Here is a 113,025-nt window from a genome sequence, read left to right as displayed (position 1 = left end):
TGAACACCACCAGGGATGGAGCATTCACAATCTCCCTGGGCGGTGCCTGGGCAGTGCCTCACCACCCTCACAGTAAAGAATTTCTTCCTTAGATCCAATCTAAACTTCCCCTGTTTAAGTTTGAACCCGTTACCCCTTGTCCTGTCACTACAGTCCCTGATGAAGAGTCCATCCCCAGCATCCTTGTAGGCCCCCCCCACCTCAGATACTGGAAGGTTGCTATGAGGTCTCCACGCAGCCTTCATGTCCATGTAGGACTCACTCTGTAACAGAAAATATTGTTTATAGCATGGATTTACCATCTGTGCATTCTGGGATTGTTACTCTTGATACCACCATGCTCCAAGGAACTGTCACTGTGGAGGCCAAACACCTGCGGAGGCATCTGCACATGGGCAGTCCTTGTGGCAGAGGAGGTACTATATGGGGCCTAACACTGTCATAGAATCATATCACAGACTGTTTTGGGTTGGAAGAGACATTAAAGACCATCTAGTTCCTTAAAGCTCATCCAGTTGCAACCCCTGCCACGGGCAGGGACACCTTTCACTAGAGCAGCTTGCTCCAAGCCCCTGTGTCCAACCTGGCCTTGGGATGGACACTGCCAGGGATGGGGCAGCCACAGCTTCTCTGGACACCCTGTGCCAGCGCCTCAGCACTCTCACAGGGAAGAGCTTCTGCCTAAGAGCTCATCTAAATGTACCTCTTTGTCAGTTTAAAGCCATTTCCTCTTGCCCTATCAAGGGCCTTAAAGTGACTCCATACAAACAGTATCTCTGGATAAGAAAATAGGACCTTGCATAGTCTGTTCAGTCATATGTCATAAGATATGCTGTTCAGTCATATCTTTTTGAGTAGAAAGGTAATTATCTCCTTATGAATTAGGCCCAAGATACACAGGAGAATGATCTGTGCTGCCTTTTGGACATTCCTTGAGCACCAGTTTTCTGCCAGCAGACTTTTCAAGGTGAATGGCTTGGGAAACCTTACAGTGTGGGAGAAGAAACAGAGCTGAGCAAGTAACAACATTTCTGGTTCACTAGTCACTCTGAAAGAAACTTTTTGAAGACAATTTGGGGTTCACATTATCTTTGCATCCATCATTGCAATATTTAAAACAAAGTGAAATTTCACAAAATTCAGTCTGTCCTAAAGTTTTATTTTGAATACATAAAAGGGAAATATTTTTATTTAAAAAAAAATAAAATTCAGACACAAATCATTAACTTTTGAATGAACACACATCCACACCATGTGCTGGAATAGCCCAACTTTGGCTGAAAGATATTTCCTTTAAAAGTTCTGTTGAGTTCCAGTCTTCTCTTTACATATTTGAGAAGCAGGACAATGAGCGCAAGCAGCAGCAAACACGAGAAGATGACTGAAATCTCTTAGAATAAAGGCACGTACTCATAACAAGCAGAAAACAGTTACAGGCCATACAGAACCCAACCTTCTCTACATTTCTTGGAATCCTTCAAAATTAGGCCCCAATACACCATGAAGGTGATAAAGTGGATGCATTACCACCCAGCTAGTGCAGTGTCCTGGTGTTATATCTCAACAGATAGCTCTATTTCCCTGAGACAAAGGAAATGTTTTCCCCTCACACCATTTTGCCTCTGTTAAGACAAAGTGTAACTTGAAGGGTTTTGACAATATTATGGATAATGCTGGGGTCCTGTGGAAAGGAAGTTTACTAATTGCTGCATACTTGAAAGCACAGTTACAATCACTGTTACAATAAATAACCAGCAAGCTATTAACTCTCAAGGTTTGGTCTGTTTAACGTGCTCTTCATCATCCAGGAGACCATTCATCTCACGCTGAAAATCATAAACAGCACCTCTGGGAGGACAGATTGCCTTCAAAGAGAAATGCTTTGTTATAACAGGCTTTGGTCTGAAATGGATTCAGATAACAGCCTTGTCCTTCTGGGGGCTTGTTCCAGGCTGCTCATGGGATTTGTCTTTTTAAAGTCCAGGGATCTTCCAGGAAATTACTTAGCCCTGATGAGCGGTGAAACATAAGGGGATTTCTGTATCAAGAAACAGTGAAATTGGAGACAAAAGTCAGTGGTAGCCAATTCATGATACTATGAAAACTGGGACTATGCACCCAGTTATTCATAATTTGCATCAGTGATATAACCTTTGGGTCCCCTGGCTCACAGGTGAAGCAGTATAATGCCAAATTAAGAGTTGATGCAAGTTACAAGTATTATTTCAACCTCCTAGAAACTTCCCAGTTATTGCCCAGAGCTGGAATAATGCAAGAGTTGGAATAGTCCCAGTAGGTTTGATCAGGACTGACATGTGCAGCCATCCTCCTCTGTATGGAGGCAGCTTAGCTACATCCGAGGTCTCACCCCCATCTCTTGTCAAGACAGCCTGTCCTCTGTAGACAAAAAAAGCAGTGTGCACATCAGCTCAGTTTGTTTCATGCGTGAGATGCAGAACAGCCCTTCTCAAAGGGCAGGACACCTTCAGCACAGAGATAAGTCACAGAGATTTTGTGTTAAAACGACTCTGATTTGAGGCTTTTGAAACAGAAAGAATGTGCTACAGATAAACCAGGGATGAAAAGCTTTTAAAGGAACATATAGAAAAGGCATTTTTAATTTATATTAGGGCTGGAAATTTCCTGGAAAAATGTTCAGTATAATTCAAAATTATTACATGATCTTCTACAGAAATCTTAATCAGTGCTTTTCATTCAGAAAATAGTATTTTGAGAGCCTGTGCTACTGTAATCTCTTTGATCCTGAGGGCTTTGAACTGCGCTGTAGTGACATGCCTGAGATCAGGCATTTACTTCCATGGTGTGTAGAAAATGTGAAATTATTGATTCTTGTAATCCAGCAGAGCAGAAAAAGGTCTGTGCTTTTTATAGCTCAGAAACTGATACAGTTTTCTTCCTTTGCTTCGCTCAGAGCAGCAGGAAATGAAAATTCCTTAGAGATATTATTCTCCTCACAGTCTGTCTTCCCTCTTATTAGCCTAAGTAATTCCTTCTCCCTCACTGAATTACAGCTATTTGCAGTCCTCAGTTTTTAAAACAATAGAGCATGACACCACTAGCCACCACTTTGTGCCTGCAGTGTCACACGAGTTTCAAACTGAGAGATGTAGGAAACCGCAACAGAGCTCAGATTATACGCATCCCAGCAAGGCTTTAACGAAAACAGACCTTAAATAGCCTCGCATTCACCAGAGGGTCTCCTCCTGATGCTGTGAGCCCATGACCAGGGAAGGAAGCCATGAGACTTGATTTACTCCCATGCACTGCAGACAATCTGCAAGTCAGTATCAGCATGCAGAAAATGGCATTTAGCACCAGGAGGTGCTTTCTGAAGCGAGGGAAGCTTTCAGACAAGTGGCTCATTTGCAGGTCCTGCCAGAGATGCAGCCATCTCCTTAACTGGGGGAACATAAGGACAGGACAGAAACACAGTTCATTAATAACACATGCCTTATTGCCTCAGGTTTTTCTCCAAGTTCATTTGTATCTATTCTCCTAGAGCATATTTATAAATGTATGTATGGTGTAAAATTTCATCATTTCAGTGGCAGTTACAGAGACAACCTGAAGTCTAACACTCCCTTATCTATCAAAATAAGCCGGGTTGTGTGTAACATGTACAGATTTCATAATGTTCACTCCTAGGAACAACCAGATACACAAAACCTGTTTTCAGCTAATAATTAGCATGTTCAGATGAGCATGTTTAGTTGATCTTTGCTCTGTTCTGATTTTTAAGTGCTTTGGTATATGAGTGATATTTAGTCTATTTATAATACACAAGAAAGCAGCGAAGTAAAACACAAAATTCTTTCCTTCATTTTCCAAGCACATTCCATAGAAATACATTCTGGTGATAAAAGTGTAATAAACATTGGCAATCTACCAGGGAAAGATTGAATCTCAGGTTTCGGGACATCTTTTTGTTTCTGATAGCCTCATGCACCTTTCCCATTGACAAGGTAACAATTGCTACAGTTTCCAATGGATTACTATTTCCTAGTAATTAGTACTGAAATAAGTAGAAAGGAGAATTCCTACCAGAATAAAGTCTAGGAAGGGATTAATGTCCAGTCCAACAGTGCTATGGGAGAATATTAATCAGCATGTCCTTTAGGTACACATCACATGTTCCTTGGAATTGCAGCATCTTTAGAACAGATACTGCACAATAAGTAAGGACATTCAAGCTTATGCTGGAAAACAAATAGACCTGGAAGTTCAAGTTCCTTGAAAGAATCTTCTCTAAAGAGCAAGGTCAATATAGAAATCTGGTTTAAACCTACAGAAAATTATATCTGACTACTACTTTGTTACAGGTTAAAGCCAGGCACTTAAAATATAAGCAGGAGCACAAGTCTTCTGCTGCCTCAGGACAAGTAGCATTTGCAATGATCAGGAACACATCTGCTGTTCCAAGAGAAGTAAGGGGTTCAGTGAAGTGAAGTGTGCCTTGTGGAAATAACCATCATGACATGAACCATACTTGAAACTTTTCAAATCCATCATCCCTTCCAATATTTTCCTATTTCTGTACTAGTTTTAGATTCCCAAGTGCAATGTAACAATGCCTCAAGAGAGATCCTGAAGGAATTCCAATAGCAACATTCAGCTGGGCACAGTCAAGAGAAGCAAAGCAACTACAACTATGTGACCCATCACTAAATGACCTGGCTTTATTGCAGGCTTTGTAGGTTTGATAAGCTCAAAACTATTCAGAAACTCTTGTTCAGAGTCAAATGCCTTCAGATGAAATTCCTCAATGGCACCATGAGATGTTTAGATAGGGATGTCTTGGGATAATTAGTTAGGACATTTTATGTGTTCTCCAGTATCATGGCACATGATAGAGATGAACTGTATTAGGCATCATGAATTAATACCAACTCTTGTTTTCTCAAGCAGGCAGCTAGTACAATCCAGCTCCTTATGCCTGCATAGTAAACTTCCTTCCAGTAAGAGGAGTTTCAGCTGCTGAATGGCAAAGATGCCATGATCATAAGAGGACAGACACAGGAAAACGTAGCTGAGCAAGGCCACACAGCTCCTGAGAGCATCACTGTGCACCCTTGCCACTGGCTAGGCTGTGGCTCTTGAAGGAAAGAACTCAACTGTTACACAAAGCAAAGGGGCATACGTGGGGGATGCTGGGGATATTCACCGTTCATTTTTAAAGAGTGAAGAACACTCTTTCCACTCATGGTGATCAAATTCCTTAAGGAACTTCCCAATGGGATTTTCAAATCAGTTTTTCAGTCACTTTAAGCAACATTTTTTAAAAATGGATTTAATTACAATTGATCTAGACTGGGATTCACTGCTCACAGAATCTGAGGTGCCAGGCAGAACCCTGCAACTGTGCTTGCTCTGCTTTGTACCCAGGAAGCTCTACAGGAAGCCAAAGTCTATGAAGTGAAGATAAACCCCAACAGCAAGAAAATAAAGTATCAAAGGAGAGCCTGCATTGGCTCTGTGTGGGTACAACACAACTCTGGGCTGCTCTGGTAGGTGACCAGAGGAACTGCCAGAGAGAATCTACTCCATAAACGAGTTGTGACAAATACTGCTGCATCACACCCCTATATCTGAGATGTAATCTTTTGTTTGTTTTCCTTAGAACAAAGTAACATAGCACGGTTGCATTGCAATAAAAATTCTTACTGGTGAAGAACCATAAGGTATATATATGCATATATATATATACACATCTATATCTTTATATATAAAAAGGTAGTCGAAGTAGTATAGGAACAAATATACACTCAGTGCACAGTGATGCAGTTTCAGAAATGCTTGCTTTTTAGGAATTACCAAAGCATCCTTCATAATGTTTACAAAGAGTAAGGGAATTGCAGAAAAAGATGAGCCCTTCTGTTTCTCTCACCACCTTCCATATGCCTAATGCTTGCAGCCAGAGCAAAACATCTCCATGCTTTTCAACTGCCTCAGCAAAACTTCTCACAATGAGTAAGAAACAGCTCACACCTAATTTTTATTCCGAAGGAAGTTGTTTTGACCAAGACATGTTGATTATACAAGGTGTTGGTAATAAACCTCCCTCACTTCTGAGGCTAATAGGCTGTTTATAGGTTGCAGTATGTCGATGGCCAGCAATTAACACCCTTCTCATTCAGCCTTAGTGATTACACTAATTCTTGTATTAGTGCCACATTAATTGCAGCTTGTATCATCTTGATTTGGGGTGGTTTAAAGCAGCAGCATGGGGTAAAGGCTTCTTTTAGTGCTGGAAAAGTTGTAAAAAATCATGGAAAGCACAGGTAAGGCAGTTCATTTCCTGCCTGCTGCCCTGCCATAGGCTTTTCCCCCAGGCTCTTTCTCTGATTAGTGAAGCCCATGAGAGTATTTGCAGATTTCAAGTTCTCTTATGAAATATGGGATTAACTTCAAGGTGAGTTGGTTCTGCTGGGTTAGTTTGGTCTTTTCTAGTTCTCTAGCTGAAACAATTTACCTGTGTAAATTCCATACATCTTTGGGCTGTGCGGCTGTATGAGGGACAGGAGATCTAGCTGGGATTTGTCAGAACACCCAGGAATTTAATGGTGTGTGTAAAAACTGTTATGGTTGAGTATGGGGAACCAAAATATGCAATCCAGTATATTCTTTCTAGGCTCTCTCAGTATCAACTTACTTCTGAAACTGTGTTCTTCATAATTAGGACCAAAGCTTTTCATTGAATGCTTGCTAATAACACACTGGTTAGGGGGTGCCTGAGGTTGGTGCACTGCTGGGTTGGCATTACAGACTTGTTGATAAATAAAATTAACAAAAGTAACATTTAAAGGTATCAATGTCAGGAGTCCCTGAGTATGCCCCTAAACAAGGACATTTTTAATGAGTAGTTGTGAACTGTGGACCTGTGGCTCAGCTGTCCACATGTGTATTTAGCATTATTAACACTACTATCCCTGTAATTACACAACTTCTCTGGGGTGCAGGAGATCTGTTTGCTAGTGGTGGCTCTTGGATGGGTGGATGTGACAGAAAAGGACATTAATTATTCTTCTCCAGAGCATGGTTTGAATCATGCACAATAGATAACTTCTGGGCACATGTTTGAATAATGAGGAGAAAACAAAATATCTCAGTATTGTCCTTTCTGTGCCCTTGAGCAGAGCTGGGTCCTTCTGAAAGGTCCCTGCCCATAGAGGAGCACTGTCTGAAGAGGTAATTAAAAGATTCTAAAATAGTACATGTGAAAAAAGAGGTTGTATTAAATTTGCACAAATAATCTTATTCTGATATTACCCACCTCTTCAGTATTGTTCTTTTATATATATATATATTTTTTAGTATCTTTTTATCTGAACTTGTATGTTTTGTAACAGCCTGTCTTTCAGCAAGCTGTTACTGCTTTATTTGAGCATTTGCATGACTAAACAGCAGCATTTGTTGAAAACAGAAAAGAAACTCAATAGTGTGATTTCCCTGTCCTGATAAACTCCTCTTCATCATGCAAAACTAACCTAGCCTGGAAGCCACCTTCCATATGAGCCCAGCTGAACAGTTGCAGTACATTTCATCCATTTAAATTGTCAAGACAACTAAGCCCTTGGGGAGCCACCTTCTTCGTACTTTCAAATGTGTTTAAGCTGAAGGCCAGAGGCAGGAGGTCCATCATCACAGATAATTCTTATTCCACTGTAAATGCGCCATGCATTGGGTATGATGCCAGTGTCCTACTGAGAACACTACAAAACCTCATAGTGTTATTTTGGACTCGAGATGAGCTGGAGGCTATGTCAAGTGACAGATAATGAGAAACAAACTCCCTAGTAAATACCTAGCTCCAGAAACAGAAGATTGTGAGTTACTCTGGCTGGGTTTGAAATAAGCTATATGTAATATTTACACAGATCGATGCTGTCTCCTGGCAGTGCAGTATGCTCTGGGTTTCACCTTTCCCTCTTCCTGGAGTTTTTGTGCAGAGCTCACTGCCTGGGAGTGAGGTAGTCAAGCAGAAGGACTGCTTACCCCTTGCTAATTTTCATAGAATCCCAGACTGGTTTGTGTTGAGGGAACCTTAAAGCTCATCCAGCTCCAATCCCTGCCATGGGCAGGGACACCTTCCACTAGAGCAGGTTGCTTCAAGCCCCTGTGTCCAACCTGGCCTTGAACACTGCCAGGGATGGGGCAGCCACAGCTTCTCTGGGCACCCTGTGCCAGCGCCTCAGCACCCTCACAGGGAAGAGCTTCTGCCTAAGAGCTCATCTCAGTCTCCCCTCGGGCAGGTTAAAGCCATTCCCCTTGTTCTGTTCCTACATGCTCTTGTCCAAGACCCCTCTCCAGGTTTCTTGTTGGCCCCCTTAAGGTACTGGAAGCCTGTTACAAGGTCTCCCCAAAGCCTTCTCTCCTCCACATGGACAAGCCCATTCACACTAAGTTGACATCTCTAGAGACTATTCCCCCTTCCTGGTGCCTGCCTTGCAACACTGAGCTGTTTACCCACTTGGTTAATTATTAGACAATAGCATTTCTCTGCTCCTTCTATAAACCAGGATGCAAGGGACAGCTGGGAGAAAGGGAAGGAGGAGAAGGGGTGAAGGACAGTGCTGTGTAAAGATAAAACTTTAGGTACCCTTTTATTTTCAGTATCCTGTATACAAGCTGTTGGTTCATTAATAAAAAAAATAAATCCTTACACTTTATGAAAAGCTAAATTTTAGCAGTTTGCAAAGAATATCTGTGTATTTCAACCATATCACCCAGCCAAATTTGTATTACCCACTTGTATTGCCATAGCTAAAATGTCATTCACACTTTCCATTCCTTGTCAGTGGAGGCTAGTGCAGAGGGGATTTGCTCTGTTAGCATGCAAAAAGGCAACACAGAGTTAAAGGTGAACTGCAGAAAAATTCAAATCATCATGGGTGTAAGTACATAACTGGATACAATCAGTAGCCAGGTATAAATTCAGGTCACAGCCTGAACTAGAACTCCTGGCTTGCAGGGCAGATAACAATCTGGTTTGGAATGATGTCTCCAATTGTCTGTCATGTGTTAAGAGACAGTCTTATTTTAATTTTTCATCTAAGTAGAGAAAAAATTAAACCCCATCGATTTTTCTGCTTGTCAATTGATTACAGAACCCTCTGAAGGAGGTTCAAACAGTACCCTGCTTGGCCTTTTAAGGCATCAAGGTTTTGCTTTAATGTTAGTCTCCACCCAGAGCAGCCCAGTGCCAATGGAAAGGAATGTAGAGTCTAGAGTAGGATCCAGGACAGTATTTCCAAAATGCCAGCTATTTGCTACTGTAAACCAGAAGCAACCATGAGCTGCAGCCATATATCCACTTCAGATACACTCACCTCAACTGTGGATCAATTTATAGCAAAAGATGCAATTCAGGTGTAACAAGTCACAGGGCATGCAGCGTGCCAGGGTAAGTACATGCACACATCTGCTGAGGGGCAGAGCATCTCTGAGTCCAATGATGCATTTCTGAAACGATTTAGAAAGCCAATAAAATATTTAGATCCTTTACAAATAGCTTCTGCACTGAAAGAGTATCTTGTGCTCTACTGAATTGTTTTTAATTAAATTACATCCTTTACAAGGAGATCCAGGATTAAGAAAAGAGCACAGTTAAGTGCCTGGCTTAAATTTGAATTCTGAAGCAAATGTTCCTTTTTGCAGATATAGCACTTGCACACACACCCAATCCTGCAGTGTCATTCATCTGTTTAGTTCATTGCAAGATGAAAATCAAGCCTAAGTTGGAAGAAAAAAAGTTTTATAAGCTTTTAGCATAATTTTTTTAGTGGAATAGAATTACAGTCTCTAAAGCTAAGCAGATGCAAGATCAAATCTGAAAGAAAACTCCATGAAGGTCAACCAGAAGGTGCTCTGAACTCCCAAAAGCCAAACACATCTTATTACAAAGCTACAGAACAGATAATGGAGGGTAATTTATTTTTTTATTTTGGGTTTTCCATTTAAAAATTAGGGCTATTCATTATTTATACAGAAAAATCCCATTTGTCTTCTGCTTTTCACCAAGTACTTTTCAATTTGAAAGAGTCATTTGCCTGTAATTGAGCCAAATGTTAGTGAATAATTCACTACCTTTTCCCTTCACCCTGCCCTATTCATTAAAGGCAAAAGGTTCAAACTTTCAAATACCAAATCTTTATTCAAACAATCGGTAATAACCAAAGACCCAAAAGCTACTGCAGCAGTTGGCTGTGAACAGAGATCCTGGTTGTAAAAATGAGAACTAATAAGTGAAAAATTCAACAACTTCCATATTTCCAAGCTGTAGGCCTTTATCCACTGTATTAGTGGAATCTCTGCCTAATTTCATTTGGTGGACACAGAGCTCAATTTGGCATCCTCATAATTAATGTAGGCTACTGCATAAAAATATGGGAGGAATAATTCACAAGGAGAAGCCACATGCTGCAGAGTTGCTTTAAACCCTTTTTCCTCTTTCTAGGAGTGATGTCAGATTCCTTGTTATATAAACCAGCAAGGCACTGTGGGGGCTCTCGTAATGTGAAACACTCAGAGCTGTATGCATTTCAAGTCAAAGCCCAAGACTGTAAAATAAGCCAAGATTGGGCTATACAGAGATTCTTCTAATTTGATTAATTTCCCGCGACTTGTTGCAAACCACTTACATGAGAAAAGTAAGAAAAAATATTGGTCCATTGTTACTAAAATGAGAGAAAATCTGATGATTGCATGAAAACCTGCAATTATGAGATGAAGAGCCCCCTGTGGGGTTGGGTCTAAGTTACCACCACAGCTACAAAGAACTGTTGGAAATTCCACTGGAGAAAAAGTTAAGAATTGCAATTTCAGGCTGGAGCAGAGTTCATTTAACAAGTGTTTAGTCTTGTAGGATTACTGTTGCTTACAGTGTAACTAAGCTTGGCTCTAACAAGTTTATAAGCTGATCTTGTCCTGTTATCCTCCGATTAGTGTGCTTGTTATGTAGAGAACTGACCTGAGACAGTGAGAACTTACTCAAAAGGAACCAAAACCAATAAGAAAAGCAAATGGGCGGAAAGGAGAATATAAATGTCTGCAGGATCTTGAGAAGAAACGTTTATAAAGAATATAACAAATGGTGCAATCAAGATGCTAGCTGGTTAAGAGAAACCACACAGAAGATGGATGTTGATGTGCTCGGGGTGATCATAAATGAGTAAGAGCAGACTGATGACATGTAGTAAGGAGCAGATCTCCTCTTGATGAATGGACAGAACAGAGAATATTATCAAATGGCACTGAGCTTGATAATGAAAATCAGAGGCAAAATATCATCACAGACTCCTACACAGCCCAGCACTTGTTGTGTGAACTGGCTTCCAGCTGCTGGCATCGGAAACGAATTTAGATGCACTTAGATGTCATTAGAGATGTGGCCCTCTCCTATCACATCTCATGACCATGGCTTACTGTAAAGCTTAAAGTAAAACCGGAACTTCTATTTTTCCACTACATTGTGGGACTTTTCAATGCTATTTTTTCATATTACAGTACCTTGGTTTTGACTGCCCTGGGAATTGAGAAGAGTTTTTAACTGTGTTGGGTGCTCTTTTTCCCCTTGGCAGTGAGTGATAAGTTAGAACAGGGCCATGTGTACAGCAGGTCAGATTTTTCATTCTAACATGCTGTACCCTGCATTTGTCAGTGTCTGAATTTCATCAACCATTATGCTGCCAATTTGTCTAGTTCTGTTTCCATGAAGTTCATCACAGCCCTCTCTTACTAAGCCTTACACTAAATAAGTTTGTCATCTGCCAATCCTGCTGAGCTCAGTTTTTTGTTCTACCCCTCATTTTTGCCTTTCTGGATAATGAATGAATGTATTAAATACAAACCACAGTTCAGATCCTTGGGACATGCTAATATTAACCTCCTACTGAATTGAAAACTGACAGCCTAATTAATTAAATTCTCTTCATAGGAACAACAGTGCTGATGGTGAAAATCGAGATGACTTGTGATTTATTCCTAATCTGAAGAAAACTCCAAACTACACCAACTACACAAAACTCTGCAAGTACAGGGACCTGCAATCTCCACTGAATGATGGGACTTGTGAAGAACAGGCTACTTAAGAAAAAACAAAACCAATTGAAAGAAGAAGAAATATCACCTCTATCCACTTGTTCCACTTGCTGTTTGCAGAATCACTGAGCTACCAAACAGTCCCTTTTAAGCATTTTTATCCCCTACGAAACTGTTAAAAGCACGTTGGCTAGAATAACATTGGAATGTCAAAACTTGTTTAGGTATTTGATCCACAGAGGACAAAGTATAAAATTTATAGCTAATCAAGTAAAAGAGGAATAAAATGTACTGAACTGTTGACTGCTGTAGCTATAGTCATGTTGGCAGGATGTGCTTCCTTGTCCAAGTCATCCAGATTTTTCTAGATATCAGAAAATGTCTCCCATTTCTCTGGCACTTTGATACAGTGTCTGTAGCAGATATTTCTGTAAGCAAAAAACATGTTTGGAGCAAACATCGCCAAGCCACACAAAAAAGGGCAGTTTCTCAGCATTTGCTACTGTTATAAAAACTAATGGATTAAAAGTTAGATGTGTTATAAAGAGCAGCAGAATGTCTAGATTTCTTTCTGAAACTAGTATAATTCAGCACATAAAATGGTGTGTAACTTATACAGCAGCCTTAGAATGCTCTAGTTAGTGTCTTCTGAGTACAAATCCTGTTGTTTAAACTTTGTACCAAAGAAGAGCTAGAAGAATAACACACAAAAATGCTAATGAGTATTCACATGCTTTTGAAATGGACCTTCATTGCCGAACCCTCGGAAAGACCAAATTCTATTAGCACAAATGTTCACAAAAATACACAGGTGTAATAATGCATTTAAATTCTCAACATTTTCATAACCTGTACTACTGAGCTAATAGACCTTTGCATAGGAAGCCATTAAGTTATTAGGGAAATGTGTCTTGTCTTAGTAAAATTTTGTATATAGGTTCTAGTTAAAGCTGATTCCTTTACTTAGGTTAGAAGAACATTCCATGCAATTCCTGCATCATTACATACATAGTCACATTTAATCACCTGGATTGGCAACTTCAGAAACAAAGACCTCATCTCAAAGATAAATTAGGGGCCTAAACTGAAGTGAAGGCCATTCTAACTGGACTAGACTATACTTTCAGTGGTCATGCCAGAGTAGGGCAGTGTTCAGTATGTCCTAATTCTTGTCCATGTATATCCAATGTGGCAATTTAGATGTCTGTTATTCAGTGGGCCAGATGGTACAGTCAGATTTACTGTACATATCTGAGTACATGATATTATAGTACGTGCAGTGACTGCATGCAAGATTTACAGGTGCCAAGCAAGAGCTAATGAGACTGACCTGACTGAAGACAGCCCTCTTCAGCCTCCAAAATTCACCCAGATCACACTTCCAGGCTTGATAGAGGCCACCTGGGAAACACAAACATGCAGTAGACATGTAGTGGGGAGGTGCTTGGTATGTTAGACAGGGATATTGAATGTTAAAAATGTTATTTTTAGCATAATCTCAGATTTCTTTAATGGGTTTGAGTCACATATCTGTAAAATAGGGATAATGGGCAGCTATGAAAACATGGCCATTAAATACCTATGAAGTATCCTGGAGCAGGGGTGAAGTGGCAGTGTGAAATGCAGAGCAGGAAGGCCAAAAGCCAGAACAAAGGCCTGCACATAACTAGGGTGAGCCAGAGGCAGCACAGACACAAAAGACCAAAGAGTCTGTATGCATGTAGAGATGGCCACAAGCAGCAAAATTCAGACTTCAGTTTCAAAGGCCATGGAGTTCAGCTGGCTGTGCCACACTGCTGGCCTGGGCCCAGTTTCGCTCCTGCAATCTGTGGCTGTGTTGCCAAGGACTAGACCTGGATTTGCCAAGAATCAATTTTGAAACCCAAGAGACCTGTCTCTGTCCAGTGCCTCACTGCCTGCAGTGCACTTGTCTCAATGACTGTATTTAATTTTTTATGTATGTAAAAATGTATGTATGACTGTATGGAAAAATTACTGTATGTAATTTTTCTTTACAAATCTGCAGTTGCAAATTCACATTGAAGCCGATTTTTTGCTTCAGCAATGATAGCTGGTTTTAAAATGTTGAATATTCCATTCCCCAAGGTAATCTGATCGATGGCAGACCAGGAAAAGTGACCCTGAAAGGAATTAAAGGAGACAAAATAGAAATCAGTTCACTTCAGTGCAATGTGGATGTGACTTGTTATATTCTGTTGAATATTGCAGCACCTCCTGCTTTTCTACTAACATTCTACTGCCTCCTCTGGAAGGACTCATTATACACATAACAGAATTTGTGTTAGGTTTCCTCAAGGTCAGACAGAGCTGCCAACTTTGTTGTGCTTATGTATATATTAGAATGAAAAAAAAAAAGAAATTGATTTTGAATAAAATTTGCAATTTTATAGTTGAAATATATCCTATATTCTGCCAGTATATATGGAGAAACACAGAGGAAGTCTGACAATCCTGCTGTGTAGGTAAAAGATTGTTGTTGCCCATGCTGAGATAAGTGAGGTCAGAAGACTACTGCAGGAAGAAAATGGGAGAAATAGAAAAGATGATGGAATTTCATAAATTGTCCCATGTTAAAAGCATAGAAAATAAACCAAGTCAGAACTGTGTTAACATTTAAAGAGTCAGAATTTTGTATTTCTTTACCCACTTAAAAGTTGAGGTGTACATAACCATAATTTTCAACCAAGTAACCTTGAAAAGATCACAATTCATTTTGCAGTACTGAGGCATTAAACATATGCACATGCCTATTTATAAATTGTACTGATTATTTTACAGATTTAAGACTACTGTGTTTTCCTAAATGTTCCTGATGTATTTGAAGCAGAAGCAAAGGTTGGGATTTCTGTGTGTGTGACTTGTCTGGTGTATTCTTATCACTCCTACATTCATTCAGTTTTGTGTGAATAGCTCATCACTGTGATTTGTAGCTGTGAATAAAGGCACATGACAGAAGCACTGTTACGTAACAGTTTGAACTGACAGCTATAAATAACCTCCCCTAATAACCATAAATTTACATTAGAAAGGTAGATCAACTCTGAAGTGAAAAACGTTTATATTTTTATCTGATACTACTGTTTAATAATCTCAGTGTTATCAGACTCATCCTGAATAATTTAGTAGGGTCCTGGGGTTTTATATCATCTGGCAAAGTCTTGCATATCAAACAGATTTATACGATAGGAACAGATTTAAAAAGAGCTACATTTCTGTTTGGGACTCATCTTACTTACCTGGTCCACATTCAAACATGCCCAGTGACATCCCTGGCAGATTGGACTATGGATGGCAGGTTCGGTCCTTATTTTACTGATCTTCTAAACATAAGTGCTCCTCTCTGCACACTCTGGAGGAAATCAACCTTGGTGGAATTTTAAATTTTCCTTCCTTATTACCATTAAGTGGCTGCCTTAATTTTGGAAATTTACTGGATTTATGCCTGCCTTTGGCCAAGCATCTTCTCTTGGAAGGAAAATACTGGCAGGCATAACCAAAGCTATGCCAGTATTATAGTTGCTGTCAATCCATCATTATCTCTGTGTGGAACGGTTGTAAGGCTGAGAGGATGTTCTCATAAAACCTTCAATGGGCATATGAAGATACAGAAAGTCTAATACAGTAAATTGAACATGATAACTCTACTAGTAGAGAAAGTGATAAAGAAATAATTGAAAAAGGAGTGTTGGTTTATGTACTCTGAAAGTCTAAGACACCTATTTTCAAGTAATGAAGCGTAATGCCTCCTCAGAATTCCATCTTTACCAGGCAGGAGCAGCTGAACAGAGGCATAATGCAGAGGCAGGAGGATCCTGTCTCACCCACTGCTGGTGGCAGGACCAATGCAAGTCAAGCTTAACAGCTGTGTTCATCTGTATATATGTATGTAAGATCTTCCACTTCAGTTTGAAATGATGAGTGGTTATAACCACAGCTCAACTAAATTATCTGTGAACTACTAATAGTACTAATAGCCTTTTGTTATTATTAAGGGACACCACTTCTAATCTTGTTCCTCTGATGACTCTTTTTTAAGTACCTCTTCATATATTGGACTACTTTAAGAATTACTTTGACTGGTGTTTCTCTGGTGGAGATGTTTTGCAAGGCTTTGCAGCTATGAGGATGGAACCAGATAGCCAAGGAAGCAGGAGAAAAGCAGAACAGTGAAAGCCATAGAGCTGCTCCCCCAGGAAATACACATAAAGCACTGTACTTTGTGTCTGTCTCACCCATCGCTACTCTCAAAGGGAGCAGCTGAAGTGGTGCAAGATGCAGCCTGAGGAGGAGGAAAGAAACAGTCCATCTTTTCAGTGATTTTTGCAGGATACTATTTTATTCTTCAGCATAAACACAGATAGTGCCAGACAAAAAAATGACCCATCACTGTTATTCTCACTTCAAGTTACTATTCCCAGACCACTGTCTTTCACCAAGTCTATTAAGCTGCCCTACTCAGCCTGGTGTAGGCAACTGTTCTCAACCAGAGCTTCATCCCTACAGGAACAGTCTTTTCATGAAATGTGTTACTGTTATTTGACAGCCACTCTTTAGCCTTTAAATCAAATATAATTTCAGATGTTCATGAGCTTGATGGCGCAGAGTATTTTTCATCATTCTACTGTGTAAGCTCTGATTCTTCCAGTTTAATGACACTGTTCTTACAATTAGGTTGTACCTAATGCATTTAGCTGCTGGTACTACACAGAGACAGCCTTATACTGTTAACTCATGAATATAGAATAACTCATGAATACCTGCAAGGGTTATGGTTGGAACTCTTTCGAGTTAGTTTGACCCAGTAAACTTTAAAATAATCTTCCACACCTCACTGCCTTATTTTGCTTGAATTTCACCTTGTGAGGTGCAATTATTCAGAATTTTCTGGTTTGGGGGTTTGGTTTGTTGTTTGGTTTTGTGTAGAGGAGTATTTTTAAAGATTTTAAATTAATCAGACTTTTTAAAACACAAAATGCCTGGGAACAGTCAGGTGTTCCTTGGCCAGATGGTTTTGAAGAAACCTATTTTTCTTCCCGAATGAACTCTAGAACCTGAGTTCAAAATGTGTCAGAGATTCGGGCCTCAATCTGGTAAAGCATGTATGCACAACCCTAAGATTAGACACATGCTTAGCACTCATGTCAAGCTGGTTTAGCCTTCCTGAATGTGATGAGCTCTGCAAGTCCTTGTACTGTCAAAGGACAAGAGGCACACATACTGTATACCCTTAAGATCTGAGGGCTGCTGAGGTGTTGAGGCAATTCAAGGGGAAAACAATCAAATAGGCACCATCATCACTGTGCCAGTCAAAAGTTTTCTTTTTCTGAACTAGGATTTAAAATTATTTCACTGCAAACATAAGATCACCTCATGATCTACTGATAGAAGTTGTTTTTTAGCTTTATAAAAAATACCTTCCCACCAGCAATTTACGAATTAGAAGATTTAATCCAAGTATATGTCTCCTTGCTTCCTCAGGAGTGTTTTCAGATCTTCAGAACAACAAAGTGAGTCTATAAAACTTTTCAGTAATTCTTCCCCTTTCATTTTTGTATTTCAGAAGAAACATTATCAGCACCTGGTGCTTTGTTATTTACTACGTGTATTTTGATTGCCTCTTAAATCTCCTTAAAATGTAATTCTTCCACAGATGGCTCAGCTGCTCGGAGAATAACCATTTATTGCTTGCCTTTATCCCTTTCACAATTAAGCAGCTCATTAAGATACTCCCTCTATTGTTCTATAATTGCATTCTTTGTGAGGAAGAAATTTCCATTTTTGTTCTTTATCAGACTTACTTAGGTGTACATTGATGAATGTAGAATTACCTCCTAATACGTCTCTCCTGTTCCACTTCTGTACCATGACAGCCAACCACACCTCTGGTGGTGACTGGAGCTATGTTTATATTCTTTGCACTGTTATTTTAGTGTAAGAAAGGATGTGCTGACTCCATACCGATCTCATCACTGCAGTGTGGGAAAAGAAAGTAGAGCACTGCAGCAACTATGTCAAGTCAAGCTATGATTTTAGTAACCCCTCACCAAGCATGCAGCTGCACTGTCTGCCCCCAGCCCACTCTTCTCTACCCAACACAGTCTCTAACACTAACACCGTGCTGCAGTGCGTGACTTTCAGTTTAAGGAAGCAGAAAATCCTTTCACAATTTTACTGTGTAATGGAAACTGCAGAGTTGCTCATCAGTGTTCTCCTGCCTTATTCTAATCTTACAATTGCTTAGCATGCTTTTGAATATGATCTGAAAGATATATCAGACATTTAATTGCTGTACTTACCTGTCATGTTTCATCAATAAGCTTTGAGGTCCTAAGTGCACTTTGCTGTTCCTTATGAAAATCACTCAAGTCTAAGAAGTGTTTGAGAACAACAATAATTTTCCAGTAACACACTGAATACCCATCACCATACACTGCTGATAAAAGAAAGTAAAGACATATTGCAGAGATTGCAAAACCTACTTCTAAAAGCTAGGAAGTACTGACATTTTCTTGCCTCATTCACAGCATAGGATGCCAGGTACTCACTATTTTCTTCTTATCTCAGTTGTAATTATACTAACTGCAAACACATTGTATTGATTTAGCAATGAGCTATTTTATCACATCCCTCCCTAATACTGGAGTCTTGACTGAACTCCATAACATGCCTATGAATGAAGGTTACAGATTGATTGAAAAGAAAGAGTAAAGAAGAAAAATACCAATAAACCTCTGTATTTTGAGGAGCAGCTTAGGATGTCCTCAACATATGAAGGATATGGAGCTGTTGCAGCAAGTCCAGAGGAGGCCAAAAGGATGATCAGGGGCTGCAGCACATCCCGTATGGAGACAGGCTGAGAAAGTTGGGGCTGTTCAGCCTGGAGAAGAGAAGCTGCGTGGAGACCTTCCAGTGTCTGAAGGGGGCCTATAAAGATGCTGGGAGAGACTCTTCATCAGGAACTGTATCAACAGGACAAGGGGTGATGGGTTCAAACTGAAACAGGGGAAGTTCAGGTTAGATATAAGGAGAAGTTCTTCACTGTGAGGGTGGTGAGGCACTGGAATGGGTTGCCCAAGGAAGTTGTGAATGCTCCATCCCTGGCAGTGTTTAAGGCAAGGCTGGATGGAGTCTTGGGTGACATGGTTTAGTGTGTGGCGTCCCTACCCATGGCAGGGGTTGGAACTGGATGATCTTAAGGTCCTTTCCAACCCAAACAGTTCTATGATTCTACGTAGTGGCTTGATGCGTCAGAGCTTTTAATACCATATATCTTTCTGTGCCCAGGTCCCAGTGTCTTAAATTGCAGCTGTAAAGTTCAGCTCTTCTCTAAGTCAGATCTCACAATTTCAAGATGTGCATTCAGAAAATGAGTAATAGACAAACAGAAGCTGCAGTGAGAAGTGAACTGTACAGCAGCACACAGTCCTCTGGGATAGGAAATGGAATAGCCTTGCTGAGGTACTGATAAATAAAACACTAAATGAATAAATTATGAAGGAAAAATACTCCTAGGTAAATAAAAAGTCATGTATAAGTTTACTTGCTCAGAAGAGGTAAGAACTGGTTGACTTCTGAACTGCCCAAATTACAGCTGGTTAAACTCTCAAGTTCTGTCCCTGCGTCATTTGAGCTTCCTGGGAATAATCTAACTGCCTTAAATTCCAAGATGATTGTACCTTCTTAAAATCCCTTCTCTCACTGCATACCTATATTAATCCCTCTGTTGTAGGTAAGGACAGGGAGATCCTCTACACTGTAATTGCATTCACTAAATAGCTTTAATTCCAGGAGCATGACACTTCCCATGCACCATGAATGAAGAGATCCAACCTTTAAACATGTTGAAATGATACAAACACCTGCATACTGACAACAGGGACAAATTCACACTGCAGTAATACCAGCCTGACTTTTGGCTTACAGAACAGAATAGTCTTTCGCGACTATTTTCAGTTGTGTTCAATGTTTCAAAAAAGGAAAATTACTAAATTCCATCCTATGAAATCATACATAAACCACCAGTTCATTTGAGTCTTCAGCAAAAAAATCTGTAACAAAGTGAACTGAGCAGTATGATGCCATCCAATACAAAGTCCAACCACCACCAGGTGGTAAAATATACATTTTGTTATATGTTTACAAAGTACAGGGTAAAATAAAAATATCAAGATTTGTGATTCCTGAATTCCATTCCAGGCTCCGAACACACTTAAATGATTACAGATCTGCATGTGATGGTTAATACTTCCCTTCTTTTTCTTCTTCTTCTTCCTACATTATCCTACCTCCCATGCTGCCCACCAAACTTTTAAGCAATACACAGAACAGGTCAAGCTTGCATCACGCCTGCTGAAGAAATCCAGCTACTTACTGTATTCCCTGGAGGAGCTCCAAGTGTCTTAGACCAAGACTGCTTGTGGTATTCACCTGGTCTGCATAATTCGTGTCTTGGCTTCTTCACCTTTTTCTGCATTCTGGTCTGCCAGCCATCTTTCTTCCCTAGGACAGAAAGAGTAACAGGAAAATAAGTCTTCTTACTTGAAGAGTATAAGGATACAGAAAATTGGTGCCTTATTACAAAAGAACTTGCTTAGCTTCCCAGTTAGCATCACTCTATGCAACCCCAACACCCTGGGGGTGTTGGTTGACAATCAGCTGAATATGAGCTGGCAGTGTGGCCAAGAAAGCCAACGGCATCCTGGCCTGTATCAGCACCAGTGTGGCAGCAGGGCCAGGGCAGTGACTGTCCTCCTGCACTTGGCACTGGTGAGGCTGCACCTCGAATCCTGTTCTCATTTCTGGACCCCTCAATACAAGAGAGACATCGAGGTGCTGGAGCGGGGCCAGAAAAGGGCAATGGAGCTGGTGCAGGGCCTGGAGCACAAATGTGATGGGGAAGGGCTGAGGGACCTGGGGTGTTCAGTCTGGAGAAGAGAAGGCTCAGGGGGGACCTTATCGTTCCCTAAAACTGCCTGACACGAGGATGGAGCCAGGAGGGGCTGGGCTCTGCTCCCAAGGAACAAGGGATGGGACAACAGGAAACTGCCTCAAGCTGCACCAGAGGAGGTTTAGATGGAGCTGAGGAACAATTTCCTCACCAAAAGAGTTGTCGAACATTGGAACAGGCTGCCCAGGGAAGTAGTGGAGTCAGATATTTATATGTAGATGTTGGGCTTGGGGACGTGGTTTACTGGCAGACTTGGCAGTGCTGGGTTAATGGCTGGACTTGATGACCTTAATGGTTTTTTCCAACCTAAGTGATTCTATGGTTCTGATTCACCTCTGTGCCTGGCAAAATCTTGGAGCAGATTCTCCTGGAAGGCATGCTAAGGCACATGAAAAACAAGGAGGTGTTTGGTGACAGCCAGCATGGCTTCACTAAGGGGAAATCCTGCCTGACCAATTTGGTGGCCTTCTATGATGGGGCTATGAAACTGATGGACAGGGGCAGAGCAGTTGACGTCATCTACCTGGACTTGTGCAAAGTGTTCGACACTGTCCCATATGACATCCTTGTCTCTAAATTGGAGAGACATCAATTTGATGGGTGGATCACTCGGTGGATAAAGAACTGGCTGGATGGCCGCACACAAAGAGTTGTGGTCAATGGCTCGATGTCCGGCTGGAGACCGGTAATGAGTGGTGTCCCTCAGGGATCAGTGTTGGGACCGGTCTTGTTCAACATCTTTGTCAGTGACATGGACAGTGGGATTGAGTGCGCCCTCAGCAAGTTTGCCGATGACACCAAGCTGTGCGGTTCGGTTGATATGCCGGAGGGAAGGGATGCCATCCAGAGGGACCTCGACATGCTTGTGAGGTGGGCTGATGCCAACCTTATGAAGTTTAACCATGCCAAGTGCAAGGTCCTACACCTGGGTCGGAGCAATCCCAGGCACAGCTACAGGTTGGGCAGAGAAGAGATTCAGAGCAGCCCTGCAGAGAAGGACTTGGGGGTGTTGGTTGATGAGAAAATGAACATGAGCCGGCTGCAGTGTGTGCTCGCAGCCCAGAAAGCAACCGTATCCTGGGCTGCATCAAGAGAAGCGTGACCAGCAGGTCGAAGGAGGTGATCCTGCCCCTCTACTCTGCTCTCATGAGCCCTCACTTGGAGCATTATGTGCAGTTCTGGTGTCCTCAACATAAAAAGAACATGGAACTATCGGAACACATCCAGAGGAGGCCACGAGGATGATCAGGGGACTGGAGCACCTCCCGTATGAAGACAGGCTGAGAAAGTTGGGGCTGTTCAGCCTGGAGAAGAGAAGGCTGCGTGGAGACCTCATAGCAGCCTTCCAGTATCTGAAGGGGGGCTACAAGGATGCTGGGGAGGGACTCTTCATCAGGGACTGTAGTGACAGGACAAGGGGTAACGGGTTCAAACTTAAACAGGGGAAGTTTAGATTGGATATAAGGAAGAAATTCTTTACTGTTAGGGTGGTGAGGCACTGGAATGGGTTGCCCAAGGAAGTTGTGAATGCTCCATCCTTGGCGGTGTTCAAGGCCAGGTTGGACAGAGCCTTGGGTGCCATGGTTTAGTGTGAGGTGTCCCTGCCCATGGCAGGGGGGTTGGAGCTGGATGATCTTAAGGTCCTTTCCAACCCTAACTATTCTATGATTCTATAACATGCACGTTGAAAGAGCGTAGCATGTAATAATAACCATATCCGTGGTGGACTTTTAAGGGTTTTCAAATCCATAGGACTTACAACTTAATCCACTTAGTTGTTTGTTGTTTATTTTCTTAATCCATAGGTCCCATTTCTAAAGCCCCACCTCACCATGCTCTGCTCTCAGCAGGGCTGGGGGAAGGTGCTGCCCAGGAAAGGTGAGGGCTGCTGGACATGCCATGGCCTGCACCCCATCCAGTACAGATCATGCTCTGCTTGGGGACAACTGGAGGCGAGCACCGAGGTGGCTCTGGTCGGCGACAACCACCTTCCAGGACGTGGCTGCCTGGCTTATCCCTTCAGCGGGACCGGCCACGCCACCTGAGCAAAGCTCACCTCCCGCCCCAGCTGCTGCAACCGTTTACAACGCAGCGTTCCCTACGGGAGCGTTTTTAGCCTCCGAGCTCTGCGATAAGTCGACTTGGCGGAAGGCCCAAGCCTCGACGCTGCGGTCGCTCCCCGCTGTTGGCGCCAATTACGGCAGGGCCGGCGGCGCCGGGGCGCACAGGGGGCAGGCCTCTCTCCGCTCCTCGCCCCTTCACCCCCCCGGGCGCCCAGCCCCGCCGCTGACGCCCCTCCCCTCACCGCCCTCAGCCGCCCTTTCCCGCCCACACCGGCGGCGGTTGCCCGTTGCGGAGCATGGCTCCCCCCGCGCCGCTGGCGCTGTCTCTTCTCCTCCTCCTCTTCTCCTGCCTCACCTCCTCCTTCAAGCTCAACATCCCGAAGGTGTTGCTGCCTTTCACCCGCGGCACCCACGTCAACTTCACGCTGGAGGCCAGCGAGGGTTGCTACCGATGGTGAGTGCAGGTGCCGCCGGCCTTTGTCGCCGCTCTCTCCGTCCCCCGCCGCCAGGATGCACCTGCGGCGTTTCCTCGGCCCGCGGCGGGAAAACGCAGCCCGGCGGGGCCTGGTGGCCCGTCCCCGGGGGAGCCAAGAGGGCCGGGCCGCCCCTCGCCGCTTTCACGTTACTTGGGATGTCCCAGCAGCGTGGGGGCAGAAGCGGCGATAACCCCCGAGGAGAGCGGCTGGGCCTCTGCAGAGTAACGCTGGTGTGGGTTGGTTTGGTTTGTGCAGCGGGGGCTGACCCCGCTGGAGAGGAGCGCTTTCTGGAGGCCAGGGCTGAGCAGGCCCTGAGGGGAACGTCCCTGCTGCTGAGAGCTTCCCGCCATGGCTGGGCGCTCGCATGCACCTCACACCCCACATGCACCCACCCCACCGTGCCCACCCCGCTGCTTCAGGGACCCCACCGTGCCCACCCTGCCTCCACACACCCTCTCAGTGGCACTGCAGCCCCACGTGTGTGCAGGCAGCACCCAGGACTGGTGGTTAACGCGGCTGGTGTGGAAATGACCCTTCCCTTGCTGTGGTTATAGAGAAGTCTGAGCGCTTTGAAGCTGGGGCATGGACTTCAGGAGTCACAAGTAGCAAATAGCTAAGTTGAGAGCCTCTCGGTGCTGCCGTTAAGTGCAGACAACACCCTGTTCATGTCACCTGGGGACAGCGAAATCAAGTTGCTCAGAAGCAAAGCTTTCGTGGCTCTTCTGTTGGAGGCGTTAGTGCTGGGCACATGGGATATACCGAGGGACTAATGTCTGGGAGCGCCCCTGACCGGCCTCGCGCAAGGAGGGCCCTGCAAGCCAGGCACATGGGAGGCAGGGCTGGGCTGTGGCGAGCACCAGGGGCTGGAGGCAAGTCCCACAGTGTGTGTGGATTTAGAAATTGTCTTCGTATTCAACAAGTGTTACCAGCTCCTCGTCCTCTCTTTAGCATACCAGAACTGTAATTTGGATCAGAAATGAGCAGGAGGCACCCACCTGAAAAAAATGTGGCAGTCAGGATATGTTTAGGATCATACTTCCATGTGTGCCAGATGGATAGCAGTTTGTGTAGCAGTTTTCAGTTGTTATTTTGTGGCTGACAGTTACAGAAATACATCTTGCAGGGCCATGTTTTCACTCTATACTAGCTTATTTGACTGGTGGTCCCTGGGCTGGTTACGAGTCCTTGATCTGTAGCAACTTGCACATTTGAATGTGTACACGAGAAGTGCACACAAGAACACTAATAAGAGTTTCTCCAAAAGCTGCCTGAAAGGCAGTTAACTAGATGAGCTGTTTGTGGTTGTGTAATTTAATTTTCATATAGGCTATCGTAGTGAGAATCTCATAAGTATGGTTTTTTTATTTTCTTCTTCCTTATAATAATATTTGAGGCAAATGATTCTTTAAAAGGATTTGGTTTATGTGGTAAAGTACATTGTAAGAAGCTAAAACACAGACTCATCAAAGCACTAGTAAAATCTAGGTGTAGACTCTCCCATTTAGCCAGTGAACTCCTAGGTGATGCTGGGCTGGATGTGGCCATTCCTGTATTCCTGCAAGTGCCTGGTGCTCAGAAGTATGCAGACCTTTGCAGGTCTCACTGAAACCTACAGATGAAAAGATGTAAGGTTGTACTCAAGGGAAATACCAAGTTTGGTCCACAGACCTATCTAATGAGGATGATTTGTAAGCACTTCAGAGTACGTTATATTGGTGCCTATAGCCAGCAGTGGGTCAGATCTCTCCTGATGTAGATAGGCTCTCACATGCTTTCCATCCTCTCCTGTCTGCCCTTCAGACTGATTTTGGTTGAGCATTAAGGAAGCTATATCAGCTTCATAGAGAGTGTGTCATCATTTTCTGTACCCGGGTTATAAATGTGTATTTATTCACTTCTGCTTTGCAAGGACTGGCAGGATGTGGGTGCTAAAACTCAACGTGTGCTTACAAAACCATCAGGAGGAAGCAGCAGCAGTGTGTGTGTGTGACTGAATGGAGCAGTAATGCTCCTTGCCGTGCTCAGAGCACGTTTGCTAGATTGCATCTGCAGCTCTCTTTCCCTCTACATCCTTGGCCTCATGGGTCTTGGACTGTAGGGGATTAGCAAACAGTGCACTTTGAGCGGGCAGGCAGCTACACAGCTACTTGCTGACAGGTTTCCTGTACTTTCATTTTGAAGCTCTCAGTAGTAGCCGTTACTGGAAGGAGGCCTTAAACTGAAGGAGTTAGTAATTATCAAATGTAGTGACTTCAGAAGTAGTGAGCATTCCTCAACCAGGATTTGTAAAGGGATGGATGGCTTGCATGCACAAAAGCATGGATTTGGAGTAGAAATCATAAGATCCACGCCCTTTGTGTCTTTGTTTCTAGAGAAGGGATTGAGGTTGTGTAATACGGCTGAGCGCAAGGTTAGGAGTATGAAAGTTGTTAATGTCTTAGAGCAGCGTTTGTCTTCAAAAGCCATCCTTTGAGTATTTGAAGGACTGCATTACTCATCTCAAACATTCAGCATTCATACATGAGTGTCCAATTTTGTGAAAAATCAGTCAGTGGCATGCTGTGACCTTATTTCTTTCCACTTTCCCATTGGGACTTCAGGTTTACCTCTGAAAGCAGGAGATTTTCAAAGTGACGGTAGTGGTGTCTGAGAGTTCTAGTGATTCAAAGGAAAAAGGTCAGGTTTTATTATCATCCAAACAGATTGGGAGCAATGATAAAATTACAAACATGGCTTTAAAGTATTTTCTGATTTCAAGATGCTCATGCCTTCTGGCATGAGTTGCCTTTATGTTTATTTTTTGGTGAAAGCTTTGTTTCCAAAGCATGCACTGTTCCCATCTGTAAATATTGTATGTGGCACTGTCTGCAGGGACAAAACACAGTCTGTGTGAGTATATTTAGCATTTAAATTACATCTGTATTTATCTTTAATTACCTTAATCCAGAAATTGCACCTGGAAGAATGAAAGCGTTCGGAAGCAGAATTCTTTCCTTGAAATCTGCCTTAGCATGGTAACATTCTGGGGCATAAGGGGAAATAGAGAAACAAAGCCGCATTCCCCCCAGGGTATACAGTGTGGCACAGGGTCTTTATAGCAGAAATTGTAGTGTATAAATATACTTACATGCATGTAGCATTATTTTATATCTTGTAGAATTGATACACATGGTGAGAACGGGGGAGAAAATTAAGCTCCGGGTGTTAGCTTTGAGAAATTCAACTGGCTGCATTTGAACCATTGAGCATTGAAGTCAGAGGTTTTGCTGTGGAAAGGTTACAGCAATAGGAGACTGCTCAAAGGTGATGATGGCCCTGTACAATGTTGTTTGTTGCAAGTATAATGATGGAGAGTTTCTTGCTGCCTTAATAAAAGGATCTGTGTGTGCTGATGAATCCCTCATTGATGTGGTTACATGAAACTAATTGCCATAGTGAGAGAAGCAGGAGGTAGAGCATGGGTGTGAGGGAGCCAGCAGCTGAGTGGTGTCTGAGCTGTGTGATGCACAGGTACTTCAGAGAACCCCAAACATACATAGTGTGCTGCTGTTGCAGTACTTGGCTTCAGAGGTCATTTTCTAGCTCCTTATCTTGTCATGTTTCCAATACTGGGTTGTAAATTGGCCTCACCACTCCGTGTAATGTGTGTGGTGCTTATGTGTTTTAAAAATGTATGTTATCATAAACTCTCACACTGATTTGGGTTGGAAGGGACCTTAAAGCTCATCCAGTTCCACCCCTGCCACAGGCAGGGACACCTTCCACTAGAGCAGGTTACTCCAAGCCCTGTCCAAGCTGGCCTTGAACACTGCCAGGGATGGGGCAGCCACAGCTTCTCTGGGCACCCTGTGCCAGGACCTCAGCATCCTCACAGGAAAGAGCTCCCTCCTAATATTTAACCTACATCTATACTAAATAATGTTTCTAATTGAGGTTTGTTACTTTGCTATAAATCTTGAGTCTCATCTCTGATAATCTCTGGGGGTTTTGTTGTTCTTTCATGGATTGCCTGTTTTACCACAGGTCTAAAAAACCCTGTCTTTGACTTCACTGAAAAATGTTTTGTGTGAGATACTGACTGTTAATTTCCCTATTATGAAATGACATCTGAAATAATGATTGTTATCCCCTGCAGCCCTTTCTGTGGGCCTCACCTGCTCTGCATTTCCTAATTAGAAGGCCATTCTAGCAGGCAGCAAAATGTTCTCTCTCCCTCTGGGGGGTGCCTGTGCTGCTGACTGCTGGGTAGGCTGGCTGCACTGTGGTGTGTGCTTCCCCGGTGTGGCTTCAAGCGCTTGTAGAAACCAGAACGAGCTCATAACTGGGTTGAGATATCCTTGTTGGTGAAGTGAGGTCTGCTGTGCTGCTGGCTCAGGGCTGTGTTACCTGAATGTGTTGGCTCAAAACCAGAGCGGTGGTGTGAGGTCTGTGGCATAGGTGTCCTGCCAGACTTGAAGAGGCAGAAGAATTGTTTTTGCCTTAGTCGATGTGTCAACCTGCAGTGCTCATTTACTGCTGAAGAAACCGTTCTGAATCTGAGCATACTCTGCCTGGGAAGGAGGACAGGGAGGGGAGGGGCTGTAGCTGATTTTGGCAGTGTTCATTGCTGAACACCCGTGAAATGTTTTAATTAAGAGTTTGCTCCCTTTGGGTTTGGGTCTCACCTCAGTAATTAAAGCTTTAAAGGTGAGAAGGTTTAACAGGGTGGATAATGGGAAAGAATGCAAAATGGGACATTTGTGTTTTGTAAGTAAGCTGCTGTATTTTTTTTATTTTTGCTTTTTTTTAGTTTTATTTTCGAATTTGAAATCAGACTCAGCTCATTTCAGAACAACTTGTGTAGACCAACCCTTATTTATTGCATTCTCTTAGTTGGAAGATGAGTGTCACTAGTGTGGCATGCCAGTTTCCTTCATGCAGCCAGGAAAGGTACAGAAAGAAGCATTTAAGGTGAGATGCTTCTGGTCACCAGTTGATTTGACAAAACATCCAAGTTACAGCTGGGCATCTGGGTTGGATTTTGAGAACAGTCATCACTGGTTTAATTCTGCTCACTTTGAAGTTAATGGCCATGCCTGCTGATCACCATTACAGCCTCCCTCCCTGTAAACAAAAGCTTTGTCTTTGGCTCATTCTGTAGTCTGACGTTGGGGTTTGCTTTTAAAGCAGAACTAGATGGAGGATTTTTGTTTTACCAGTACAATAAGAAACATCCTAGGAGAGGGTTGAGTGAACAATAGAGAGATAATCTGCCACTGTGCCATTAAAAATCCTCAAGAGTTAGGGAAGTCTGCCAGGCTCCCTCTGTGTTTTCTTTGGAATGGATTCAGTTCCCAAATCCTTGGTTCTATGGCAATCTATTTTTTATCATACAACTGCAGTTGCCTGGATGCTGTTCTGGCTCTTGTGTCTCTTTTCACTTGTGTATGTCAACAGTGCTAGTCCCAAGAGTGACTAGAAATAAAGTACCTGTCCAGTCTTACCACACTCTTGCAAAACTTTACTGTCCAGTTTCCCACTGACTGCCTGTGTGCCCACATGCCTGATACAAGTTCTAAAAGATGAGATCAGCTGCAGTTGTGGTGCATCTCCACAAGCGAGGATTTGTGCTAATGTAGGCCCTGGAGTTCAGTCTGAAGAGCTGACAAAATAAAAAAGTGCTGAAGCAGTAAGAACCAACAGAGGAGAGTAATATTTGCCTGATTTTTAAACCAGCTGATAAAGTGTAATCCTTGAAGCAGTCACATGTGATATTACAGAACGGTTGATTAAGAAACTGCAGGCTTAGGTTTGGGTAGATCTGTAGATAGAATCTTGGCACACAGTGTCAAGGAGGTGAAAGTTGTGTATGAAATGGAAATGATACTTTCTTTCAAGTGTTATTAATTCCCCAGCAAACAGGATTTTATTCTGAGGAAAATAAATACAGGGGCTTCTGTTAGCTTGCCCCCCCTTCCCTTCATGCTTCTTCCTAGAGCTTCGTCCCCTGCCTTGCTTGTTCTTACAGACATTGATATGGGATCAAGAGCTAGTGCCAGAAATGCTTCCCATGGCTCACTTCTCAGGATCTAATTTTGACCTCTGACAAGCCTAGCTCTCAATATCATGTGCTGACGTGCTGCTGAAGAGCTGCTGGAATTGGAAGAAGGGTATAAATGCAGTCTTTGATGTAATTTTAAAGCAAAAGTTTCTTTTTCTCGTCCATCCAGGGTGCAGTAGTGATCCTGGTGTGTATTATGGCAGATGAATGCCACTGACATCCAGCCTATTTGATAGTTCCTTATCCCTTCTGTTCTTGACAGTGAGTCATATATGCCTGTAAACAGAACTTGCTTTTGATATTGTTGAATGGTATTGAGGGGTTGTCAAATATTTCAGATGTTATGGTGTAAATTGCAAGAGTCATGCAGATTGGTTTTTAATGTAACTCAATAGGTCTCAGAAAGGCCCTGCTGCACCAGCCCAGTTCAGGCAATTGCGTAAAATTCCATCTATTACTATCATTACCATCCTATTGGTAATAAAACTAAAAATGTATTTGTATTAAAAAAGTAAGAAATTCAGCTGATATTCTACTTCCTGTTTTAAACTACTGTTAGAGGCCAAGTATTCTCTGTTCTCAGGTTCCCTGCACCAGTGACAACCAGGAGTTAACCAGCATTCAGCTGGAAAAGCTTAAAACTTCCTTTACAGTTGTGGGCTGTAAGTTCACAGCTAAAATTTAATACAAACTTTTAGTTTATCTTTGTTCCTTTTTCTAGTCTCAAAAATATTCTATAATTAGATTTAGTTTTACAGTGCTGCTATTAGTGCAGACTGTAGTGGTTATGTATTGCTACACAGCCATCTATTAAAAGAACAAATACAAAGCACATTGAAACCCCTGTTGTGTTGTAAACACAAGCAATTTCACATTGCAAGAATGCAAACCCCTCAAATTAATAAAAAAAAATCTAATGGCAGATAATATTAGTCAATAGAAACAGCTAAATAGTAGAAGTCAGTTCCATGCATATAATGCTTATTTAGAAATGCCTGCATGTGTTTTCAGTCAGACCGGCATGATCAGCTCAAAAAGCCTACCAGCCAAGTGCAGGAAGAGCCTTACTGTTTGTGAATGCTAACATTGTTGAAAGAAACTTGCTAAGTGTTGGAAAACTGTTTCAGGGCTGCCTAAGAAGCTACAGAATGACAGGAAAATAATTGTTCACTCCTGAATTAATCTCTGTAAAGTGAAGCTGAATGTACTACTAATATAGAAAATAAATCACATTGGTTTAGAAACAGTGACAAAATAAGCTCATATTTGTATGCATTGCTTCAGTATCTAGAATATAACAAACACTTTTAAGGCTTAAGCTTCTACGTGGTATTTAAATTTTCCATTCCGTGCTGCTTAGCATTGGTTTTCCCCTAACCAGATAAAATAGTTTGAAATTTTCTGCATGAGCAGTTGCTATTGTTATTTCAGAATCCTTTAAAACAAGTGTTTGTGTAAGCAAAATATTGTTGGGATCACACCAGTATTATGAGTTTAATTAATAATTCATAGAATTAATGAATTTTGGCCAAGACAAAGCTCCTGTAGTGCTGTGCAGTGCCTGTGAGCCTGCACACTGCCGTGAGCGGGCGCTACTGCAAATGCTCTGGCCAGCATTGGGTGGCCTTGGATCACAAGCTTGTTGGGACAGTATGGCATGGTAAAATCCAGACGCATTTGTAGGGAACTGGAGAGCTGACACACTGTGGGTTTGTTTCATGTGAAGTTTCAGTGACAAATGCAGCATTAGCCCTCTCAGACTGCTTCAAGGTGAAGGGCACGCTCTTGGTGCTTTGTCTGCAGGCTGTGCTGTGTGCTGCTTAGTGTTGAAAACAGGATTTGAAGTTTTATTCCAGTAACAACCGCCACATTGGTCCTTGCTCACCTGGAATGCAACTGTTAACATTATGTTCACAGGTAACATGCGTTAACAGCTGTCACAGTATGTTCAGTTATCTTACAGTTATTTATTGAAGTGGATTCAATTTTAGTTAACAAGAACTTTTGTTGTTCACTGTTATGGATTGGTTGGTTCTGCCAGTATTAAAAGTAGGTAAAGCCTTCATCTGGGGAGAAGGGCATGCAGGAGCTTGCTGTTTGTTTGCAACTCCTCTCCAGCTGCTTGCTGAGTTAGGTTTTCCCCATAGATCTCAGTAAGGCATTTTGAACATCCTCCAGAAGAGAAGCCCGAATCAATCCAGCGTCACCATCTTTACCAGGTGGGGTTCTGATGCCTGGCTAGAAGTCCATTTACCAGATAATGCAATGCTGTCATCATCTGGGAGGACCAATTCCTCAGCAGTTTTGTCATCAGTGCTCTCTTTCACTGATTTAATCCTCTCAAGGACCCTTGTGAAAAAGCTTTCACTGGGATCCCAAAGCAGGCAGCAGTGGCTTAATTCATGAGCGGCTTAGCAGGATGCTGGGCCCCGGGCTGAGCACAGGCAGGCTGCTTTCTGCTCCCTCTGCAGGAGCTCCTGCACGAGTGGTAAGGAGAAGCCCTGTCCCAGTTCTCATCCCAGCTGGAAGGAGTGACATTCCTGAATTAGTTACCAGACGTATGGCCTGCTTGAATCTGTCAGTTGCTTTGAGCACTCTACATTCAGGCCTCAGACACATATTGCTGTTACCTCAAATTTAATTTCAAAAGGCTTGGTTTCTAATAATTTAGGAATTTATTTATTTTTCCCTCATCTCAACATTTTTGGCACACAGGAAGGGAGAGCTGGGCTCCATGTCCATGGTGAGGTTCTCACAAGCTCATTTCTGGAGAAGTTGTCTTTGGAAAAGCCATGCAAGTGAGAACAGGGAGTAACAGATGCATTGATTTTAGGTCAAAATTTCATGTAGGCTTATGTTTCACCAAACCAAAGATGATTATACATCTTTGCATGTTTTACTCAGTGTTGCATATTTCAGGCTAAAACCATTTAAAAAATGCATTTTCTTACTTGTTGAGAGGCTCTGCTGTAGCAGACTTACATAATTGTGATGTTCTGCTATCAGGGAAAACTTCCAGTGTTTCCACAACTTTGTTTCAGGCTTGCTTTGATAATGCAATTACAGGTGATGACTGTAATTTAGCTAAAATTATTTTACGTTCTACTTCAGTATTCTGTGTGTGGTTTTGCTTGTTCCATGCCTCTAAGCTAATAAATGATCAGGCCAAAGGCTTTGTGACTCTGTTAGGAGTGGTGCAGCTCTAAGGAGGCTGAATGGCATTCAGCAGTGACCATAGCACAGTGGAGATAATGCTATGTTTGCCTGGGTGCTGGTGAGCCTCTGCTCTGTGCTCTCCTCCTTCCTCAGCCTGCACTTGCTTTTCCTGAGGTCCTGCAAGAGCTGTTGCAGTTGAGCTCTTGTGAAAGCGAGGCCCTGTCCAGGCAGCATGTCTCATGTGAATTATTTTTGTGGCTTTTTAACTAGTCCCTTGATTTTTGTAACTTGAATACTGCTAACACAACCAAATACCCTTGTAGGTCCTCCACCCGGCCGGAGGTGGCGAGCATAGAGGTGATATACCAGGATGAGCGCCAGTGTTCCCGGAAAGCTCTTGTCCAGGCACGGTCCTTGCAGCCTACCCGACTGACAAGTATCATCTTTGCTGAAGATATAAGTAAGTTTTCACTTTTGTAACACACCACTTCTTGTTTATGGGCATCCTGGTATCCTCCGGAAACAAAGCAGAGATTAAAAAGTGTCCAAACCAAGAAATTTCCATTCATATGCATGATCATAGCTATACAGAATCACAGAATGGTTTGAGTTAGAAGGGACCTTAAAGCTCATCCAGTTCCAACCCCCTGCCATGGACAGGGACACCTTCCACTAGAGCAGGTTGCTCCAAGCCCCGTCCAACCTGGGCTTGAGCACTGCCAGGGATGGGGCAGCCACAGCTTCTCTGAGCATCCTGTGCCAGCGCCTCAGCACCCTCACAGGGAAGAGCTTCTGCCTTATATCTAACCCAAATCTCCCCTGTTGAAGTTTGAGCCTGTTGCCCATTGTCCTACCACTACAGTCTCTGATGAAGACAGCATTAATGGTACATCCAGGAAAAAGGGTAATTCCTTTAAAAAAAAAACCCAAACAAACAAAAAAGGCAAGGGTGGTGGCTGAACATAATTTTCAGTTCATACTTTTTCTATAATACAAATTCAGATGTTTTAGGTTTAGAAAGCTGGAAATTGCCTTTGTGTCTGTCATACAATACACCTGGTTAGTTTTTATAATTGCAGATAGGCAAAAATGTGATCACTTAAATGTCTTGCAGTCACTAGATTAAGAGGTGTACAGGAGTTTATCAGCTGTGGGTGAAAGTCCAACAGTTGCACTGTAAAAGCTCTAAATATTACTTAGATAAACCATTCAACTGTTGGTGTAGATTGGAATCACGTTTTCTTAAGATTTATTGCAAAGTTCAATGAGGAAGGAAACTGCTTTTCTTGCTTAGCCACAATCACCATTTGACCAAGAGTTTCTTGGTCAAGGTCATGACCTAGTTTCAGTTCCTTCAGTGTCTTGTGCTGTGGACTAAACTTGAGCTGCGTTTGTCTTGTGGGTGCTCTTGATGAGTGCATCCAGTGTTGCTGATCTCATGTGCTCTTTCTGTTTCTCTTCAAGTGACTGGACAAGTGCTTCGTTGTGATGCTATAGTGGATACAATTCATGGCATCCAAATCGTGTCCACGACAAGAGAACTCTATCTTGAAGATTCACCACTGGAGCTAAAAATTCAGGCTTTGGATTCTGAAGGTAAGAGATTTACTTACTAGTAGGAGATAAAATACATATTGAACTCTGAATTGTCTGACACGTGCACTGGTTTTATTTCTGACACAACTGAGTATCAAGGTGAATAATTTAAAGGGAGTTCTTTGGATAATTCATTAAGTAACTTCTTGCTTTTGTTCAAGTGTAAAATCTAAATGCCACCTGAACAGGGAAGTCAAACACTGCTTGATTTCCAGCTTTTGCTTGCCCTTTTTCCTTATTTTCCCAGGAAACTTAACTGTAATGCTAAGGGTATTTTTAGAAATCAGGTTTTTACTCCCAGCACTTGTCCTGTGGAAGTGTCCCACCAGGATTTAACCAGGCTGAGCAAGGCTGCACAGGAAGGAGAAGTAGCCTGTTTGGTTTTTTCTTTTCTTTGTCTGAAGAATTTTGCAGAAGGACATTTTATCTGAGTCCAGTCAAGTATCCAACAGGATGCTGGAGATTATATAGAAGACCAAACACCTATTGCTTGGATTAACAACTGTTAATTATTATAGAAATACTCACTTTTGGGAGGCACCTTTCAGGCTCATGACAATCACAGCTGCTGAAACAGCAGAGAGGAGCAGCTCTTCCCATGTAGGGCTGTGGAGCACAAGTCACTGCCTGTACTGACATCTGAGGAGCCTGGAGGGTGATGTGGGAGCTGGCCAGGCAGCTGCCCTGCAGTTCCTGTGACAGCCCTGTGATCCTGCAGGGAGGGACAGAGACATCACCTAGTTCGTGCCAAGTACTGTGTTTCCTGTCTGCTTCCCTGGGTGCTGTTTCTGATAGGCTTAACCTGGAGACAGCCACTGCCCTCCATGCTACAGATCCTGTGCTGGGCGAGTGAGACCCTGCATGGACTGCTAGGTTATCTGATAATGCCTGTGATAGGTTATCAAAGACAAACTGGCTTTGCCTTTGTAGTGTGGGACCCCAGCAGGAGCCAGGGCATCCACGGTGGTGGTTCAGAGGCTGTGAGTTCACTGTGGTGCTGGCTGTGCCCATGCATAGCCTCTCTATAGTGCCACCATGTGCAGTTCTCCACTGGCCTCATGATGTTCAGCTGTAGCAAAATAGAAGTGTGTCATACAGCTTTACAAAGCTACAGCATGCATCATTAAAGTTAGACTTGAATGCATGTTTAAGTAATCCAGTCTCCATCCATTTTAATTATATTGCTGTGTTTTGAGAGTTTTGTGTTTAAAATCCTGTTTGTTTGGGATTTGGTACTGTCTGCAGTAACCTGCATAGAAATAACGTAGGCTGTGTGTGTGTTAACTTGCCTTAAAATATTTTGTGACTTAGAAGTGCCATAAACCTTTAAGCGTAAGAACTTGGTAATAAATTTGCTTTGATTCTTTATTAATATAGTTATAAATGTCAAAGGGATTACTTGAGTGTAATAATGAAAAATATTCGGGTTTATTCTATTTATTCCTTTCTGTTCCTTTTTAACATCTACAGTTTTTCATGTTCTAGTGCTTCACAGTTTCTAGAGGGAAGGTGCTCAGTTTGAGTTCTGTGAGTGAAGACATATTCCTGTTAGGAGTAAATCATATTTGTGCTCCAACCCAAAGCAATCTATGAGGAAAGTGCAGTTCACCAGTGAAGTGAACTCAACTCACCGAGTTGGTATCTCAGATCCCAGTGTTTGAGAATGAAAGGTAGTTTAGCAGGTTATTTTGATGTCCTGCTAATATTCAAGAAATAGTAATATTTTTGTGGTTGAAGTGGAAGGGAGGTGATGGGTGCCAAGGCTGAATGGAGACCTCATAGCAGCCTTCCAGTGTCTGAAAGGGGCCTACAGGGGTGCTGGAAAGGAACTCTTGATCAGGGACTGTAGAGACAGGACAAGGGACGATGGGTTCAAACTGGAACAGGGTAAGTTTAGGTTAGATATAAGGAAGAAGTTCTTTACTGTGAGGGTGGTGAGGCGCTGGCACAGGATGCCCAAAGAAGTGGTGAATGCTCCATTCCTGGCAGTGTTCAAGGCCAGGCTGGGCAGAGCCTTGGGTGGCATGGTCTAGGGTGAGGTGTCCCTGCCCATGACAGGAGGAACTGGATGGAACTGGGTGATCTTAAGATCCTTTCCAACCCAAACCATTCTATGATTTTGTGGTATCTTGGGGGCTGATGAATGGACTGGAGGTGGTGACCCCTGCACCTATCTAGGAGGCTTATAAAGAGACAAATGGTGTTGCAGAATGTGAATAGAGAAGCCAGTTAACAGAAACATCTTCCCTGTGCCAAGGTCAGTCAAGCAAGCTAGGTGTCCTGGGTTCAGCAGTAGCAGTCAGTTTTTCTCCTTCTTAGTAGCTGTTGCAGCACTGTGTTTTTGACTTTCAGCCTGGGAACAGGGCTGATAACACCGATGTTTTTAGTTGCTGCTCAGTAATGTTTAGACTGACCAAGGACTTTGTGAGTCTCATGCTCTGCCAGGGAGGAGGGGGGGCCGGGAGGAAGCGGGGACAGGACACCTGACCCAAACTAACCAAAGAGGTATTCCATATCACAGCACGTCATGCCCAGGATGTAGAACTGAGAGTTCCCAGAAGGGCTGGATCACTGCGGGGTGGGGGCGAGGTACCGGTTGGTGAGCGGTTGTATTCTCTTGCTTGTTATTTACTTTATCATTATTACTATTAGTGGTAGCAGTAGTGGTTTGTGTTATACCTTAGTTATTAAACTGTTCTTATCTCAACCCGTGGGAGTTGCATTCTTTTGATTCTCCTCCCCGTCCCTCCAGAAGCGGAGGGAAGAAAGGTGGGGGGGGAAGTGGACTTCGTGGTTCTGATTTATGGCCTGGGCTTAAACCATGACACTAGGTTGTGGTTTTTAACTGCATGCAGATTGAGTTTCCTGTAGGGAAAAGAGAGATATTTCCAAGGAGAAAAAGTGCTAGCTTGTGTTGCAGAAAGACTCTCTGCTTGTTACTTAGCTTTGTTTTGATCTGATTGTTTGATCTGTAGGAAACACTTTCAGCACACTGGCAGGGTTAGCCTTCAACTGGACAATAGTAAAGGACACAGAGACTGATGGCTTCTCGGATTCCCACAGTGCACTGCGGTGAGTTCATTTAATTTGTTTCCCAAAGTCTTAAGTCCATTGAGTTTGATGTGTGCAAATATTGCCCCACATCAGGCAGCTTACTGATCACATGCCCAGAATAGTGCTTACAAGTCAATTGTTTCGGGGGGTTGGGTTTTTAAGTGCCTACTCGACAGCCTGGGCGCTCTGATCCCTGTTTAATTTAACAACTGATAGCTTTATTGAGCAGCCCAGGTAGCTCTAATGCGACAGGTAGAAATAAGTAGATGCAATTGTTGATCTTCATGAAACATCTTGTGCAAAGGAAAGATTTATCAGTAAGACTTACCTCAGGATTTCAGCAGGGAGATATTTATTTATTTATTTATTTATTCTTTGAAGGAAAAATACCAGTCCTCTTCTTTCAGAAAAGAGCCCTCTGAACTGGAGAGTTTCAGGTTTCAGTTAATGCTTAGTTCTGGTGTTGAAATTGCTTTCAAAGTAGCTAACCTTTAAATTGAAATGGACCAAGTGGCTGCTTGTTAGCTAGATAACACACGTAAGACCAGGTGAGATGATTCAATGAAAGGTATTCAGTGAAGGTACTCAATATATTGTCTTTCAGACAAAGCAATGACTGGAAAGCTTTTGCTTGATAAATAACCCATGGTGCTTGGGTCATCTGTGCTGACTCAAAGAATAAGTTAACTGGAATTTAAAAATGCAATACTTTATGGAAACTTCTATCCAAAGATCTTAACAGTGCTTTTCAGCCCACTGAGAAGATAAGTGGTTTTCAGCATTGCTGTATAATAAGGAAATATTACCTCCATTTAATGGAGTTGGAGTTCTTGCCCCAAAGTCAGAAAGCTCACCTTGGCAGGGATAGGAATAGAATCCAGACTCTAGGGTTCCCCCCATATTGGTCACTGGACCGTTTTTGGCTTCTGTTTTGGTCTTGTTCTGTTTTTATTTTATGAAGCATGTACACTGTGTAGATTTACAGTGATGACTTCATTCTTTGTTCTCTTCTTCAATAGCTTCAAACAGAAAGTTGATTTTCCATCCATATTAAACTAAACAGAACTGAAAGCTACATAGCAGGACCCTGTATGGGATATTTCTCAAGTTGGACTCCGAGAGTTTTATCTTTGCACTGACAGCAGCTGGTGTCAACACATCAGGATCCTGTTATCTAGCAGTATTTTGCTGGTGCTCATCATATTATATGTATTGGGAAGAAGTTCTTCTCTGTGAGGGTGCTGAGGCGCTGGCCCAGGGTGCCCAGAGAAGCTGTGGCTGCCCCATCCCTGGCAGTGTTCAAGGCCAGGTTGGACACAGGGGCTTGGAGCAAGCTGCTCTAGTGGAAGGTGTCCCTGCCCGTGGCAGGGGATTGGAACTGGGTGAGCTTTAAGGTCCTGTCCAACACAAACCAGTCTATGATTATGTGCCATGGTGAATCTTGACTTTGCTTCATGTGAATGTTGATAACGTAATGGTAAAATGCCTTCTTGATGTATGTGAATTCGACCAGACTGCAAATACATGAAATGTATTTTTTCCTCACAAAACACTTTACAGGCAGTTCTTGAGTACAGCTTTAGTCAAAACCTCCCTAACATCTAGTAAGCTTGTAAGATGAAGTAGGTACGGACTCATAGAATCAGCTAGGTTGGAAAAGGCCTTTAAGATCATCAAGTCCAGCCATTAATGGACATTAATTAATTATGCAGCAGAGGCTTCAGTTACTTCAGCAAACAGGTTCCATCAAAGAGGAGGTAGAGTGTAGACATAAAATAATGTAGGAAGCTATATCATGGAATCACAGTATGGTCTGGGTTGGAAAGGACCTTAAGATCATCCAGTTCCAACCCTGTGCCATGGACAGATGAGATGCCTCCCACTTCCTTCATAGGATAATTCTATGGTGAGCATGTGGGGGAACCAGTTTTCCTGGAAAGCAGAATGGCTAACACTTAATTTCCATCCTCAAACCTATATTCCAAATACATTGGGAATGGGAACCCAAAATAGACTCTTTACTGGGTAAACAAAACCCCCCATTTTGCAGTCCTAGAGAAACAAAGCCACAGCATTGCCTGAGGATAGCCTGTTAAGCCCTTAACACACTTGAAGCTGCAGGTATGAATGTATGGCCCTTGTCTACACTGAGAGCAGAGTGTGTGCCTGGTTCAGTAAGACTGATGAGCCAAGGCCTAGTCAATAGGGAGCATTTTATTTCAGTGTAATTATTTGCTAGAGATGTGATTTTCACCAAACTAATATTGATATATGCTCTTCTGTTAACACAGCTATGAGAACATAAAAAATATTTTAATGGTGTTACAGCTTTGCAAAATGAACTATAAACTGTCATAAATATGTTAATCATAACTGTTTTCGATATGGCTTTACTGATTTTACTGTAAGAGTGCACATAAAGCCAGCCAGATCGTGTGCATACAGAAGCTGGCAACCTTTAAAACATGGTCCTCTTGCAATTTCTGTCCTGTGATTTACCCATTCATGGCAAATTCCCTTCCTTTCTGCTGTCACCTCTCATTGGAATTTCTAACACTCACTACAGGGTTCTGCTTGTAGGTATTTTCATAGTCATTTATTAAATGCATCCTCACTTCTTCATGTAGTTTAAGGTTATGTTCTGGTTTGTTAAGCTGTTGCTTTTATAAACATAAGCTTTGGGTCTTTCACATCAGTTGTTCCACAATAATCTAGAGGGCTTTTGCACTCTACAGCTACTGTAAAAACTGGAGAGATCATTATAGCTAACATGTGTACTTTTCTGATAGCTCTTGAAAGCCCACAAACAGGCTTCAAACAAACTTTTATCAGTCACACAAATTAGCTGCAGTTATCTTGAAGAATGAGTAAAATTTGGATGTCTGGACCCAGGCAGACATCTTAAATTTGCTTAAGAATTGGAATACCTGGAATAGATACTGGTTTTGTTTCTCTGTGGGTTTACAAAGATTGGTTGGCAATTTTTTGTCCTTTTTTGTTTTACTTTTCAGTATACTCAAGTTCTTTGAATCCACTTATATTCCACCTTCCTATATATCAGAGATGGAAAAAGTTGCTAAGCAAGGAGATACTATTTTGGTGTCTGGGATGAAAACAGGGAGTTCTAAAATAGAAGCAAGAATAGAGGAAAATATCTATACGGTAAGAAACTGGCATTGGCTTTATTTTTGTAGTTATTATTTAGTCTTATAGTCCAATGTTACAGGAATACTGTACGTTTGGGCTGCTGCATTGTTTACATTGTGAGTGTCAGTGCTGCATCTCCTCCGTACTGGATTGTCTCTGTAGTCTGTGTCACAAAAGATGACAGTGCTGCTCCAGCCTGGGTGGGTTGGAGTTTGATGCAGTTACCGTGGTGTGATTGTCTAAGCCAGTGTCCTGGGTTCAGCTTAAACCACAACAGCCAGGATGGTGCGTGTGCTAGAGATCATTTCTAATCCTAACTGTGGCAAAAGGCCCTGCTTCAGAGGAATATGCTTCAAATACTGGCAGTAAAGTCTGTACAATTTTATTACTCCTGATATTCATATTATACGTGTAAGTAGAATTATGCCTAATAGGGCATTGGTCCTTTAGCTCTTTTTGCAAATAACCAGCTAGAACACTTGAGGTCTTTTTGTCAATAAAATAAATGGCTAGAATAAAGATTGCTGTATTGGATGTACCTTTATTTCCTGTAGTGCTTTGAATGAATGGCATACGAGTACTTTGTTAGTATCTAATTCTACCTCATTAGATTCTGGTCTCCAAGGAAGAGCTGTGGGATCAGAAGGGCTGTGGGATCAGAAGGTCAATGCTACAAGGGTGTTAAACTGCATTATTGGCAGGCTTCCCAGCTGTTCTCTAGATCCATGCTGTTTCTTTCTTTGTAACTTGTGGGAACTGAGTTTTTCATTTAACTCTGACAAGAACTGTTTTCCACTTAATAGAATTTGCAAACACCTGAGAGAGTTTTTGTGGGTTATTGCTCACAGGAATATTTAGCATTGTGCTCATATCAACTTAATAATGCACCTTAGAAAAATTCTTCTGTAAAATCTGGGGTTTTCTAAAGTTCTTCTGCCTGTTTTTGCAGATTTGTGTTAGTACATGTTGTACACATTTTTATGCTTAAAGCAGGATTGCCTTGGACTGTCTAACCCATACGTGTAAAAAGTGGTCTTTGACACTGTCCTAGATGATGTCCTTGTCTCTAAACTGGAGAGGCACAGATGTAACGTGTAGAGCACTCAGTTGATAAAGAGTTGGCTGGATGGTCATGCTCAAAGAGTTGTGGTGAGCAGCTTGATGTCCAAGTGCAGATCAGTGACCGAGTGGAGATCCTCAGGTCGGTGTTGGGACCGGCACTGATCAGCACTGTTGTCGATGACATACACAGTGACATCGAGCCCTTTCAGCAAGTTTGCCAATGACACCAAGCTGTGTGTTGAGTCAACACGCTGGAGGGAAGGGATGGGATCCAGAGGGACCTGGACAAGCTGGAGAGGTGGCACCATGCAAACCTCCTGGAGTTCAACAAGGCCAAGTGCAAGGTCCTGCCCCTGCGTTGGGGCAATCCCAGCACAAACACAGGCTGGGGGAGACTGGATGAAGCAGCCTGAGAAGAAGGACTTGGGGGGTTGGTTGATGAAAAGCTCCCCATGACCTGCCTTCAGTGTGGCTTGAGTCCAGAATGCCCCCATGTGCTGGGCTGCACCCCCAGAGCTTGAGCAGCAGCTCAGGGAGGGGATCCTGCCCCTCTGCTGCGCTCTGGGGAGACCCCCCCTGCAGCCCTGATCCAGCTCTGGAGCAGCAGCACAAGAGGGACGTGGAGCTGTTGGAGCGAGGCCAGAGGAGGCCACGGAGATGCTGCAAGGGCTGGAGCAGCTCTGCTCTGGAGCCAGGCTGAGAGAGCTGGGCTGGGTCAGCCTGGAGAAGAGAAGGCTCCTGAAGGGGAGACCTTAGAGCAGCTCCCGTGCCTAAAGGGGCTACAGGAAACCTGGAGAGGGGCTTTGGACAAGGGCCTGTAGGGACAGGACAAGGGGAATGGCTTTAACCTTCCCGAGGGGAGACTGAGATGAGCTCTTAGGCAGAAGCTCTTCCCTGTGAGGGTGCTGAGGCGTTGGCACAGGGTGCCCAAACAAAGCTGTAGATGCAACTTTAAGGTTCCTCCCACCCAAAACCATTCTGTGATTATATATGAATATTATCTAAATGAGTATAATAGTTGAAATGTGGCACATGTGCATATTTAGAATTGTATTTTTATTACAATTCTACCTGATTGTGCTCAATAGAATTACCTGTTACCAGGCTGACTTTTTTTTCTTGAATACTTGTAACTTGCTTTCTGTTTTAATATTTATTTTTCTGAATTAGTTCTGAGCTGATGCTGTAAATGAGATGGAAATAATATTGTTCTGTACGCAGTTTTTCATGGCTTTCTGGTTAGTAGTTCCTTTCAATCTTTCACTGCTGCCAGACTGCACATTTTCACTGAACATCCCTTACACAATTGTAATAGAACTAGTACAATTATCTGTTCCATTCCTAATTTAATAGACCAATGAGTTTGATACAGATTCCTCAGTGAAGTCATAATGGATATGTTGTATGGAGGTACCATGTTTTGCAGTAGGGAAAACAAATTTCTGGAGGTCTGACTAGTCAGTGTGCATTTGCCTCAAGTTCTTCTGAATCCTTCAGCAAACGGAACCAAACTGATGTCCCTACACACTTGATTTGTTTTTCTTTAGCCTTGCCCAGTGTGCACAGAGCAGATCTCTATTGCAGTCATTGTCCCTTGCATCTCCCTGTTTGAGAGATTTGAAATGATAATAAAGAGCCAATTACAACAAGTAGTACTGCTCGTTTACAATCTCTAAGTTATTGTTCTATGGGCTGTTTCAAACAAATGCGCTGCTCTAAATGTGATCGCTTTTCCTTTCTTTCCCCTAAATCAATAGCATGTACAACCTGCAGAAGTCAGATTGTTCATTTTGGAAAACATCCTTTTAAATCCAGCATATGACGTTTATCTTCTGGTAGGAACATCAGTTCAGTACAGAGTTCAGACAGTCAGGCAAGGGAAGATCACAGGTTGGTTCTGGTCTCTTTTCTTTCTTTGTTTTTTATTAATGCTTTGTGTGAATTTTTAACTGCTGAGAAAGTTTTAATTGTGTTTAAACTACTTTGTTAATGTGTAATGTCACATGTTGATAGTGCTGTACAGTTCCTTCTGTCAAAACCCCCATGGCTTTAAAGGATATATACACTCTTGCAAATTTGTGAAGGATGTGAAGGTGAGGGTGGCTTAGATCAGGGGCTACCACTGTCAGTTCCAATGTCCTCATTTGTTTCACATTGCCTGAGAAACTGTGTCTGCCTTTCTTAGTTAAATCAAATTTAGATTAGTAACTTTTCTAACAGAAATGTTTTCTTGACAAATGGATTTGCTCCACTCCTACACGTGTGTGTTTGCTGGCTTTATCTCCAGTTCAAAGAGTGGGAGTTTGTAATTAGGTGCTTGCAAGGTGGCTGTGCTGGGAATGACCGTGGAGCAGCAGTAGCTCTACAAAGTAATTTGACCACTTCAGAAGCTGGGCATGAATTGGATGTTAGGTCTAAGCAATGGGATAATATTAGTGGGAAATTGCAGCTTCAAAGAAGCTAGGTGAGAAGCTCGTTTTCTGAGTGTAGTGATGTAAGCACAGAAACGCTCTTTCTACAAGACATTAAATATGCTGATTTAATGTTGCACTAGGCAGTAATAAAAATTCATCAGCAATAATTAGCATCATCCAAGCACTGCCACACTTGCTGTTATTGTTCCATGTGTTGTCTTGTTTTATGCACAGAATTACGGATGCCATCAGATCAGTATGAGCTGCAGCTACAGAACAACATGCCAGGTCCTGAGGGAGATGCCTCATGGCCAGCTGCCAAGTTGGACCAGGCAAGCTCAGTTGTAACTGCACTGCGGCGGGGACAAACTAACCTCGTACTGGGGCACAAGAGTATCCTTCCGAGGTGATGCTTTTCTATCCGTATCTTTGTGGCAGGAGATAAAACTTTGCCCTTTGTAGCACAACAAGATAAAATTAACCACAATTTCATCAGTGGTCTTGAAAATCAGGGCCACCTGATGGAGCCATAGACAGCAGCAGTGATGTGGATTCAGTCTCAACAGAGCTGCCTGGTGCCTTGAAATGTTCTAAGAAAAGAGGTTGGCAAAAGATCACTTAAATCATATCTGTTCCTCTCAGTCAGCGTGGAAATGTGATGGGGCTTTATTTATAGATATTCTCTAATGACATCTCTCTGAACTGCTCACTGTCTTTCAGGGTAGTGGGGATAACATTTATTTTCAGTGTACCATTAGCTTTAAATATCCAAAGATGCACAATGAGCCCCAGGAACATGCTGATCTTTACTTGACTTCTTTCAAAACTTTTCTGTTCCTTTACTGAGATTTCAGGTATTCGCATGCAGGGGGTTTCCAGGCTGCCAAACAGCACTGTCTACGTTGTAGATCCCGGGTATTTAGGTTGGTACTGGCTGCAGCTTTCCTGATTGCTCCAGATAATGTCTTTCCTTTTTTTTTTTTGGTGTTTCTCTATGTGTGTATACATGCTTCCAAGTCTCATACTACTGTTCATAGAAAAGTAACTTTATTCATAAAAGTAGCTCAATGCAAAATAGGTTTAGTAGTAAATACTTCTTTCTTTTCTTTCATCTTTATGCTCAGCAGCTAAAGACAATGATTGTGCATCTTCAGAGTGTGGGCACCAGAAGCAAAATGCTTATATCAATTATGTCAAGAGCCTGATGGCTTGTGCTGTTCAATATTTCCTGTTTTGTAGGATTTACAATTCAACCATGTGACAGATGGGTCCTAGAAACAGGGAGACTTTATGAAATTACAATTGAAGTGTATGATAAATCAAGCAATAAGGTGTATTTATCTGATGTAAGTTGAAATGTTGATATACTTCTGAGTGTTTTTCTCCTAAATCCTGTCTTTCTTTGAAATAAGTTGAGCAGTTTCTGATTTACATTGAGATAGGACATTTGAAAGCATCTTGTTTCTTGCCTTTTTTCTCACTGTTTTGTTGTTGTTTTTAAATAAAGTACTCTGGGTGATTTATGTGATTCTCCTAGGAAGGAGGGTTGAGGCTTATGCAGCCTGGAGAAGAGAAGGCACCTTAAGGGGAGACCTTAGAGCAGCTCCAGTGCCTAAAGGGGCTGCAGGAAACCTGGAGAGGGGCTTGGGACAAGGGCCTGTAGGGACAGGACAGGGGGAATGGCTTTAACCTGCCCGAGGGGAGACTGAGATGAGCTCTTAGGCAGAAGCTCTTCCCTGTGAGGGTGCTGAGGCGCTGGCACAGGGTGCCCAGAGAAGCTGTGGCTGCCCCATCCCTGGCAGGGTTCAAGGCCAGGTTGGACACAGGGGCTTGGAGCAAGCTGCTCCAGTGGAAGGTGTCCCTGCCTGTGGCAGGGGGTTGGAACTGGATGAGCTTTAAGGGCCTTTCCAACCCAAACCATCCTGAGATTCTGTGATTCTATGTGAAAATGCCTATTGGCATTTAAGTGCTGTAGGAAAAACCGGAAGAAGTCGGACAGTGACTTCAAACATGGAACACAGGCATTGCACTGGAAACTGCAGACCGGTGTAACTGCTGGGAGCAGTACTGCATCTCATCAGTCCTTCCAACAGAATGTTGTCATGTCTAGAGGTAGTCTTTCCTATTAAAGAACAAGGTAGGTGTAAGGTAGTCTTACAAGACTTGTAAGGAAGTGCCTGTTTCAACTGATCATGGGAAGAGCTTTGGTGATTAGCATTAAAACACTTTGCTGTTTGGTAGTTCAATAAGAGGAATTCTTCATATCAGGCACCAAATAGACAGGGACCTTTAAAAAAAAAAAAAAATCAACAAACCCCTTCCTTCCCCCCCCAGTTTAAATAGTTAATCTGCAAGCAGAAAAACTTTATTAAATTAGTGCTTTTCAGAATATCAGATTTCTGGGAATGTTATTTTATTTGTACTTTTTTGCTTCCTGAGATCCAGATCTGAGTTCCAGCTACTGGGGCAGTATATTTGCATATTCTTCCCTTTTTGTTGTTCTTAAGAATGCCAAAATTAAGTAACTATTGCAAAATATGGGTTATTTAGTAGTAAAAATATTGGTACTTTTCATGTTAAATTACAAGTTGCTGATAATTTAAATAAGTAAACGTTTTCTGTGGTGTTAATGTCTAAAATATATAATCTTATTGAACGACTGAAACTTGCATAGGGAAAAATTCTTACTCAGCTTCAGATAAGTTTCCTTGAACTCTGTTATTAAACAATTGTTCTCACTGATGTGTTGCTAATATGTTTCTGGCTGGTTGTACAGCATTACTGTCAGTTACCTGGGGCAATATCTATTGAATGTTCTGGTTTTAGAGTATCAGAATTAATGCAGAGCTGCCCAAAGAATATTTTGAGGTGCTGAAGTCATCTCTGAATGGATCATATCATTATGTGAAAGCAATAAAGAAGGGTCAGACTGTTCTCAATGCTGCACTGACATCAGTAGTGGATCAGGTATGATTTTCTAATCATTCCTCTGCTTTACTTGCTAGGCCTTAAAATACGCTACTTGTGCAGCAGTGACTTAATAGTGACATAGTAAAAGGAAACTTGGGATTTACATGGGTCTAAGTTGTCTTTGTTTAAATAGAACCAAATTCTAAAATCCTTACTTCAGGAAAACTACCAATTAAGTCAACAGAGGACTTGCTTAAGTAAAGATACTGGGATTCTGCTACGGAGCATGTGGCAAAAGCCTGTGAAAGCAGTGGTGCACAGCACTGATTTGTTTTTTCATGGCAGATACTAATGTTGGCACATCTCGTTTCCTTGTGCTGATGCAAAGGTCCTCTCACAGTCCCTGAGTGAATTTTACAATTTATTGTGGTAGGATCATCAGTGTTATACCCTGGCCTGCTCTGCATTCAGCTACATTTGGAAAGTTTTCTATCATTTGGTAAGTGATGTTAAATGCTGGAGTGAACATCTGCCAAATGTATCAGCCTGCAAATTAACATTCATTAACTTTGTGCAAGTTGGGCAGGCTGCTGAATGTATGGCTAACCAGGGCACGTGCTGTGCAAGTGATGGGCTTTGCTTGGAACTGGGAAAAGTTTAGCACTTCAACCCATTTGCTGTGAAATAGCGTTAGTGATTCCTTGAGTAGGGTTTAGTAGATCCTTGTATCTGACAAGCCATGCTCAGTCTCATGTCAGGGAGATACTCTTGGATGAAATGAGGGTGGCTGCAGCTGTTAAAAGTGTTCATTCAGAGCTCCAGTAAGAAACTGTGTGTTGTGCCAGAGGGTCATGGCATTACAATGACAGTGAAGTGTAAAGGCCAGTGTTTCGAGATGAGCTGGGGAATGGGTCTGTTAGGCTGAGTTTTGTCTCCATCTCCTGCATTGCGGAATGAGCAAAGAGTAAATGCAGGTGTGGAGTTGCCAAATTAATTCCTGAGACAGAGTCTCAAAAACTAGGAGTAGGGAAAGAGTATGTTTCTTATTGCTGTTTGCCGTTAATGTGGGCACCTGTATCTCCATAGGAATACTACTCATTTAATACAATAGCACACTTTGCTTCCATGAGCTATTTGCTCACAAGTAACAGTGTTCATAAGTGACCCTAAATAGTTGCTTTTCTTTCTCTCTGAGATATTTTCAACAACTTGTCTGTATATCAGGACTAAACATTAATTCTGGTAAGCCCTCTAGGGTCATTTATAATACTGTACTCTTGCTTTTTGTAGGATGGAGGCGTTCATACATTACCAGTTCCAGTGAAAAACCAACAAGATGTTGAAATATATGCTCCCATAGTTCTTTCTCCCAGCATTTTGACGTTTCCTTGGCAGCCCAAAGCAGGAGTCTACCAGTACACCATACAGGTATGCCAAAGATGTTTCTACTTCAGGAAGTATTCCTCAAGCAGGTGCAGGGAGGCCTGTAACCACTTCTGCAGAGTTGATGTTGGATACTTCAGGCACAGTGATAACCAAAACTTTACCTGGAAGAATTGTGGTTTATGTTAGTTGCAGGACTTAATGTCTACTTTGAAAAAAGCGCACAAGAAACCAGTGAACATAAAAACCCCACTGACTTTCACCTCTTGTCTTTCATTCATTTCCTTTCTCTCTCATGCATGCACTGCACACAGACACACAGAGTGGTCTGGAATTACAAAAACATCTTGGGTACAAAACTTCCTAGTAATAACTGAAGGCCACTATTTACTGTAAATGGATGGAAGTATGGGTGAAGTATCAGGGTGAAGTGATGCAGAAAGGGCATGACAAGATGAAAGAGCAGCTCCCTTTCAAACTGTGATATCGGTATCCTTCACTTGCTGCACATCTCATGCTTCTAATGAAAAGTTAGGAGGCAGAGGTCGCAGCTTCATTTACAGTGTGCCCTTCTTTAGAACTTTTTTAGACTTTTGTCTTACATTTCTTAATGTGTGTCTTCGCTCCCATGGTGCCAGTCCTTCCATATGCTTCATGAGTATAGTCTGGCTGGAGAAAAGAGCATTGTGCTTCACGGCCCAGACTCTTATCCCAGTAGAATGATACCCAGACACTGCACTTAACTGTTTTCGTGTACATTCCTCACCTCTCCCTTTTAGCACAAAGTAGTGCTGAGTTTTGGGTCTGTCTTCAAGTAAACAGGATACAAAAAGAGGCAGTGGGACACCTGGTGTCAGAAGTAAAGTGAAGTGAATCTCGTAAGGATAAAGTTGCATTCTCTAGTGTAAATTTGGAGGTAACACCAGTGAGTTCAGCACTGTCATCTGTACCTTTAATTTCTGTGGGATGAGAGTTTGGTTCAGTTCATGCTATACCCAACCACACCAGCAGAGTGTGGTAAAAATTCTAAGTACAAACCCACATTTTCAGTACTTCATCCTAACTGCTGCTGGAGTTTTAAGGAAAGGTAAATGTATTTTCCTGTCTCACCTTATCTTGCATATGTCATATCTCACTAGAGAACATTCCTTCGTGTTACACCAATAAATTCTTCGGGATTCTTACTTTACTGTGATGTTTTTCATTAGAAACATGGGGTTTTGTCCCAGTATTTAGATTAGTTTGTGTTTACTGAAGCTGAGAACATTTTCCCACTCTGCTGGTTCAACAGCACTAGTGCGTGTTTACAATAGCACACAGCCTGACTGGTGTTCCTGCTGGTAGGCTGCTGTGTACCTCCTACTTGACAGCTCTTGAGTCAGGCTATTTTAAATTGGTGAATAGACTTTTTTTCTGAAAACAAGTCGAAGGAGATTTTTGGATCTAGCCAAATTCTGTTTATAGCTAAAGTAACTCCTTCCAGATGGTGTCAGAATGACTTTCAGGTTTTACTTTGTCAGCTGGTTTTTCTTTGCTGATTGCTTTGTTCATATTTGTGCTAATAAGATGGCTTCTGTTGCAAGTAAAAAAGGAAAGAAAAAAGTATTAAAGGACATTTCCTTCCTGCCTTCCTTCCCTGCATTAGAAAAGCGTCATCATTGAAAAGTTAAGGACGTAGAGGTTATTTTTTCCTAGTGAGGGCATCACTGTCACTGGTAGCAGTTTGTGGAGTGCAGTTCAGCTAACAGGCTTTGGATTCTTTGGGTAATGATTAGACTGAATAGAAGCTGTTTTACCCTTTCTCTCCACAGTGCAAAGTGAGTGCTGGAGAGAAAAATGTAATAATGAATGCCTCTGCTTTGTGTGGCAATGAGATGTGACTCCATAGAATTTTTAGCAGTTGGGTATTTCTATTTGCAGTTTTCTGCTCACTTCCCTGTTTTAATTGAAAACATCTTTACAAAACATTCTGAACTTTTAAATTCTTTAAACATTTCTCACCTCATCCAATGCATCTCCTTCTGTCATACACGATTACCTCTTTATCTACTGTATCCTCTGCTCGTTCTGTGCTCAGGCTGTGCACATGCTTGTGGGAAGGAGAAAGGGGAAAGGACTGTCCTTCTGATATTTCCCTCCTCTCCTCCCCAGATAAAAGTTGTTAGCTGAATTCCTGCATTATTTAGATTTATTCTCCACGCTGTCCTTCTGGACAAGATTTATCATCTTGTTCAGTGTCATTATGAAATGGTTATAGTACATGCTGAGGAAGTTAAAGAAATTAAAACAATACATGTACACGTGAAATTGCTCCCAGGTTCACCCTCGTTTTACTCTAATGGAACTTTGAAATCTGTTTTGGGGTGTGAAAGCCTTAATTCTTTAAACTTGCTTTAAAAATGCATTATTCTCAGTATACAGCTCTGCACCATATTTGTCTCAACAGGCACTTTCTATAGCTCACAATAATTATGTTTAAAACCTCTAAGTTTTGCAGCATTGCAACGATTATGTTTTTTCAGTCACTAGTATTGCACATTGAGGAGGACAATACACTGCTTGTGTGGGCAAAATGGTTTTTTTGCCCTTCACTTCATAAAATGTGAACCTGCAACAGATATTATCCCATCCTGACTGCTGAGTGCTCATACAGTGGGTATTATAATTTGTCTCTATTGATGTGGACCTTAAGATCAAGTAACTAGTTTTTACCCTTTTGTAGAATAATTACACTCACTTAAGCTCATCTAATCATGAAACAGCTCTTCAGGTGCTGGGAGCTCTAGGGAGAGGATGGGGCTTGCTTTCGTGTTGTTTTGGGGTTTTGTTATGGGAATCTGCATAATAATCCTGAGCTCCTAAGTTTGGAAGTTACTGAGTCCTTCTCTGCCAAGCTGATGTGGAAGTGTAGCCTGTCTGTGTTGCAGACCCTTGCAGTGCTTACAGCAAGAGTTGGCGATTTCTGTACGTGCCTGTTGCTCATTCCATGGCTGATCGTTGCTGGAGCAGGATGGTCTTTGAATAGCTGCAAGTAGAGATGCTGATTTTCAGCAAAAAGACGCAAAACCAAGAAGAGAATGACTTCTTTTTCTTCCCTCCTCTTGCCTCATTCCTTCACCTGCCTCTCACCTTCTTTTCTCCTCCCTTTAGATCCCTCAACAGTCCCCATTGAAAGAGGTGAGTAGGTACAGAGTGTCAGCTTAGCAGCTCTGAGCCCCCAGATCAGCACTTTGGCTGTCAGAAAAGGGAACAGTGGGAGTTCCCAGCAGTACAATAACCCCACGTGCCAGGCCTCTGGTGTGCTGATGTGGGAAATGCTCTGCTGACTCAGAGCACTATCAATCACAGGGAGTTGTGAGCTTCAGACTTCTGCAGGTGGGAGAGAGATATTTGAGTTAGCAGCACTGGTGAGCATGGAGGATATGTGCATGAAGAAAGCTGAAATTAAACTGAATGAAGGGTAATAATCTCCTCATCTCTTAGTTCTCCTTGCTTATTTGAAAGTTCTGAGGTGTTCTTTTGTTTGTACTTCCTCAGTAACAGCATTATTGTTGCTCCGTGTGTCCCTGGTTTTCATGCAAGATACTCAAAGTCTTGACACCTAAGGAACGTGAGAACCATGTACTTCATAAAATACTTGAAAGATTTCTCTCTGTGTTCCAGGCTCATGGTGGAAGTGGAAATTTCAGCTGGACCTATTCTAACCAGGCAGTTGCTACAGTGACTGCCAAAGGAGTAATGACAACAGGAAGTGATATTGGCGTCAGTGTTATTCGGGCAACTGATCTTCAGAATTCGATACATCATGGAGAAATGAAGGTAAAATTCTTCCTTTCCCCGGTCACTCTTGAACATGGCTTTTAGAAACAGTGAAGGAGCTGACAATGCCATAGGCATTCGCCTTTCCAGAACGTTCCTGAGAGGTTTCCCTGCCTGCCTGTGGGAGGTTCAGTCATCAGTTTCAGAGGTTGTGCCTCAGGGATTCGGGCTCTCTGCACTGCACTACTTTACTCCCAGTTTTGCCCCTTCCTGATTTCCTTGATGAGTCTTTTTTCTTGTTGAAAACTGAGCACAAGAAGGAAATAGTAATTTACTGCTGGCCTGGCCAAACTAACAATGTATTCTGCATGGTAAGAGATGTGGGTGTTTTCCCTCGATATAAAAGGATGACAGATACTATCAAGATGTGCAAGGGAGTTCCTGCCTGGAGAAGTGGCTGAAATGCAAACAGTGCCACATAATGAATCTAGCTACCAAAGCTGGCCAAGAAAAAAGGAATCTTTTAAGGAAAATAAGAGAAAATGGGAATGGAAAACACATCTTCCAGGAGGGATTTTGTGGTCTCTATGCAAGTCATACCCTGTTCTTTTGCTGGTCAGGGTGATCAGTGTGTGGTATGGAATAAAGAAAATACAGGAACTGTATGTAATGGCCACACATGGAAGCGTGTACAACAGACAGGTGAAGAAGCTGCACTGGTTAAGACACTGAATCTACAATCTTACATAGTTTTTTCTAGAATCTAACTGATTTGGAAATGCCTCCTTGTGTCCTTTGAACACAAGTATTTTTCCTTAATGAAACTGTGTCAGTGCTTACTGACAGCTCTGTCAAGCTGTTAAAAACTGCCAGACCTCTAACGTCATAGAACAGAAACTAAAAAGAGGTACTACTGTGATGTATGTTTGCTACTGTGAAGTTGCAGTGCTCTGCTGCCTTCACAAACTGAGGCATTTTAATCTGTGCTCTAAGTCTGTGCCTTTTGCAAAGACCTAAACATTGGAATGGAAACCTGACAGAGAATTATAGAATCCCAGAATGGTTTCGGTTGGAAAAGCCCTTAAAGCTCATCCAGTTCCAGCCACCTGCCAATGGCAGGGACACCTTCCACTAGAGCAGGTTGCTCCAAGCCCCGTCCAACCCGGACCCAGGGATGGGGCAGCCACAGCTTCTCTGGGCACCCTGTGCCAGCGCCTCAGCACCCTCACAGTGAGAGGAAACTTGCTCCTGACCTCAGCAAAACCAAGGAATGGTGTCCTGAGCAAGTGTGACACCTGGAAGCCAGCAGCTGTGTGTGTCTGATGGCATGGTCATAAATGAAATTCGTGTGCTTTATGACAAGCAGATGCTGTTGAGGCTGGCAAGCAACCTCCCTCTGGCTGAGGCTTTAGAAAGGTGATGCTCATTGTTTCTGAGGAAGCAGAGAAGTTGATTTAGGAAGTGTGTCTTGCAAGCCCTGGGCAGCTCACTTTCCCTCCAGAATACGTGCCTGTAATTTAGCAGCTAGTGGGAAACAAGCAGGGTGCATCAAACGTGCACTTCAGCTATACAAAATACCTCCTCATCTCCAAGCATTCCCATGTGCAGCACTGCTGTCGTCGTTGTACTGCACTGCTGTTGCACCAAAGTCCCTTTTGACAAAAGTATTGAAAAATGTGTTTGGTCAAGACTGCCAAGTCTGTCCCATAATGAAGAGAGTGCTTTGGAAGTAGGTATCTCCTTCATTTTTTAAGTAATTACGTTTTGGGAAAGACATTTCTAACCAAATTTATTTGAAACAGCGGCATCTACTAATGCTGGGGCTTTTGAGGGGCAAATTATCTTAGGTTTTGTGCTCAGATTATTTGTCAGTTCTACCAACTGGATTTGAAAGGTACTAAACTGCATGCTTAAAATAACGAACGCTTAAAATAATGAGACAAATTAAAGCTTGTGTGGAATTTAGTTCACAGGCTTGCTCTGGAATTATTCTCTGGACAGCCCAGGATGCTGCTTTTTAACAGTCTGACAGTTACCAGCTACCAGGAATGAAGATTTTTCAGTGAAAACTTCTTATCCTCAAACAGAAGTCAAAGCCTGAAGACAGAAAAAAGGCTTCTCTCCATGTGAGCTTTCAGAGCAGTGTATTGCACAATCTGAATAGGTTATTTTTGAATGCCTTTGTGCTCATGTTAGGAATTGCATTCTTTGTCGAATAACTCTGCAGAGTTCCATTTACTGACCTCAGTGAGCAAGTCTTTGGAATAGTTAACTATGTTGCACAAGGATTGCAGATTTAACTCTGTACCATATGGTTCAGTAGTCTATCCTGAAGCTATTTGCAGATGGTTAGGAAGTTAAGATACTGCAAATGAAAAGCTTTGATCGTGATTGTTACGAAATACGCAGTTAGGCTGTGGTGTATTCTTTATTAGTGGAAAAAGCAGCAAATTGGAATACAAATAATATATTGAAGACTTGTTCAACATATCAGCTATATCAGCATGGAAGATCTATTTCCCCTGGTCTTATTTGTGAAAGTAATCCTTTTGGTTTCAGTGGTATGTCTCACATAAAGGTTACTTGGTCAAGCAGAAGGCCGTTAGATGAGGCAGTAGATACTTGTTCACTTATTTTAGATTTCTGCCATATTACTGTGGGGAACATGGAGCCCTGGGCACCTTTACCCAGGTTTTGCAACAGAAATGTAAGGAAGAGAAAGGGGAAAAAAAAAACGCCATTGAGGAAATGCTCTAGTGGAAGGTGTCCCTGCCTGTGGCAGGGGCTGGAACTGGATGAGCTGTAAGGTCCTTTCCAGCTCAAACCAGGATTGTGTGAAATGTTCAAGTCATGAGTTCCAGTAACTTCTGCAGACCTGCTGCTGTGAGTTGTGGGGCTGGGAGCCTTGCTGACTCCCTCAGGTCTAGCCCAGACAGGCTGTGGAAGTCCAAGTTGGATACTAGATCTTTCCCAGTTGGTTACAGTACCTCCTGAGATACCACGCAGCTTAGTCCACATTTCAACAAACACAAGAGAGAATTATAGAAGTAGCAGTAAAAGGATCACCAAGCTAATGTGAACTTGGACTGTTGTGGGAAGAGAGCACTGAAATAGCAGCAAGCTTTTCCTGGCCCTTTCTGAGATCTTCCTGCAGCAAAACACAAAAGCACTGCTGAATCTGAGCAGGATTGTTTCCAGCCATCACAGGGAGGTCAGCGGCTGGGAGAAGTAGGGATAATTGAAATAAGGAGAGCATGAAGAAGTCTATGTTTTTCCCTGGTACCTTTTTGTGGGATTGTGTTCATACATCTGTCCTGTGCTGCTTTCTTCCTTCAGGTGTACATAACTGAACCTACTGGGATGGAGTTCACACCCTGTCAAGTTGAAGTATATGTTGGCCAAATATTGGAGCTGCCCCTGAAGATCCGTGGACTGGCGGATGTTGAAAAGGGTGAGATAGTGCCACTGAGTGACTGCTCACACTTCGATCTAGCTGTGGAAGTAGAAAACCGTGGTGTGTTCAGGCCACTTCAAGGTGAGCTCACCCCCTCCTTGTTTGGAAAGTTAAAGTAAGATGTTATGAAGTCACCCACCTCCTTTGAATCCCTGTTTTCATTGCTGTGTACAGCATTCCCACAGAGGAGCTTACCTGCAGAGGTGTGGATCAGAGTAGTTTTCTTTCAAGGGTGTATTTACTTTTTAATGCAGAACTTCCCTTGGATATTTTTGACATTTTGGGAGAGTCTGAAAGCATTTTGGTGATTATTTTATTGGATAATGTGTGGTTTCCATAATGTCTTTCTACTGGTTTAGTATTTTTAACATGCTTCTTTGGCAGAGCTGATGAGTTTTCTCATAAGAGGGGTCCATGTATGTTGTGTTTTGAGGTTGCATTGGAAGACCTACAAGAACAGTAAGATTAATAACTGCTTTGCCCAGATTGTCCAGCAGTACTTTCAGTGCTAGAAAGACACTGTGCATTCCTTGCTCACAAGGAACTAAGACAATCAGCTGCTTAAATTTTGCCAAAGCTCTATTATTGTTCAGCTCATAGCTTCAAGAACTGCCTCTTGTCAGGTTTATTAAGAGTGCAGAGTGTGCATGTGATACTTAAAGATTGCCATTAATGCCGCTGGGCTAAATAGACACTGAGCAACGTGCTTGTTCCTGTATCTGCTAGATTAAATCCGTTACTCAGATGTACCATGATTTTTTTCCAAGTGTCTCTTGTATGGAAGCTCTTTCCTGTGCTATTGAGCCAGTAAAACCGGTCTGCATTGGACCATCTGTTTGCCTGAGGGGCAGCTATTGGAAATGTCACTGTGTAGTGTGTTGTTGTACTGTTTATTTTGAAAAAAGAAAGAATAGAGCCCTCCCAAACCCCTGAAATGGCCTTTTAAGTAAGCAGAGGGATTTCATAAAAGTACTTTCAGCTGGAGAAATGACCTGTTGCTTACAGTGCAAGTTGTTCTGTGCAAGAAAGCTTGTCTAAGCAGTGTGGCTTGTTTGTGCTTCATTGCAAGCCAGTTTCACTTTAGAACAGCAAGATGGAAATATTCAGTAGGAGATAGAAGTTATATTGACTTATACCACAGTAAAGACTCATGTCTTGTTTAGGCAAGTGTGAAAATAAAGAAGTTTGTGAGATGTGGATAATTTGGTAAGTGTTGGGTTTGAGATGAAAGACAGTAGTGAACATTTTTACCTGTCTAGTTGGAGAACGGATCTCTGCTGATTTCTGGTGGAAATGCTTTTGTTGAGAGAAGCCACCTTGGACTTGCGTTAAAATACTTGGGCATTTCTCTCCAAATATGCATTGATGTGTTTTTAATTTATCTGACAGGAAGGCTTCAGCCAACTGCTGATTTTTGTAGTGGAGTCAGAGTGAAAGCTGAAACTCAAGGATACACAACACTTACGGTCAGCTACGCCCATGGTCACGTCCATCTCAGTGCCAGTATCACCATTGCTGCTTATCTACCATTAAAAGTAAGTCTGGTTTCACTGTTCCTAAACCAATCCATCACTTAAAATGCTTTTAAATGACAAGTAGCAAGTTGATATTATGTAGTGAGTGTGTTTAAAAAAAACTGAGGTGGGAAAAATTTTATGGACTGTTTTGAGGAATTGTGTTTTAACTCTTTCTTGGTGGAGCATATATACAGTAGAGTTTGACTGCATGGGCACTGCAAGCCGCAGCTGTAGAGGAGCAAGTTGTGTGATAGCAAACTCACAGGTTCCTCTGAAGTGGAAAATGAAGTGGAAAATGAATGAAAAGAATCGCAATTGCCATCATGTGAAGAAACGTGCAGGGTAGCAGTAAGGTAGCAATAGGAGTCAACCTCATCCAAGTGAGGATGTGAATCCTGTTCTGCACAGCACATCTGAATTACTAAATTGCTTTTCAGCAGACTCTAGATGAGTGAAAAATTATGTGAGGCTCAAATAATTTGTTTCTTGACTGTCCATTTGAACTGATTAACAATGGGCTTAGTAAGGTGATAAAGTGGCAGTCACAATTCTGTGTCCATAATGTCAAGCAGGCCTGGTTTATGATTTCTGCTTTCATAGTATAAACCTAATTTTTTTTTTTTTTGCATGAAGGCAAAGTTGGCTTGCCTGTATGGCTGTGAAAATATGAATGGAGAAAGTTATTTCACTGTTGGACAGTTCACTGAAGAAAACAGGAAGAACCGACCTTGAGTACAGGGTGACCATATGGAGATACGAGACAATTTGCTTATGTTACCCTCATCTTCAGAGACCTAGCACTGAATATGCAGAGCTGAACTCTAATACATTTGGCCATAGCTTCCCCCCCACATCTGGGACAAAAATTTGTGCAAATCATACAAATTCATGACTATAAAGATAGTTTTGCCATTTAAATATGCTTTTCTATCAAATATTTTAAATAGCTGAGTGTAATTATTTGAAGATGCTGAGACATCCTAAGCTATTATTGGCAGCAATGTGAGAGGCATAGTCACCTTAATTAGGAACTTTTCATAGGTAGGGTATCATTCACATTTATAAGCAAAGCCCCTTGAGGTGTTGTAACACTGCTTGCCAGGTATAAAGTGAAATAATTCTGGGATACTTGACAGAGCCAGGACATGGTGACATGAGGGGGAGATTAAGTGGCCTTTGAAAGAAAAATAAAATGATCTTCTCCCTCCTTTCTGTAAAATGAAATGTTTGTGATGCCCAGAAATGGGAGGCAGCATCTTTCCATCAGAGAACTATTTAAAACCATAATATTATAACATAACAAGTGGGAGAAAGATGAGCAGGAGTGAAAGGGCAGGCAGACTCTTGAGACTAAATCTCATAGTTTTTACCTTTATATTACAAATAGAACCAGGGAGTAAATGGGAGAATAGAGTGATTTATGCCAGCCCTTTTCTTCTCTCTCTTTCTACCGCAATGCACCTAGGGAAAGACTTGAACCATTCTGTATTTTAGCTGCTATTTCCTTCTTACTAAACACCTAAGTAATATAATGATGTGGAACACAAGCTACAAATGGTTATGGTGTATTAAACTGTCAAGTTAATTTCTGTGGTGATAAACAGCACCATCTGTCCTGGTGATACATATCAATGAAGAATTTGTCATAGAGGTTTGAAGTAAAACTTGTGCAGGAGAGTAATTACATGGACAGAACTGCCAGAGAGGGCACTGTCAAGTGAAAGTAAAACTTGTCATTATTTTGTTCATTTGAAGTACTGTCTACCTAAAAAATGTAGTAGAATACTATCCAAGTGTGCTCAGAAGAGTAGATTAAGGATCTTCCTCTTGCTGTATTTCCTCATGAAAAGGTTGTAATTAGAATGTAGGTAAAACTTCTCTCTGGATCTGCAAGTTCCATTGAATGTGACCCAGCTGAGCAGAACTCCTGTAGGTAATGCTGGTTATTTTGGTACAACTGTTCTTGACTATCCATGCTTACAAAGCGCAGTGTGGGAAAACTGGTAGCCTAATGAGAGTAACAAAGGTAGCTCTTCCATTAAGGAAGTTTCTTTTGCGAAGTACAACCAAGCTGTATGTAAATAGAATCATTAATTTGTAATTAATTCATTCATTACAGGCCATTGATCCTCTGACTGTTGCTTTAGTGACTTTGGGTTCCTCTAAAGATATGTTATTTGAAGGAGGACCTAGACCATGGGTACAAGAACCTTCAAAGTTCTTCAGGAATGTCACCGCTGAGGATGCAGAAAGTGTTGGTCTGTCTTTATTTGGACCTCCTACGTCTCGAAATAACATCCAGCATTGGGTTAGAGTGTCTTGCAAAAGCCTGGGGGAGCAAGTAAGTGCCAGAAGGTATCTGTATTGCCTTCCGTCAAGCACCAAGCTGAGGCAATTGGGAACAGGCTTCAGACAGATTTATGATACCATATACCTTTTATATAACAAGTAGTTCTTATTATAAGGCAGTGAAGAACTTGGGTAAGTACATTGTTTATGCAGGTTTTAAAGTGAGCATTTCATAACATTATGTTATAAAGTAGTTTATGATGGGTTTATTGCAGTATAAAGCCAAGTCACAGAAACCTTATGTTGTAGAATGCATTAAACATCCTAATAAGGGCAGCTTCAGTTTGCATAAATAGGATCATAGCAGAAGGTTTCTGCAGTAAACTGACTACTGCCTTCCCTGTTCCTCTTAACCAAGTTACCTTCCGGTGTAATTCTGTTTATTCAGACAAATGACAGCCATATGAATTTACTGCTCTGGTATTTGTGCAGTCGTCGTGATAATGGCTGTAGTCATTTTCTACCTGGTCTTGTTTTCTCTGACACGCAGAAGTGGTTTATCCTGCTTTACTCAGGCTGGCCAGTCTATAAAGCATTTTGCTTTGATTTAATGTTTTTCTCCTGTAATTCTACAAGGCTCAAGAGTTTTGGTGTAGCTGCCAAATTGCTTAACTGATTCCTTAGTGGGCACTGTGCAAAGCATAGCTACTTCTGTAAGTGCAAATTGTAAGTGTGTGGCTTTGGCTGGTACCAGTGCATGAGTGAGTAAGGCAGGTAAAGGAGCTACTTCAGACTGCTGGGATGGGCTTCTCTGTGCTGTTAGCCACTTCGTTTTGCTGAAGGCTGAAAAAGGAATGTAACTTAAACAGAGGATGTTTTTAAACCCCCTGAGGTGACTATAAATATTGTCTTTGGACTGTTGTATTCTCACTATGAGAAAAACACCTGCCTGTTAGGTTTTTAAGTTGCAAAAGATTTGTTGTTTATTACTATCAAACTTCATTTAATCATGAATACCTAGGAAAAGTTCCCAGGAGTAGTATTTTGGTAATGGTAGGGAACTGTTCTTGAAATATGCACCTCTTTTTACATCTTCCTATGTCCTAATGGTGCTGTAAATTCCCAAGAGTCATAATTTTGCTTGCTCATTCTGGAATCAATGAAACAGAACATGCCTGAACTCAGTAGTCTTTTCTCCTTCCTCACTTGCCTGTTTTCATACTTGTACAGGTTATTGTCTTAAAGGTTGGAAACAACCCCACAATCACCAACCCTTTTCCAGCTGTTGGATCTGCTGCAGTGAAGTTCATCTGTGCTGTCCCTTCCCAACTCACTTTGACTCCTGTTTATGGAAGTCCTCAGCTTGATCTCTCCTGCCCCTTGCTGCAACAAAACAAGCAAGTGGTAAGCCTGAGAAGGAACATGAAAAGAGTGTCTTCTTGTAATTTAAAAAAACAGTGTTTGGACCTTTCCACGTACAATAAGCATCTGATTGCTGAAAGAGTAGCAGTAACTAGTGTTGTGGGCTGTGCTGTCTGCTTTGGCAGAGAGCAGGCTGAATTGGGGCTTCCTACAGTGATCATTCAATCAGGTTTATAAAGGGACCTACCAGAAAATAGGAGCATATGTAAAAGCATTTGGATGGTGCCTTCTTACAAAAGTGGCACTGTGAGGAAACCCTTCTTAATGAAACAGAAATTTATCTCAAGAGAAGTTTCTGTTTCTAAAGAAAGTACTTTTCTCTGTACCACTCCATTCTGAGTGTAACTTTCTACTGAGTACAGACATATTTTATCATATATATATTGTTACATGAGTGTACATTTGTGTGTATGATTAGTAAAGGCACAAACGCTATGTGAAGATACCTGTGTAAGCCTGTGCAGTGAGTGTTGTTCCATGACATCAAATGTATTCAGCTTTGCAAGTCTGAGTCATAATAAATAGATGATGCATACGTGTAAATTGTCAAGCAGCAAGAACTTCCTTCTGTACCCTGATGAGTGCTGTCACATATTGTCTGATGAGTAAACTGTGTGTTCTGTCATGTTAATATTACCAAGCAAATCTAAAAGCCATCCTACTTCCATAAAACTGCAATGTGGTGAATCATTTAAGTAACTTCTGTGTAATGACAAGATGAGGAGGAGATTTTGCATATTGTAAGTCACTTAAGAGCTCACCTGTTTCTCTAGTTCTGTTGTGTGTCAGACTACATCAGTACGTGGCTATTGCTAATGGATTTCACAAGGTGAACGCTGGAATTTTGAGCTATGTCTTCTGACAAATAGTGATGGTTTTCAGTATTTGTTGGAAATCCAAAGGCAGCATAGTTGAACTGAGTGCTTCCTTTTTTGTTTTAAGGTAATTCATTGACTAAATAAATTCCCACTCGAAAAAAAACCCTTGCAGTTGAAGTACAGCTTAATGACTTTGCATTTACGGCTCATTTTAATGACCATTACTCATGTAATGAATGTTATAATAGATCTCATGGAACTTGGCATACATGTTTTTTTTTCCCTTTAATGATTACAAAATCCTCTTGTATCTGTTAAGTTCAAAGTATTCATTCTTTTTCAGGTTCCTGTTTCAAATCACCGCCATCCAGTTTTGGATTTGGCTGCATATGACCAACAGGGCAGTAGATTTGATAACTTCAGCTCTCTCAGTGTTACCTGGGAATCATCAAAACCGTCCTTAGCTAATATTGAGCCTGATATGCCAATGGAGCTGACTCTGAAAGAAGATGGACATGGTCAAAAGAGAATGCATGGTATGAATTAGTTTAAACACAAGCGTTTCTTGATTTGAAGAAGGTTAGGATTAAATCTATTTGGTAATGTCTGAGCTTGATCAAAGAAATTAATGTAATCTGCGGTCATATTTCATCTTGTCCTCAACATGTGTTTAAAGAGTGCACTCTTCAGAGGAAAAAGAAAAAGGGGGGGTCAGGGAGAACGAACCAAGGCCAATCCCTAGAACCTGCCTTCAGAGAGAATGTCTTTGTGTAGAATGATAATGGAAGAGATTAGCAGTGTACATTTCACCTTTTTGTTCTCCATAATCAGATTTCTTTGACGTTTTGTTTGATTCTAGGCTTACAAACTGTTGCAGTTCATCATGAGTCTGGAACAGCCACCATCTCTGCAGCTGCAGCAGAATACCAGAAGTCCCATCTCCAGGCAGCGAAAGTCAAAACACAGGTACCCAGAACAATCTTTGCTATTGACATTTTCCTCTGATGCTTAATGCAGGGTGTCCCTATGGATTTATTTCTTCAGTGCATAGTAATATAAAAATAAGGCAGCTGCATAGCCGATTCTGAAGACAGATCCATGCCACAATGTTTCTGTGGTGTTCCTGCTCTCCTCTGTGCTGTGTACTGCTATCTATATCAAATACGTTCAATTCCTTTTTTTTTTAGCTTTTCATGGTAAACCAAGTGGGCAAGGGGATTACAAAGAATTGTTTCAGTTGGGTTTGTTTCCATTTAGGCTTTTTAACAGAGTGGTGAATCTCTGCTGCTTGTCCTTCACTAAAGCAGACATATGCTTAGTGCAGCTGTAACTGGGGAAAGTGAATGTATTATTTTCACTGCAAAACCGTGTAGAAAGGTTCTGCATGAGCAAAGCAAAAGCTGGCTGATATCCTGATGGACCATGAGTAAAATCTGGGTTCTGACTTAATACTCTTTTTTAACTCGGTCTCATGTTGATCTTACAGAAGGGAGAGATGACTGATCTGTACAGTACCAGCTCTAAGCCTAGGCTCTACTACAAGTCATTAGCCACTCCCCGGAATACTTGAGTTTGTAGGTACTCAGCATAGGGAAGAACAACAACAAGTCGTGATGATGAGAAAGAAGGCAGATGTAAACAGATGGCAATTTTCTGTTTGGGTCACTTTTTTTAATTGAATATAAAGGCCTGTTTCACCCTATGGAACAACCTGACTTGCAAAGTAACTAGCTCTTCACCTATCCTGTTACACTACATTGAAGCTCTGTTTAATTCGGTTAAGCAGGATTTAAGTGGGTTTTGACTATACGTGGTTCTAAATGATGTGCCGTGAAAATAGAGTTGAGACAAAGAGTAAAATATGGAGCTAGAGGTTACAGTATTATTAATTCCAAGCAGGTAACAGATGGGCACTAGTAATGGAAAATATCCCATGCCCTAGATTTTTGTCAGTATGTCTGAGGTTGGTATGGTCAGTATGTCTGGATGGTCAATGTCTTTGGAAGATGATCTGTATTGCCAGTTGGTTCTTGTCTTGTCAGTGAGGTTTCTAGTCTGTTCTTGTTGGGAAGCATGTTGTAGGTGCATTTCCACTGAATAATTTGACTTAGTCAAAATCAGGGACGCAGTTTCTTTGCCACCAAAGATACTTGATTCTGTATCTTTTTTCTCTTGAGAGAGGTTCTGCAGTGAACTAAATCAGATTCTGAGCAACCAGATCTAGTTGAAGATGTTCCTGCGCATTGCAGCGGGGTTGGACTATAGATGAGCTTTGAAGGTCCCTTCCAACCCTGTTCTATGATTCTATGTATCATTTTGTAATTCATTGTGCTCTGCTTTATGAAACTAATTGTCACTGTTCTTTCGTACATTTAGAGGTAATTAGAAAAGTGAATTCTCTAAACTTTGCCTCTGGTTCAGAGAAGTTTATTGTATTTCAGAGTGGGATACATACATGTGAAACGGCACCAGGGTTCTCTTAAGTTCTAGTCTCTGTGTTTAAGTTCAGGAGGAATCTGTTTAAAAGTTGAAGAATAGTTGTAAATACCTCTTCTGCTACAGTTACATAGGCTCATGTGTTGTTTCTTTGAATGTGATCATTTGCTTGTTGCCAAAGCATTGGAACTGGACTGCTATATTCTCCTTTCAAACCTATCCATACTTATTTCCATTTCTGTCTGTAAGAAGTATGAAAATCTAATAGATGGTATATTAAGATGTCTTGGTCATTGTTCCATGTCTATGTGTAGCATCCTATTATGTCATTAGGGAAAGATGACAAGCTTTCTACATCAAGGAAGTAATTCTACTAATTAGGTGAAATGAGTACATAATACTAACTTCCTCTACAAAAACATTTTCCTTTTCTAAGCTAATGTTGTTACAAGTGAATGATTGAACTTGCATCTGGTCCAATGTTTATTTACTTACACTTAAGGAAGAATTTGTTCTGGTGGCCTGCTAGGAAGAATCTGAAGGAGATGAACATGAAGTAGAAGAAAACTTTCTGTCTCTACACTGTATCATTTTTGTATGAGCCCACAGCATGTCTCTGAGTTCATGCCCTGTCTGTTGTGCCAGACTTGTTAAACTGATCCTGCTGCATCTCTTAAGGCACTGGCCTTTGTCTTGGTCAAAGCTGCAGAGTACCACAACGTGTGCTGTGTATAACCTTACCTCTGGCAGCTGAGCCTATTACTAGATCTCGTGGACATTTTATTAGCATAAACTTCTCCAGCTCTGGCTCTCTGCTCATCTGGTTTCTGCACCCCTCCCTGCATGTACGAGAGACTTGCCCTGTTTTCTGACTCTCACACTGTTTGCTGTAATAGCTGGAATTGTTTCTTTCAGAATGAACCTCTTCTACCACTTTCTGCCACTATTGAACTATTGCTAGTTGAAGATGTAAAAGTAAGCCCTTCTGTTGTCTCCATCTACAATCACGCTGACGTACAGGTAAGGAATTATTCTGGTGCTTTCTAAATGCAGGGAGAAAAAGATCAAAATATTGTATGATATGTGTAAGGATGCCGGTTTTAGCAATGTAATGGAAAGCTACAGTCTAATTTTGAATGGTTTTCTGGTTTTGCAGGCAGAACTTTTCATCAAAGAAGGTTCTGGGTATTTTTTCATTAATACTAGTGTTCCAAACATTGTAAGAGTGACTCATGAGGAAACTCGAGGTATTGCTTTGGTGAGTGAAATATTTTGTTACTTGGTATCTTTTTAGCAGTCTGAAAATCATGCTGCAATTTCATCGCTATCGGTCCTTTTAAAGTACATGTGGATGGAGAGGTAATAGCTGAACCTTGGGTGAATTTCTTTGTCATGGTCAAGCTTCAGGCAGGGCATCTTCACACTGACAGTTTCAGGTGTAGAAAATTGCTTCACTGCAGTTGTGATGAGAGTCCAGAGGAGGCCACGGAGATGCTGCGAGGGCTGGAGCAACTCTGCTCTGGAGCCAGGCTGAGAGAGCTGGGCTGGGTCAGCCTGGAGAAGAGAAGGCTCCTTAAGAGGAGACCTTAGAGCAGCTCCCGTGCCTAAAGAGGGTGCAGGGAACCTGGAGAGAGGGGCTTTGGACAAGGGCCTGTAGGGACAGGACAAGGGGAATGGCTTTAACCTGCAAGAGGGGAGACTGAGATGAGCTCTTAGGCAGAAGCTCTTCCCTGTGAGGGTGCTGAGGCGCTGGCCCAGGGTGCCCAGAGAAGCTGTGGCTGCCCCATCCCTGGCAGTGTTCAAGGCCAGGTTGGACACAGGGGCTTGGAGCAAGCTGTTCTAGTGGAAGGTGTCCCTGCCCATGGCAGGGGGTTGGAGCTGGATGAGCTTTAAGGTCCCTTCCAACCCAAACCAGTCTAGGATTGTGTACTTTTTGCAAGATAAAGCCAGTATCAAGCTGTTCTTTACCCATTTTGCAGTATAATGTTCCTGATTTCATAAACACAAAATGAAAAATCATGTGACAGAATTATTCAGAAGCGATTAGTTGGTTTCTAGAATAAGATCAGAATGTTTATTGTAGGACAGTGCTTCTGAAACTTCAGATTCTTCTTGTATTGGCATTTCAGGATATTTTGCTATCACAATATTTCATCCTGATTTTCAGAATAAATATCTGTTGAAAAGTTTATATCTCATCTTCTTGTTAAGCTTTTTTATGCTTTTTTCCACTTGGAGATGCAACTAAACTATGTTGTAGGAAGTCAGCAAGTTCCAAGCTGATGCCATGGCAGTTATCAGTGGAGTCAAGTCGATGCAGGGTGATTTCATAACAAACTATTCTGAGAAACTAAATACAAGCTCTGCAGAGCAGTGATTCTCAGACTTCTTACTGGGGCTGCCAAGAATAAATTCTATACCCCTTACTCTCTTTTTGACACTGCAGCTTTTCTGGATATGGGTGGTATAATGACTAGTGGTAGACAGTGCAATAGACTGTACACTGGGGAGCTACTGGACACTGAATAGGAGATGAGAACAGAAGAGGTGGCTGGGACAGGAGCAGTAGTCCTGCTTCCCCCTTTCTGCTCTCCACTCCTGTAGCTTCTTTCCTCTGGTCTCTCAGCTCAAACTGAGCTCCATCACATCTTCCTCCCTGTGATTATGCTGGCCGCCTCCTCCTGGCCACATCCGTTCTCTGCTTTCCATGCTGTGTGCTAATATATGCCCCCAGCACCTGTATTAGTCACCCACTTTGGGAACTGCTGCTGTTCTGGAAGCTGACGTTTATTAAAACTTTATATTCTTTTCTATTTTGAGGCAAAAATCAGAGTGTGCCTTCAAAGCACAAAATGTCAGCTCTTCCCACTGCTCTTGCTGCGAAGTGCTGCCAAGTAATGCTGTGAATTATACTGCATTCCTTTTAACCAGGGGCCTGCCTGTCCATCACCCCTTGTTTCAGAGTTCACCCTCATAGCTGGGTGAGCTCACAGAATAGGGCACCGAACATCTGCGCTGTCCCTGGCCAAAGGGAAGGGACTTGTGAAGGGAAGCAGAATAGTTGGGATTGTTCCTGAGGTGTGGGGCAAGGGCAGGCAAATAGCAAGAGAACTGCAGAGAGACTGTGAGAAAGCTGTGGCTGCATGGTGCGGAGCAAGGGTGAGGACATGGCTGTGGGGTTGGTGCTGAGTTCTGAGGGCCTGTGTTTGTGAGCAGAGGTCTTCCCGCTGTTTGAGTCTCGTTGTATTCGGAGAAGTGGAACGTATCCATTTTTTGTGTAAAAAATTCTTAAAACAATAACAGTTGTATCAAGGAAATACCCGATTTGTCAATCATCCTCTTACTTGGGAAGTTCTGCCACCAGATTTTGGTGATTCAGATTCAAACGGTAACTGTAAAGTGTGAACCCTGTAGGAAGCAATCCCAGTGCTTTAGAAGCCATAGTCTCTGTCCTGGGTTGTTGTTTTTAATTCCTTACTGGGGACTTTTTTCACTCCACTAAGAAAAGTTTCATTGCTCTGAATGGTTTGTTGTGGTTTTCTGTCCTTCTGGTGGCAGAAGGATAATAACAGGATGACAGGCTGCTGCTAGGTTAAGATTTGTTAGTTCAGTTGCTGCCCAGTGGCTTTTCGCACTAGCTCAGTAGCATGATACTTTCTACATACATTTAGCAGCTTTACTTGTACTCTGGTGGAAAGATTATCTGTGTCTAAGGCTGGGAGACTTCTGCATCCAACTGCGTCTGCCCTGAAAACGATGTACGTCTTCTCCTATGAATGACAGACAAGTGAAAATGAGAAGTGCTGTAATAGAATTTTCTTGTGGCATTGCAGGTGCATCCACTGCTGCCAGGATTGGTGACTGTGATGATTCACGACTTGTGTTTGGCTTTCCCTGCACCAGCCAAAGCTGAAATTTATGTCTCTGATATCCAGGAGCTGTATGTCCGAGTTGTTGACAAGGTAAGCAGCTTTGAAACCAGCCCTATTGCCTGATCCGGACTGCCCTGATTCCTTGTGTTGATTGTGAAGGTAAAGAGGAGACGTGTACAGGATGACACAATGTAGTGGATGGGGCCACTGCTGCACCAGTGTGACCTCAGAGAAATAGATTAAACTCCCCATGTTTCTGTGTCCCCCTCCCAGATTTCTCCTTTTAGCTGTAGGTCTGTCAGTATATGGTGTCTTTTCATGTTTGGTGTGGCAGCAATCTCAGTTCTGCATTTACACAGCAGTGTTAATTCATAATTTATCTGAACATGCTGATCTACATCTCCTGTTGTTTAAAGTCCATGAGAGAATCCTCTTAGGAGTAGGCTTTACCCCAAGGTCATTCTCCATATGTCATGGCTTAAAAATTACCAAGCCCACCTCACTTGCTGGCCAGCTTGGGCAAGTCTCACACAGATCAAGTGTTGATGTTTGTGGATGTTTTAATGATGCTCTTGCCAGCTGAAAGCCCTGAATTAATTTTTTTCCTTTGAGGGTAACCACAGCTGGCAGTGATCACCCTTTAAAATGAGTGCTAACCTGACCTTGGGGCTTGATCTCTAATACCCTGCTAACAGTGTAATACAAAATAAAATGAAAATGTTGATGCTGATAAATCAGAACAGTTTAAATGAAAACTGACTGGATGTGGCTGTGTTTCAGGTGGAGATTGGGAAAACAGTTAAAGCTTTTGTCAGAGTTCTAGATGACTCTAAGAAACCTTTCCTGGCAAAATACTTTGCTGTGATGGACCTAAAGCTGAGGGCAGCATCTCAGATTGTTTCACTCGTGTAAGTTAATGGATTTTTTTATTAATCTGCAAATATACTGATAGGCAGAATAAGCAATGAAAGAATAAAGGGTTTTGCCCCAGAGGCATGGGAGTAATCAGTGACTGAGTTCCTGTGTGTGTTATTTTTGTAAAGTTTTAATTACCTTTTAAATGGTGAAAGATGGTTGTTTGTCAGGAACATTGCCTAAGCTAATGGTCTAAATCTTGTAGACAGCTGAATGAGACTGTACTCATGCTGTAATATTTCATGGAGCCTTATGCATCTTGGAAGCAGTGACTTGGCAAATAATGTCAGGTGAAGAACTCTGTAAAGATATATCTGATGTTATCAGACTCATTCTGCCTGTTACTTAACCCCTTAGGAACAGGCAGGCTACACCATCCTGTTACCTCGAGCCTCCTTATCTTCCAAGCTCTAAACACAATGATTAAAATGAAAAAAACTTTCTGAACTGTGGATTTTAGTGTTGAGGGAATTGGTAAAACTCATTCTGCATTCTGTGGGGAAGTGTGTGTGTGTGTGTGTGTGTTTGCAACCACCAAGCAGTACAGCTTTGCTGCATCTACCTCACTCCATTAAATAATGTCAAGGTATGTAATCATGGCTTGTGGCACTGTTGTCCATGCTGCTCAGATTGTTAATGGCAGAGTTTTGGTCTGTAGTGATGCTCTGGTTTCATTTTTGTTTCAGGTATTTCATTTTAAAATAAAACAAAGGCTACAAAGAGCCATTTTCTGATACTACATGTAGAAATATAGGCCAGGTTGGATGGGGCTTGGAGCAACCTGCTCTAGTGGAAGGTGTCCCTGCCCATGGCAGGGGGTTGGAGCTGGATGAGCTTTAAGGTCCTTTCCAACCCAAACCAGTCTGGGACTCTGTGATCCTATGGAATGTGAAATTTTGCTTAAGACAATCACTTAGTGATAAACTGCTATGCACTAAGTCCTTTGCGTTTGTTATTCATGTAATTTATTGTGTTTCTTGCTGCAGCCCACTCAGCGAAACTCTTGATGACCACACTGCTGCTTTTCTTGTCCATGGGATGGCCATTGGTCAGACTAGTCTTACGGCAACTGTTGCTGACAAGAGAAGACAAAGCATCAATTCTGCTCCACAGCAGATCGAAGTAAGTAATTTCAGATAAAATATATACATAAGGAAAATCTGTGTTATGATGGAATAAGAACAGTAAATCATTGTTAGTTTATAGAATAGGAACAGTGAATCATTGTTAGTTTATGGAATAGTTATTAATTTGCCAGAAAAAAATAGATCATTCTGTCCACAAGTTACCCAGCTGCCGGTCTGCTTCACATTTAGTAGCTTTTGTAACTGCACATGATGAGTTAAGTTTCTGCATGCTCAATCTACTGTAATTAAGCAAATGAAGACCCAGTTTGGCACTTGTATATGGTGGTTTGTGACATAATTCACCTGACTGATACAGTATGCACACAAGTGTCCTTAATTCTGTTTGTAGGTCTTTCCCCCTTTTAGGCTGCTGCCAAGGAAGGTGACCCTGATCACTGGGGCCATGATTCAGGTAAGGCATCTTTCCTATTTTCTTTCTGTTGTGATTTCTATTTTAAAATCAATGTATATAACTTATTTTTCAGTAGATACTCAGTTGGCAATTCAGCTATGTTCATGCCCAGTCCTCCTCCTAACAAGAATAGCTTCATTCTTGAGCACCTTCCATTTTACTGTAGTGCTGGATCAAAAGGTTTATGTTTATTTTGTCAAGGGAGTGCCAGCTTTTCCACTGTTAAATACCAGCACAGGGTTAATGAATCTGTCTCATGCATGAAATTAAACACAGTGGGTTAGTTCTGCAAAGTGAAACATGGAGCAGAGCTGTACCATGTGTGGTGAAGAGAAAGGTGAATTATTCTGAAACTTTCTGGACTGGATGTAGCATCAGGGTATTGCATTCTGTGGAGCACAGAATCCACTTTTGTGCTTAGCTCATGCATTTCCCTGCCTGACATCATGCAGGGACCAGTGTGCAGAAGACATAAGCCCCGAGACAGATACCCTGGGAAAATGCAGACAGCCTTTGCTTGCTGAAGACATCATGGTGCTGTGCTGGGAAGGGGCATACTCTTGTAACATTAACCAGAAGAAATGTCTGAGGGGTTAATTTTAGTTGTTCTGTGTGCTGTTCATTATAGATCACTTCAGAAGGAGGCCCTCAACCTCAGTCCAACATCATTTTCTCCATCAGCAATGATAAGATTGCATCAGTGAACAGCACAGGATTCGTCAAAGGAGTGGCAGTTGGGAATGGGACAGTGACAGGAGTGGTGCAAGCTGTTGATGCAGAGACAGGAAAGCTTGTTGTGGTATCTCAGGTAATGTTTTCTGATATGATTTGGGGCTAAAAGAGGCTCTCTAATTCATGGGTTTGGCTCAAAAGGTGTGAGTAGTTCCTGGCTAGTAATGCTACCTTGTGTACTTCCCTGTTTTCCTTAAGGAGATGAAAGATTGGTGTTTCTTGCTCCCTGGCCTGTGAACTTCAGCATGTGCTGACACTGGTGATGCAGATACAGCTAAATCTTGCTGTACCTTAAAATAAAGTTCTGCTGATCACCTAGGAGCCTTTGAGTGGTCTGATACCTGTAGAATTGATCAGTCAATCTAGAAATGCCCATGTAAAGAAGCCTTTCTAAAACAGCAGAAGATTGTCCTTGCCTGCATCACATTATGGTTTAGCAGCATCTTATGCCAGCAGAAGTCAGAAGGTAACTGTTGCCTAAGAAACACATTGTCTCTTAAGCTATAGGCAGGCTATATAGATAGCTATGGTCCCGTGCTGCTGTCTGAATCCATCCATGAAGCTGAAGCAATGAGTACCTGATACTCTGTCAGAATCTGTGTCCATGTAATTTCTTGCAAGCTGAGCATGAGGGGGCTGCTGAGCAGGCCTGGACAGGAGGGAGCACATGGCCCTGAGACTTGGGGCATGAGAGTCATGAGACTCAGGACAACAGAACTTGGTTCTTCCAGCTCTTCATCTGAGGTCAAGGCAGGACAGCTGCTGCACACCGTGGAGCTTCACTGCTTGAAAGCTGTCACCACAGGCCAAAAGGAGACAAAGTGATTTAAAAAATATATATAGAGTTGTGCCTTGTAATGTGGGGCAGCAGCCTGCCCTGATGCAGAGGCAGGAAGCAGAATGAACTTGAAAGCTGAATCTACTGCCCAATGAGATCCATGTCTGACCTTTTCTTCCCCAGTGTACAGGGTAGGAATAAATCTATCAGGAATGTCAGGATTTGTGAGGAGGAGACATCGGAGTATTGCACATACCATCCTTTATTCTTCAGTGTCCTATTCGCTGCTTACAATTCACTTTTCCTTCTTATTCTCTCAATGTATTCCTTTACCTTCAGGGTTTATTACTCATTTTTCAATGCTTATCAAAAGTTAATGCTTTTGTAGCTTTTTGCATTCCTGTCCATCTGTAGTGCCCATGATAAGTTACACACAACTGACATGGCAATAGTGATGGTATAATGTCAAAACAGTGGATAGATCCTGAAAGTGAAATGTAGTTCACAATTGATGAGTACTTACAGTGTCTTCCCTTCCTCCCTTTTAGGACAAAGTGGAAGTTGAAGTAGTACAGCTCACAGGTGTTAGAATTCATGCACCAATAACACGAATGAAAACTGCAACACAGGTTAGTCCATGTGAGAGTAGCTTGTATTGCCTTGAAATCTTGATCTGCAAGCTGTGCCCATTCCCACCAGATCATCTGATAGTAGCACTCCAGCTCTGAGGGGTACTCCTGCTGCTGCAGGAGTGAATGTGCTGTCAGTGGAGAAGCTCCAGAGCTGAACGTACTAGAACAGAAATCAGGATAAGTTTACCAAAGTGATTTTCAGGTATTCAGGCCTGCTGAAGCAGCATCATTTAACCTGGAGAAGGGTTCTCTCCTCTTCATTCTGTTTGCAGTGGAGACTTTCTTCATTTGTATGCTAAAGATCTACTATATGTCTGCTATATCCAGAGCAACAGATATTGTTCAAATTATCTTCTGTTTTATAAGAGCCCTGTTCCTCATTCCAAAATGGCTATTGGTTCTAACCCATTGGTCCCAGGTCAGTGGATTGTAAGATCCCTGGTTTGTGTTTCTGTGTTACGGTGTGGGAAGGGGAAGTTGATGTCCGGAGCAGGGTTAATCAGGGAGATCATCTGGACAAAGATTTAGAAAACTAAAGAGTTTGACTTAACTAAGATGAAGTGATTTGATGCTATAGATGAGACAAATTAATTACTGAGCTTGTCTTTCCTGATGGAAAACTGGTGCTTGTTTTATGTAGAGCATGTAGCAAGTGAGAATGCATCAAGGTTGGTGGTTGAATCTTCTGCATGATTCATGATTCTTGTAACATACAGCAGCCAACATACAGCTGTTTGCTTTGTAAGAAATACCATCTCATGAGCTGTGGATTTTAAGTTGAATTATGTTTGCTGTGTGCAGGTTTTGGTTAACTTCCTAAAATTAACCAAGAATGTTGGTTCCTGTATTTCTAGATGCCAGTTTATGTAATGGGCACCACCAGTAGTCAGACTCCTTTTTCATTTGGCAATGCAGTGCCAGGATTAACATTCCACTGGTCTGTCACCAAGAGGGATATTCTGGATATCAAGACAAGACACAGTGAGGTAAATCATGTGTGTGTTTGTATGTGTGCGTATGTGTATCCTGGGAAAACAAAACTGCCCTGTGATGGGAGTTGAGAAAATACTGTTGGTTCCAGTTACTCAAAGAGTGATTGTTAGCGTTGGGTCTGGTCTTTCCTCTGCATCAGTGTCAGCTCTTTCCATGAGTAAAACTTTAATCCCTTTCTCCTCTTCAAGGCTTCTTTTCAGCTTCCTGCAAAATACAACTTTGCAATGGATGTTTATGGCAGAGTAAAGGGAAAAACAGGCCTGAAAGTTGTTGTTAAGGTCCTTGATCCTGCAGCGAATCAGTTTTACAACATGGCAAGAGAACTGTCTGATGAAATCCAAATTCAGGTATGATGTTCCTCACGGTTAATGGTTTAATTATTTCAGAGTTGAATTCGAGTCTGTATTTAAAGTCAAGAATTTGAAATGCAAAGGAGTAGCTCCAGCTTAGGTTTATCTTTGAGCCCTTACTCTTGTTCGGATCACGTTCTGCTGTTTGGAAACCTCCAAGTTCCGCAAGCTGGTGAGGTTTGCACTCAACAGTCACACATGGGTGTGATGCCGGACAAACTGGGGAGTGAGTTTTTGTTGCAGACCACCTGAAATTGAGGTGTCTCGTGGACAAGCAGCCTTAGAGCTGTGAAATAACAGTGCTGGTGTTTCTCAAATACCGATGTTTAGTTTTCTTTTTTACCATGTATTTTATACAAAGTAAAGAACAAAAGTATGTTACAGTTCTGTGAGGGGTGGTTTGCTTTGAGGTGAAATAAATGGAAATAAATTACCTGCTGCACACAACAGTAGGTGAAAATGGCTTTTATTTTCCAGGTGTTTGAAAAGCTTCATCTAATCACTCCAGAAGTAGAAACAGAGCAGATCTTAATGTCACCAAATTCCTGTATTAAACTTCAGACAAACAGGTTAGTGATCAGTTTTCACACTCTGGTTTGTGATAACAGTTTATCAAAACTGTAAAGCAATTCTGTTTGAAGTAAGCTTTTAAAAAGCATATCAGGGTACATCTGGATTATACACAACTTCTCTGGTGATTAATAGTATCTTATCTGTACTCAGACTTTGTCAAGTCTTGCGTTAGTTAGAGTGTAGCTAGGAATTAATTCAGTATTTGAACTTCTAGTCCCATACTTCAAAAGATGCTGAGTTAGTTGAAGCAGTGGCCCATTTCCACTGGAGTTTTTTGAGCGCGATCAAGGCTTTATGGAATATACTTCTGTAGCTCTTGCACAGAGGCTATGACTAGATTTTGAGATTAAAATGTCCTTTTCAAGTGAGAAGTCATTTTTACATAGTCTGTTTTCAAGACTGACATTTCAGACTCATTTTGGGCTTGACAGTTGGTTTTACTAGCAGGAGAATGTGCAGATATCGACAACAGGACATAGGCTGAAGGCCTGGAATTGGATGCATCCACTTTTTTAAGGGGAGGGAACTTTTAGTTTCACTGGAGCTCTGGTGACCATGGTCATTCAGCATCCTTTTAGAACCAGTTCTATAGGAGCCTTGTCATTTGTAGCCACCTAATGTTGATTTCCTACCTCTTCTGAGCAGTTTTTCTGAGAGTCAGTCATTAAGTTGCCAAAGAGCAGTTTGTACATGTCTGTGTCCCATTATCTTCACTATCCGATGTTGGAGCCCTTATGTCTGAACTCAACCACTAAACCTAATTACACTATTGCCGAGAAAAGGGCAACTAAAATCCAGTTTTAATGCTTTTTTCCTAGGATCAAGTAGAGTATTTCTGCCTCAGTGGAGGAGCCTGAAAGCAGGAGAAAAACTCATTTGTAGATCTTTTAGAAGTGACACTCAGAAGTAGCTGATGTCTGGGAGTGCCCCTAATCACAGTTTATGTGTTTGTTTAATATGCAAATGCCATGGCGAGAGTTACTCCGGAAATTAACCTTGTCTACAAAAGCATTTCCAGGAAACTAATTGGATCCACTTCATCAAGCCCCTGACTCTGTCTCTAATACCAACATTGGCCCTGGCAGACTCATCTCCCTCTAATAGTGTTTAGAGTGGATAGCACAGAAGCTGCATTTTGTGGCTTTACCCATTATGAGCTGGAATCAGGTTTACATCAGTGAATGATGACATTGCAGGGCAGTGAATGGGAACTAGACTGCAATACATGCCTAGGCCAGACAAGACTGCTTCCAAGTGAGCTTGAATCTGGACTTCAGCTTTTCTTTCCTAGACTCCAGAACACAGGCTGCTCAGCTTTTATTGCGGACATGTGGAAAAACCCACACATCAAATAGTCATCTTTTAAATTTGCTCAGTAGATTGGTGTAAATTGGGTTTACTCATTTAGCTGTTTTGTTTGTTTTTAAGGGACCGAGTGGCTTCACTGAGTTACCGTGTCCTGGATGGACCAGAAAAAGTTCCTGTTGTAAAAATCGATGAGACAGGTTTCCTTAACTCTGGGTCTTTGATAGGCTCCTCAACAATTGAAGTGATTTCACAGGAATCATTTGGGATCAACCAGACCATTGTAGCTACTGTTAAGGTAGTATTGTCTCTCTTGCTTTGCCGTTCTCCATTAGAAGCATCTCTTTGCTACTACAGCAGGGATGGTTAGCAGCCTCTGCTGTTAACCATCTGCTGTAATTGCAGAAGTTCAAATAAAAAGAGATGTTCATGCAATGAACATGTATTTCAGTGTGTGAAAAAGGTAAATATCATCTGGAGTAATGAATATAAATGCAGCATCTCTTGGGAGGTACCTAAATGAGCCCTAGATTTTCAAGATATCAGAGAGGTAACTGTACAGTGCCCAAAATGTCATTTTCTCTGCTGTTTCCCAGCAGTTCAGCTTTTACATACAAGATGAATCTCAGCATCTTATCAGATGTAGCTGTTGTTGCCTGTGTTTGGTGAGCTGGCAAGAAGCACGTCTGAGGCTGCCCTGTGTGCCTGAGCCACACTGAAATGGGGATGCTTCAGGGAAGGATGAAGCTGTAGCAAAACTCAGCAGTTTTCAGGCTAATGAAACCTATTCCTCAAAACTTTATCTGATGATTGAGCACTGTTGTGTTGAAGTCAGATGTATCTTACTGCTTGGGCATGTAAGGCACAAGGGAACATGAGTCCTTTGTTTCTGTTCAGAAGTCCTTGTGCCAAGAGCTGTCTCCATCTGGCAACATGAACCTTGAGATACTCACTGCTCCACCTTCTCTTACCCCTTTTTACTCTGTCAGCATCTTTCCTATGGCCCAAGTAAAGGAGACAGACATAAAATTGAGTAGTGACTTTAAATCAATTTTAAGTTTAGCAGTTTTAATCACTGTGAAGTGGCTTGGTTTTTTTGCCGTAACGTTTACCTTTGTCTGTAGGACAGTGTGTGTGTCTGTCCTCCTGGGTGGAGACTGGAAAATAGGTGATGCTTTACTTTCAGTAATGCCACTCCTGCTGCGAGGTGGTGGCAGTGAATTTCTACAGCTCCGCTCCAGATGACCTTGTTTCTCCCTTTCACTGCTGGATCCATTGAGTGAAAGATATCTGATGAGTTTGGGGTTGGGTCAGATGACATTTTATCAGCACATAGTGGTACTGGAGTGAAATTCGCCCTTTGTGCATCCTTTCCATGCACAGGGTATTGCAGAACTGTGCTGTCAGTGCACTGTGATATTAAACTTGTGAGCTCTTTGTAGTAGGAATTATCTTAGTTCCGCATCTTGTGCACCTGCTTTGTTTTCCTGTACTCATTAGGACTATAATACTTCTATGGAAACTCTTATTTCTAACCTCAAGTAGTATTGAGAGGTAACAGTGCTGCTGCCTTCATTTTACAGATGAATAACTGAGAGTTTGAGTGGTTCTGCTGAAGGTCATGTAGAAAAACTTAGAGCAGGGGCTGAGCTTAGATCTGTTGGGTCATTTGAAGGCAGAGCCCTCTCCTTCACACCATCCTTCCTTTCCTAAGTTCTTGTTTCGTCTGTTTACAACCGTACACAATTAAGAACCAAAGTGCTGCAGCAGCATCACTTAACACTGAGACCTTCAGCTTTGCTCAAAACCAGACTGTCTTACATAAGCCGAGAAGGAGGGTAAAAGGAAGGAGTGACAGTGTGCTTAGTGTGGCAGCAAGCTAAGCACTCACCTGCACGAGCTGTACCCAACTCAGGGGTTTTAAATGGAAAGACATTAAAACCTGAGATGCTCTAACAGTAACTAACTGGTTTCATCAATATGAAATTTGGCTGTTGTCCTGTGCAGGACAGTTCCTGAGATGTTAAATAAAGCAAGCTTGAAAATCTGTCAGGGAAACGGGGTTTTTGTTGGCTTATAACCTCAGCTGCTGGTGCAGATGCTGCTGTGCACTGATGCTCTAACTGATCCAGTCAGCCTGTGGAGTAGACAATTGGATACACTGATACTGTAGTCCCTTCATTTATTTATTTATTTTAGATTCACCAAAGATGCTATTTGCTTGAGGCCAAATTGGTCCTTCCCTTTTTAAATTTTGACATGTATGTTTTCAGATTGCAGAGTTTTACATTTTAGCTGAGTCTCTTAGGTCAGAAACGAGAGATTTAAAGGGATTTTCCTGCAAGATAAGCTTAAGGGCTGCTTTTAAAATAGTTTTCTGTATACATTTGAGGGGTTTTGCTTTATATATCCTTCCATTATTTATTTTCCAGCAGCTGTAACAGAAAGTACAGATACAGTTGGTTTTGTTGGATGATTTTGGTGTTTAACCTAGATAAGTTAATAGAGAATAGTAGTAATATGTTGTTCAAAAAGCAAAACCAAAAAATGGTTGTGAAATCTTTGTCTTCAGACAAACTTCCCTCACTGGAGTGTTACTGCAGAAACATGGGGTGTGCACATCTGGATAATCTAGCAGGCTTTTCCAAAGGATCTGGAGCAGTTCCTAACTTCTGTCTTGGTTAAGGAGAGGCACTGAGGCAACCAGATGCACCCTGCTGACCACTTGGGGTTTGTCAGATCATAGAATCATGAATTAGACTGATTTGTGTTGGAAGGAACCTTAAAGTTCATCCAGTTCCAGCCCCCTGCCATAGGCAGGGACACCTTCCACTAGAGCAGGTTGCTCCAAGCCCCATCCAACCTGGCCTTGTTGCTGCCAGGCCTGACTGCTTTTGTTTGTCACACTTCACCTCTATCCACCAGTACTGGGGGCTCATGGCCTGGCCACAGCAGGAGCTGGGTGGATCAGAAACCCACCCCAGTACAGCTTGAGGGAAGACCACGGGTGCTGTTCCTTCTCACTTCTGGAAGTCCTGGGGTCACCGTGGACAGTTCAGGGAGCAGCAGTTTGTAGTGTCTGTGGTGCTGCTTGGCAGGGATCCCTTGGGAGCAGCTTTGCAGCTGTTGCTCATGTTCCCTCTGCTGGGCAAACCTTTGCTGTTAGGAACTGCATGTTTCATCTGGGCTTTCTCACCTGGTGCAAGGGCATTGGGGAAACAGTGACCATTTCATACCCTTGCTCTTACACACATTCCAATGTACTCCTGCTCTAGGAACTGGGGAATGAATTACACTTTTTACTTCAAGAGTTACAGGAAGAGCAGTCTAGGGGGGCCACTTGTGGTCTTGCGTATCCAGGGAGTCTTTAACAATTCTAATTTATAGGATGATAACGTGGTCTCTGAAGTCTGCAGTGTGTGTTTGTACATCGTTACTGCTTGCTTCAATTCCCAGTGCTATTGGAGAAGAATGCTAATATCTGATGGGAGGGTGGAAAGGAGACCTTTCCCAGTGGTGCTCAGTGACAGGGTGAGAGGGAACACACAAAAACTGAAACACATGGAATTCTGTCTGAACATAGGACAGCATTTCTTTACTGTGAGGGCTGTTGAACACTGCACCAACTGCCCAGAGAGAGGGTGGAGACTCCATCCTGGGAGATGCTTAGTACCTGCCTGCACGTGATCCTGGCTGCAGGTAACCCAGATTGAGCAGGGTGGCCTGGACTAGGCCATTTCCAGAGCCCCTTGTCAACCTCAGCTCTTCTGTGATTCTGTGACATACTCATGCTGATGGCAAAAGCTCCATGTCTCAGAGCTGCCAAATGGCTCAGCATATAGCAAATGGTTCATAGAAGCAGCTTTGGATATTTGCATAAGAAGAGCCCTTTTAGATGACTTTATAGAGGCATCAAAAGAAGCATTATTAATGTGCGTTTCACTGCTGATGTTTTTACAGGTCTGCCCCATCTCATACCTACGAATCTCCATGAGTCCTGTTCTGCACACACAAAACAAAGAAGCATTGGTGGCTCTCCCCCTGGGTGTGACACTGACCTTCACAGTCCATTTTCATGACAACTCTGGAGACACTTTCCATTCACATAACTCTGCGCTCAACTTTGCAACAAACAGGTAGGTGCCTGTCCTGGGTGTTCATTACAGAGAATGAAAAAAGCCAAACACTCATAGCCCAGCCACAGCAAGGAACAAGGATTGTTCCAAAGATACCAAGTGAACATATAGCTTGGACTGGGATTAGCAAAGAAAGGGTTTCATCTCTGTGGTCTTCAGAGACACTGTAGCAGAAAGAAGAGTTCCAGTTAGCAGTGGATGTTCTCTGGTAAGCAGGAAATTGCTCAGATAAGCATGATCCCCCATGGGACGTGCTGGGGGACAATCTGCTGTAAATGACTCTGGATCATCAGATGGCATCCATATAAGCAATTGATCTTATCAGCATTTCCCTTCTCTCTCCTCCCTGTGCTTTGTTACCCTGCTTCACTTATGTAAGATGGTGAAGGTTCTGGATCGGCCTTCTGTGGTCATTAGTAATCCATCACTAATTCCATCACTATCAACAGAATGTAGCTTGTTTTCTGCAGAGCACCTTGCAGTTAGAACATAGCGATCGTGATTAAAAGAAGGGGACTAAAAAGGGATTGAATGAAAGATTTTCTCTACTCCCACCTAAACGATCTGCAGACATTTCTATAGCGTGCAGAGGTCCCTGATTGCTGCCCTAGCTCCCAATAGACACAACAGAGCTGCTTCAGCACAGGGCTAGCTATGAGCCCTCAAAAGAGTCATGCTGTTGTTTGACCTCAGGTGTGCTGCTCTGTGACCCAGCTGTGGTCTGTCAGACCTGCAGCCCTCTGCGGTGCTGCTGGTGCCAGGCTCTGCACTGAGTGCGCTTCCCAGTGCTCTGTGTGGCAGCGTGTTTGGGAATGCCAGAACTGGCAGTCGCATGTGGTTTAGCTTTGTTAACTATGGCTGGAGAGATGCACATTGGTTTTCAAATTTCTTTCCTTCTCCACTCCCTGACAAAAGAGAGATCACCTCATGCTAAACCTCTGCAATTCTCCACATTAAGAAGTAGTCCTTATACATAATTTCGACCTCAGTATTTCCTTGACATAATCATAGAATCATAGACTGGTTAGGGTTGGAAAGGACCTTAAGATCATCCAGTTCCAACCCTTTACCATGGGCATGGACACCTCACCCTAGACCATGTCACCCAAGGCTCTGTCCAACTTGGCCTTGAACTCTGCCAGGGATGGAGCATTCACAACTTCCTTGGGCAACCTGTTCCAGCGCCTCGCCGCCCTCGCAATAAAGAACTTCTTCCTTATATCCAACCTGAACTTCCCCTATTTTAGTTTGAACCCATCACCCCTTGTCCCATCACTACACTCCCTGATGCATCCTAAATGATCCTGTTTTCCCAAGTTAATTTGCAGTGAGTGCAGTGATGGTATTTTGGTACGCGCTACATAATTAGTGCTTAAACATCCCTGACTGCAGTATGGTTTGAGCAAGTGCCTAGAGTGAGAACTGAAATCTGCCTCAGTAGCACCTGAAATATTGTAATATTTTCCTCAATTTATCAGACTTTAATGAAGATAACCAGGGCCAGGCTGAATGTGGTTCTGGGCCACCTGAGCTAGGTGAAGATGTCCCTGCTTATTGCAGGGGACAATGATGAGCTTTGAAGGTCCCTTCCAACCCCAACTATTCTGTGATTCTAAGATTGCTGGAGACAAGAAGTCAGCTACCGAAGGAGAGTTCAACACCCACTATTTGTTGTAGAGATAATAACATTAGCAAACTTGTCTTAATGTAAAAGCATTGCTTTTTATTTGTAGAGATGACTTTGTCCAGTTTGGGAAAGGAGCCACAAACAACACCTTTGTAATCCGAACGGTAAATGTTGGCTTGACCTTGCTGAAAGTCTGGGATGCAGAACAGAGTGGAATTGCAGACTACATCCCGCTTCCTGTGCAACATGCCATTTTTCCTGAGCTCACGGATGTGGTGGTAGGCGATGTCCTCTGTTTGAGCACCTCCCTGCTGAACCAAGAAGGTAAGTGGTGCTGCACTGCTGTGGTTTTGCAGCTTTGTAATTTGACATCAGCGTGACTTGTTCTCATTCTCAGGAAAACGAAATGCATAATTTATGATGTTTGTTCAGAATCAAATGTCACTGTTCTTGTTAATGATAAAAATAGGTTTGATCAACTCCTCTAACTTTAATTGTACCGTGCAGCATGTTACTTGAATTTGCGCGTATCAGACTCCAGACATTTCCATGCAGTTTGCTTGAAAGGCTTGTTTTTATGGCAATCATGCAGAGTCAGGACTGTCTGATTTCACTTGCTGTGTTTGACTCAGGCAAAGTAACAGGCTTTTGTCAGCATAACTGTGAGTCAGTCTGGTGCTGGGCTGCTAGCCTCTCACCACAGGAGACCCTAGAGCCTAGTTTCTGTGTACCCCTGCTGCTGTGTGGTGGGGGCACCCATGGGCTCATGAGCGCTGCAGTTATAGGCGACCTTTACTGAACAGTGTGTGTGTTGCCAGGCCCGCCGGGCACGTGGAGCTCCTCACTAAGCAGCGTGCTTCAGGTTGACCCCAAGACTGGTGCAGCTGTGGCGAGGGAGGCCGGTGTTGTCACCATCTACTACGAGATCCCTGGATCCCTGAAAACCTACAGAGAGGTGAGGCCCTGCACACCTCTGCAGCACTGCACACCCCGCAGCACTGCTGCGGCTGGTTTGCTTCGGGGGACCCTCACCAAAAATGCATTCTATGGTTTTAGTTCTTGTTAGTTATAAATATTTAGAAACCTCCTTTCGAAGGGGGAAAGTACTAGAAATGCAAATGGAAAGTATTTGGTATGTATCCAAACACGTCATGGGTTTTTTCAGTTGATGTTAAGGAGGAAAGTCTAGCGTAATAGCTTCTATTCTTAGTCTGTGCTGGTCTGACGTTGTACTCTTTGATTCCTTTGCTTGGCTAAGTTGTTTCAGATGCTAAGCAGTTTGTGAGCGTGGCTGGTTTTCTGAATGAAGTTTTGCTGCAAGATGAGATGCCAGCAAGACCTTTCTGAAGTGTTGTGGAGTGTTACTGCGCGTCACTGAGCAGAACTACTCAGTTACGTTACTTTGTTTACCTGCGGCGCAGTGGTGCTATTGACACAATTCAGGATGTCAGCTCCTATAAGCACTAGACATGTTTTTGAAATTAAATTTGAACCTAGAGCTTTATGCTCTTAACTTCTGGGGGCTGGATACAAGGGTTTTACTAGCTTTAACTGCCAGGAGAGGCAGGTTCTGCAAGTAGAGAAAGATGACCTCGTGGAGTGTTCTCTTCTGTTGCCTGTGCAGGAGCGTGTGCTCAGTCAGTGCTCACAGTCAGTCTGATCTGGTTTTGCCTTAATTTTTATTTGTTAAACCAGTTTTTGGTAGCAGCGTACTTCATCCTTTTTTCAGGTATTGATTAATGTACCTCAGAGGACTACAGCAGTGCATGTAAGTGGAATGAAAGCAAGCTTACAGGGAGTTGGAGCCTCCAAAGTAATCGTTTCAGTTGGGGAAAGAAATACAAACTTGAGAGGTATGATGGAAAAAGAAATCTACAATTATTTGTATGTGGTTTTATATTTGTGATGGGTGGTTTGGGGTGTGTTGGGAGGGGTGGTTTGGTTTTAAGGGTTTGTGAAACATGTTGCAAGATCTCTGTGAACCTCTCGTGCCTTTCCAGAATCTCTAGGGGAATCTTAGGGCCACGTTACAGAACTGGGAGGCTGTTCTGGGGCGCTGTTAAGATTTCACCCACTGATAAAATCGGTAGATAATAGAAGAGTCATTTTTGATCATATCAAAAACCAGTTAGTAAGCAATCAGCTGGTAAGTTGCTGATAATTCCGGTTGCCTTCTTGAAGTTACTACTTTTTCTTGCTTAGCGTGGTTAAAGTAGTGACCATCCTTAAATCTTCTACAGAAATTATCAGCGATTTAGGATCAATGCAAGGATTAAGCATCATATCATATCCTCTATTTAGTAAGCTGTATTTTCTTTAATTAGGGCTCCTTTTAGTTTTTAGCTTAACTTTGCACTTGTCCATATAGTATTTTATTGTGCCTTATGTAAATCATCAGTGTACCAAAATCCCATCTTGCCAGAAACTAGAGAATGGATCAAGATTCCCAGGTTCCTGTAAGTTATTCAGCAGCCACATCTGATCTGAAAATCCTCTCTAGTTCAGTCTTTCCTGTGAATAAATTATTCCAGTCAAAAAAGTCCCACAATTTATAAAATTGCTGTTTCTTTGGGACCAGACCTGCAACAGAGCAGCTCTCTGTGATTTCCAGCTATTTTAACATCATCATAACCTCGTGAAACTATTTCAGAAGGTGGCAGAATAACCTGGTATTTCAAGCCATGGTTTTGCTTTTAATGAATTAAAAATGAATTAGTTATAATTTTATTTTCTAAATAATTAATTAGAGATTAAATTATTTTCCGCCCTTAGGGGAGTGCTCTCCTGCTCAGATCGAAGCCATTTCTGAATTACAGCCACAGTCCATTATCAGCTGCCATCTAGGTTTTAGCAACGGTGTGTTTGACTTCCCAGCACGTGATATTTTTCTAGCAGAACCTGGATTTGATGCAGTTTCAGGTAAGATAAGACAAGATTCCATGCTCCAGGCAGGCACTTGGAATTCTGGTGTGGTTTAGTCCAAACTGCTTTGACCCATCGGATTTCTTCCTGAAGCCTCTGAGCGTTGCTGTGTGGGACCTCGGGCTGCAGTGAGGAATTAATGCGTACTCTCTTTGGTCAGCTCTATCTGACGAAACCATTCAGTTGTTTTCAGAGAAAGCTGGAAACCGGTGGAAACCCATTTTGCATGTTTCTCAGGATTGTAGTACTAAGTCAGGAAGAAACTCAGAAACATTATTTTCCTGGGGGAGGGGAGAACACTGCAAATTTAGATCCTAATTTTGCACATTGCTGCTCCTATATTTAGAGACAGTCCAATCATAGAAGCATGGAATGGTTAGGATTGGAAAGGACCTTAAGGTGGCACCTTGAGAGGGAAGTGAGGGTAGTGCAGAATGCTGAACCCTACAGAAACTAGATTGCCTTGTGTCTAACAATTTAGAAAGGGATAGCAGGCCCCCTATTTCTGAAGCTATGGAAATAAATCACTTCCTCCTTGAGCTGGTACAAATGAGCACTTAGGTGACAGATATTCCAAAATTAGGTATCTCTGTAGCTGTAAACATCTTGTGGCTCTTCAAGGTGTGTTCTTGCCATACATCAGTGCCTTTCCCATTAGTACAGTGGAAGTTACGGCTAGGGATAAGAGAAGCAATCGTGAGTTTTAATGTCTCTGTACCAAGGATCTTTAGTTTTCACTAAATTATGCTCTGCAGACAGCTATTCTTTCTGTTTGATACTGGCCTTTTAAAAGCTCTGCCACTGTAGTTACTACAGTGGAACTAACCTTAGTGATATAAGTGAGGGGAATGATGTAAATGTGAAAATCTGGTGGAAGTAATACATTTTGAACTCTTTGTATTCAAATAATACAAAGAGTTTGTATAGAAAATCTGTGTATGCTTTCAAACTGTTCTGCACAACCCAAGTGCCATAACGTCTTATGAAAGGCAAAATTCCTGTGTATCCCCAAAGCAACCTGAACTGGGCCTTAAGAGGAGGGACAATGACCAGGTGCTGTGGAAAGGTAAATAAAATTGTGGAAGTCTAAGCCATGTGTTAGTATTTCATAATTATAACATGATTTAAAAAGAACCAAAACACCATGGACTGGATAGAAATGACATGAATTACCTGGTGAATTAGCCTCTGTACCCCCTGTGTAAAACACTGTTCTACCTTGCATAATAGTGTCTGCCTCTGTGCTGCACCTTGTGAGCTGCTTGTTACTTATGCTTTGTATCTTCATACTGGGGATTTCTTTTATTCTCTTTGTCGTGAATAATAGACAGATAGATCCTGTAAGAGACAAGAAACATGGTGAATACCTAACCTTTAAAGAAGCTTTTCTAAATAATAACCCATGTGTCCACAGAACTGGTGATGGTAACTGACTAAAATTTTAATAACATCAGGAGAGGAGAGTATGAAATAGAATGTGAAATTTTGTTTTCAGTAAAGCTTTTCTATCAACCTTAGCATAAATGTTCCATTCAGAGTGGAATGGAGTCTCAGTGGCATATTAAAATAAACAGTGACATGGAAACTGCCGTTTCCATGTTTTTATCACGATGTTTAGTTTGGGTCAAAAAGTACCCCCGGTTGGCTTAGTGCTTGGGTTGATGCTTGGCCCAGCAGACACACTGTCCCATTCGCCTGTGTGCTCCTGATCTTGCTGTTTGTTGAATTTTGCCACCTTTTTTAGCTCTTCTCTGAAGATTTTTAGTTCTCTAAAGACATCCTTAGAGAAATTGCACCCTGCATGGAAGAAAAATCCGTAAAGATGAGCAATTAACAGTCAGAAGTGCTTTCGTTTCTCTAGGACATTACACCTGTTCCATCACAATGCACAGGCTCACTGACAAGCAGCTGAAGCATCTCAGCATGAGTAGAACTGCTCTCAGAGTTACAGCTTCGATCCAAAGCAGCCACTTCTCTGGGGAGCAGATCAGTACTGAGGTGCCATTCAATCCCGGGTTTTATGCTGACCAAACGGAAATGCTTTTAAGCAATCGTTACACAAGCTCTGATGTGAAAATATTTGGTGCCACTGAAATTCTTGATACCCTGGAGGTGAGTGCATTGCTGAAAAGTATCACATCGCAGTTGCAAGCATTTTGGTCTGTTACATGCAGCTTTCTAGCCAAAGACACTCTGTGCCACCTTTACCGTGTGAAGATTGTTCCTGAGATGATTTGGAAATACTCATCTTGGAATGTGTTCCTCTTCAGTTTTCATTTTTGTTTTGGGGTAGTAGAAACGTATCAGGCTTTCCTGTGTGGGGTGTGTGGGGAAGCAGAAAGTCTGCCTGATCCCCAACATCTAGGGTAGGTTCTTGTCCACGTACTTGTTTGACTGCCTCTGGCTCACATAGCCCAGTAAGGGATACTTTGGTTTCTGCCTGTGTGAGGTTAGCCCAGGCCCACAGAAAGGGCAGTTAACAGGACAGCCATAATGATAAAAAGGGATTTAGTGCTGCAGGTGTCACTGTGAAGTTCCAGCCAAGACTCCTGAGGGTGTGCTGCTCTGTGTTTCTGGGAAGTAACGGATTTCTTATGTGTGGACTGGAAGATGGGCGTGTCCTGGGCTTTCTCAAGCAGTCTACTTCATGTTGGCTTTTTTCTTTGACAGGTGAAATCTGGATCACCAAGAGTGAAGGCATTTGAGAAGGAGAAATCATACGGGCTGCCTAGTTATGTAGTCTACACTGTTAGTCTGTCTGACCCTAGAGTTTCAAGCCAGGGATCCTTATCAACCACTCTGACTGTCTCTAGTCCTGTGACTGACCAGTCTATCACCATCCCAGTGACAGTGATTTACTTGACTGACAGAATCAGTGCACCAGTGAGACGTAAGTTTCTCTCTAAAGCCTTAACTTCCATTAATGTTCATGAGGTTACAAAATTTGGCATGTAAATACCTGAGCTGGTAGCTAACATGAACATGGACATGTAGGCTGCTCACTGAGACCAGAGGACTTGAATGCAATTCCTTGTTGTGACTGAAGCTGAACATATTTCCCTCTTGGGTCAGCCCAAAATATTCTGTTCAAGTTGGTGTCAGTATCCAGTGCTGAAGTGTCTGAAAGCATTTTTGGGTTTTGGTCTGCTGCTCTTTATGCTCAAGCATGCCTTCTTAATTTGAAAACCAATCATCATTTTGGGTCTGGGAAAGTGAAGAGCATACTTAAGACATTGTGTATCAATGCCTTAAACTGTTATTAGCAAATTTTTCAAAGGTTGCATTGGAAATAGTCACTAGAATTGAAGTTGTATTACCTAATTTGATTACACTTATTTGCTGTAAATAAAACCCTTTTTTTGTCTATCTCAGTTTGAGTTAAGAGCTGTCGGCTCTCTTCAAGCAGATTGAAGAAACACTCTTTTAACTCAATATTGTCTCCTCTTAATCAATTCTGCAGATGGAGCCAGTCTATTCCAGCACTTTCTTGATTCTTATCAAGTAATGTTCTTCACGCTTTTTGCACTATTAGCAGGGACAGCTGTTATGATTATAGGTAAGAAAGCTAAAGATTGCCAGGTGTTTTTTTTATAACTTCTTACAGTGCATTACCTGTAAGATACAAAACAATAATTGCCATGTGAAATGATATTGTTGGTTTGTTTTTTTTGTTTGATTTTGAGCTTTTCACCATGTCTTCCAGTCTATCATGCAGTTTTCTCACCGAAAGAAGAGCACAGTCATCCAGCATTTACCCCAAGGACCACTCCTCAACACACCTATAACAGTAAGCAGCTGTTACCCAGTTCTAACTGAATGAATTGATTACTCTGGCTGTTGTGTTGGGATTGAACACAGGGAAGTGTGACTGTGGGAGACTCTGTACTGAATTGTATTACAAGCAGCACTGTGCCAGTTCCTATGAAATTTGTTGCTTCTGCTCCACTCCTCAACCTCCCCTTTACCCACTGCTAATTCTTGTGAAACACTCAGCCAACTTCAGCCACACTGGAAATAGGGAATGGGTTAAAAGTGTAAGAATTCCTGCAAATCACTGGATGAGCAGAGGAGAGATATCCACAGTTCTGCTCCTACTGAACTGTGGCCCGCGCTGCATCACTGGTGCTGTCAGTGTGCTGGAAGGTATCGTGAACTGGGGCTGCTGTAAGAGACTGGGAAGGGCAAGGGCAGAGGGCAAAGGACACAGGGCTACAGCAGAGTTGGTTGTGTTGCTCAGGGAACAGTCACCACCTCTGATCTTGCAGTCATGTTTTAGCTGTGGTTTTGGTCATCATATTTATTCCCTATTTTACCTATGTGCAGCGTTGCAGAATCAAACTCTTTCAGAAATATGCAAAACCCACCCATTCACTTGGCAGGCCTGTGATAGACAGTGGCCATTAAAACAAAATCCACACTATTACAGCTGCATCTGAGTTGTCCTGCAGTCCTGCTTATAAATACACGTACCTGACACTCCAGATAAAATAAGGCAAATTCAGGGTTATTTGCCGAGGTGAAATGTGTTGTGCCCCCCTCAGATGTAATTAATTCTTGAATTAAAATCCTTAATAGGAAGCACTACAAAATTGTGATACGTAGAAGATGTCTTTTTAACAGGCCATAAGCTAAAGGGGTTATTTCACTTTGAACAGATCATTAGAGTCACTTGCCAGGTGTTGCAGCAGGTGATGACAGCAGGTATTTGTTTCTTACTTCCACCACTCCTGGGTCTGACTGGGTTTGTTCTCCTTTTCCCCGGGTTTTAGGTTTCTCCGCGTCGCCTGTGCTTCCCATCAGTCCTCAGTCCTCAAGCAGGAAAACAAGCCCATCATCCACACTCTGGAGCACAGGCTATGGTTCCCGTTAGGGGCAGCGGGACTCATCCTTGTGTGCTAGGGCTGGAAAAGCAGAAAAATACAAAAATGAGTGCCTTTAACAATTGTGACTGTCAGAACTTTCAGAGTTTTGCTGTAATTCATCTCTGGAATGGAACTGGCTTCTTTTTTATTTTTATTTTTTAATATGTATTTAGAGCTTTTTGAATTTTTTGCCTTTTTTTTTTATCAGTGTTCAGTTCTTTGGAACTTCCTTTACCTGCTGTTTTACGCTTAGATGACAAGGCTGGCTGGACAGAAGCCGAGTTTATGCTAAGCTTTCTTGCACTCTTCAAGCAACTGGAGGTTATGTCTAAGTGATAGAGACAAAAAATGTTGGGGTTTTTTTTGTTTGCTTGTTTTTGTAAAAATTAACTTTCTGATGAGCTTTTTTTTAAAAAGGGAAATAGAAAAACTGGTCAAATATGAGCCAAAACTATGAAGGGATTGTATATTTCAAAGAACTGTTTTTTATTTTGAGTTCCAAAGACTCAGGAATGTACTGCACTGATAAATGTTCTCACATTTAGCCTTACAATGTGATTCATCACCATAATGTGCTGGTTTAACATTAGGAATGCTGGAACAACTGTGAATAATTTGGAGCTGTTTTTACAACAACAAAAACCAAGAAAACCAAAACTCTCTTAGTGCGGCTTCCTTTGGGTACAACTGCAGTATTCCTGTCTTGTTACTGTAAGCACTTTTTGGGGACTGGAATGTGAAAGCATGTGCCTTTGAAGTGGACCTTTCTTCTGGTAGTAAATATTTTTAATTGAAGGCAGTTATCTTAACTGTGTTCTGATAGAAATAGAATACATTTACATAGGTCGTTTCACACATAAAAGTACCTCCATAGAAACTGAGCTGCCTTTTATTATCACTGGTCACCTGGTGCACTGGAAAGTGGCTTGTTTCACGCTTGAAATGAGTGACCTCTTCAACTGGTTCAGTCTGCTCCTCTCAGGTATATTGATGTACAAACAGATACACCTGCACTCAGAATCTTCCTTTCAGCTGCCCAGTACCATAATAGCCTATTAATAAGCACTCATTTGTAAGTCTGTAAAATACAATGTAGGATTTAATTGCTTAAGTATTAAAGTGGGGGTCTTCTGGTTGACTTTTTGGTTTTCTTCTTGACAGACAGATATAAAATGCACAATTCTGGGCACACCAGAAAGTACTCTGTTCACCCAGGCAGTTACCACTGTGTGCTCATATGTAGTTTGCTTTCTAAACAAGATGGCATTGAGGAGTGCTGACGTGAGCTTTTTTCTTATGTGTAAACTTCATTTGGAAAGACTTGGTTCCAGTTCTTAGTCCTAAGGTACTTCCCTGAGAATAGGGGAAAAAAGGAAAACGAGAAGTATTGCAGTAGGATTATTATTTTGAGGATTATAATATTAATCCCAGTAATTTTTAATCCATAAAGAGGATTTTGCAGTTATCAGCTAAGGACTTTGTTTACATATAGGCAGGATCACAGTTTGAATTGTGAATCTTCTGGGTGTCTCCCCTAAGGACCATAATGACAGTGATGGCAGTTGCCCTACTTCAAATAAGAAAATAGTTTATGCAGAATACATTGTGTGCAGAACTGTGCAGGCAAGTAGTCAGAGGAGTGGAGCGCAGATGTTCATGGCATACAGGTTTGGTTTCACACAGTATTACGAAACTCAACATTCTTGCGTGTTATTATATTGAGTCTGGTGTAACTTACTGGCTGTTTCTGGAGTTGTGCCTTATGCACTAGTACTACTTAAAATTGACAATTTGGATGTAAATGAGTTGTATCTGTATTATTTAATAAAGCTTTGTAAGATTCCTTTAGTATACTGTTGATGGACTTGTTCTTTGACTAGTCACAATTTAGCACTAGACTACATTATTTGTACTTCACCTACTGCCTCTCAGTACTTGCAGTCATGATTTTACATTCTCAATTTTGATGATGTAGTGTTTAAATATTATGACTTTTCATCTAGTATTTGCGGTCGGGCTTTCCCAGGTTTCACTAAGTATCCTCAATTCCTGCTGCAGTCAGTGGGGGCTGAAGAAGCAGCTCTTAATTTTCCAGGTTTGTTCAAACTTCCCACTTTTCATTTGGGTTTTTAAGGAAGGATGTCATCTTTCCCCTCTTCCTTTCAAATGAAAGGGGCAGGAGTTATCTGCGGTCAGCATTTCAGAAATGCTTGCAAGTAAGGTTTTTACTCTCCTATTCCTTCTGTCTCCCATTCAGCCTAGCCTGTGATTTGCAAAAGCTAGAGCCAGAGGGGAGCTAACAGAAACCCTAAGGTGAAATAGGGAGCTGGTATGGGTCAGGATCCAGCCTGCTACAGGCAGTAGTGAGGCTTTTGCCTTTAGGAGCTGGAGTGGTCTGTCAGGTGTCTGCTGTGTAGGTGGGGCTTGAGGATATACAGTTTGCTGCCAATGTAAAGATCAATTTTTAATTTACTGTTTAAAAATGGACTAAAGTTGTCCCCAGATCTGTGTTCTTCACCCAGTGTGCAGGAAGCTGATGAACAACATGCTCTTGATATAGGTGTTTATTCCATGTCCGCGCAGCAATGGGTGCTGGGTGGTAACTCCACAGGGCCAGCACACCCTCAGCTGCCAGCTCTCCACTTGCATGCTTCTCAAACAGTGAAACTGGTGTTTTCTGTTAACTGCCTGTATCTACAACCACTGGCTCTCACATTCTCTTGTCTCTGTTTAATGACACGGGATAGATTGATTTCACTGTGCTTGTTCCATGAGTAAGGGTCTCTGTAGGCAGGGGTCTCCGATCTCACGAGGTGTGATTTTTAGTATTAGGATGAACGAAGTTCCTTCAGGAACACAGTTACACGGTGACCTTGTGTTCTGCTGAGCTTTTCAAAATCACTTTGCCTTCCTCATCTGTCTGAAGTTACCTGTTACTTGTCCTCTGATCCCCATGATTCATGTACCAGCCTTCTCCCTCTCCTCAAGGTCTGTGAGCTTGTAGGGAAACAGTGTTATTCCTTGTAGCATGCAGTTCTAAACTCAAGATTATCAAGCTTTCACAGATAAAACCTGAACTTCTTCGTTACCAGGTAACAAAATGAGGTTTGGGGTTTTTTGCATTTAATGCTGTTTTTCCTCTTTTCACTTACTGCTTGTTCTTGAGCGTTGCTGCATGGGAGGAGGGCTGCTGAGAACGTGTATATTGTACGTGAATGTCTGATGTGAGTTGAATTGCTTTCTTATCAGGTAACAAAACATTCAGTGCTGCGTCTTGGACCCAAACCTTGGTCCCACCACATGCAGCAGGAGCGCTGGCTTTGCTCCAGGGCAGCAGCAGGACTGGGTGCATGCCCACAATGGCAAGTGTATCACAGCATGGTGGATCTTGGCGTTTTCTTTTTAATGGGCTTCACAGACTACAGAAAAAACAAAGCCAACCTGTGAGTAGTGAAATGGCTGAGTAAATGACTTGGAGCGTCCTTGCTGCCTTGGCTTTCCTCTCTGAATACCCATGGCAGAAACAACCTGTATTGGAAGTGGCTGTGTTCGATCCCTAGCGTGGGGACAGCCTTTCTTTCCACAGCTGCACATACTGCTGTGGAAAACCCAATTCCAAGACTTTTTTCCCTTGGGAAATGGAGGCAAACACTGAAAACTCAGATGCTCACAGTACAGCCACTGCTGAGGCAGAGGGCGGGAGCACGGCGCCGGCTGGAGTTCAGTTTTAGTTCCCTCATGATGTACTCGTGTACGATGCGTTCCGGCACTGCAGCCTTCACACGGGGCTGGCGTGGGGCAGCGCTGAGGTGAGGCCGGGCCGCGCACAGCGCTTCCTGCCGCAGCCCTTCCCGCCACTGCGCGGCCCGGGCAGGCGCTGAGGGGAGGCGGTGGCAGTGGAAAGCCCCCTCGCCTCGCCGCGGCTGCAGGGCTCGTATTAAAGAGCCCCAGAGCAGGAGGAAGGGGGGAAATGTCTTAGCAGGTACTTTGGCTTGAGGGTTTGGGGTTTGCCTTAATCCACGCAAACTTGGAGCATTGTGAACTTCCATGAGGAAAGTCACCTCAAAGGTACAGGCGTGTTCAGCAGTAAGCATCTGCAAGGAGTGGGGAAGAAAGGGGAAACTATGGCTTTAAAGGAGATTAATGGTGAAATTCCAGTCAAGCTGTGGGGTTTGGGGAGGGTGTGAGGGAAATGTGGTGCCATAGGAGGGCTGGAGGGTGCCCGGTGGGTGTTTGGGTGCTAAGAATGGGGGAAGCGCTATGGAAATGGTTAATAATAATACTGAATCACCCTAAATACTGACTAATAGTGTCCTACTGAAACGTTACAGAGTAAATATGGGTACCATTAGAATTACCGAGTGCTATTACCATGTCTGCATGAGCTTTCCAACAATGGGTGAGCTCCAGGTCTGCAGCGTGTCCCTGTGCGGAGCTGCTAAAGGGAAATCAGTGCCAGTCCCACGGGCTTGGTGAGGCAGCTCAGGCTGCTCCCCTGGTTACTGCCACCAGGCCTCTCACAACTGCCTCTCCTGGGTTGTCTTGCTGCATCCAGAAAACTCCTGCCTGTCAACAGTCGTTTAACAGCCATGTTGCAGGGAGTTACTTAATTACATTAGCAAGACTAGGTTAATATTAATCTTCAAGCCAATCTGTTCTGTAATATAACATCCCAAAAAAGCATAATCGTTATCTCCCCCCTTAACACGCAAAGTGGGTAATAAATGAAACATTGAACCAACCTTTTCAGTTAAGAGTTAGTTGTGATAAGGAGGCAGGATCATCTTGTAGTGCTTAAGGAGGTTTTCCTAGCAGCATGTTTGCTGACTTCTGTTCTTTATATGAAGAATTGAACTTTTATAGGTGTTAATCTAGGCTCTTTGCTAATCAATGCGTTTAGTATAAAGGCATAATTCTTTTCTCTATTTGGTTGCTGATATGTGCATTCATAAGGTATCTATGTGTCAGTCATGCATTCTTGTTGTGGTTTAAGCGCAGTTGGCAACTCAGCCATGCAGCCCTTGCTCACTCCCCCCATTCTTCCCCCCCCCACTCCTGAAGGGATGGGGAGGAGAACCAAAAGAACGTAGCTCCCACAGGTTGAGATAAGAACACTCCAGTAACTAAGGTATAACACAAACCACTGCTGCTATCACCAATGATAGTAATGATAAGGGAAATAACAAGGGAAGAGAATACAATCGCTCACCACCCACCGATACCCAGCCTGACCAAGCAGTGATCTAACCCTTCTGGGTAACTGCCCCCAGCTTATATACTGGGCATGATGTGCTGTGGTATGGAATACCTCTTTGGCTAGTTTGGGTCAGGTGTCCTGTCTCTGCTTCCTCCCAGCTTCCCCTCCTCCCCGGCAGAACATGAGACTCAGAAAGTCCTTGGTCAGGGTAAACATTACTGAGCAGCAACTAAAAACATCGGTGTTATCAGCGCTGTTCCCAGGCCAAAAGTCAAAACCACAGCACTGCACCAGCTGCTAAGGAGGAGAAAAATGACTGCTACTGCTGAACCCAGGACAATTCTAAAACAGAACTCCCCAAGAAGTATGGGGCCTCCTCCTTCCAGTTTCACCAGTTAGAGGTACAGCTGGAGGAGAGCAAAGTCCAGTCAAGGCACCTTGCTCCAGCTGTTGTCTCAGGCAGAGAACCTCCTGAGAGAAGGCAGCCAGGCAGTGCCCATTGAAATCCTCTTTCATGCTGTAGGCAGAATCAGAGTGTACAGATAAGTTTGGGGAATTTCCTTGGCCAGGTTTAGTTAACGAACATGAAGGTTTATCAGAAAAGTCTGGGCTAGCGTTGTGTTTGTGACAAAATGAGCACAAATGAGGTTCCTGAACAAATGCCAGGGGAAGAGCCTCGAGGAAAAAAGGTAAAGCTTGAAGGCAAAGACTTGCTTTGCGTTGTTTTGAGGAAGCAGTAGCAGCACAGGAGCACAGGGTGCCTTCTACTACAGCAGTACAACAACGAGGTATTTGTAGCTACCCGCAGGTACTTGCAACCCCTAGCAGCTTTATTGTGTAGCTGTAACACTAAGTATGTAGGTTGCAAAATAAACCTAAATACAGTGTATGGACAACTGTGTCTTGGAGTAAGTTCTTGCTAATGTAGTTGCTTGTAAACCCCTGGGTCTCAGCTGCTGGCTTAGACTTGGGTGACATGGGTACCCAGGTACAGCTGCAGCTTGTGCTGCCAGCGGGCACCACTCGGTTCACTCCTGCAGGAGCAGGAAGCGGGGTGTAGCAGAGCATGTGTACCTCTGTTGTACGAAACGTCTTGGCCTCTCCTTGCAGGATGTCTCCAGAGATCCTCTGCCAGCAGTGTACCTTCCGTATGCAGCTAGCTATTCAAGAGAGACTTTGCAAAGCTGTTGTTCAACAGCACCTTTTCTGGCTGTTTCTGTGACACACTGTTTGCACCTCCATCATGCTGGGTCTCGTCATTCCCCTGTGATTGCAATGGAGCAGCCCGAGGTAGGAACTCTGTCTGGAGAAGCCCTGGAGATCATGTTTGGTTGACAAGCAAGGTATGTGCTCTAAATGAACTCCTTTTCTTTTAAATATTTTTCCTCGTAAGGAAACTTGAAGTTTGATTCATGTATTTAGCTTTATGTTGGTCTGTATAGTATTGGTGTTTCGATTATAACCATTCCTTTTCAGCTTTCTCTTTGTTGTCTTAGTTACAAGTTTAAGACCATAGCTGGCTTTAAAATCCAGTTTGAGCTTCTGTACAACACAGGCCCCCTACTTTCCTCTCATAAGAAATGCATGAACTTCTAGGCTGGTAAAAAGGGAATTTAGTAAGTAATGATTATCTGGCTTAAGGCGTTCAGGTGGCATTAAATCTTCCTTATGTTATTTGTTTTATTGGCAAAATTTAGAAAAATCACTTTGAATGAATCTCATTTCACTTTTCTGCTGTTAACTGCAATGAGACAACTGCGTGTAAGTGAGGCACAAGATTTGGTGATACAGTTTCTTGGCTTCTTCACTTGAAGCTTGTGAAAATCAAGCAAGGATGGGAAACTAATTTTTCTTCTTGATTCATATTTATCACCACTGTATCTGAACTGTGAATTCACCACCAGAAAGCCATTTTCTGTATTTTCCCTCATCCTACTTGTCCTTTCTCTCTTGGGAGCTATTTTTGTCACAGGTACTGTGTTTACCACTGCAGGTGGCCTGTTCCAGAGCTTTTTGTATTAATGAACCATTTCCTGCAATTTATAACATCCTCACAATTCAGCACAGCATCTTGTTTCTCTGTTCAGTGTGCTAACTGTCTCCATTTCAGTGCTCTGGGGTCTGTTTTACCATAATTACTAAACAGACTGCGAGATGCAGTTGCTATTTTCCATTTGGCAGATGCTGTGTGCATGTTTATAATCCACCCAATCATTCATTTTTCCCGAGTTCTCTCTTCGCAGTTGCCATGTTACGTTTTAAAGTGCTGTTTCTATTCTGCTTAGTCCAAAGGACTGTGTTATGCCTCTTACTTTAGCATTTAGCATAAATAACTCTACTTTCAGGCTGTTGTGTTTATGGATGGTCAGTGTCAATGTTATGACCTTTTATTATTTTTGTTTGGTTTGTTTAAATTTCGTTTTTCATAACAGATTGGGTTTTTTTATTGAGCAGATAAGCAATGTGAGGCTGCAGCCCCAAACATTCACCTTTTGTGTTAGAACTCCACTACTTCCAGGAGTTATTCTTCTTGTTGACCACCATATTCCAGTGGAAAAAAAATCTTAAGCATCTTAATGTTATAAAGCTTTATTTCTAAATATAGACTGCGCCAAGCCAAATAGCTACAGTAGTTGCATGGTATGTGCACGTATCTCTGCATTCAGGGAGGATGATCTACTTTTGCTTTTTTTTTTTTTTTTCCTGGCAAGCCTCCTACTAAGTGGCTGCCTCACATGTATCAGTTATCTGGAGATCATCCCAAAGAAAGGCCAAGGATTTTAGGAGGTATTTCTTCTGCATCATCTTTCCCAAAGGAAAAGAGAGACCTCAACAGAGTTGGTGTAAATTGTTGTTTATTTGTACTGCAGAGCTCACCTAACCCTTGTAGTTAAGCTGGTGTCCAGCTTCTGCTACTACAGTGTCACTGAACTGAGTCTGTTTTACCACCTGACCTGGAATGTCTGAACATGGAATCAGGTTATGGACAGCAATATGACTTTTAATGTCACTGATACTGTACAGGGCTTTGGATTTTCTAGGGGAAGCAGCAGAATGAATAGAGGAAATACCAAATGGGTTGAAAGTAGCAGAAACAGAATACTGACAAGAAATCTGTAAGCTGCTTGAATTCTAAGTTATTTCTGTTCCCATAAAGGCTGAATTTTGACCTATGAAGTGCAGGAGCAGGGAAGTTAAGAAACATTAAAACACATTAGGAGGAAATATAATGAACAGTCAAACGAAGGAATTGACTCTATTATCTAGGAACATAATATATCAAAGGCAATAAATTTGATGGATTTAAAGGAGAAAAGGCTTTAAAGCTAGGATAGGTATGGCAGGGAGAATGGTTCTCTGAATGCTGCCTTTGGCAGCGAGTCCATATGAGAAAAGGCAGCATGTGGCCTAGAGCCAGACTTTAGTGATGCAGCCCAAACTGCAGCAGATTCAAAAGGAATACCCCAATGTGGAGGATGTTTGAGCCAAGGAGCAATTAATTTTCTTTCTAAAGCCCCTGATCAATGTCTGGATGGCAATGTAGGGTCAACTGGTGATGCCTAGAAAATACATAGCATAGAGTCCCACTAGGATCTAGTTTTTCCCCTAATCCAGAAAAGATCAGGATCAGTCCATCTACACTGCTGAAGATCAGAGAATAAAGATGATGCTGACTTTTCTTCCCTCAGAGGAAATATGCCTCGCCTAGGGAATGATGGCTGCTCATTTGTAAGAGATATGGAATGTCAGAGTCTTTCAGAAGAGGAAATACTAGTGTGGGTTACTAGGATGTGCTCTTTGCTAGGATGAGGGAGCTTGTGTAGGCATCTTTGGGATCCTGTGATCATAGATGTTCTTATAGGTAAGGACAAGGATACATAAGAAAGAGCTTCAGTGTTTGTTTGGTTTTTTCAGCTTTAACCACTCTTACCAGCAGGTAATCGGGGAGGATGTTCCCCCAGAATGACCCACTAAGGTGGAGAGGAAGAGGCAAATAGGAGATGGGCAGGGAGAAATACTGTTTCATAGGAGGATGCTCCAGTGATGGTTTCAGCACTGAAGTTAAATGAGCACTAGGCAGGCAATACTGGGCCTTGTCTGGGATAATAATTGGAGGAAAGCACCAGGATGCAACAGCTTCCTCACACAAAAGCTATCAGGAAACAAAAGGTTTCACAGTGTTCTCTGAGCCGGGAAACATTCCATTCCCATTTGTGCAAGCTAATTCCCACCTAGGGCCATTCATGTTATATGGGAAAGCAGCACATAACCTTACTGGAGAGTTAGACCAGTCATCACTGCAGCAGAAGACTCAAGGCTGCCTCTGACACCGGCATCCCTACTCATCATCCATTTTGGGCCAGAAACTGTTCATAGCTTAGAAAGAACACCTTTAGGGGAAAAAAAGGCAAGTAGACCTGTCTAGATAAAACCTGGTGACTGAAATACAATTTACTGTTAAACAACCTGTGAAGTTCTGGGACTAGTTTTAAATAATTGTTCTGTTTCAAATGTGTTTATCTTCGAGAGAGACAAGAGGTGGGAGATGCTTTTGTCTTTTATGGCATAAGCTTTGCTTCAAAAATAGAATTCTGAGAATCTGTAAGTAGTGAGAAACTGTCCTGAGTAACAGAATAGTGAAAATTGTCATATTTTACCCAAAAGGAAGGGAAAAAACTCATTTTCTAAAGTAATAACTTGTAATTTGACAGCATGAGTCACTTGTGTCGTTATGAGTGAGTCATGAATAGAAGAGGCACTAAGAGAGGGGTTTTTTGAGCTGTATTAAGATAACAAAGAAAATTCCTCTTACAAAATGGTGCTAATAAGGCAACAATGCATTGGACAGTCTGGGGCAAAGCTTACTTGAGGTATTTAACAAGTTTACTCATTACAAGCACTATTTTTATTAACTTTCACTATTTAAAAAATAAAGATAAAGGCTGTTTTCAATTGATTTTGTTTTTCTATGAAAGCCAATTTGCTTGCCTTTAATGGAGGTTGGAAAAACCTTCTCCTTAAAAAGCCACTAAGGAGCCCTCAGCTTCAGTATTATGATCCAACTCAGATCTGTATTACCACCAGAGATCCACACTTCACCTCTTCTGCCATGCAGAGTTCAGCTGAAGTCACCATGGGCACAAATGCAGCTACTGGAGATGATCTGGTCCCATTACTTTGTGATTGTTCCTACGCATGTTCGCCATTTACCCTGAGGTGGGAATAAACTGGTGAGAGCTTCACAATAATGTCAGTGATATTTTCAGCCTGGTTCTCTAAAGAAGGGAGGCACTTTCAGCCATGCTCTCCCTGTCCATGGCTGAAATACAAGCCTGTATTTTCTTATATCTGTGTGCTTCCACTTGAATTTTGAGCCTGATCCCAATCAATTTAGGGAATAGAATGGGTATCTAAAAGATAATGAAGTTGACATGAGTTTTGCAAAACTTACTCTCTGTGTAAGGAAGACTTTTTAATTCTATTTTTAGTGTTATGTGGGTTCATCCTTTGTTAGCTTCTAGATTATCCACAAAGATGCAGGCCTTTACAAATGCCAGATTTGTATGAAAATCTTTAGTGAGAGTTTGCAGCCATCCATGAGGATCAAGCTGTAGGAAAGCAGGCTCCAGTATTCTCTTCATCCCAAGTAAAGAAGATGTAGCTCATGGACAGAAAAGGGCAGTGGAATAAAGTAGCAATAGCCAGTGCAATAGCCACCATGCAACATATAAATTGAATCAGCTGTTGAAAACTGGAGATTTAATGAGACAAAGCTTTGTGAATGGTACAAGCTAAACTAGTAAAAGAATAAAGTCAGTAATTTACATCTTGTAATTGCTCTGCATCACTGACTGGATTTCAGCGGTACTTGGAGTTTTTACTCATCATTAACAATAACATCTGCAACGATGGCAGGCACAAAACCAGCTTCAAGTGGAAAATAATGAACAAAAGAAGTAGGAGAACAAAAACGAATGAAGTAAATAGAAATCAAGTTTGAGTTAGACGGAAAAAAAGAGCAATTCTTTGCAGAAGCAACTGTGATGTTGCAAAGAAAAAAAGTCATTTGAATTGATCTTGCTGTTTAGAAATGAGTAACACAAGATAGCAGTTACCCTGCAGTTCTGAACTTGTGAGCTTTTAGCTCCATGGACTTTACTATCTTCTCTCTCTCACACACAAAACCACACATTTATTAAATGAAAACTCCTTGGTTTCTGTGACTAAAGCATTGCACTCCCTTTGTGCTGCACTGGGAGGACAGTCAGTTGTGAACTTCTCTTTCCTGAGGATCTGGGACGGCAGAAACAGCATGACTGTATTCAATGAACTCAAGGAGCTGAGGACTGGGGTCCTCTATCAACCTCTATTTCTTTTATAGACTTCCAGGCTGAAGCATGTGCCGCTGCTCAGTTGGTCACTGTTCTTTACTTAGTCCACCCTTTGCCTGATGTGATTCCCATTCCTGTGTCTGCACAAAACCTAGCAGTGCTGAAAGAAAAGGCTGGATGCTGTGTTTGCACACTACCTAGTGGTGCAGAAGGAAGCGGTGGAATGGGCTGGACTCTGGAAAGGTCTGCTTATGCTCTCACGATGCTGGCAGCCTTATCATTTCATTAGTTTCTTCTGATATTCTCAGTGTCCTTCAGAATTCACACTGGACAGTCTCACCTATCTGCTATGTGGTTGTAAACATTGCTTTTTGTATTCTCTGCTGAAGAATGTTTTGAAATAATTACACTGGATTATATTTTGGTTCTTTGTTTAGTGGCTCTTTGTATCACATATATGTAGAGAAGTTACATTGGGGAAATGGTACAGTTCTGTGAGTTTTCCTTTGTTGTTATGCAGTTTGCCACAACAGCATGTTGACCTTGGTGTGTGAAATACTTATCTACCAGCTATCTCATTAAAGACATGTTCTAAAGAGCTTTAGATCGAGCTCTTCTGGCTGTGATAACCAGAGGAGTTATCACAGGCAAGGTGTTACTTTTCTATTCTTTGCATTTTGGAGGATGGCAGAAAACATGGAAACTCTTCTCTGCCCCCATAGACAAAAGAGCCAGAGTGTGATTCTGACCACAGTGAGGTGAAAGTCAAGGGTTTAAGCTGCGACTGACTAGAGAAGTTCCCTAGCAAATACAGACTAATGGAATTGCAGATGGGTCTGTATACAAACCTCCTTACTTGTCAGCTGCAAAAAAGACTGTGGTCTACTTGCAGAGCTAGAATACAAAATGTATTGTGTGAGGGACTGAATGTACATTTCCCAACCCTATGTCTTTCATTATGACTCACTGGTCATCATGACCATCATCATGGTCAGGTCCTGGTGGTAATTTGGGGTTTTGTTCATTTGCTAGATTAATATCTTATTTGGTGCTGAGTTAAGACTGGCCAATAGAGATAAACAGGCTTTAGTTCTAGCACAGTGAAGTATCTCTTGGGGAGAAAAAAGAACTCTCTTGTCCTGAGCATCTGACCCCAGCTGGTTGATTCTCACTGCCAACTGTGTCTTGCATGAGAGGAAAATGAATAAAATTACCAAACAAAGAAATATTTTCAGTAAGTACCCAAACATTTAAGGCTAAACATCCTTCTTGGAATGCCAGGATTTGATTTCAAATAAGCAGCTGAATTGAAGGATTATTTTGATAGCATTGTAGAAATACTGGTCTGGAGATGTTTAAAGGTCAGGTAGAGTGTTCTGTGTGGTTTTTGTTGGGGTTGGGTTGTGGCTTTTTGGTGGCTGACTGCTTAGATCTGGGCATGCTGTCTTCACAGAGTTCGTGCTGAACATATGGACTGCCACAGTCTATGTTACACAGGTTACTGCCCTTGCCAGGGTTTCAATACTCCTCCACTATTACAGAATTGTGAATATGTGTTAATTTTCTTTGTCTCTCTGGTAGAGATTCCACCTCTTTCATCAACATGAGACGATGAATTGAGATATTGAGGAAGTAGAGAGCAGTTGCTACCACTGTAAAATTATTTAATTAAATTACTCATAATTTACCCGGAGCTGTATTGGGGCGGGGGTTGTGGCAGAATGTAATTTGGGAATCAAACATGAGAGAACAATTTCATCCAGCTTTACTGAGCGTGCTTTTCAAATAGTCAGGGGTAGGTCACTCTTGTGTTTCAGTTTTAGATTTCGGGTGGCAGTAACATAGTACAAAATGCCAGCATTAACAATGAGGTAAAGGCAGCATCATGCGTGGTGCTGGGTTTTAATGTTATAGAGCACTGTACACATGCACTCTAGATTAAACCACGTGGTCTTTGTGACCTCCGCTGTGCGTAACAGTGCCATGGATAGCAAAACATTTCATTCTGGTTGTGGTACATGAATCCCAAAGTTCTGAGTCCATAAAAGAAGCTGTGTTCTCCTAGTGCTGATCCTGTTGAGAGTACTATGTTGCCTCTTGGGTAGACAAATGGCAATGTACTCTAGCTTTTGTTAAACAGGCAAGTATTTGAAGATTTTGGTATAGCATCAGCCCTTTCCTGTTAGGAACATGCTGTGTTCACAAACCGTGTAGATGTGGCCCCCAGTGACATGGTTTAGTGATGGCCTTTTCAGTCCCGGGGTAATAATTGAACATGATGATCTTAAAGGTCTTTTCCAACCTGTTTGATTCTAAGATTCTATGCCTCGTACCAACCTGACTAAGCATCTGCACTGAAGGGGTTGAATGTCATTGACTGACAGTGTACAAAGAACTTTTGCTTCCTATTCCAAAGTGCCATACGTTACACATGTACAGCATATTATGTCATAGAAATGATTTCATGTGGCTGTAGCCAGATTTGTGTGTAGCATGATGTTGGTGTTACCCTGATAAAATTCCATGACCTTTCACCAAAAGAAGCTGTTGTTCTGTGTTATGGGTTCTGTAGGAGGTGAAGGCGATAGGATTTGCATGATGAGCTTAAGAAACACTCTGGGAACAAGCTCTGAGGCCTTGATACTGAACAAACCTTGGGTCGATAAGTTGGAATGTTGAAAGACAGGAAATGTAAACAAGCAACGCTTGGGTGGGTAAGCCAGGGTGCTGTTGTAACAAAGAATTTCAGTTGGAGGCCAGAGGATGTGGGGGTCTTGAGAAGAAGTGAAGCAAGAAGGTGAAACTGTCGTGGCGAGAACAGCACAAGATCAGCATTGTGATTGGACTGTTTACCTGGGGGATTCTTGGAGAAGCCAATGAGATTGAACGCGGCGCGCTCGTGCAATTTGGGAAAGTACGGAACAAAGGGATAAAAGGGCTTGATTGTAATGAAGTTTTGTCTCAGTATCCTCACTGACCTGAGTCCATGTCCTGATACACCACAAATGGTGCCCAACGTGGGGCACGAAAGCGACTAGCAGTCAATCTGGTGGTGTAGCTCAGCCGAACTACATGCTGAAAGGAAGCAAGTACATACGCTGAAAGGAAGCGAATTCAGAGCTCTTAATTGCCTCTCGCAGGACAAGAGTAAGCGGCTGAGAACTGTGGGGACTGCTTTAACAAAGGAACAAAGAAATGTTTTACAAGTTGTTGCTAATATTCTTAAGAAGTATGGGAAAAAAGTAGATGAGGAAGAATTGAAATGTATTCTTCTCTGGGCATCAAAAGCTGATCCATCTATTAATGTTACTAATATTTATACCCCGGAGATTTGGTGTTAATCTGTGGGACTGTGCCACGAAAGATGATGAAGTTGCCGCCACTTTGTTGAGCCCTTGGCAAATTATTTTTGAAACTTTAAAAGTTCATGTTGGCTCACAAGCAAAGGAAGCAGAAGCCGCCCCCTCCGCTGCTTTAGCACCACCCTCTTTGCTGGACTCTGCCATGAGATCAAAAAATCAGTCTGCTGTTGCTGCTCCTGCGGTTTTGCTGCCTGATAATTCTGATGATGACCTGGATGGTCCTTTGACCTGGGGCTTATTGATCCGGAAAAGGAGCTTGATTTGTATCCCCCCGATCCTCATGATAAATGGGCAGCTGTAAAGAGAGAAGCGAGACGAGCAGGGGATGCAGATGCATTGCGTGCTTTCCTGGTGGTGTATGTGCCGGATCAAGATCTGCGGTGGGAAGGTCTCTCCTATGCTCTCATCAAAGATAACAGGCGAACGGTGGCGGCCCGTGGTCTTGGGGCCCCATATACAACTCATTTGATACAGTCTGTCTGTGATACTCATGTATTTACCCCAAATGATTTCAAAATGTTGTTTCATTTGATAACGATGGATATGCAATATACTATGTGGGAGTTGAAAATGAGGCAGCTCGCAGGCGTCCAGGCTACTGAAAACTTAGCGCTGCGGGCTTGTGACCCATTGCGAGCAGTTACTGCCGATGCATTACTGGGGCAAGCTGATTTTGGCACCAATGCTGCACAAGCAAGGATTTGCCAGGCGGGCTTGCAGCAAGTTAAACAATTGTCATTTTGTGCTTTGAAAGCTGTCTCTGAAACCGGTAAATAGAGACAGCCTTTTGTCCAAATCAAACAACAGGCAAACGAGCCGTTTATGAAATTTTTAGACCGACTTAATGAGGCTCTGGAAAAAGCACTCGATAATGAGAAAGCACGCAAATGTATCTTTAAGCAACTTGCTATTGAAAATGCTTGTATGAATGTTGGGTCTAGACAACACGATCTGTCTCTGATTGCGGAAGCATTTGCAGCGTTGTCAGTTAAGTCACAGCAGTGCTTTTCATGTGGTCAGTATGGCCATTTGAGTAAGAACTGTCCAGTAAAAGCAAATAATAAAAGGGGAGCACCTGGAATCTGCTCGTGCTGTTGTAAGGGGTGTCATTATGCAAATCAGTGCCGATCAAAATTTGATTGGGATGGCCAGCCTTTAACTTTACTGGGAAACCCCAAGCGGAGTACAGCGAGGGGCTGTGCCATGACAGCAAATTACCCCTCCGAATGGCCCCCTCGCGAAGCTGCCGCAGTTTGTGTGCCAGCTCAAGTGACAGTGCCGAAGTGGACCTGACCACCTCAGGAGAGACAATAATTCAAGACACATCAGTTGTACTTACTCCAGCTGGCACACATGGCCCACTCAGGCATGAAAAGGCAGCGCTGTTAATTGGACGATCCTCTACAACAATAGGAGGCCTTTTTGTGCTGCCAGGGGTCATAGAAGCTGATTTTGAAGGAGAAATTAAAATAATGGCATGGACTCCAATGGCACCATGTACTATACCAGCAGGAAGCCGAATTGCACAATTAATGTGTTTTTCACCCCAGTCACTGGGTGCCATCCACACCGTGCGGGGCTCAGGATGTTTTGGATCTACAGGGATACCTGAAATTTATTGGACCCAACAATTAACTATAGACTGACCCCAATTCTCCTGTGCTCTAAAATCAGGAGGGACAAACATTACTTTGCAAGGAATTGTTGATAGTGGAGCAGATGTTACAGTCATTTCTGCACCACAGTGGCCCTATCAGTGCCCTTTAATGGACACTCATGCTTCCGAATCAGGAATTGGTGGTCAAACCTCTCCAAAACAAAGAGCTTGTTGTTATTTTTGGACCAGAAAGATGATCTGCTTTGATCAGGCCCGATGTGTTACCTGGATCTCCTAGCCTATGGGGCAGAGACTGTTTAAGCCAATGGGGAATGCATTTAAGCAGGGATTTTTCCTAGGGGCCACTGTTCTGCAGCAGGTCCCACCTTTAACCTGGAAATCAAATGAGCCCATGTGGGTAGATCAGTGGCTCCTCCCAGAAGAAAAACTGCTGCAATTACACAGATTGGTGGATGAACAGCTGAAAACTGGTCACATAATCCCCACAACCAGCCCATGGAACACACCTGTCTTTGTGATTCAGAAGGAAAATAATTCTTGGCGGCTTTTACATGACCTAAGGAAGATAAATGGGGACATTGAGGATATGGGAGCTTTACAACCCGGGCTCCCCTCGCCAACAGTGTTACCACAAACATAGGCTCTCATAGTCATTGACTTATATAAGCACTCTTAAAACCATGCTGCAGAAACAAAATAGAGGGAGGTCAGGGTTAACCCCACAAGAATGTATAGCGAAAGCCTGTTATGTTTTGGATTTTTTAAATCGTTGGACAGAGGATGGACCTCCTGTACAGCGCCATTTCAGGGGTTCTAAGGATTTTAAACAGGGTGTCGTGGTTTAAGCCCAGGCGATAAATCAGAACCACGAAGTCCACTTCCCCCCCCAACCTTTCTTCCCTCCGCTCCTGGAGGGACGGGGAGGAGAATCAAAAGAATGCAACTCCCACGGGTTGAGATAAGAACAGTTTAATAACTAAGGTATAACACAAATCACTACTGCTACCACTAATAGTGATAATGATAAAGGAAATAACAAGCAAGAGAATACAACCGCTCACCAACCAGTACCTCACCCCCACCCTGCCATGATCCAGCCCTTCTGGGAACTCTCAGTTCTACCTCCTGGGCATGACGTGCTGTGGTATGGAATACCTCTTTGGCTAGTTTGGGTCAGGTGTCCTGTCCCTGCTTCCTCCCAGCTTCTCCTCCTCCCTGGCAGAGCATGAGACTCACAAAGTCCTTGGTCAGGGTAAACATTCTGACCAGTAACTGAAAACATCAGCTTTATCAATATTTTTCCCAGGCCGAAAGTCAAAACCACAGCGCTGGACCAGCTACTAAGAAGAAGAAAAACTGACTGCTGCTGCTGAACCCAGGACACAGGGGAAAGCTCATGTTAAAGTACGTAACCTTGAAGCTTATGAATGGGAAGGCCCATTCCCTTTAATAACTTGGGGACGAGGGTATACTTGTGTTTCCACAGATAAAGGACCTCACTGGGTCCCTGCACAACAGATTCGTCCTCCCTTGTCTTCTGCCTCTTCATCACAGCAGGATTGACCCTACTGTGGCTTCCTGCCCAGCCAGAAGAAAACATCTGGGTGACATTAGCCAGTGCAAGAGGACAAGATGCCTTGTGCCTGTCAGTTGCCACACCTATGAATTGTTTCAGTACGTCTGGTAGGACTGCTGTTGGACAACTGGATGGCAGCTGTCATCCCTTCAGCAGCCCAAGCAATGGCAGCCGTGGACACATGGAATGGCTGGGCGGTGCAATGACCAGTAGTCTTTTTAGAACCACAAGAAATAGATCTATTAGGGTCTATAAAAATGGACATGTGTTTATATTTTCATTATACAGGATGAAACCGATCACTGCATCAGAAGTTTTGTCTCAGTATCCTCACTGACCTGAGGCTGTATCCTGATACGCCACAGGGTTCTGGATGCTTTTCATAGGAGTAACACTTAGAGATCCAACTTAGGTGATGAAACTAGGGAAACTGGCTTGTGAACTTGATTAATTTTCTTGGGGCTTTTTTTGTGATGTGTAGATGGAACAATAAATCAAATGTTAGCTGAAAGAAGAAAACAAAACCAACTTCCCTCCAACGTTTTCCAGTTGGGATCCTTGCAGAATGTGTATATATTGTTCACGGACAAAGACTAGAGAATGTTGTAACATCAGAAAAGGGTAAATCAAACCTCTCTGGTTTGCTTGAGCCTAATGTGCCAAATCTACCACAGTGTGTGTAAATGAGGCTCTTGTTCCTTCTTGTGTTTTCTATTCCACGTATCTAGTAATTTCCATGTCATTTAAAAAAATGAACCATAATGGAAGTAAAGCTGAAAGATCAGTGGGTTTCCTAGTGGTGAAAGTTCAAATTAGTGAGGTTTGAATTTGCTTTTTTAGAAAGTAGTACTACTGATAATCTTAAATCCTCATATGCCATCAACACTATAGCAAATGTGTTAAGTTTATGTAAGAAAACATGTATCATTGGCTTGACCAGGAATCTAAAAGTCAACGCATGCTCTGGTGGGTTCTTTCTCCCAGCTTTAATCAGTAGCCGTCTTTTGAATTTGCTTATTTCACAGTCCATCTATTTTTAAAGGAACTGTGGTTACTTGATGCTTAAAACTCATGCTCATCTTGTGTACTTCAGATGTAGTTAACAATTCTGTTAATGATGTGAGAAGGGGGATCTAATACCACTCGCTTTACTGCATCTGTGTATGCTCCACAAGTTAGTGGTGGTGGTGATAATGATTATAGGCATTAAATTACAATAGCCTCTGTATAAATGAACAGAAATGCTAATTCAGCATGAAAATGATTGACTTATTTTTTAATTGTCACTAAATACATCCTCTTATCTGCTTGTGTGGGTTTCATTTTTTTAAGTTCAAATGTTTTTGTAATTTTAGGAAAATTATCTCCATCTAAAGATTCCTGCTTCCAGTACTGACTGTCTGGAATTCTTTTCAGCACCTTATTTTCTTGGCTGAGCATATGTTCACAAGTCACATTGCTGTGAAGAGCACCAGAGCTTTCAGTCCTCCTTAGCACATAGACAGACAGGCATTTCATTTCTTATGCCTGCTGAGGTAATTAGGCACAACTAAATGCTGTTAAGTAATGTTCTGAGATGGGGAGGGAAAGTGGAAGGTTTGGAGAAACACCACCTACAGCAGTATGTTGTTGAATGGTCATATGGCTGAGGTGCATGATGAAACCAGAGGAAGGTACTTTCATAACTGGATCACTGTGATTAAAACCGGGAAAGAAGCAACAGTGCAGAACCTATACAGAAGCACGCGCAGTGATCCTGTGGAGTGGCTGGTTTGCGTCTTGGTACCCTGGCACGTCTCATGCCCATCCTTAGCAAAGGTCCTGTTTCCTATGGTATGCTGGGTCAACGGTCTGTTTGGAAACAGAACATTAGACAACTTTTAATCCTGGTTCTTACTTGGAATTAAAAGTGTTTCTCAACAATTTGCTTTCCTTCTGCCATTCCTCTTGCCATTGTTATTCTATGATTCCATGATTCCAGTTACCCTCCCTGAAAGACCTGTTCTCTCTCACGCTGATAGTGGTGGGCAGTGAACTTTGCTGCTGGGTTTTTATTATTTAATATCAAGCAATTTATATAATATTTTGTTAGCAATAAAGGATTGATCCATTCCTGCAAATCAGCCCTTCATTTTTAGTAACAAAGTTGTGCACTGTCAGACTGAAAGCTGCTTTTTTTTTTTTTAAGGTCATATAATGCTGAATGTTTTGTGGGACAATTGCTAGTAATTGTTAGTAATGTGCATACTGGAAGTCAGTGCTGAGGCTCATGGCTCATTATAGCTCGCATGAGCTATCTCAAGCTGTAATTAGGTACCTAATAGATGAGATGAGTTTATAGCACATAATTTGAAGAACAGCATTTTCCTTAATTTCTTAAATTTGACTTACAGCATTGTTAAAATAACAATCCTAGGCAATAAGATGATTTTTGTGTGCTGTGTCATCTAATCTTATTATGCTATCTAATCTTGCATCAGGCAAGAGAAGACCCTACCATAACACTGCAATAAACCAGTTTTACTTTGCCATAAAATTATATAAGCCTGTCATAATTTTGAGGTGTTTATTACTATGCAGCAAAATCTGTGATAATATTTCTGTCCTGGGACCAAGGGAAAGACCATGTGCCAAGAAAGAATTTATTCTCCCCTAATAACGTCACAAGAGATGAAACACGCTATTTTGTGTTATTAAAATAAGTTTACAACTTAATTTTGAAATCAGTTGAAACATCTGTTCAACTTGCTCAACTTTAGATAAGACAATATAACATTACTTTTATCTGAAAATACTATTTCAAACTTCCTACTATGTATACCTGCCAGCTATGTAGAATAAAATCCCGTTTGTTGTCTTCAGTTCCACTCCGGGCAGTGTTAGCAGGGTAATGTCTGTACAAGTCAGACTTTCTCTCTCTGGCACAATGCTGATGAGTCTCCATCAGCCTGAGGCCTCTATCCTCACTCAGCTAGTACTGCTGTCATCACTTCTCCAGTATTCACTGCGGGTACGGTCACCAGGAGTCATGGTGCAAGTATTGTGTAGTGGTTCCTTTCCCACTGATCTGACCATGCAAATCCTAGGTAGTGGTGGCATAAATCACTGCCTTTGGTTCCTAATGTTCTTCCCTTAAAGCCTAACTCTTTTCAGTTGCTATTTAGGAACAGGTCTTACTTAACTTATTGGTGTCCCTGAATCCGTGGTTATCCAGCACATGCAGTTGGATATGTGCTGGTGACAGCCATCCTTTGAGCAGTACTCAGAGCCACTCTTTTTCCTCAGCTGAGAGAAAAAATAAACTTACCTCTAATGCAAGGACTTATGAAGTGATAGTGCATTGACATGAGAAACTATTGTTTCTGAAGACACACTAATAGTAGAGTGAAAATATATCAGGTGTTTTCCAACTGGTGTTTCCCAAGAGACATTAGAAGACTCCCCATTCCAGCAGTGAGTCACAGTATGTGTAGAAAGCTCTGGACAGTGACATTTTCCTCTTAAATGGGGGGGGGGGGGGAGGAGGGGCAGGGAAAGGCAGTATGTTTGGATATGTGGGAAATACACTGAGCCATAGGTTTGAATGTATCTTTGGGATATTAATATTTGGAATGTGTGAACTTCACATATCTGACTTAGATAAAAGTTGTGGAATTTCAGGAAACTTTTGAAGTGAGCTATTTTCCTTCAAAACTGTCCAGGTTTTTTTGTACGTTATGCCTGTGTCTGGCCTCTTGCCTGAACTCAGCATCTTTGTTCATGCAAATGTACACCCTTTCGTGCATTGCTCTTAATATCCCTGTCAGCAGCACTCTTCCGTCTGACTTAGCAGGTGAGCTGATCTAATGATACATGAGCACCTGATTCCCAGATAAGTGTAAGTTCAGGGCTTCCTGGCAAATAAGGTTTAATTTGGGTAATAATACTCTTACAGGCCAAGGATGATGTCTTCATATTCTTCAGACTTATTCAGATATCTCTGCAACCTTATTCAACAACCACGTCTTGTCATTCAGAAACCAGTAAGTGAGCTTAACGTTTTGCGAAAGGAAGCTTTCTGTATGACTCAGCTGTTGTCTTTCTGCTGATTGCCTCAGTATGTGTAAGTGTAGTTACTTTGATATAGATGGGCTGGAAACTGGGATGTACACGTATTTTCATGAAATCTGTCAAATGTCATTTTAAAGTCAAGAAATGTTCTCTGCAGCAGAGCAGGTGGAATTACAGAGCAGTATGCCTGGGAGAATGCTATTGTGAATGTGTCAGCATTTGTCCTGGCTTCTGCATTTAGGCTTATCTTTGAATAGCATCCTGCTGGTATGACTGGCAATTGCTATCATGAATAAAATCTCTTTGGTTTCAGCAAGAAAATAAACCAGTTTATATATAGAACCCACTATTGAATAGGACCTTAAATATTTATTTCCCACTCTTCTTGCCAAGTAATCTTCAAGGTGAAGTCTTTTTTCTAATGAAACAATTCCAGCAGTAAAAGCCAGATCTTCAGGCAGTCATGATTTTAGAAATGAAAATCAGCAGCAGAAAGCAAGCTGTTAATGTTGAAGTTCTGTAAGCTTGGAATTATGGAAGTGGATCTTACTGTGGTGAGCTTTGGTGATCCCAGCAGCAGTCAGCATCAGCCATTGCTTCAGGCTACTTGCAGACCTCCGTTATATGTACCTTGACTTCATCCCTGGAGACATTCAAAGACAGGCTGGATGTGGTTCTGATCTAGGTGAAGCAACCTGATCTAGGTCAAGATGTTCCTGCTCATTGCAGAGGGATTGGACTAGATGAGATTTGAAGGTCCCTTCCAAACCAAACTATTCTGTGATTCTGTGTGTTACCACTCTACCTCTGGCTGTGTTGTTGCATAAGCTTCCGTCTCAGCATTTTTATAAACAGTAGTCTTGACTGACGTTTTGGCTTTGGTAGGCCACTCACAAAACAACTGCTTTTTTCTTGTAAACCATTATAGAAGACAGGAATGTCTAGCTGTAGAGTTGAGATTTTTACAAATCAAATTCAGCAAGAGAAAGCAAAGTTTTTGCCTCTTAGGCTTGCCATATGAAGACAGCTAGGCTGCTGAGGATTGGAATAGTTCCAGTTAAAGACTAACAAGCTGGATTTAGAAATAGTTGGAATTAATCTTTGATGAGAGGGGGAAGAAACATTCTCTTAAAGAGAACTCTTAAAGAATTGTTGTTTAGGAAAAAGTAGTATATAAGAAAGCAAAAACATGTGAAAGTAAAATCCACAGCTTCTCAGCAGTGGCCTCAAAAGCACAGGTTTTGAGCAATGAATTAAAATGAAATGTAGACAAGTAGAAGACAACTTTTATTTCATAAGTAGGTCTGCGTAACACAGCGGGGCTAGCAAAGGAAACAATGATAGCAGTCTTCATCTCCCGTTTTTATGAAAGCCTGGATATGTGGAATAAAACTGGGAGGAGACAGCAAGGCAGGAGAGGGTGACTGCCTCCAAGTAGTTTAACTTCAAAATTGGAAGTTGTCTTCAATTCTGGGTCATCTTTCTTTTGGGTTAGTAGTGTACGTGTGTGTGAGCCAAGAACACTTGTTTTGCTGCTGGAATTTGACCATCAAGCTCCTTTGACACCAAGTCCCATGGATTGCACTGTTCAGTTGTGCTTCAGGAGTTCCCTTAAGTTATCATTATAGATTTC

The 113,025-nt window shown here is 42.3% G+C and overlaps 2 protein-coding genes across 2 annotated transcripts; both read left to right on the top strand.

Annotated features, from left to right (window-relative positions):
• Window positions 1-39,794: 39,794 nt before the first annotated feature.
• Window positions 39,795-90,990, top strand: NUP210 (nucleoporin 210; the record flags this gene model as incomplete). Its single annotated transcript, XM_080625530.1, has 37 exons — window positions 39,795-39,814; window positions 40,422-40,572; window positions 43,377-43,509; window positions 44,268-44,426; window positions 44,888-44,956; window positions 45,273-45,379; window positions 46,860-47,000; window positions 48,234-48,371; window positions 51,990-52,145; window positions 55,422-55,620; window positions 56,929-57,074; window positions 59,176-59,397; window positions 60,576-60,749; window positions 61,929-62,121; window positions 62,445-62,551; window positions 64,937-65,041; window positions 65,178-65,279; window positions 67,855-67,983; window positions 68,674-68,801; window positions 69,795-69,930; window positions 70,285-70,347; window positions 70,976-71,155; window positions 72,406-72,486; window positions 73,344-73,475; window positions 73,671-73,829; window positions 74,310-74,401; window positions 75,834-76,008; window positions 79,671-79,846; window positions 81,580-81,797; window positions 82,292-82,428; window positions 83,203-83,326; window positions 84,246-84,392; window positions 86,257-86,507; window positions 87,066-87,285; window positions 87,856-87,951; window positions 88,099-88,182; window positions 89,165-90,990. The coding sequence occupies 37 exons, from the start codon at window positions 39,795-39,797 to the stop codon at window positions 89,263-89,265; spliced, it is 5,151 nt and encodes a 1,716-aa protein (XP_080481656.1). The 3' UTR covers window positions 89,266-90,990.
• Window positions 90,991-105,374: 14,384 nt separating this feature from the next.
• Window positions 105,375-105,794, top strand: LOC308225069 (deoxyuridine 5'-triphosphate nucleotidohydrolase-like; the record flags this gene model as incomplete). The annotated part of the gene is made up of 1 exon (XM_080625529.1): window positions 105,375-105,794. The coding sequence occupies one exon, from the start codon at window positions 105,375-105,377 to the stop codon at window positions 105,792-105,794; it is 420 nt and encodes a 139-aa protein (XP_080481655.1).
• Window positions 105,795-113,025: the final 7,231 nt, after the last annotated feature.

Source organism: Psittacula echo (assembly GCF_963264785.1).
Source record: "Psittacula echo genome assembly, chromosome: 9".
Lineage (NCBI taxonomy): Eukaryota > Metazoa > Chordata > Aves > Psittaciformes > Psittacidae > Psittacula > Psittacula echo.
Note: the sequence above shows the minus strand (reverse complement) of the source record. Positions and strands in the feature narration are given on the sequence as shown.